Genomic DNA, 144,179 nt, shown 5'->3' with positions numbered 1-144,179 from the left:
GAACGGGAAACCACTGGGTAAATCTGACAGGGAGAAGGACTTGGGGATCCTAGTTAATGATAAACTTACCTGGAGCAGCCAGTGCCAGGCAGCAGCTGCCAAGGCAAACAGGATCATGGGGTGCATTAAAAGAGGTCTGGATACACATGATGAGAGCATTATACTGCCTCTGTACAAATCCCTAGTTAGACCGCACATGGAGTACTGTGTCCAGTTTTGGGCACCGGTGCTCAGGAAGGATATAATGGAACTAGAGAGAGTACAAAGGAGGGCAACAAAATTAATAAAGGGGATGGGAGAACTACAATACCCAGATAGATTAGCGAAATTAGGATTATTTAGTCTAGAAAAAAGACGACTGAGGGGCGATCTAATAACCATGTATAAGTATATAAGGGGACAATACAAATATCTCGCTGAGGATCTGTTTATACCAAGGAAGGTGACGGGCACAAGGGGGCATTCTTTGCTTCTTGAGGAGAGAAGGTTTTTCCACCAACATAGAAGAGGATTCTTTACTGTTAGGGCAGTGAGAATCTGGAATTGCTTGCCTGAGGAGGTGGTGATGGCGAACTCAGTCGAGGGGTTCAAGAGAGGCCTGGATGTCTTCCTGGAGCAGAACAATATTGTATCATACAATTATTAGGTTCTGTAGAAGGACGTAGATCTGGGGATTTATTATGATGGAATATAGGCTGAACTGGATGGACAAATGTCTTTTTTCGGCCTTACTAACTATGTTACTATGTTACTATGTTACAAAGCCATCCACAACCTGTCCCCTCCCTATATCTCTGAACTAATCTCCCACTATCTTCCCTCACGTAATCTTCGATCCTCCCAAGACTTCCTACTCTCCTCCACACTTATTCGTTCCTCACACAACCGCCTCCAAGATTTCTCCCGAATATCCCCCATCCTCTGGAATTCCACGCCTCAACACGTCCGATTGTCCACCACCCTCGGATTCTTCAGACGGAACCTGAAAACCCATCTCTTCAGGAAAGCCTACAGCCTGCAATAACCATTCTGCCGCCTCACCAACCAATCGAGCTGCCGCCTCCCCACCACCCAAGCTGTCGCCTCACCACCACCCGAGCTGCTGCCTCACCAACCACCCAAGCTGCCGCCTCACCAACCACCCGAGCAGCTGCCTCACCAACCACCCAAGCTGCCGCGTCGCCACTGCCAGAGCTGCCGCCTCACCACCACCAGTGCTGCAGCACACCGACCTCCTGTCTCTTCCCCATTATCCCGAAGAATGTAAGTCCGTAAGGACAGGGTCCTCTTCCCTCTGTACCAGTCTGTCATTGTAAATTTGTTTACTGTTAACGATATCTATAACCCTGTATGTAACCTCTTTCTCATGTACAGCACCATGGAATTAATTGTTGCTATATAAATAAACAATAATAATTTCCAGTATACAGTATAGTATAAGCTATTGGACGATTGCAGGTTCAAGTCTTCTAAAAGTTGAAAGTAAAAAATCTAATTTAATTTTAAAAAATTAAAAATTTTTATCACCCCACTTTTTCTTCATTAAAAATAAAGAAAAATAAATATTTTTTTTGGTATCGCCAACTCCGCAAAAGTCAGATCTATCAAAGTAAAAAAATAATTAAGCCAATCAATAAATGCCGTAACAAGAAAAATATAAAAATACCGGAATTGAGCTTTTTCGGTGAGCACACCACCCTAAAAAAAATACAAAAAAAGTGATAAAAAACATTGTATATACCCTGAAATTAAATTAATGAAAATGTTAGTTCGTACCACAAAAAATAAACCATCCATTGATGGAAAAGTAAAAACACTGCAGGTCTCAGAAAATCGCGACAGAAAACAATTTTTTTTACAAACTTCAGAAATTTTTTTCACCATGCAAATAATAAAGAAGAAATCTGGAAGTTTGGTATAGCCATAATTGTACTGACGTTGAGAATTATGATCTACAATGAACTCTGTGAAAACAAAGCCAAAAAAACCTGTCAGAACTGCATGATTTTCACTATTTGGAATGTTTTTCCAATTATTCAGCATCAGTGATACAGAAAAATGTATGGTGTCATTCAAAAATACTACTCGTCTTGCAAACATAAAAAGCCCTAATAAAACAATGTCTATAAAGAAAATAAAAAGTATTTGCTTTTGGAAGAAGAAGAGGAAAACAATCAAATTGCAAAAACAAAAAGTTGTCCTGTCCTGAAGGGCTACAACTGACAACGTAAAACTAACCAAAATGTACTAAGGTATAGAAAAAAATGCAGATCTTCATGGAAAGATGGTTGGAGGCTCCTGGAAAAAAATTACTTGGTACATGCTTCCATATACATCTTGGACCAAGGCGCAGCTGGTCATCCTAGTCCAGCCTCTAATAGGACCGAAGGGTATGTATGTGTGTGGCACGTTCCAATAAAGTCTATGAGTGTTAGGAGAGAGTCTTTGGAGAGACAAGTTCACCAAAGAAGGAATCTCAGGAATTGGTATCTCTCTCCCCATATGAAACCTGTCTGGTAGGGGTGTTACTAGAAAAATTTGAGGGCCATGTTGCAAACTTCTAAAAAAGCCATCCAAGGGTGTGTAGAGATGTCAGACTTAGACTTCAGGCCTGTTGTACAAAACCACTGTACTTCCATATTAACATTAACATGTAATTTGTGCCACTACATCAAGCCATGCTGTAAAAAGAATGCCAAAGAAGAGTAAAAAATGTGAATGTATAATAAAAACATTACTTATTTGTACCCTTAAAGAGGACATTAAATCAATTTTTTTTTTCATGTTAAGTTGGAGACAGGATGTAATTGTGGCTGCAGAGTAGAAAACAACGTGTTTGGTTTTTATTTTGTCTTTCTGTTACGGAGATATTTTCATTCAAAGTATTTGGCACCTAATGAGTTAACTTTAGTTAATGCCAAGTGCCATTGTAAGCCCATTGTTATCAGATAGCAAATCATATATGGAGAAGAAGTACACGCCCCCAGTGAAATCTATCTGATAACTCCCACTTGGTCTTAACTAAAATTATCAGATAGTTTTCACTGGGGGCGTGTACTTCTTCTCCCTGTATGATTTGGTATTTGATAACAATCACTTGGCCTTAACTAAAGTTAACTCATTAGGTGCCAAATACTTGCAAATATCCTGGCAACAGAGAGGAGAAATTGAAAAACAAGTTTTATTTTGCTCTGCAGTCACTATTATATTACATCATGTATCCAGCTCTATTTAATACAAAGTATTATATAGTTAATATATGGTAGCAGCAACTTGACTACAATTGTAGATTGTATCTGCCGTTGAATTGGCTCTATATCAGCAGGAATACTGCATATGTTGCCGAGATAAAATTTTGGTTATATTATTTCCAATATTACTGGCCATAAATCAGATGACTATGTAGAGTCACCAATATAATTATTGTAGTCCTGTACATATAATTATAATATAGCAATGGGATCAATGACCTGTGCCTTATGTTAGTACATTTTCCACAATGCATCTGCCATTTAAGCAGTTCATTGTGTGCTTAGATTAGAATGTGACTGTTGGGTTATGCAAGAAAGGGATGAAAGGATTGTCTGACACATAGGAAGACGGCAGTATTATAAAGGACACATAGGTAGGGGGGCCTTTTACAGATTTTCATTTGGGTTCCAGACCATCACATTACTTTTCTGCCATGCCTATGGCTGATTGGCCGTTGTTTCATGGTCAGAGTCGGCTCGCTGGGAGTTGCTGTGATTTAAACAATAAGATTGGAAGAACTTCTTAGAGAGCTGTGACACAGACAGCTCTCCAGCGACCAACTATGCGAAGTCCCCGGGTAACCAGGGTAAACATCGGGTTACTAAGCGCAGGGCTGCGCTTAGTAACCCGATGTTTACCCTGGTTACCAGCATAAACGTAAAAAAAAAAACAGTACATACTTACATTCCAGTGTCTGTCCTCTCCGGCGCTGTGCTTCTCTGCACTAAGCGCCGGCCAGAAAGCAGAGCACAGCGGTGACGTCACCGCTGTGCTTTCCGGCCGCTGCGCTTACATAGTGCAGAGAAGCAGAGCGCCGGAGAGGACAGACACCGGAATGTTTTTTTTACGTTTACGCTAGTATCCAGGGTAAACATTAGGTTACTAAGCGCGGCCCTGCGCTTAGTAACCCGATGTTTACCCTGGTTACCAGTGAAGACATCGTTGAATCGGCGTCACACACGCCGATTCAACGATGTCTGCGGGAGTCCAGCGACAAAATAAAGTTCTGGACTTTCTGCGCCGATCAACGATGACACAGCAGGATCCAGATCGCTGCTGCGTGTCAAACTGAACGATATCGCTAGCCAGGACGCTGCAACGTCACGGATCGCTAGCGATATCGTTCAGTGTGAAGGTACCTTTAGTCAGCGAGTTTGGGTTCTGGAAGTGTCTGAGGGCAGCACGTGACATAAGGAGAGTCATCTGGGTCTACACAACAACATATTTTTTATCTACCTCCTCCCATCCAAGGCTCGTCCAGCAAACCCCACGTTATGAAAAACGACTCTAAAACCCTTTGCTTGAATGCCCAGCGCTGCAATCTGAACTATTACAAAGGGGGCCCAATAAATTGTGACACCTTGAGATTATTCATATTTATTAGTATCTAAGAGGCAGAAGTAAGTGGTGCGACTGGTCACAAGCTGCTGAAACACCGACCATCATCATGGCCAATTGCTGCATAATTTTGTGGACAATTGTGCTCCCACTGCACAGCCTGGCACACTGTCTGACTGTACCCTTAAATATTAGGGAGATAGAGGGGAAACAAACAAGTTTTTTCATAGAACTGTGTGAAAGGTTCAGTCTGCCAAGCAACAGACTGCAGAGTCAGAGATAGATAACATTCAGACTAGCCCATAATGGGAGGGAAGAAGTTAGTGTTAGGGAAAGTAACTGTATTACAGTTAGTTGGGCAGATAGGGTGTGTAAAGTGAGCAGAGCTGCATGAAAGAGTGACCATAAGTTAAAGGAGACTAAGGAAAATGGGAAGTGTGATCCTGAAGAAAAGTGACTGACGAGACAGAGTGGCCCTCCAGAGAAGGGTCCTTGAATAGGGCACTGAGTCACAAACCCCATGGCTAGTAATGCAGACGGTAATGGCCCTATACAGGACTGAGTAGGTAGGACTAATAAAGTGTCCCAAGCGCAAAAGTTCCAGGGCAGCAGTAGTGGAAGAAATAGGATGTGAAATTGAAGAGCAAGTAAGAAGCCTTGCTGATCAGAATTGCAGCATTAAAGCTGGGTTGTGGCGGAATAGAGAGAAACAGTGTGCCTCACCAGCCCTGGAGTAACGGAGGAAAGATATTCTGTGTAAAATGCTTCATACTGTAAAGGAAATGTCCATAAGATTTTGTACCCACGATCACTTCTATAAAACCATCACCAAGTTAGCGTTCAGTAAGCAGTTTATTTTGGGATGGAGTCTCTCTCATTGAGCTGTGAAACATCTGGTCCTGGCCAGCCCACAACACCAACTACATGCGGCCTGCACAGGCGTAAGGCCCTTACAGCACAAATCTACCCACCCAGCCAGGACACACACTTTCATGTAACGTGCCGGGGCACCACTGAGAACGCAGAATCAGACTGTCGGCTGCGTTCACCAATTGCAGTTGCAGTACATTTTTTTGTGGCATAACAGTGTGGTTTTTCCTGCAGCTATTAACGGTAATGTGCTAATGCACCCTAATGTAAATATCAAGATAGGACCATGTTCATACTATGCAACCGCACTGCAATGTTTTTGGCATAATTTAAAAAAACAGAGTTAAAAAATGCAGCAATTTTTTTACTGTCTTAATAAATTGACCCTGACGTATACGTGAACTTCTGCATTAACCAGAAATGACTGTGTAAAGTTCTGCAGAGTCGTAGTCGTAACCAAGCTGCTGTCTGGTTGCGCTCTGGCACTTTACAGACAACGGGTGTCCCAGTCCCAGTGTACTGTCAACCTCATTACTGCACATAATGCATGGGACACCAAGTTCTTTGCAACAGCCAAATTTTTACTAAACTGTCCAAGTTCATCAGATGGGTACAGATGGTATACGGCACAGTAATGTACAGTTCCTTCCTCCTTATCACAACTCCTCTTCTGTTCTGCCACAAGTCCATTCTGGACTACCCCTAAGCTCGCTGACTTCATCAGCCCCAGGGATTCGTTGTCCACTGTGGCAGTGAACATGGGTCTGGCCACCTGCCCCTCATGTAACTCCTTTTCCACCGACCTTGTGATGTCTGAAGACCAGGCCAGCTCCATGGTACCTTGCCCAGACCCTAGGCTCCAGACTTTGGTGGAATGTCCATCAGGGATCTCCATTTGGCCGTCCACTGATCTGAACGTTTGGCCCATGCTGTCCCTAGCAACCCACTTCACAGAGCAAGCCATTTCACAGAAAAAAAAACAAAAATGAGCATGTACCCTGTAGTAAATAAACAAGTATATAGTAATACATGTGCTGTACATAAAATAGGATACTTAGTTATCACTATTTTGATTTAAAAAAGTAAAAGCCATCCCACCGCGACAAGGTGTACCTCACCAGGATGGTCCTATTCTGTCTCTAGAATGAAAACCTAACCTTATATGAAAAAATAGAGCTATCTTTTATTGTGCATCCAGAAAAAAATATGAACGTTTTCGGTCCGTCACAGGACCTTCATCAGAACATTCCTTAACATGAGCTTCCTCCAGCTCTTCACATACTTGAACGTATTTTTCGAGCATGCCGAAGACCCTCGGTTAGCACTCAGCTTTCAGTCATAGAGGCGCAGCTTCAGTCACTGCGCAGTACATGCCTTGACACTGACTGACAGCCGTCTCAGCACTGATGCACTGCATCGTGAGCTGTCAGTCAGAGTGTCAGGGTGCACTGTTAGCTGTCACTCACACTGCTGTGAGCAGTTACTACAGATGCGCCAGCACACCAGTATGAATTGGAGAAATAACAATAATTTTCCCCCGGGTGCCACATTTTCAGTACAGCGGTCATGCACTCTCATAATGCTATTAACCTGAAGAGTAACCTTATTATCTGCAGGTTAATGATTTAATCCGACCTGACAGGTTATCTTTAGAAGAATAGTCAGGGGAAAGTACAGAAAAATTCACCACAATGTGCATTGCGTGCTACAATTTTTCTGCCATTTGCTATGACATTGTATCTGGGCAGGTGGGATTTGTGTGCCATGGATGTTTTTAATCCCAGCCCTGCTTACTTTATAACATCATTTTGCCCTGACCGACAACCTGGTGCACGTTTGCTAGTTATGAAGGACACTTCAGTTAGGGTGTACTAAATATAAAGCATTATTTTTTCAAATCAAAAGCTTAAGTCCATGTCAAACTTGCTTTATACCCTTATTTTTTTCCCATCCAGTCATGACCAGTTTACTAGTTATTCTATAACAGATAAGAAGTAACTCCCTGTATGCAGGAGCAAGAGTGTATCTGAGCCCTTGGACCAACATGGCATTATGCAAAACTGTGTTACTCATCTGCTTTGTACAAACCAGGATGTCTTTGACTGGTGGGCTCACATTGCAGAATCACAGCGTAAACAATATGATGCAGTTTAATACTGCAGAGACTGGTTGTGTCCTATGTTATGGAGCTTCGTACTGCAGTTTTTCAGTGTATCAATTGTGATTAAACTTCAGGCTGTCTGCCTGCTTTCTACTTGTGATATGTTTCTCCCTGCCAGCTGTTTCAAGCAGGAGACAGGAAAGCATGTATGGACTAGTAGTGAAACTTTAGATCACATCATACTGCTGCCCCAAATAAATGATTAATCATTTTCAGATTGCCTATAGATTATAAACGTCCAGACTGTTTGCATTCTACTCTGCATAGTGGGCAGCAAGCTGTCAGACACAGTAGAGTTCCCCATAGAGAAGGCAGAGACAGTTTATTACCGTTGGGAATGTATGAGGAAAAAAAGATGTAAAAATTATTTGAATTTTTAGAATAAGAACATTTTTTTATACCTGCATGTACAAAAAAAAACAGTAAATGGGCCTGGTCAGCAACAAGGGGTAGCTGGCCCAGTCGTGAAGTGTTTAAAAGTGTAAAAAGCAGATAAAATATTGCGGGTGAGTAAACGTTATATGTGTCAAATAAAAATTAGTTGCAGTGATCACATGTTGCCACAATGCTTCACTGAAGAACACAGACCACCTGAGGACTGGGGAAGCGTCATCATGGAAGTGTTGGGGAATCAGGAAGGTGATTGTTTTTAATAGCATTATAATATGAATTTTTATTTAATTTTGTGGCTGAAAACTCCTAAAATAATAACCTTATGCAGTAAAAGCTCCTGAGCTCCCCCTAGTGGTGGCTGCTGGTAGACAGAATTTTATCTCTTACCTAAATAGAGATTTGAATATATTTAAAAAGACAAATCTGACTTTGTTAAAAGGTGGACTTTCACTCCGCAGGACAACTTCCTTACAAATATTCGTCATATTAAAAGCAAATTATAATTGAAGAAGAAAATTATTAACCAACTCCAAAAGGAAAATACATAGTATCGCCAGAAAAATGATATTCCCATTGTGTTTTACTGATCTATTACACTGGATATAAAGCTTGATAAAAGGGGACAAGACAAGGAACCGGTCGTCAGCGCCTGCCTCCACATGTGACGATCGATCCTTTGATCTAGCCCCGATGACGATGGTAGACATACACATGGTAGTTCTTGTTCTCCGCCGGTTGGCAGGATGCCCCGACGTGAGCCGCCCGCCAGTACAAAGTTCATTAAACTCTGTTTGCTTTTGCCGGAAGATGAAATCACACATTCGTGTTCCAGCCTGTCTCCCATTACCACGACATTCACCACGGCGTATAATTTGTGAGCAGGACACTACAGCGCCACGTTTTCCCATAATATTTCTTTTGCATATGACATAATAGTACATTTGTATTTTTAAAACTGAGATAGTAAAGATAAAATAAACATGCTAATATTTTTAAGAAAGAGTCATATTTTTACACTTCAATGCAGCAGCAGTTGCAGTGGATCTTTTGACTAAAGCCACACGCCAGAATTTTGCTTTTCTATACAGACATACAGCCATGTACAATCACCTTCTTCCCTTCCTGCTTGTTCTTTTACTGCAGTATAAGGCTATGTGCACACGTTCAGGAATTCATGCAGAAAATTCCTGTGAAAATCCGGACATTTCTGCCAGATTTCCGCATGAAATCCGCATGCGTTTTTTTGCGCGTTTTTTGCGCGGTTTTGACGCGTTTTTTGCACGTTTTTGTCTGGACATTTCCCAATGCATTAGACAGTGGGAAAACCGCGAAAAAAACGCAAAATTAATGAGCAGGTTCATTATTTTTCCGCAATGCGTTTTTCATGCGGAAAAACGCACATCATATGCACAGAAGTTGCGGATTTCATTAAAAATGATAGGATGCTTAATGTATGCAGATTATTTGCGGTTTTATAGCGTTTTTATAGCGCAAAAACGCTAAAAAACCGCAAATAATCTGCAACGTGTGCACATAGCCTAAAGCATGGGGGATAAGAAAAGTCACAATTTGACTGATGATTTAGAATGGTAATGAAGAAAAATGCAGCTAAACTAAATTCACTGTTTGTATCGGCTGTAAAAAAAGAAAAAAAAGTACCGTATGTATTATGCAGAGATAGCCACTTACATACAGACGTACACATAAAGAAGAGGGGACTCCATGGCAGAAATTGTGAATGAGAGGTGACTGTACGTTCTCTTTGGTATAGCAGTCCTGACTGTGTGTTGTGTTTGGCAGGGCCGGCTCCAGGTTTTTGAGGGCCCTGGGGCGAAAGAGTCTCAGTGGGCCCCCCCCCCTTCTTTAACACATACCACGATTCATGATTGCATATAACACAGCCATGTAGTATATAACACAGCCCACGTAGTATATAACACAGCCACGTAGTATATAGCACAGCCCACGTAGTATATAACAGCCCATATAGTGTAAAGCACAGCCACATAGTATATAACAAGGCCCATGTAGTATATAGCATAGCCCACGTAGCATATAGCAGCCCATATAGTATATAACACAGCCACATAGTATATAACACGGACCATGTAGTATATAGAACAGCCCTGCAGTATATAGCACAGCCCACGTAGCATATAACAGCCCATATAGTATATAGCACAGCCCACGTAGTATATAACATGTCCCATGTAGTATGTAGCACAGACATGTAGTATACAGCACAGTCCCCCTTCCCCCAAGAATGGCCCCATAGTCCAGTACTCACTGTTATAGTTACAAAAAAAAACACTTCTCGCCTCACAACGTGCTCGGCTGCTCCCTGCTCCAGTCTCGGCGGCTGCTGCTGCACTGCCTGACACACAGCGAGTGCGCAATGATGTCATCGCGCACCCGCAGCGGCAGTGTCAGAGGCAGAGCGGGGAATGATGGGAGAGGGAGCATCAGGTGACGCTCTCTCCGCCATCATTTGCTTTGAACTTTACCGGCAGACGCCGGTATAGTTCAATGCAGCAACGGGGAAGTTGGCGCTGGCGACAGGTGGCCCCCCTGCCTCACAGAGGCCCCATAGCGGCTGCGTGATGAGGGCCCCTGGGGGAGCAGGGGCTCTAGGCAGCTGCCTGCCCCTAACGCCGGCCCTGAATGGGCCCCCCTGTCTCGCCAGGGCCCTGGCACTTGCCCAGGTACGCCCGGTGCTGACGCCGGCCCTGGTGTTTGGTATAGCAGAGCTGACTGTGTGTTCTGTCTGGTATATCAGTGCTGACTGTGTTGTGTCTGGTATAGCAGCGCAGACTGTATGTTCTGTTTGGTATAGCAAAGCTGACTGTGTGTTCTGTCTGGTGTATCAGTGCTGACTGTGTTGTGTCTGGTATAGCAGCGCAGACTGTATGTTCTGTTTGGTATAGCAGAGCTTACTGTACGTTCTCTTTGATATAGCAGAGCTGACTGTGTGTTGTGTTTGGTATAGCAGCGCATACTGTATGTTCTGTTTGGTATAGTAGAGCTGACTGTGTGTTCTGTCTGGTGTATCAGTGGTGACTGTGTTGTGTCTGGTATAGCAGTGCAGATTGCATGTTCTGTTTGGTATAGCAGAGCTGACTGTACATTCTCTTTGGTTTAGCAGAGCAGACTGTGTTGTGTTTGGTATAGCAGCGCAGACTGCATGTTCTGCTTGGTATAGCAGAGCGGACTGTGTGTTCTGCTTGGTATAGCAGAGCTGACTGTGTGTTGTGTTTGGTATAGCAGAGCTGACTGTGTGTTCTGTCGGGTATAGCAGTGCAGACTGCATGTTCTCTTTGGTATAACAAAGCTGACTGTATATTGTGTTTGGTATAGCAGAGCTGACTGTGTGTTGTGTTTGGTATAGCAGAGCTGACTGTGTGTTCTGTCTGGTATAGCAGTGCAGACTGCATGTTCTGTTTGGTATAGCAGAGCTGACTGTATATTGTGTTTGGTATAGCAGAGCTGACTGTGTGTTGTGTTTAGTATAGCAGAGCTGACTGAATGTTGTGTTGTATGTGGTACAGCAGAGCTGACTGTGTATTGTTTTGCGCCTAGTGTTGCAGAGCTAACATTGTGTTGTATTGATAAAGACATGTAATGGGTCAAAACGTAGGTGCTATGTATTTGGCATAATAAACTTTGTATTATTGCTAATATCTGTTGGGACGTTGTCTTCTTCATGCCTTTGTAACCAAGCAGCATTCCTTGTTTTTTTTACTCTGTGTACAGCTGATGGGTGAGTGCTGCAGACCCCTTTAATTAGTATTTATTTTGTGTTATATTTTGTCTGGTTTTGCAGAGCTGTGTTTTGTGTTTAGTGTAGAAGAGCTGATTTTGTTGTGTTATGTCTGGTGTAGTAGATCTGACCGGGTGTTGTGTCTACTGTATCACAGCTCACTGTGTTGTGTCTTGCATAGCAGTGCTGACTGTGTATGTGTCACGGGTAGTGTTGAGCGATACCTTCCGATATCGGAAAGTATCGGTATCGGATAGGATCGGCCGATATTCAAAAAATATCGGATATCGCCGATACCGATACCCGATCCCAATGCAAGTCAATGGGACCAAAATATCGGAATTAAAATAAACCCTTTCTTGCCTTGTAGGTTCATTCTACATGAAGGAAAACAACTAAGAATAATGCCGGATGTATTTGGGGAGGTGGCGGAGACATTAAAGTCATAGAGGTTTATCCCAATCAAATAGAATAGCATGTTTTTTGTTTTTTTTTAAGACGTTCGGAGTGACAAAGATATTGACTATGTAAAATTTTTTTTTTATTTTGTCAGATATTGATGTTTCACTATTCCACGCCCTTCCCCTTCTTTTTTTTCTTTTTTTTTTTTCTTTTCCCACACTTTCATCTTCATCATCATCAGCATCTTTGACATCAACTTCTTCTTCACCTTATTCATCTTCTTCTTCATCCTTTACCTTTTTTTTTTTTTTTTTATTACATTCTTCATATTCATTTTATTCAACTATTATTATTCTTCCTATTCTACATATTCTTTTTATTCCACTGTAATTATTCTTCCTATTCTACTTCTTCATCATATTCTCATTTGTGAGAGGCATTCCCGTAGTTGTTATCTATAAAAGTTGGAAGATTACACCTTCCGTTCTGCCAGTCACAAAAGTTACATTTGTCCGCGTTCAGTTTGGCCTGCAGCATCAGGCTTTATCCAGCGGCACCACGAGGAGGAACGGACTCACCCCCATACACTGCTTAGTCTTCTTCTGCATATAATTTAGATAATATCTTTTGCTCTGATATTAAGTCTTATGCTTAATGTTCTTCTGCTCTTTGTTCTGCAGCCTCTTGTTCTTCTGCTTCTCGGTCTTCCATGTCGTCGTCTCCAGGGTCGTCGTCTCCAGGGTCGTCGTCTCCAGTGTCGTCATCTCCGCCGTCGTCGTCTCAGCCGTCGTCGTCTCCGCCGTCGTCATCGGGGTGGTCTTCCGGGTCGTCGTCGTCGTCATCGGGGTGGTCTTCCGGGTCGTCGACTTTAGGGTCTTCAACTTGGAAATGTAGCAGAAGGTACAAGAAGGCTGAGAAAATGCCAAGAACCTGATGATGGAACTGGAACTCGGATGGCTACCCGAAGGTTCAAGAGCCTATGGAACTACCGAGGACCAGCTGACGTTACTGGAACCCGGTTACTAAGCAGGAGGTACCCGTGCTAAAAAGCACTACCAAGGACCGCCTGACGTTGGCGGAACTCGGATACCCAGAAGGAGGCACCTAAGCCAAAGGCTCTGCCCGGAACCAGCTGACGGTACTGGAACCAGGATGGGGAGCAGAAGGTACAAGAGCAAAAGACACTGCCGAGAACCAGCTGACGGTACTGGAACCCGGATGGGTAGCCGAAGGTCCAAGAGCCAATGGAACTACCGAGGACCAGCTGACGTTACTGGAACCCGGTTACTAAGCAGGAGGTACCCGTGCCCGAAAGCACTACCAAGGACCACCTGACGTTGGTGGAACTTGGATACCCAGAAGGAGGCACCTAAGCCAAAGGCTCTGCCTGGAACCAGCTGACGGTACTGGAACCAGGATGGGGAGCAGAAGGTACAAGAGCAAAAGACACTGCCGAGAACCAGCTGACGGTGCTGGAACCAGGTGGTGGACCTGAAGGTCCACAGGAGAGGAGAGAAAAGCTAGGCCGCGAGGCAGCCGCAGTTACCGAACCCCAACAGTCTTACAGGGGGAGCTGGGCCTACTGGCACTACAGAACCAGCCTTGACTACCAGTTCACGCAGCCCACATAGGAAGCTCCTAAACTGGAGGCACCCTGGAGTTGGCTAACCCGACCGCAACACGACGGGGCAAGCATAGGCGTCTCAGCGAGTTTGACACAACCCGGAAACAGCTGACGGTGCTGAAACCAGGTTTGGCACGAGGGAGTACCTGTGACAAAAACACTGCGAGAACCAGCTGGCGGTGCTGGAACCCAGATGCGTTGCCCCAGTGTGCAAGAGCCAATGGCACGACCGAGGACCAGCTGGCGGTGCTGGAACCCGGTTACTAAGCTGTAGGTGCCCGCGCTTAAAAGCACTACCAAGGACCGCCTGACGTTGGCGGAACTCGGATACCCAGGAGGAGGCACCTAAGCCAAAGGCTCGGCCCGGAACCAGCTGACAGTGCTGGAACCAGGTGGTGGACCCCAAGGCCCACAGGAGAGGAGAGAACAGCTAGGCCGCGAGGCAGCCGCAGTTACCGAACGCCAACAGTCCTACAGGGGGAGCTGGGCCTACTGGCACTACAGAACCAGCCTTGACTACCAGTTCACGCAGCCCACATAGGAAGCTCCTAAACTGGAGGCACCCTGGAGTTGGCTAACCCGACCGCACCACGACGGGGCAAGCATAGGCGTCTCAGTGAGCTTGACACAACCCGGAAACAGCTGACGGTGCTGAAACCAGGCTTGGCACGAGGGAGTACCTGTGTCAAGAACACTGCCGAGAACCAGCTGGCGGGGCTGGAACCCAGATGCGTTGCCCCAGTGTGCAAGAGCCAATGGCACGACCGAGGACCAGCTGGCGGTGCTGGAACCCGGTTACTAAGCTGTAGGTGCCCGCGCTTAAAAGCACTACCAAGGACCGCCTGACGTTGGCGGAACTCGGATACCCAGGAGGACGCACCTAAGCCAAAGGCTCGGCCCGGAACCAGCTGACGGTGCTGGAACCAGGTGGTGGACCCCAAGGCCCACAGGAGAGGAGAGAACAGCTAGGCCGCGAGGCAGCCGCAGTTACCGAACCCCAACAGTCCTACAGGGGGAGCTGGGCCTACTGGCACTACAGAACCAGCCTTGACTACCAGTTCACGCAGCCCACATAGGAAGCTCCTAAACTGGAGGCACCCTGGAGTTGGCTAACCCGACCGCACCACGACGGGGCAAGCATAGGCGTCTCAGTGAGCTTGACACAACCCGGAAACAGCTGACGGTGCTGAAACCAGGCTTGGCACGAGGGAGTACCTGTGTCAAGAACACTGCCGAGAACCAGCTGGCGGGGCTGGAACCCAGATGCGTTGCCCCAGTGTGCAAGAGCCAATGGCACGACCGAGGACCAGCTGGCGGTGCTGGAACCCAGTTACTAAGCTGTAGGTGCCCGCGCTTAAAAGCACTACCAAGGACCGCCTGACATTGGCGGAACTCGGATACCCAGGAGGAGGCACCTAAGCCAAAAGCTCGGCCTGGAACCAGCTGACGGTGCTGGAACCAGGTGGTGGACCCCAAGGCCCACAGGAGAGGAGAGAACAGCTAGGCCGCGAGGCAGCCGCAGTTACCGAACCCCAACAGTCCTACAGGGGGAGCTGGGCCTACTGGCACTACAGAACCAGCCTTGACTACCAGTTCACGCAGCCCACATAGGAAGCTCCTAAACTGGAGGCACCCTGGAGTTGGCTAACCCGACCGCCCCACGACGGGGCAAGCATAGGCGTCTCAGCGAGTTTGACACAACCCGGAAACAGCTGACGGTGCTGAAACCAGGCTTGGCACGAGGGAGTACCTGTGTCAAGAACACTGCCGAGAACCAGCTGGCGGTGCTGGAACCCAGATGCGTTGCCCCAGTGTGCAAGAGCCAATGGCACGACCGAGGACCAGCTGGCGGTGCTGGAACCCGGTTACTAAGCTGTAGGTGCCCGCGCTTAAAAGCACTACCAAGGACCGCCTGACGTTGGCGGAACTCGGATACCCAGGAGGAGGCACCTAAGCCAAAGGCTCGGCCTGGAACCAGCTGACGGTGCTGGAACCAGGTGGTGGACCCCAAGGCCCACAGGAGAGGAGAGAACAGCTAGGCCGCGAGGCAGCCGCAGTTACCGAACCCCAACAGTCCTACAGGGGGAGCTGGGCCTACTGGCACTACAGAACCAGCCTTGACTACCAGTTCACGCAGCCCACATAGGAAGCTCCTAAAACTGGAGGCACCCTGGAGTTGGCTAACCCGACCGCACCACGACGGGGCAAGCATAGGCGTCTCAGCGAGTTTGACACAACCCAGAAACAGCTGACGGTGCTGAAACCAGGCTTGGCACGAGGGAGTACCTGTGTCAAGAACACTGCCGAGAACCAGCTGGCGGGGCTGGAACCCAGATGCGTTGCCCCAGTGTGCAAGAGCCAATGTCACGACCAAGGACCAGCTGACGGTGCTGGAACCCGGTTACTAAGCTGTAGGTGCCCGCGCTTAAAAGCACTACCAAGGACCGCCTGACGTTGGCGGAACTCGGATACCCAGGAGGAGGCACCTAAGCCAAAGGCTCGGCCCGGAATCAGCTGACGGTGCTGGAACCAGGTGGTGGACCCCAAGGCCCACAGGAGAGGAGAGAACAGCTAGGCCGCGAGGCAGCCGCAGTTACCGAACGCCAACAGTCCTACAGGGGGAGCTGGGCCTACTGGCACTACAGAACCAGCCTTGACTACCAGTTCACGCAGCCCACATAGGAAGCTCCTAAACTGGAGGCACCCTGGAGTTGGCTAACCCGACCGCAACACGACGGGGCAAGCATAGGCGTCTCAGTGAGCTTGACACTACACGGAAACAGCTGACGGTGCTGGAACCAGGTTTGGCACGAGGGAGTACCAGTGACAAAAACACTGCCGAGAACCAGCTGGCGGTGCTGGAACCCAGATGCGTTGCCTATTAAAGATTGTCTTCCTAGAGCCCCAACTAGCGGTGCTGGAGCAAAGGGTAAGCAGGGGGAGCAGAGTGTAGGCCGAAGCCTGCACTGGAGGCAGCTTTGTGTCAGCGTTGCGTTTGCAGGACACTTTGCCGGCTACACAGTGTGGGAACAGCTGGCGTTGCTGAACCCCACTAACACAATGGCGGGTGTTTTTCTCTGTGCAGCTAGCACTTGCGGGCAAAAACTTGCGATGTTAGAGCCCGTGGTGAAGCAGGAGGAGGAGGAGAGGAGCAGAGTGTAGGCCGAAGCCTAGTTGAACCAATTTCAAAGGAAACCTTTAACCCCCCCTCAGGTGTTACAAACTACAAGAGACACACCTTGTGCAGTATTAATGCTGCACAAGTGAAAGGTTGCTCTATTAATTTGTCTACTTGCACACGCTGAATGAAAGACGTACACAATTTAGCCCATTCGACAGTCAAACTGTAGTGGATGCGTGACTTGGCTTTTTAAGGAGACGCAGCACAGGTGTCCCAAATAACGCCTTGGTGCTTGGCGCAGCTTCCTGAGCGTTGTTATTTGCTGTACAGGAGTCTGCGCTCTTGTGTTATCCCTTGGCAATGCCCTGTTAGAGCTGCCCGTCTTATGACCTCATTTCATGTTGGCCGGTGCGGTTAACGATGGCCATAAATCCCAGACCCACAGTACCTTTTCATAAAGTCACACTGCGGTGCTGGGATTCGTGGCCTTGAGCAGTAAATATTTTGGCCGCTCACACACGTCCTTACACCTGCTTCAGACTGGGCGGCCTCTGCTGATCCCTTCTCGCATGCCGCGGCCATGAGGCTGCACAGTCTGAAGAAGGCGGAAGGAGATGAGTTAAGACAGGCGAAGATATGCACTGCTCGTGCCCATCAATCACACCCTTGCAGTCAAAATAAGTAAGACAACGAGGAGCATTGTTTCAGGCAGGGCGGACGCACAGGCACAGGCAGCCAACCAATGATGTCAGAAGACGCGCAGCGCTACCAAGGGGGGTGCTGCGTATCATTAGAAAGGAAAGTCACACCTCAGGGACAGTGGAATGGTCTCTAATGAGACACATTTTGTACGTGTTGAGTTCCACGTGGGCAAGGAGAAAAAGTCAGCCACCTTGTACAAATGCAGCAGTACTGCTGTACTAGGTGGCTGTTATACATAGAAACACCTGGGGGGGTGGGGCCAGGTTCCCTTTAATTTCAGTTCATGTGCCTGCGTGGCGTTTGCAGGTCACGTTGCCGGCTACACAGCAGGGGAACAGCTGGCGGTGCTGAACCCCACTGACACATTGGCTGGTGTTTTTCTCTGTGCAGCTAGCACTTCCGGGCAGAAACTGGAGGTGTTTGAGCCCAGGGTCAGCAGGAGGAGGAGAGGAGCAGAGTGTAGGCCGAAGCCTGCACTGGTGGCAGCTTTTGGTCAGTTGTGCCAGCGTGGTTTGTGCTGGACACGATGCCGGCTACACAGCGGGGGAACAGCTGGCGGTGCTGAACCCCACTGACACAATGGTGGGTGTTTTTCTCTGTGCAGCTAGCATGTCCGGGCAGAAACTGGCGGTGTTTGAGCCCAGGGTCAGCAGGATGAGGAGAGGAGCAGAGTGTAGGCCGAAGCCTGCACTGGTGGCAGCTTTTGGTCGGTTGTGCCAGCGTGGCTTGTGCTGGACACGATGTCAGCTACACAGCAGGGGAACAGCTGGCGGTGCTGAACCCCACTAACACATTGGCTGGTGTTTTTCTCTGTGCAGCTAGCACTTCCAGGCTACAACTGGCGGTGTTAGAGCCCAGGGTCAGCAGGAGGAGGAGAGGAGCAGAGTGTAGGCCGAAGCCTAGTTGAACCAATTTCAAAGGTAACCTTTAACCCCCCCTCAGGTGTTGCAAGGTACAAGAGCCACACCTTGAACTGCATTAATGATGCACAAGTCAAAGGTTGCTCTCTTAATTTTGCTCCTTGCACACGCTGAATAAAACACGTACACTATTTAGCCCATTATACTGTCAAACAGTAGTGGAGGCGTGACTTGTCTTTTTAAGGAGACGCAGCACAGGTGTACAAATTTACACCTAGGTGCTGGGCGCAGATTCCTTACCGTTGTTATTTGCAGTACAGGAAACTGCGCTCTTGTGTTATCCCTTGGCAATACCCTGTTAGTGCAGGTCGTCTCATGACCTCATTTCATGTTGGCCGGTGCGGTTAACGATGGCCATAAATCCCAGACCCACAGTGCCTTTTCCTAAAGTCACACTGCGGTGCTGGGATTCGTGGCCTTGTGCAGTAAATATGTCCGCCGCTCACACATGTCCTTACACCTGCTTCAGACTAGGCGGCCTCAGCTGATCCCTTATCGCATGCCGCGGCCATGAGGCCGCACAGTCAGAAGAAGGCGGAAGGAGGGGAGTGAAGACAGGGGAACATATGCACTGCTCGTGCCCATCAATCACACCATCGCAGTCAAAATATATGAGACAACGAGGGGCGTTGTGTCGGGCAGGGCGGACGCACAGGCACAGCCAGCCAACCAATGATGTCAGAAGACGGGCAGCGCTAACAATGGGGGTGCTGCGTGTCATTAGAAAGGAAAGTCACACCTCAGGGACAGTGGAATGGTCTCTAATGAGACACATTTTGTACGTGTTGAGTTCCACGTGGGCAAGGAGAAAAAGTCAGCCACCTTGTACAAATGCAGCAGTACTGCTGTACAAGGTGGCTGTTATACATAGAAACACCTGGGGGGGTGGGGCCAGGTTCCCTTTAATTTCAGTTCATGTGCCTGCGTGGCGTTTGCAGGTCACGTTGCCGGCTACACAGCAGGGGAACAGCTGGCGGTGCTGAACCCCACTGACACATTGGCTGGTGTTTTTCTCTGTGCAGCTAGCACTTCCGGGCAGAAACTGGAGGTGTTTGAGCCCAGGGTCAGCAGGAGGAGGAGAGGAGCAGAGTGTAGGCCGAAGCCTGCACTGGTGGCAGCTTTTGGTCAGTTGTGCCAGCGTGGCTTGTGCTGGACACGATGCCGGCTACACAGCGGGGGAACAGCTGGCGGTGCTGAACCCCACTGACACAATGGTGGGTGTTTTTCTCTGTGCAGCTAGCATGTCCGGGCAGAAACTGGCGGTGTTTGAGCCCAGGGTCAGCAGGAGGAGGAGAGGAGCAGAGTGTAGGCCGAAGCCTGCACTGGTGGCAGCTTTTGGTCGGTTGTGCCAGCGTGGCTTGTGCTGGACACGATGTCGGCTACACAGCAGGGGAACAGCTGGCGGTGCTGAACCCCACTAACACATTGGCTGGTGTTTTTCTCTGTGCAGCTAGCACTTCCAGGCTACAACTGGCGGTGTTATAGCCCAGGGTCAGCAGGAGGAGGAGAGGAGCAGAGTGTAGGCCGAAGCCTAGTTGAACCAATTTCAAAGGTAACCTTTAACCCCCCCTCAGGTGTTGCAAGGTACAAGAGCCACACCTTGAACTGCATTAATGATGCACAAGTCAAAGGTTGCTCTCTTAATTTTGCTCCTTGCACACGCTGAATAAAACACGTACACTATTTAGCCCATTATACTGTCAAACAGTAGTGGAGGCGTGACTTGTCTTTTTAAGGAGACGCAGCACAGGTGTACAAATTTACACCTAGGTGCTGGGCGCAGATTCCTTACCGTTGTTATTTGCAGTACAGGAAACTGCGCTCTTGTGTTATCCCTTGGCAATACCCTGTTAGTGCAGGCCGTCTCATGACCTCATTTCATGTTGGCCGATGCGGTTAACGATGGCCATAAATCCCAGACCCACAGTGCCTTTTCCTAAAGTCACACTGCGGTGCTGGGATTCGTGGCCTTGTGCAGTAAATATGTCCGCCGCTCACACATGTCCTTACACCTGCTTCAGACTGGGCGGCCTCAGCTGATCCCTTATCGCATGCCGCGGCCATGAGGCCGCACAGTCAGAAGAAGGCGGAAGGAGGGGAGTGAAGACAGGGGAACATATGCACTGCTCGTGCCCATCAATCACACCCTCGCAGTCAAAATATATGAGACAACGAGGGGCGTTGTGTCGGGCAGGGCGGACGCACAGGCACAGCCAGCCAACCAATGATGTCAGAAGATGGGCAGCGCTAACAATGGGGGTGCTGCGTGTCATTAGAAAGGAAAGTCACACCTCAGGGACAGTGGAATGGTCTCTAATGAGACACATTTTGTACGTGTTGAGTTCCACGTGGGCAAGGAGAAAAAGTCAGCCACCTTGTACAAATGCAGCAGTACTGCTGTACAAGGTGGCTGTTATACATAGAAACACCTGGGGGGCTGGGGCCAGGTTCCCTTTAATTTCTGTTCATGTGCCTGCGTGGCGTTTGCAGGTCACGTTGCCGGCTACACAGCAGGGGAACAGCTGGCGGTGCTGAACCACACTGACACATTGGCTGGTGTTTTTCTCTGTGCAGCTAGCACTTCCGGGCAGAAACTGGAGGTGTTTGAGCCCAGGGTCAGCAGGAGGAGGAGAGGAGCAGAGTGTAGGCCGAAGCCTGCACTGGTGGCAGCTTTTGGTCTGTTGTGCCAGCGTGGCTTGTGCTGGACACGATGCCGGCTACACAGCGGGGGAACAGCTGGCGGTGCTGAACCCCACTGACACAATGGTGGGTGTTTTTCTCTGTGCAGCTAGCATGTCCGGGCAGAAACTGGCGGTGTTTGAGCCCAGGGTCAGCAGGAGGAGGAGAGGAGCAGAGTGTAGGCCGAAGCCTGCACTGGTGGCAGCTTTTGGTCGGTTGTGCCAGCGTGGCTTGTGCTGGACACGATGTCGGCTACACAGCAGGGGAACAGCTGGCGGTGCTGAACCCCACTAACACATTGGCTGGTGTTTTTCTCTGTGCAGCTAGCAGTTCCGGGCAAAAACTAGCGGTGTTTGAGCCCAGGGTCAGCAGGAGAGGAGCAGAGTGTAGGCCGAAGCCTAGTTGAACCAATTTCAAAGGTTACCTTTAACCCCCCCTCAGGTGTTGCAAGGTACAAGAGCCACACCTTGTGCAGCATTAATGCTGCACAAGTAAAAGGTTGCTCTATTTAATTTGCTCCTTGCACACGCTGAATAAAACACGTACACTATTTAGCCCACTATACTGTCAAACAGTAGTGGAGGCGTGACTTGTCTTTTTAAGGAGATGCAGCACAGGTGTCAAAATTTACACCTAGCTGCTGGGCGCAGATTCCTGAGCGTTGTTATTTGCTGTACAGGAGTCTGCGCTATTGTGATCCCTTGGTCATGCGCTGTGAGCGCTTCCTGTCTTCTGACCTCATTTCATGTCGGCCGTTGCGGTTAGCGATGGACATGAATCCCAGACCCACAGGGTGTTTTCAAAAAATTACACTGCGTGGCTGGGATTCGTGGCCTTGTGCAGTAAATATGTTTGACACTCACACATGTCCTTACACCAGCTTCAGACTGGGCGACCTCATCTGATCCCTTATCGCCTGCCGCGGCCATGAGGACACCCAGTCTGAAGAAGGCGGAAGGAGATGAGTGAACACAGGCAAACATATGCACTGCACATGCCCATCAATCACACCCTCGCTGTCCAAAAAAATAAGACACCGAGGGGCGTTGTTTCGAGCAGGGCAGACGCACAGGCGCAGCCAGCTAACCAATGATGTCAAAAGACGGGCAGCGCTAACAAGGGTGGTGCTGCGTATCATTAGAAAGGAAAGTCACACCTCAGGGACAGTGGAATGGTCTCAATGAGACACATTTTGTACGTGTTGAGTTCCACGTGGGCAAGGAGAAAAAGTCAGCCACCTTGTACAAATGCAGCAGTACTGCTGTACAAGGTGGCTGTTATACATAGAAACACCTGGGGGTGGGGGGCAGGCTCCCTTCAATTTCAGTTCATGTGCCTGCGTGGCGTTTGCAGGTCACGTTGCAAGCTACACAGCAGGGGAACAGCTGGCGTTGCTGAACCCCACTGACACATTGACTGGTGTTTTTCTCTGTGCAGCTCGCATGTTTGGGCAAAAACTGGCGGTGTTAGAGCCCAGGGTCAGCAGGAGGAGGAGAGAAGCAATCTGTAGGCCGAAGCCTGCACTGGTGGCAGCTTTTGGTCGGTTGTGCCAGCGTGGCTTGTGCTGGACACGATGCAAGCTACACAGCAGGGGAACAGCTGGCGTTGCTGAACCCCACTGACACATTGACTGGTGTTTTTCTCTGTGCAGCTCGCATGTCCGGGCAAAAACTGGTGGTATTAGAGCCCAGGGTCAGCAGGAGGAGGAGAGGAGCAATGTGCAGGCCGAAGCCTGCACTGTTGGCAGCTTTTGGTCGGTTGTGCCAGCGTGGCTTGTGCTGGACACGATGCAAGCTACACAGCAGGGGAACAGCTGGCGTTGCTGAACCCCACTGACACATTGACTGGTGTTTTTCTCTGTGCAGATCGCATGTCCGGGCAAAAACTGGCAGTGTTAGAGCCCAGGGTCAGCAGGAGGAGGAGAGGAGCAGAGTGTAGGCCGAAGCCTAGTTGAACCAATTTCAAAGGTTACCTTTAACCCCCCCTCAGGTGTTGCAAGGTACAAGAGCCACACCTTGTGCAGCATTAATGCTGCACAAGTAAAAGGTTGCTCTATTTAGTTTGCTCCTTGCACACGCTGAATAAAACACGTACACTATTTAGCCCATTATACTGTCAAACAGTTGTGGAGGCGTGACTTGTCTTTTTAAGGAGACGCAGCACAGGTGTCAAAATTTGCACCTAGGTACTGGGCGCAGATTCCTGAGCGTTGTTATTTGCTGTACAGGAGTCTGCGCTATTGTGATCCCTTGGCCATGCGCTGTGAGTGCTTCCTGTCTTCTGACCTCATTTCATGTCGGCCGTTGCGGTTAGCGATGGACATGAATCCCAGACCCACAGTGTGTTTTCAAAAAATCACACTGCGTGGCTGGGATTCGTGGCCTTGTGCAGTAAATAGGTTTGCCGCTCACACATGTCCTTACACCTGCTTCAGACTGGGCGGCCTCAGCTGATCCCTTATCGCCTACCACGGCCAGGAGGCCGCACAGTCTGAAGAAGGCGGAAGGAGATGAGTTAAGACAGGCGAACATATGCACTGCTCGTGCCCATAAACCACACCCTCGCTGACAAAATAAATATGACAATGAGGGGCGTTGTTTCTAGCAGGGCGGATGCACAGGCGCAGCCAGCTAACCATGATGACAAAAGACGGGAAACGCTACCAAGGGGGGTGCTGCGTATCATTAGAAAGGAAAGTCACACCTCAGGGACAGTGGAATGGTCTCAATGAGACACATTTTGTACGTGTTGAGTTCCACGTGGGCAAGGAGAAAAAGTCAGCCACCTTGTACAAATGCAGCAGTACTGCTGTACTAGGTGGCTGTTATACATAGAAACACCTGGGGGGGTGGGGCCAGGTTCCCTTTAATTTCAGTTCATGTGCCTGCGTGGCGTTTGCAGGTCACGTTGCCGGCTACACAGCAGGGGAACAGCTGGCGGTGCTGAACCCCACTAACACATTGGCTGGTGTTTTTCTCTGTGCAGCTAGCACTTCCGGGCAAAAACTAGCGGTGTTTGAGCCCAGGGTCAGCAGGAGGAGGAGAGGAGCAGAGTGTAGGCCGAAGCCTGCACTGGTGGCAGCTTTTGTTCTGTTGTGCCAGCGTGGCTTGTGCTGGACACGTTGCCGACTACACAGCAGGGGAACAGCTGGCGGTGCTGAACCCCACTGACACATCACCTAGTGTTTTTTCTGTGTAGACAACACTTCCAGGTGGCAACTGACAGTGTTGAAACCCAGGGAATCAAAGAGGAGCAGAGTGTAGGCCGAAGCCTGCAGTGGAGCAAGTTGAAAGGGAACCTTTAACCCCCCCCCCCCAGGCATTTGTTGCTGAAAGAGCCATCTTGTACAGCAGTAATACTGCACATGGAAAATGGTGGCTCCGAAAATTATGCTCCTTGCAAACGCTGAAGTACACACTCATATAATGTGTCCCCTCACACCGTCAAACCATCCCGGAAGTGGGACTTTCCTTTGTAATGTGACACAGCACAGCCGTCATTCCAACCCCCTTGGTGCCGGGCGCCACCTCCTCAACGTTGTTTGGTTCTGTCACGGAGCCCGCGCTGTAATGTTATCCCTTGGCCATGCACAGTTAGCGGTGCCCGTCTTCTGACATCATGTAGGTGTCAGGCTGGCAGTGCCTGTGCGTCCAAGCTGCCCGAGATCCAACCTTGCAGTGTCATCTAATGTAGTCCCACTGCGGGCCAGGGATCCATGGGCATGCGCAGTGCATATCATCGCCTCTCACTCACCTCCTTCCTGCTTCTTCAGACTGCGGCGTCACGGCCGTGGCATGCTATTAGGGATCAGCTGACGCCGCCTAGTCTGAAGAAGCGTGAAGAAGGGGAGTGAGAGGCTAGTATATGCACTGCGCATGGCCATGGATACCAGGCCCACTGTGGGATCACATTAGACGACACTGCGAGGTGTGATTTCGGGCAGCGTGGACGCACAGGCGCAGCCAGGACGACAACAAATGATGTCAGAGGACGGGCAGCGCAAACTGTGCATGGCCAAGGGATAACATAACAGCGCAGGGTCCATGACGGAATCAAACAACGCTAAGGAGGCAGCGCACGGTGCCAAGGGGGTAGCAATGACGGCTGTGCTGCGTCACATTACAAAGGAAAGTCCCACCTCCGGGACGGTTGGACGGTGTGAGGGGACACATTACATGAGTGTGTAGTTCAGCGTTTGCAAGGAGCATAATTTCAAGAGCGACCTTTCCCTTGTGCAGTATTAGTGCTGCACATGGTGGCTCTTTCAGTAACAAACGCCTAGGGGGGGAGGGGGACAGGTCCCCTTACATTTTAGTTGTGCCAGCGTGGCGGTCGCATGACACGTTGCCGGATACACAGCTGGGGATCAGCTGACGTTACTGAACCCCAATAACAGAGGAGCGACTGTTGACTGTGCACACAGCACTTCCAGGCACCAACTGGCGGTGTTAGAGCCCAGGGACAGCAGGAGGAGCAGATTGGAGGTATTGCCGCACACACAGCTGGGGATCAGCTGACGTTACTGAACCCCAATAACAGAGGAGCGACTGTTGACTGTGCACACAGCACTTCCAGGCACCAACTGGCGGTGTTAAAGCCCAGGGACAGCAGGAGGAGCAGATTGGAGGTATTGCCGCACACACAGCTGGGGATCAGCTGACGTTACTGAACCCCAATAACAGAGGAGCGACTGTTGACTGTGCACACAGCACTTCCAGGCACCAACTGGCGGTGTTAGAGCCCAGGGACAGCAGGAGGAGCAGAGGAACAGAGTGTAGGCCGAAGCCTGATTGGAGCAAGTTGAAAGGGAACCTTTAACCCCCCCCCAAGACGTTTGTAGCTGAAAGAGCCATCTTGTGCAGCACTAACGATGCAAAAGGAAAAGGTGGTTCTTTTAATTATGCTCCTTGCAAACACCGAAGTAAACACTAAAAATGTGTCCCCTTATACCGTTAAACCGTCCCGGAGGTGCGAATTTCCTTCGTAATGGGACACAGCACAGCTGACATTCCTATCCCCTTGGTGCCGTGCGCTGCCTCCTCAGCGTTGTTTTAAGCTGTCAGGGAGCCTGTGCTGTTCTGTTAGCCCTTGGCCATGCCCAATTAGCGCTGCCTGTCTTCTGACATAATTTGGTGTCAGGCTGTTACTGCCTGTGCGTCCACGCTGCTCCAGATCCCACCTCGCAGTCTCGTCCAACGTAATCCCACTGCGGGCCTTGGAACCATGGACATGCACAGTGCATATCCTCGACTCTCACTCCCCTCCTTCCCTCTTCTTCAGACTGTGCGGTGTCACGGCCGTGGCATGCTATTAGGGATCAGCTGACGGCGCACAGTCTAAAGAAGGCGGAGGGAAATGAGCGAGAGCCCGAGGGGAAGATATGCACTGCGCATGGCCATGGATCCCAGGCCCGCAGTGTGACTTAATCAGAAGACACAGCAAGGCGGGATCTCGGGCAGCGCGGCCGCACAGGCGCAGCCAGCCTGACACCAAATTATGTCAGAAGACAGGCAGCGCAAATAGGGCATGCCCAAGGGATAACAGAACAGCGCAGGCTCCGTGACAGCTTAAAACAACGCTGAGGAGGCAGCGCATGGCACCAAGGGGGTAGGAATGACGGCTGTGCTGCGTCACATTGCGAAGTGATGGTGTCTCCGCAGTGTTGGATGTTTTGGTCTCCCCGAGGCCAATCATCTGTGCCTTTATAGTCTTTTTACTAGGCACTGCTCCTAATAGCCAGATTCCTACTCCACACTGATGAGGGGCAAAAACCCCGAAACAGCTGTCTGTGGATGGATACCATGCTTGGCATAGGTGGCTTTCCTTCATAGGATGCTGCCCTTCCCGTGGTTGTTCCTTCCCGGGGAAAGGCCTGGCTATTCACTGCTTGCGTCGAGAAACACGTGATGGTGTCTCCGCAGCTTCTTTACTTACATTGCGAAGGAAAGTCCCAGCTCCGGGACAGTATAACGGTATCAGTAAACACATTTTATAAGTGTTAAGTTCTGCGTGTGCAAGGAGCTAAAAAAAAAGAGCTACCTTTTCCTTGTGCAGCATTACTGCTGCACAAGATGGCTCTTTCAGTAACAAACGACGGGGGGGGGGGGACAAGTTCCCTTACATTTAGGTTGTTGTGCCAGCGTGGCGGTCGCAGGACACATTGCCGGCTACACAGCTGGGGATCAGCTGACGTTACTGAAACCCAATAACACTGGGTCGTATGTTTTTACTGTGCAGCCTGCACTTCTGAGCCGCAACTGGCGGTGTTGGAGCCCAGGAATAGCAGTTCAGGTGGTAGAAAGATGAACACAGCAGGAGACCTGGATGACACCCAATTACTTAATCAGGCAGAGGAGTGGCAAATTCCTGCGAGATCCAGGCCTGGTTCATTTTCAGGAAAGTAAGCCGGTCAACGTTATCGGAGGATAGTCGCATGCGACGGTCTGTTAGTACACCACCTGCGGCACTAAAGACACGTTCCGATAAGACACTAGCCGCAGGGCAAGCCAGCACCTCCAATGCATACTGGCTTAGCTCTGGCCATGTATCCAGCTTAGAGACCCAAAACTTGAACGGGGAAGAGCCGTCTGGGAGTACAGTAAGAGGGCAAGCCATGTAGTCTGTCACCATCTGACGGAACCGTTGCCTCCTGCTGACTGGAGCCGCCGGTGATGGTGTAGACATTTGGAGCGGGCACACAAAAGTGTGCCAGAGTTGTGCCATACTGGGCTTGCCTTGGGCAGAGGCACTGCTTCTGCTCCCTCTTTGGGCAGAGCCTCCCCCACTGCCTCGATGCACTGAGCTGCTTTGTAAAGCACTAGCAGCACTCCTCTCAGTTGGACAGGAGAAGATGATGGAATTCACCAGTGTGTCGTGGTACTCCCGCAATTTACGCTCCCGGGTCAATGCAGGGATGAGGTTTTGGACGTTGTCCCGGTAGCGAGGATCGAGGAGGGTGAACACCCAATAATCAGGCATGTTGAGAATGTGGTCGATGCGGCGGTCGTTTCTCAGGCACTGCAGCATGAAATCCACCATGTGCTGCAGAGTGCCAACTGGCCCAGAAACGCTGTCCCCTGCTTGAGACATGATCTCTGCCCGCTCGTCATCACCCCACCCTCGCTGTACACACTGACCACTGGACAATTGTGTCGCTCCCTCCTCTGGACGGAGCTCTTCCTCCTCCATTGACTCCTCCTCATCCTCCTCACAAATTGGCCCCTGCGTACCCCTTTGTGAGGAACCACGTGGCGCTGACTCTCCAGAAGCTGATGGAAAAGGTGACTCCTCATCCTCCACCTCTTCCACAACATCATCCCTTAACCCTTGCAAAGTTTGCTGAAGCAGGCAGATAAGGGGGATAGTCATGCTGACTAGTGCATCATCTGCACTTGCCATCCGCGTGGAATAATCAAAAGGACGCAAAACCTGGCAGACGTCCTTCATAGTGGCCCACTCTGTGGTTGTGAAGTCTGATCGGCGCTGACTGCGACTTCTTTGCGCCTGATGCAGCTGGTACTCCATAACTGCTTGCTGCTGCTCACACAACCGCTCCAACATATGTAACGTGGAATTCCACCGGGTAGGTAGGTCACATATGATGCGGTCTTCCGGAAGGCGGAATCGGCGCTGCAGAGCAGCAATGCGGGATCTGGCCAAGCTGGAACGCCGCAAGTGAGCACACTCTAGGCGGACCTTGTGCAGCAGGGCATCAAGATCCGGATAGTCCCTCAGAAAACTCTGCACAACCAAATTGAGCACATGTGCCAGACATGGGATGTGAGTGAGGTTGCCAAGGGCCAAAGCTGCCACCAGATTTCGGCCATTGTCACATACTACCATGCCTGGCTGGAGATTCGCTGGCAGTAACCACACATCGCTCTCCTGCTTGATGGCATTCCAGAGCTCCTGCGCTGTGTGGCTTCGATGCCCCAATGAAACTAGTTTCAAGACGGCCTGCTGACGTTTGGCCACGGCTGTGCTCATGTCGGTCATAGGTAAACGTTCACGGGTCCATGTGGAGGTGGACTGTGATGGATCCTGCAGAGAGGAATCTGAGGAACTGGTGTAAGAGGAGGAGTCGATGCGTACAGACTGGATTCCTGCAATCCTTGGAGTGGGCAGGACACGTCCTGCGCCACTCGCACGATCTGTACCTGGCTCAACAACATTAACCCAATGGGCAGTGAGGGAAACATATCGCCCCTGTCCATGCTGACTGGTCCACGCATCGGTGGTGAGGTGGACCTTGCTACTGACGGCGTTCAGTAGCGCATGTTTTATGTTTGCCTCAACATGCCTGTGCAGGGCAGGGACAGCCTGCCTGCTGAAGTAAAAGCGGCTGGGCACCTTGTACTGTGGGACTGCCAATGCCATCAAGTCACGGAAGCTGTCAGTCTCCACCAGCCTGAACGAGAGCATTTCCAGGGACAACAGTTTGGCAATGCCTGCATTCAGAGCCTGTGCTCGGGGGTGGTTGGCCGAGAATGCCCGCCTTTTCTCCCATGCCTGTACTACCGATGGCTGTAGAGTAGACTGGGAGTGTGAGGATGACTGGGAAGGTGGTGCTGTGGGTGGAATTACACTAGGTCTCTGGACAACAGTGGAGGAAGAGGCAACACGAGATGAAGAGGTGGTAGCTGCCGCTGTTGGTTGGCCTACGTCTTCACTGTGTTTCTGTAACTCCACCGCGTGCCTGGTCCGCACATGTTTCCACATATTTGTGGTATTGAGGTTGCTGACACTTTTACCTCTTTTTACTTTCTGATGACACAGCTTGCATTTGACAAAACAAATGTCATCTGCAACTGTGTCAAAAAAGGACCAGGCACTGCAAGTCTTGGGAGCGCCCTTTTTGGCTTTGGAAAGAGACAGGCTCCTAACGGGTGCCAAAGTGGAGGCTACAGGCTCCGCAGTCTTCCCCCTCCCTCTCCCTCTTTGGCCCGTAAGAGGAAGCTCTTCCTCTGAGCTGCTCCCACCACCTTCCTGTTCCTCACGCCACGATGGGTCAAGGACCTCATCATCTCCACTACCCTCTGCCACCAACTGCTCCTCCTGGGTAGTCTCGGCAGCACAGTACGCATCAGAAAGCGGCACCTGAGTTTCATCATCAGATGCGTACTGCGCTGTGGTCACCGGAGGCACTGGCCCACCTGCCTCTTCAGAGTCAGAAAGAAAAAGCTGTTGGGCATCACTGCACACTGCCTCTTCTTCCATTTCTCCAATGCTGCTTGGCTGGCCCCCTGTTTCCAAGCCAAGAGATTCAGAGAACAGAAGTAGAGACGGCTCCTGTCCTGGGCTCTCTGACTGCCTGGCCAATTTGGCAGGTGGTGAAGAGACAGATGGCTGCTCTCCAGTGCTCTGTGCCTGAGAGGATGTGGCACTAACTGAAGTCGATGCCGAGGCGTTAGCTGCCATCCACCCGACAACGGCTTCAATTTGGTCTTCACGCAGCAGCGGTGCACGGCGCTCTCCGACAAAGCTGCGCATGAAGGACTGTTCCCTGCTGAAACTGAGTGACGACGAGTCACCGGCGCCCGCAGCAGGCACAGAATCACCACGTCCTCTCCCTGCTCCTCTCCCTGCTCCGCGCCCACGCCCACGTGCCTTACTCCCTGCCCTCTTCATCTTGGTTGACAGATAAAGATAAGCAGAAAAGTACTAAGGCCTTAGCGTGCTTATTCCTGAAATGCTCCTTCTAACAGGTGTAAGAAACACTAATGTTGTAAAGTGTGGACTAAACTTTATTATTTTTCAAATGTGGCCTACACAAGTGTTAAGTTGTGTTTGGTGAACTTTACTTTTTTTTTGTGCAGATCGGGCTACAGAGCTAGTTTAAATCACACGGAGACCGTGCAGACAGCCGTAAACGGCGCTGCAAGGCCAAAAAACCCTCCTCTAGGTTATCCTATGTAGTGTTTTTCCACTATTTAGCTGGAGACGGGTGGAAAGACACTAATAGGAATTTTTTTTTTAAATTTTAAACAGGCTGCACTATTTGAAAAAAAGGAAATTGTTTTTCAAGGTATGAGGCAGTAACGCACCCTGAGCTGAATCCAACCGGCTATGGCTGCACACAGACTACAGGGCGAGCTGCGCTCACACAGAGACCGTGCAGACAGCCGTAAACGGCGCTGCAAGGCCAAAAAACCCTCCTCTAGGTTATCCTATGTAGTGTTTTTCCACTATTTAGCTGGAGACGGGTGGAAAGACACTAATAGGAATTTTTTTTTTTAAATTTTAAACAGGCTGCACTATTTGAAAAAAAGGAAATTGTTTTTTAAGGTATGAGGCAGTAACGCACCCTGAGCTGAATCCAACCGGCTATAGCTGCACACAGACTACAGGGCGAGCTGGGCTCACACGGAGACCGTGCAGACAGCCGTAAACGGCGCTGCAAGGCCCAAAAACCCCCCTCTAGGTTATCCTATGTAGTGTTTTTCCACAATTTAGCTGGAGACGGGTGGAAAAACACTAATAGGGAATTTTTTTTTTAATTTTTAAACAGGCTGCACTATTTGAAAGAAAGGAAAATTTTTCTCAAGGTATGAGCCAGTAACGAACCCTGAGCTGAATCCAACCGGCTATGGCTGCACACAGACTACAGGGCGAGCTGGGCTCACACGGAGACCGTGCAGACAGCCGTAAACGGCGCTGCAAGGCCCAAAAACCCCCCTCTAGGTTATCCTATGTAGTGTTTTTCCACTATTTAGCTGGAGACGGGTGGAAAAACACTAATAGGGAATTTTTTTTAAAATTTTTAAACAGGCTGCACTATTTGAAAGAAAGGAAAATTTTTCTCAATGTATGAGCCAGTAACGAACCCTGAGCTGAATCCAACCGGCTATGGCTGCACACAGACTACATGGCGAGCTGGGCTCACACGGAGACCGTGCAGACAGCCGTAAACGGCGCTGCAAGGCCCAAAAACCCCCCTCTAGGTTATCCTATGTAGTGTTTTTCCACAATTTAGCTGGAGACGGGTGGAAAAACACTAATAGGAAATTTGAGAAAAAATGTGCAGCAGGCTGCACTATGAGCAAAAAAGGACAACTGTGTGAGGCAGTGTGAACCCCCCCTGAGCTGAATACAACCGGGTATATGGCTGCACACAGACTACAGAGTGAGCTGCACACACACACACACACACACAGAGACCTTGCAGAACGCTGTTAAAACAGCGCTGCAAGGCAAGAGCAAGGTGAACAGTGAAGAACACACAGCGTTTTGCTAAATTAGCCTTTGGAAAGGAAAATAAAGCAATTAGCTAGCTCAACTGGCCCTCAGTTAGAACACAGCGTCCTGTCCCTAACTGAAATCACAGCAGAGTGAGCGCAAAATGGCGGCAGCGTTTTTTATAGTGCAGAGTGACATCATTTCAGCAGCCAATCACAGCCTTGCCAGTACTTACATGCCCACCATGCTAAACAGGATGTGCCCACACTTCCAATCATTCCTCATTGGCTGCTGCGTTCTGTTTGAATTCTGGGAACTTCCGATTCCGGTATCCGATACGCGGGAAGTATCGGAATTCGGTATCGGAATTCCGATACCGCAAATATCGGCCGATACCCGATACTTGCAGTATCGGAATGCTCAACACTAGTCACGGGTTTACCACTACAGAGAGGAGCCAGAAGACTGCAGCCTCTAATTTCTTCTATTCCTGCACTGATTAGATGCACTTCATCTTATTAAACGGTGTAAATTTCTTTTAGCAGTGCAGGGGTTAACCTGCACTGCTGAGAGGCTCCTTGAGATAAGGCTCTCAGCTGTGCACTGTTTGCCACTCCCATCTCCTATATAATCTGGGCCCTGGCTAGCACACATTGTCAGAGTAGTTATGCTGCATAACTGGAGGTTGTTGGTGGTTGTTATTGAAGAAGGAGTTTGGTGGACTTATCTGTAACTGTTGCTAGGTTTTGAATGTGTGATAAATCCCTTTTTTCTCCTATTTTGGTTTACCCCATTCTCCACTCCCCGGTGCATTGCTGTGTTGTTTATGTGTGTATATTTGCATGATTGGTATTTTCCTTTATCCCTGTTTGCATTATCTTGTTACTCTCTTTGGTGTGTTATGGTACACCACTACCCCCCTCGTCCCTGGGTGAGGGAAGGGTACAGACTGAGGGTGGATTTAGAAGCCAAGACAAGTTACGTGGCCCAGGCATCTTCACCATCAGAAGTAATCCAGGGAACAGGGCAAGCTATGGCGCCCCTAGCGTTAGGGACAGGGAAGGAGTCCTTGGTCCTGGGACACCTGACAACAGAGTCATAACATTAGCTCTGACCGAAACCATTTTTTGATCCATTATGGATCCTATCACTGCTATGACAGGGCAACTGCAGGAACTCAGCCTGGAGGTGGCAGATCTATGCACTGTCGTTTTGCAGCACCCTAACACATCAGGTTTTGGGACCATGACTCCCATACAACCCTTAGTGGAGCCCAGGATCACTTTGCTTGACAGGTTTTTTTTTTTTTTTTTGGGGGGGGGGGGGTGGCATGGGTGTGGTTTTCTTGTTCAGATGATCCAACCAAACGTGCCCTTGCTGTTGTGAATCCCATAGGATAAGGAGTATTAGGAAATAGTAAGCAGTAAAGTGATCAGTCACAGTGAATATTGTGAGAATGGAATAAATTATAATGCAGATCATTCATGTAACTTATCAGAGAAAAAACAGGTTAAATCCCTTTGGAATTACCATATTGTTTGGACTATAAGGTGCATTTTTCAGATTATAAGATGCACTTTTTTGCTTCAAAAATGTGGAGGAAATTAGGGGGTGCATTTTATAGTCCGAATGTACCGGCTCTGGCTGTGGTGGGGAGGTGGGGGAACGGCATTGGCGGAACATCGGATCACAGAGACAGAAGCCAGCTGCTGCGACTAACTCCTGTGCCCGCTGCTAAAGAGAAATGAATATTCACTGCATTCCATGCCCATGGGCGTGTAGGGCAATGAATATTCATTTCTTTTTAATAGGATCCTGATATGAATGGCCCCCATCCCCATCCTGGTATGCATGGCCCCATTCTTATCCTCGTATGATTGGTCCCCATCCCCATCCTGGTATGCATTGCCCCATCAGAAAACACTAAAAAAACCAAACCATTACACTTACCTTCCTGGCGCTCCCTCGCAGCATCTTGTCCCAATGCCAGCAGCTGCTTTATGCTTGTAAGCAGCACATGACAGGGACATCATGCGCTGCTTGCAAGCCAAAGGGCAGCTGCCGGAATACTCACTGCTCAGCACTCCAGGTGTGCGAGGAGAGCAGTGAGTATTCATTGTTCTTTAATAGCGAGCACAGTGTCAGCCGGAGCTTTCCTGCAGCTGCCGGCGGTCACAGAACAAGACGCTGCAAAGGAGAGCTGGAATGTAAGTGTAATGGTTTGCTTTTTTTGAATACCAGGACAGGGATGGTGGCCAATCATACCAGGTTAAGGATGGGGCCCTGCACACTAGGATAGGGATGGGGCCATGCATACTCGAAGATATGGGGCCCTGCATACTAGGATAGGGATGAGGATGATAATTCCTGCCAAGATAGGGATGAGGTGGACCATTCCTACCAGCATAGGGATGAGGGTGCCATGCCTACTCGGCTAGAGATAAGAGGGGCATGCATACCAGGCTAGGGATGAGGAGGCATGCATACCAGGATGGGGATGAGGGCCATGCATACATGGATAGGGATGAGAGGGCCATGTGTATCAGGATGGGGATGGGGCGACCATATATACCTGGATAGGGGATATTAAGTACAGAATTGAACACATTTATTGCTTCAATTTTTTTTTCCTAATTTCTTCCTCTAAAACCTAGGCGCGTCTTATGGTCCAGTGCATCTTAAAGTCTGCAAAATATGAGATATTTTTTAAAATTATTAATTACTTATTTATGACCCAATGCCAGTTTGGCAGAAATAGGTTATTTAATTAATTTGTCAGGTATCGTATAACCATGTTGTACTAGGAATATTCAAGCATGGATGATCACATATACACTATTCCATGGTCTGGTGTCAATTTATTTGATATCTAAAACCCCCCAAAAAGCGTTAAAAATGTGATCGATTACATTTTTCACCCATACACTATTCCACGGTCAGGTGTATATTTCTGTGATCTTTAAAATTGAAAAAATCATTAAAAAGTTTTTCAGGGTTACATTTCTCAGTCATACAGTATTCTGTGGTCTAGGAAGCATTTTTGTTATATCTAACACTAAAAAAAAGCATAAAAAAATTTGCTGGATTACATTTCTCACCCATACACTATTCAGTGGTGTGGAGAACATTTCTTTGGCCTATAAAACTGAAAGGAAGCGTTAAAAAGTTTTTCAGGATTAAATTTCTCAGCTACGCAGTATTACGTGACCTAGGGTACATTTCTGTGATATCTAACACTACAAAAAAGTGTCTTGCTGGAATACATTTCTCACCCATACACTATTCCATGGTTGGGGGTACATTCCTGTGATATGTAACACTCAAAAAGCATTAACAAATTTTGCTGGGTTAAATTTTGCAGCCATAAGGTGTTATGTGGTCTTTGGTATATTTCTATGATAAATAACACTCCCAAAAAGTGAAAACATTTTTTTTTACTGAGTTAAAGGGACACTGTCACCTGAATTTGGAGGGAACAATCTTCAGCCATGGAGGCGGGGTTTTGGGGTTTTTGATTCACCCTTTCCTTACCCGCTGGCTCCATGCTGGCTGCAATATTGGATTGAAGTTCATTCTCTGTCCTCCGTAGTACATGCCTGCACAAGGTAATCTTGCCTTGCACAGGCGTGTACTATGGAGGACAGAGAATGAACTTCAATCCAATATTGCAGCCAGCATGCAGCCAGCGGGTAAGGAAAGGGTGAATCAAAAACCCCAAAACCCCGCCTCCATGGCTGAAGATTGTTCCAAACCCAGGTGACAGTGTCCCTTTAAATTTATCACCCATACACTATTCTGTCTTCTGGGGAAGATTTCGTTGATATATAACCCTCCAAAAATTTGTTAAAAAATTTATTGGTATTATATTGCTTATCCATATTGTATAGCATGTTCTGTGGTACATTTCGTTGGTATGTAACCCTCCAAAAAGTTGTTTAAAAAATTTATTGGTATCATATTGTCCACCCACGCAGTATTACATGTTCTTGGGTACATTTTGGTGGTATCTAACATTCAAAAAACTTGTTCAAAAATGTATTAGTATTGCATTGATCATCCATAGAGTATTACATGTTCTTGGGTACATTTCGGTGTTATACAGTGGGGCAAAAAAGTATTTAGTCAGTCAGCAATAGTGCAAGTTCCACCACTTAAAAAGATGAGAGGCGTCTGTAATTTACATCATAGGTAGACCTCAACTATGGGAGACAAACTGAGAAAAAAAAGTCCAGAAAATCACATTGTCTGTTTTTTTAACATTTTATTTGCATATTATGGTGGAAAATAAGTATTTGGTCAGAAACAAACAATCAAGATTTCTGGCTCTCACAGACCTGTAACTTCTTCTTTAAGAGTCTCCTCTTTCCTCCACTCATCACCTGTAGTAATGGCACCTGTTTAAACTTGTTATCAGTATAAAAAGACACCTGTGCACACCCTCAAACAGTCTGACTCCAAACTCCACTATGGTGAAGACCAAAGAGCTGTCAAAGGACACCAGAAACAAAATTGTAGCCCTGCACCAGGCTGGGAAGACTGAATCTGCAATAGCCAACCAGCTTGGAGTGAAGAAATCAACAGTGGGAGCAATAATTAGAAAATGGAAGACATACAAGACCACTGATAATCTCCCTCGATCTGGGGCTCCACGCAAAATCCCACCCCGTGGGGTCAGAATGATCACAAGAACGGTGAGCAAAAATCCCAGAACCATGCGGGGGGATCTAGTGAATGAACTGCAGAGAGCTGGGACCAATGTAACAAGACCTACCATAAGTAACACACTACGCCACCATGGACTCAGATCCTGCAGTGCCAGACGTGTCCCACTGCTTAAGCCAGTACATGTCCGGGCCCGTCTGAAGTTTGCTAGAGAGCATTTGGATGATCCAGAGGAGTTTTGAGAGAATGTCCTATGGTCTGATGAAACCAAACTGGAACTGTTTGGTAGAAACACAACTTGTCGTGTTTGGAGGAAAAAGAATACTGAGTTGCATCCATTAAACACCATACCTACTGTAAAGCATGGTGGTGGAAACATCATGCTTTGGGGCTGTTTCTCTGCAAAGGGGCCAGGACGACTGATCCGGGTACATGAAAGAATGAATGGGGCCATGTATCGTGAGATTTTGAGTGCAAACCTCCTTCCATCAGCAAGGGCATTGAAGATGAAACGTGGCTGGGTCTTTCAACATGACAATGATCCAAAGCACACCGCCAGGGCAACGAAGGAGTGGCTTCGTAAGAAGCATTTCAAGGTCCTGGAGTGGCCTAGCCAGTCTCCAGATCTCAACCCTATAGAAAACCTTTGGAGGGAGTTGAAAGTCCGTGTTGCCAATCGAAAAGCCAAAAACATCACTGCTCTAGAGGAGATTTGCATGGAGGAATGGGCCAACATACCAACAACAGTGTGTGGCAACCTTGTGAAGACTTACAGAAAACGTTTGACCTCTGTCATTGCCAACAAAGGATATATTACAAAGTATTGAGATGAAATTTTGTTTCTGACCAAATACTTATTTTCCACCATAATATGCAAATAAAATGTTAAAAAAACAGACAATGTGATTTTCTGGAATTTTTTTTCTCAGTTTGTCTCCCATAGTTGAGGTCTACCTATGATGTAAATTACAGACGCCTCTCATCTTTTTAAGTGGTGGAACTTGCATTATTGCTGACTGACTAAATACTTTTTTGCCCCACTGTATATCCCTCCAAAAACTTGTTCAAAAATATATTTGTATTATATTGCTTCTTCATACTGTATTATGTGATCTTGGATACATTTCAGTGATATATAACACTCAAAAAAACATTCAAAAATGTATTCCTGATTCAATTAGTCATCCTTACTAGTGATGAGCGAGTATACTCGTTGCTCGGGTGGTCTCCGAGTGTTTGTTAGTGTTCGGAGATTTAGTTTTCATCGCAGCAGCTGAATGATTTACAGCTACTAGCCAGCCTGAGTACACGTGGGGGTTGCCTGGTTGCTAGGAAATCCCCACATGTATTCAAGCTGGCTCGTAGCTGTAAATCATTCAGCTGTGGCGCTGAAAACTAAATCTCCGAGCACTTACAAATACTCGGAAACCACCTGAGCGTGCTCGGGAAAACCCGAGCAATGACTATACTCACTCATCACTAAGCCTTACAGTTTTAGTTGCCACATTACAGTGGGTTATTTTTTTTAATTTTTTTACAAACTGCTTGTCCTGGTACAGTTACAATATTTTTGTTCCAAAACTTGACTATTATCACATTTACTCTACACCTTGGTTTGTGTGAATTTTCTTTGGTTTGAAATAAAATTCAAAATTGGCCTTGTACAGGTGTAGAAATTTGGTTGTTCAAAAATTGACTGTTGTCACATCTAGACTATAACTTGGTTTGTGTGAAATTTTGTTGGTTTGAAATAAAAAACAAAAATTGTCCTGACATGGGTGTACAAATTTGGTCCCTTAGTACTCGGACCCCAGCCTCCACTATTTCACCCATTGTGGTGTCCCCTTCTTGTACCAGTACGTGTCCAGGAATATCACCCTTGTCCTTACCAATGAGGTTACTGGGATTATCCACTTAACGACCAACATATATACAAGCCCTTGTGGCCAGGGACACAACATTTCACTGACAGCACACTGGGTGAACATTCTGGAGGCTGGGGCAAAGTCCCACCCTGGCAAGGCACATGTGCTACCAACGCCCAGGATAGCTGGCCCTATTTCAGTCATGGTTTCCTCCACCTCCTACAACAGTTCCCACACCCCCACCAGCTCATCCTCATCCTCCATCTCCAATGTGCTATCTCATGAAAAGGGCATCCACATCAGTCGGAAGCTGGAAACTCTACAGCACTGCTTCAGCGAAGCAGCAACAGGCTCTGCTAAAGGTAATTTTTCTAGGAGACAAACTATATACAGTGGCAGAGTTATTGAAAGGAATAATAGACTAGACAGATCTGTGACTCTTGCTGCTGAAGCTCCAACCAGGCATGGTTGTGTGTGATAATGGGCGTATCCTGGTGGGGGTTGTAAAGCTTGGCCAGCTCACACACGTACCATGCTTGGTCGATGTGCTCAACTTGGTAGTGCAGTGGTTTTTTAAAACATACCCAGATTTGCCAGAGCTTCTGTTCAATGCATGACACGTCATCGCCCATTTCTGTTGTGAATTCTGTTGTCGAACTCCCTCCTGTGGTCGTGAGTAGTACTTCGGCGAGTTCTGTCTATGAGCTCCCTCTGGTGGCTGTGAGTGAAGCTGCTGCTTCTGAGGTTCCTTACACAGGTGACGTGGTTTATCCTTTGGTTGACTGCTCTATTTAACTCCTCTCAGATCGTTACTCCATGCCAGCTGTCAATGTTTTTGCATTTGTTCAGTTCGCTCCTGGATCTCTCTGGTGACCTGCCTTCTCCTGCAGAAGCTAAGTTCCAGATAGTCATTATTTGTTCATTGTTTTCTTGTCCAGCTGGTTTTCATGATTTTGTCTTGCTAGCTGGAAGCTCTGGGATGCAGAGTGGTCCCTCCGCACCGTGAGTCGGTGCGGAGGTCTTTTTTTGCACACTCTGCGTGGTCTTTTGTAGGTTTTTGTGCTGATCGCAAAGTTACCTTTCCTATACTCTGTCTATTTAGTAAGTCTGGCCTCCCTTTGCTGAACCTGTTTCATTTCTGCGTTTGTGACTTTCATCTTTACTCACAGTCAATATATGTGGGGGGCTTCCTTTACCTTTGGGGGATTTCTCTGAGGCAAGGTAGGCTTTATTTTCTATCTCTAGGGCTAGATAGTTCTTAGGCTGTGACGAGGCGCCTAGGTCTGGTCAGGAGCACTCCACGGCTATTTCTAGTGTGTGTGATAGGATTAGGGCTTGCGGTCAGCAGAGCTCCCACATCCCAGAGCTCGTCCTGTATGAGGTTTAACTATCAGGTCATAACACATTTCCACAAGTTGGCTACAGATGCCGCTGCTCTGGCAATGCTGCAATTGCCAGCTTAGCGACTGGTGTGCAACGTGACCACTCGCTCGAACTCCACACTGAACATGCTGGCAAGGCTTGTGAGCAGCAGAGGCCAGTTGTGGAATACCATCTACAACAAATCCGTCAGTATTTTGATCAGCCTCCACATATAACAAAAGAAAAGTGGACATGGATGTCTAACATATGTGCAGTTCTCCAAGACTTTGAGGACTCCACAAAAATGGTGAGAAGTGATGACACAATCATCAGCACAACTATCCCACTTCTGTGCCTACTTAAACAGTTGCTGCTGACAATTAAACATGAAGCGGTGCATGCGGACCAGGTGGAGACAGAGGAAGACATCAGACAAGAAGATAATGCCCAGCCTCATCTCATCTCCTCTACTCAGCACAGATTGAGCAACAATGAGGAGGTGGAGGCTGAAGAAGAGGAGGAGGAACAGGAGCTGGCTGAGAGCAAAAGAGGCTAGTACCCACACAAGCTTTGCTCTGTCTCTCCTACATGGGTGGGCTGAGGAGGGGAATGAGGAGGAAGAGATGGGGAGTAATCATCATGGTGGAGACAGGGAAGTGTTAGCTGTTGGGACCTTGGCACATATGGCTGACTTCATGTACCGTTGCCTTTGCTGTGACCTTCGCGTTACATTCATCTTGGCCAAAGAAGAATACTGGTTGTTCACCCTGGTAGACCCACACTACAAGGGGAAATTTGCATCTCTTATTCCTGAGGCGGAGAGGTCTTCTAAAATGGTGCTATACCAGAAGACCATTGTGGAAAATAGGTTGAAAAAATTCACATCAGACAACACTAGCACCATGGGGGCAAGATTCCTTGCCCAACCAAGGAGGAGAGGTGAGGGAGACACACACCAGCTACAAGAGAGCCAGGGGTACACAGTCAAATGCCTGGGCCAATTTCTTGAAACCATCACCGCGTATATGACCTCATAACTGGGTATTTTTGACAACATAGTAACATAGTAACATAGTTAGTAAGGCCGAAAAAAGACATTTGTCCATCCAGTTCAGCCTATATTCCATCATAATAAATCCCCAGATCTATGTCCTTCTACAGAATCTAATAATTGTATGATACAATATTGTTCTGCTCCAGGAAGACATCCAGGCCTCTCTTGAACCCCTCGACTGAGTTCGCCATCACCAACTCCTCAGGCAAGCAATTCCAGATTCTCACTGCCCTAACAGTAAAGAATCCTCTTCTATGTTGGTGGAAAAACCTTCTCTCCTCCAGACGCAAAGAATGCCCCCTTGTGCCCATCAAGGAGGAAAAAGTTTTAAAAGATGGTCAAGCAATAACTGGCAGACCAAAGCAGCGTACTCACTAATTCCTCTGTGACCTTCTGATATTGGGTCTCAAAGCTTGACACCTTGCATGAACCTCTATGCCTTGGAGGTGTTGTGCTGCCCTTCCGCTAACATCTTGTCTGAGCAAATTTTTAGCGCCACAGGGGAGTCATAACAGTCAGGTGCTTTCTCGTGTCAACAGAAAGTGATGAGAAGCTCACTCTGAGAACAATGAATAAAGCCTGCCTTATACCCGACTTTTACACACCAGATGATAACAGCACGTAAAGTGTTTTTAATGTTCTATATTTGAATAAGGCCCACCAGTTATTGCCTTCTATGGTCTATGGATGACCCTACTTATAATTTTTTCCTGGCTTTGCACTTTATGCAAAGCCTTTATGAGTGTAGCATTTCCACAACTACTCACAATATTTGAATGAGGCAATATAGTTGGTGCCTTCAAGGGTATATGGATGACCCTGCTTGTAATTTTTGGCAGGACTTGCACTTTATGCATAACCTTTATGAGTCTAGAAGTACCAATACATGAATTTAAACAGAATGTGTATGAGGCTCTCCTTTATGTCTACAGGGTGTAACGGAGTTCCTCTGAGTCTTTAATTTTTGGCAGTTCTTGCTTCCTTCATAAATTACACTGAATATTAGTAATTTTTTTTAATACAAAATTCAATTTTGGTTTACTTAAATTATCATTTAAAAAAAAATCATTTTCAAATGTTGCCTTATACACAAGCCATTATACATGAAAAAAAAATTTTTTAACATTTTTTACTGTAAAATTACATTTCTCGTCGATTTTGAATGTTTTATTGTCAGTCCTTAAAGTGGAGTAAAAGTGTGACACCATTGTTTTCAGCAGCGATCTGCGAGTCAGAGATCCTTGTAGGGGTCTTCCCCATGCTGTTCTCCTTCCATTCAGCACTTATTCCATCCATTTCAGCATTTTCATTGTCCCCCAGATCTCTTTGTAGGGTCTGCTGGAAAACTTCTCAGATTTCCCATTCACTTTCATTATACTCGTTACTCGAAACAAGCATTCGAGCATTATGAATAGCTCGGTTTGAGCAACAAGCACCAGAGCATTTTAGAGCTCACTCATCTCTAATGAAAACCAATTGCAAAAATTATTTTTAGTTCAAGTCCCTCACAGGCCCCTTTTTTTCTGCTGGGCTTTCCTGTAGTTCCCTTCACTTACCAGCAGCTCTGCTCACTGTCTGCCTCCTGCCATATTCTTCCATTCCCCTGTTGTGCAGAAGGCTGTATAATCGAAGATCTTGCTTTATGCAGAGGACCCAAAGACATATACAATGGAAGCATGTGTGCCAAACTTCAGGTGTACATGTCTGCACTCCATCACCAGTACCCTCTCGTTCTTAAAAGTGGCTGCATCCCAAGCATTCCATCCCAGGGCTTCTGGCATATGCCACATAGGAACTTAGTCAATACACAAAATTTTGCCCGGCTTCCTTTGGTCCTCTTTTGAATGTCTGTACATAGCTCTGCAAAGTTCAGCTAACAGGCTGGCACAGCCAGTGACCAGGACTTTATAATACAAAATCTCAGATACAGAAACCATAATATACAGAAACAGTTCCTAATCTATTTAGATGTCCTTCTCCTAGACCTGTCACCAATCGATAACTCTGCCTTCAGTTTACACTCCTGTTAGGGACACCCACGTCATACTGCGTTATTACTGTCTAGACCTTAGGTCTATTCCAGACGACCACAGGGCCCTATCTGATGTTCTGACAGGAAACTGTCCAGCCCCTCAGCTGAGCCCCTCTCACTCTGGGCTATTCCCAAACGTAACTCTTACTCTCCCTACGGTCAGGCAACATAAACATTAAGACTAGTGATGAGCAAGTATACTCGTTACTTGGGTTTTCCCGAGCACACTTGGGTGGTCTCCGAGTATTTGTGACTGCTCGGAGATTTAGTTTTTGTTGACTCAGCTGCATGATTTACAGCTACTACCCAGCCTGAGAACATGTGGGGGTTGCCTGGTTGCTAGGGAATCCCCACATGTATTCAGCCTGTCTAGCAGCCGTAAATCATGCAGCTGAGTCAACAAAAACTAAATCTCTGAGCAGTTACAAATACTCGGAGACCACCCGAGCGTGAAAACCCGAGCAACGAGTATACTCGCTCATCACTAATTAATACCATTAATACATGTCACAGTTCACATTACACAATACAATAATACACGTTCTTCAGAGGGGACGTGAGCAACATGTCCATCTCCTTACAGGTGCCCCGTGTGATTGTATTTGGTTTGAACAATCATTTTGTACTGATAGACTCTGTAACACACGTCAAATGAAGGCACTTAACAGAAAAAAGTGAAATAAGTAGGCAGATCTAAATATGTTGTGAATGTGACGTAAAAGCAATCCGAAAGATCTACAGAAAATCTGCAGGTGGTAATCTATGTAGACAAAGTAAGTTTCATAAAAATTTGTTTCTTGGGGCAAAAACTCTACGTTATTTCCATACTCCATTCATACATGAGGCCCAATGTCTAGGGCTAATTTCATGTTCACAGTGGAAATGAAAATATCAGACAGACAGACTATACAGACTAAATATAGTTAACCACAGTTCTTGTGCCCTAAGGCCCTGAGAACTGGCAGCGGCTCCTGTTTTTTTTTTTTTTTATTCTGCCACAGGCCTCACAATGTCATATTCTGCCAAGAACTAGCGTGCCTTTGTTGCCACAACAATCAATGTAGAAGGATGAGGAACACTATTACAGGGACATATGACTAGACAGAACTTTACATTGACCTTAGGTAGGTAAAACCGGTCCCATTTGAGGTCAGCATCACGCAACACATTTTCGGCATGGGAAGAGAGTCTAAAAGAAATGGAGAAAGCCTTGGTCGAAAATAAAAAAAATCAGTTATTAAATAACATCTGCATGTGTTCTCTAGCAGGACATCGCAAAACAGTTGTGGTTTATATTCAATGTTACAGTACGATTTTACTGTAACAGTGAATCAGTATCTTCTGCCACTCATCACCGATCTCTATAACTAGAAGTTGGGAGCCCATTGGTTCACCAAATTTGATCTCAGGGGAGATTGTAACCTAATCCATATAAGAGAAGGTGATGAGAGGAAAACAGCTTTTAATACACCTGAGGGTCACTATGAGCATCTTGTGATGCCTTTCCGGCTAAGTAATAACATATTCAGAGATATGTGACTGTCAATGTAGATGGCATATTTGTGTATTCACCAGAGTCACACACGCTACTTGTACGCAATGCGCTTCGAAGACCCAGAAAATTATTTGTTTGCTTAACATAAAAAAGATATTCCTTGGTTCAAAAAATAAACTTCCTGGGGTATATCTTGTCCACCAAAAGTTTTCCAAATTGATCCCTCAAAGGTCCAAAATATTAAGGATTGGGTACAGCCCAAATATCCGAGAACTTTGTAGTGCCATCTTGGGTTTGCCAATTACCTTAGTAAATATATTCACATTTTTTCCAAGATTGCCAAATTGATTTAACTAAGAAAGAGGTTGATGCCTTTAACCGGAAATTTTAAGCAATCATGTGTCCACGGAGTTAAAGGTAGTCCCTTATCTGATCCTGTATTTGTCTGATCTGAAACTACTTTTGTGGAGGAGGTTGATGACTCAGAGGTTGGAGTTGGATCAGTGTTACCACAAGGTACCAGTCTCATTCCTTTGTGTGCTTTCTTGTCATAAAAGTTTTCATCTGCTGAGAGGAATTATGATATTGGTAATTGTGACTTTTTGTCAATCAATTGGGCCTTCAAAGAATGGGGCCACTTCCTTAAAGGGACACTGTCACCTGAATTTGGAGGGAACAATCTTCAGCCATGGAGGCGGGGTTTTTGGGTTTTTGATTCACCCTTTCCTTACCCGCTGGCTGCATGCTGGCTGCAATATTGGATTGAAGTTCATTCTCTGTCCTCCATAGTACACGCCTGCGCAAGGCAAGATTACCTTGTGCAGGCATGTACTACGGAGGACAGAGAATGAACTTCAATCCAATATTGCAGCCAGCATGCAGCCAGCGGGTAAGGAAAGGGTGAATCAAAAACCCCAAAACCCCGCCTCCATGGCTGAAGATTGTTCCCTCCAAATTCAGGTGACAGTGTCCCTTTAAATATGTCAAACATAAAGTCACTAGAACCAGCAAATAAGTTAAACAGACAGGCTACATAAATTTTGTTCTTCTCTATGCCAGATTTTGTGGTGACATTTAGAAATGGTAATAAAAATGCAAAAGCCAATTCTCTATCATGAAGTTTCTGTCCATCTCGAACAAAGGATTAAGAACAAGCTCCGATCCTAACAGAAGGTCTAGTCATGTGCTCAGTTTCCCTGGATCTTGTTAAAAAGATCTGCAGATCTCAAGCATTAGTTCCTGGCAATATTCCTTTCCAAAAAGTGTTTATTCCTCCTCACTTTCGGCTTTGAGTTATTCATGAGTCCTAGGATTCAGTATTTGTAGGTCACCCTTGGATCAATAATACTATCAGACTAGTTACAAGGAATTTTTGGTGGCCAACTATCGTTCGAGATTATAAGAAACACGTGATTGCATGTGAAATCTGTGATCAAGACAAAATGCCCAGAACCCATCATGCTGGATTTCTCCTGTTCTTACCTACTCCTAAACGTTCTTTGAACAACCTGTCCATGAACTTTTTTATTGACCTCCCATCCTACAATGGGAAGACTGTTATTTGGTTTGGGGTTGACAAAGTCAACATATAGTGTTCATCTACATAAATGAACATCAGCCTAAATAACTTCAAAACAAGGGCGACTCAACCTTCTCCCCCTGGTGGACCGTGATCAAAGGGTGTGGATATCGTCTCGGTGCATCGTGGGGTTGTGCGGGTAATACAGTGGGGATTTATTGATTATTTATATCATTCATGCATGCGCACCGTCTTGTACTATTTGACTGTCATGATTACGCCAGCCTATAATTGCACTTTATTGCACTGTCACTTTATATTGCCACTCTAAAATGCGTTTACTATACCTTGCATGCGGAGCATGCGTGCGTCCCTGGTCCCATCCTCTGCAGCGGCCCTGTGTCATGTGTTGGGGGTGTGGCGCTGGCCCGCTCACGTGACCGGTGTCCTCTGCGTTGATGTGAGGCTTGGGACGCATGTATTGGTCTCGGCGTGCGGTTCACTTATGCGCACGCGCTATTTGCACTTGATCACATGATCGGATGTGATCGTTATTTAATGGGACAGAGATCTTGATTAAACCACGCCCCCTGAGGAAGCGGTAACTATCGAACGCGAAACGCGCATTGGGGTCGCTGACCGGGATCCAGACGGGACCTCTACTTTATCCCACATGGGTAATTAACTCTTTCTGCATCTTCTTTATTGCATGCACATGAATTTACGGCCATCGTTACAGCACTCATGTATATGCGTATACTAGTAAACTTGGCTGTTTGGAGACTAGGTAATACTCTTATGTGTATGTGCCGGCAGCATACCTACTGCATATTTTGAGACAACCTGTCTCAGTCTGTGATTCATGGTCTCTTGTGTACCTGGATTTAGTCACAATTTGTCACTTTTTATTTATATGGTAACTGTATGACTATATGTTTTCAATAAAGTTTATATCATTTTTGTATAATTTACTGGTTACTTTTTGACTCATGGTTCTCCTATTTTTTACATAGTGTTCATCTGTAGTGATGAGCGAGTATACTCGTTGCTCGGGTATTCCCGATCACGCTCAGGTGGTCTCCGAGTATTTGTTAGTGTTCGGAGATTTAGTTTTCATTGCCGCAGCTGAATGATTTACAGCTACTAGCCAGCCTGAGTACATGTGAGGGTTGTCGGGTACACTCGCTCATCACTATTCATCTGTCTAAGTTACCAAACTTCTGAACATTAGGGTTATTCAAACACCTTAAATGTCGACACGGTAGTCCGGAAAATATAGTTTCTGACTGAGTAACTTCAATTGTTTTCAAATTTTGGAGGGGTAATCTGTAATAAGATCAATATTGAATTATCTTTTTATTTTGCCTTATCACCCAGCCACCAATGGTCAGACTGAACAGGCTAGTCAGACACATGAGAGATATCTTCAGTTGTATTAGACTGACTAGGTGGAAATCTTTGTTTAGCCAATATTGTTATTAATCAGTTTCAAAAGTCCAGTAAGACTTCTCTGTTCCTCTATAATTTTGGACATCATCCTAACTTTAGTTCTTTTAGGTATCTGAAATGGATACTTCATAAACCGATAAATCCATGAATAGGTTGAAGCTTATCTGGTCTAAGAGAACATGAAGAGGGCACGGGATAGACAGATCCCTTCTGCTAAGAAGACATAGGTTGACCAGTCTTTCGTGTTGAGGACAAGTTTGGGTTATCCACTAAAAACAGCAAACTTAAGGTTCTTTCTGTTAAGCTAGGGCCCACATTTATTGGCCTATATGAAATAACAGAGGTCATAAACCCAGGAGCCTTGCATTTCAAACTTCCTACCAAAAGTCCAATGAGTTCCTCAGATCCCTACTTATAGTATACTGCTTGCCTCCTCCTGCATTGGTCATAAATAGTGTTGAGCGATACCGTCCGATACTTGAAAGTATCGGTATCGGATAGTATCGGCCGATACCCGAAAAATATCGGATATCGCCGATACCGATATCCGATACCAATACAAGTCAATGGGACATCAAGTATCGGAAGGTATTCTCATGGTTCCCAGGGTCTGAAGGAGAGGAAACTCTCCTTCAGGCCCTGGGATCCATAGGGAGGTGTAAAATAAAGAATAAAAATAAAAAATATTGATATATTTACCTCTCCGGCGGCCCCTGAACTCAGCGCGGGTAACCGGCAGGCTTCGTTGTTCAAAATCAGCGCTTTTAGGACCTGAGAAACACGTCCCGGCTTCTGATTGGTCGCGGGCCACCCATGTGACCGCCACGCGACCAATCACAAGCCGCGACGTCACCGCAAGCTATTAGCGCGCTCATTTTTGAAAAATGAGCGCGTTAATGACTTTCAAAGACGTAGCGGCTTGTGATTGGTCGCGGCCACGCGACCAATCACAAGCCGCTATGTCTTTCAAAGCCATTAACGCGCTCATTTTTAAAAATGAGCGCGTCAATAGCTTGCGGTGACGTCGCGGCTTGTGATTGGTCGCGGCCACGCGACCAATCACAAGCCGCTATGTCTTTCAAAGCCATTAACGCGCTCATTTTTAAAAATGAGCGCGTCAATAGCTTGCGGTGACGTCGCGGCTTGTGATTGGTCGCGGCCACGCGACCAATCACAAGCCGCTATGTCTTTCAAAGCCATTAACGCGCTCATTTTTAAAAATGAGCGCGTCAATAGCTTGCGGTGACGTCGCGGCTTGTGATTGGTCGCGGCCGCGACCAATCACAACCCGCTACGTCTTTGAAAGCCATTAACGCGCTCATTTTTAAAAATGAGCGCGTTAATAGCTTGCGGTGACGTCGCGGCTTGTGATTGGTCGCGGCCGCGACCAATCACAACCCGCTACGTCTTTGAAAGCCATTAACGCGCTCATTTTTAAAAATGAGCGCGTTAATAGCTTGCGGTGACGTCGCGGCTTGTGATTGGTCGCGTGGCCGCGACCAATCACAAGCCGCTACGTCTTTGAAAGTCATTAACGCGCTCATTTTTCAAAAATGAGCGCGCTAATAGCTTGCGGTGACGTCGCGGCTTGTGATTGGTCGCGTGGCGGTCAAATGCGCGGCCCGCGACCAATCAGAAGCCGGGACGTGTTTCTCATGTCCTAAAAGCGCTGATTTTGAACAACGAAGCCTGCCGGTTACCCGCGGACTCACCAGGGGCCGCCGGAGAGGTAAATATATCAATATTTTTTATTTTAATTCTTTATTTTACACATCTCTATGTATCCGATACCGATACCCGATACCACAAAAGTATCGGATCTCGGTATCGGAATTCCGATACCGCAAGTATCGGCCGATACCCGATACTTGCGGTATCGGAATGCTCAACACTAGTCATAAATAGTCTGGCATATCAGGAAAAATAAAAAGTTCTAGATTTCAGGGTGGTGAGAGGGTTCTTACAGTATATTATACACTGGACGGCCAGTGGTGAGATCTTGGGTTGCGTCTAGTAACATCGATGCCAACAACTGATCAGGAAATGACATCAGACATTGTATGATAAACATGGTCCTAAGGGTCAGAGGCCTCCTTAATAGGGGACATTATAACATCTATACTTGAACTCACCCTTATTACCTCTACTTTTATTGCTAGGTGACGCATTATCATGGCGGATGATGAGGCGAAACGAGCAGTTCCGTTGGGTGATTTCTGGAACTTGTAGTGCTGTCAAGGTAGGGAACTGCTGGGTTAATACCTCAACATTGTCCATCTAATTAGATCATTTATGTGAGCAATGAACTGCAACTACTAGCTGCAAGTTATAGTTCCTTTCCACCCTAGTCTGTTACTTTACCTAGCCCTTGTATCCTGAATGTTGTGGTGTTTAGTTCTTAACTGTGGCTCCTATTTACCCAACTACTTCACAATTCTGGCCCTGACTTTGCCCTCCTGGTAATAATAACCCATTATGACCCACCATTCCCTGCCAGCTCACACCACCAGCCAGCAGCCACTCTATACATGTGCCTAAGTCCAGATACCTGTATAAGGCCACGTTCAGTATATGGTCAGTATTTTAAATCAGTATTTGTAAGTCAAAACCAGGAGTGGGTGAGAAATACAGAAGTGGTGATGTGTTTCTATTATACTTTTCCTCTGATTGTTCCACTCCTGGTTTTGGGTTACAAAAACTGATTTAAAATACTGAACATGTGAATGTGGCCTAAGTGTTAAAGGGGAAGGTCAGAGTTCCACTAGGACCTGCTAAATGCAGTGTCTTGTGCAAAGTGTGTCCATAAAAACCCTAATAAAGGTCACATTCACACGTTGAGTATTTTTCATCACTGTTTGTGAGCTAAAACCAGGAGACGAACAACCAGAGGTAAAGTATAATAGAAACACGTCGCCACTTCTGTATGTATCACCCACTCCTGGATTTGGCTTACAAATACTGATGTAAAATACTCACCAAATACTGATTGTGTGAACGTGGCCTAAGAGCTGCCAAGATACCTCAAGCTTAGGTTTTAATCTTCATAAATACTTCCTGCTATGCAAGAAAATGTGTCAGATCAAGTGAAAATTTGTCTTTTTACCGATGGAAAAGTTCCACATTTCCTATATAATAACAATGACTGCATCTCTGATATATCATGTCAGTGGTAAGCTCCTCCAAAGAAAGCCATTATGATACCTATTCATAACTGAAGTTATACGACAAAACTATCAAAAATTGATTAATTATACGGGTTTGACAGCTTAAAATAAAAGCATTAGTGTGCAATTAACTCCCCTTTTTCTCCAGTCTCCCTTGGATTTCTGTGTTGCCAACTCCTTGTATTGAGGAGTCATTCATACTGATGACGAGTCACCTTAGGGCGCTGGATGATTGCTGCTCCATACTGATATGTCAAAAGACAGATTATACCAGTCACTGGAATTCTGCGTAACATAATCCCAACAATCTCTTTCCAGACTTGTTACATTCTGTACAAGCGCAACAAAAATCAACTTAAACCAAGTAAGAAACTTACCAGTAAATCATCAAAAAACACCAGTTCTGCAAATAAAAGTCATAAAAGATATTAACTAGTGATGAGCGAACGTGCTGGGATAAGGTGTTATCCGCCATGCTCGGGTGCTAAGCGAGTTGACTTCGGCATCCTCGAATAATAGGTCCGAGTCCCCGCGGCTGCATGTTTCCCGGCTGTTCGACGGCCACAACACATGGAGGGATTGGCTAACAAACCGGAAACCCCTGCATGTGTTGTGATTGTCATACAGGCGTGAGACAGGCAGCTGCGGGGACTCGAACATATGTTTCAAGCACACCGAAGACACTCAGTTAGCACCCGAGCATGGCGGATAACACCTTATCCCGGCATATTCGCTCACCACTATTATTAAAATAGATGATATTATATATATATATATATATATATATATATATACACACACACACTGTTAGGGTTGGCGGAACGCACCGAATATATATTTATTAGAAGAAGTTGGTGCATTCGCAACCCGGGATCCACCGTGCAGGAAAGCACCTGCAGCTAGATATGGCGGTACTATATAGTAGTATAAACAGACTCTGTTACTTCACAGAGTCTGTTAGCAAGGATAACGCTGTGCCCTGTTTGGCTTACAGAGGCACACAGCTACTTAGTAGAGCAGATATTGATCATGCAGTCAAATGCAAACATGAAACTCCTCGCCGGAGGTGCCAGCATTCTAGGGGCTTATTTCAGCCGGGTCCCTGAATACACACACAAACATGACCACACTGGCGCTGAGCTCGTACATAAATTGACACTAGTGCATGGCCGTGCAGACATGCGCACCTCTTATAGCTGCAGCAAGTACAGGACCTTCCTAGAAGGACCAATGAGAGACTGCCACAGACGTTGAACACCATCAGGACCTTCCTAGAGGACCAATAGGATTTGCTGCAGTACCTGAGCATGTGACCCTTGATCTTCAATGAGAGATCTTACCCTGGGCATGCTCAGAAGGGGAAAAGTAGGACTTAGTCCCAAAGACGTCTGCTCGCTGCTGACCAGTACTGGCCACAATGGCAGAAGCTGGAAGGACAGCAATAAGCCTTTGCACAGTGTCAGACTGAGCATGACGCTGGGACCGACGCCTCCGCTGAGCAGGCTCCACTGCGGCAGAATGGGAGATCGCAGCGGAGATGGCTCGAGATTCCCCTTGTGCAGAGGCAGGAACTCGACCCCTAACATTACCCCCCCTTCTAGCCCCCCCCCTCCTTGGACCTCGCCACGCTCAAAGGCAACAATGAGCTGCCGAGCCCGAATATTCTCAGCAGGCTCCCAGGACCTGTCCTCAGGACGATAACCCTTCCAGTCCACCAAATAAAATTTTTTACCATGTACCACCTTGCACCCCAAAATAGCATTCACCTCATAATCGTCTGTAGACGAACCCGATGTCCCAGCAGATGGCTCGGAAAACCGGGACATGTATATGGGCTTCAAGAGGGACACATGAAAGGTGTAGGTGATACCCAGACGTGACGGAAGGCCCAGACGGTAGACCACTGGGTTAATCTGTTCGAGGACCTTGAAAGGGCCCAAGTAGCGAGGAGCAAACTTAGTGGACTCAACTCGCAGCCTGATGTTACGGGCGGAGAGCCACACTAAGTTGCCAGGAGCAAAGGCCGGAGCGGGGCGCCGATGTGCATCAGTGGAGGACCTCATTCTCTCCTTGGAGGCCCGAATGGCATCCTGAGTGCGGTCCCAAATGTCCCGCACCTCCACAGCCCAGTCTGCCACCCTGGAGTCGGCGGAAGACACAGGCATGGGCGGAGGTACCCGCGGATGCTGACCATAGTTTAGGAGGAATGGGGTCTGTCCGGTGGAGTTGGCTACGGTGTTATTCAGCGCAAACTCCGTCCACGGTTGCAAGGATGCCCAGTCATCCTGCCTGGCTGAGACAAAATGTCGAAGATATGTAACCAAGGTCTGGTTGGCCCTCTCTACCAACCCATTCGTTTCGGGATGATAAGCTGAAGAGAGATTCAACTCAATGCTGAGTAGGCGACAAAGCTCTCTCCAGAACCAAGACGCAAACTGGGGACCCCGGTCACTGACAATTTTGTCCGGCATACCATGTAGGCGAAATATGTGTTTGATAAACAACGCTGCCAGAGTCCGTGCAGAGGGTAGCCGTGGAAGACGCACCAAGTGCACCATTTTGGAAAAATGGTCGGTGATAACCCAAATAATGGTGCAGCTACGAGACTTGTGTAAGCCCACCACAAAATCCATCCCGACCATCTTCCAGGGTCTGTCTGCCACCGGCAGGGGATGAAGCAACCCAGCTGGCCGTTGACGAGGAGACTTGTTCCTGGCGCAGGAGACACATACCCGAACATAGTCTGCGACATCACGGGCCATATGCGGCCACCAATATGTCCTCGCCAGGAGCTCAGATGTCCTTTTGGTCCCAAAATGTCCACCCACCCTAGACGAGTGAACCCAAGAGAGAACCTCCGGACCCAAACTGGATGGTACAAAAGTCTTGCCCAGAGGCACAGACTCTAGCGAAACTGGGGCCACGGTTATCAGGCTCTCAGAAGGGACAATAAGCCGAGGCTCCTCTTCCTCCTTCTCAGATGATACAACGGAGGAAGAGAGAGCGTCGGCACGAATGTTCTTCTCTGTGGAAAGAAAATGGAGGGTGAAATGGAACCGAGAGAAGAACAAGGACCATCTGGCCTGGCGAGAATTTAGCCGCTGGGCGGTCTGTAAATAAACCAAATTCTTGTGGTCTGTGAATACTTGAAAGGGAAAACGAGCCCCTTCCATGAGATGTCTCCACTGTGAAAAGGCTAACTTAATTGCTAGCAACTCCCTGTCACCGATGGAATAATTCCTCTCTGCTGGTGTGAAGGTTTTGGAAAAGAAGAAGCAAGGATGCTTCCGACCTTGAGCATCCTTTTGGAAGAGGACTGCTCCAGCACCAACGGAAGAGGCATCCACCTCCATTATAAACGGCTTATCTACATCGGGGCGATGTAGAATGGGAGCGCTAGCAAAATGAGATTTAATAGAAGTGAAAGCCTTGGAGACCTCCACAGACCACAATTTTGGATTTGCTCCCTTCTTGGTGAGGGCTACCAAGGGAGCTACCAAAGTTGAGAAATGAGGAATGAACTGGCGATAATAGTTAATGAACCCCATAAAGCGCTGCACCGCTTTAAGGGAATGGGGTTCTTGCCAGTCCATCACAGACTGTAGTTTGGCAGGATCCATAGCCAATCCTTGGGCGGAGATGATATAGCCCAGGAAAGGTAAAGACTCCTGGTCAAACACACATTTCTCCAACTTGGGGTAGAGGGGGTTAGTTCGTAAGAGGTCGAAGACTCTGCAAACATCTCTCCGGTGGGAGTCAATATCTGGAGAGATGAGAATATCATCCAGATAGACTACGACCGAGGTGGAGAGCATATCCCGGAAGATATCGTTTACAAAGTCTTGGAAAATGGCTGGGGCATTACAGAGCCCAAAGGGCATCACTAGATACTCATAGTGCCCATCCCTGGTGTTAAAAGCCGTCTTCCATTCGTCCCCCTCACGGATGCGAATCAGGTTGTAAGCACCCCGCAGATCTAGTTTAGTAAACACCCTTGCTTCCCAAAGCCTATCAAAAAGCTCAGATATCAGGGGCAGAGGATATTTATTCTAAAGGTACCGTCACACTAGACGATATCGCTAGCGATCCGTGACGTTGCAGCGTCCTCGCTAGCGATATCGTCCAGTGTGACAGGCAGCAGCGATCAGGCCCCTGCTGTGCTGTCGCTGGTCGGGGAAGAAAGTCCAGAACTTTGTTTCGTCGCTGGACTCCCCGTAGACATCGCTGAATCGGCGTGTGTGACACCGATTCAGCGATGTCTTCGCTGGTAACCAGGGTAAACATCGGGTTACTAAGCGCAGGGCCGCGCTTAGTAACCCAATGTTTACCCTGGTTACCATCGTTAAAGTAAAAAAAAACAACCGCTACATACTTACCTACCGCTGTCTGTCCTCGGCGCTCTGCTTCTCTGGTCTGGCTGTGAGCACAGCGGCCAGAAAGCAGAGCGGTGACGTCACCGCTCTGCTTTCCGGCTGCCCGGCGCTCACAGCCAGACCAGAGAAGCAGAGCGCCGAGGACAGACAGCGGTAGGTAAGTATGTAGCATTTGTTTTTTTACTTTTAGGATGGTAACCAGGGTAAACATCGGGTTACTAAGCGTGGCCCTGCGCTTAGTAACCCGATGTTTACCCTGGTTACCCAGGGACCTCGGGATCGTTGGTCGCTGGAGAGCTGTCTGTGTGACAGCTCTCCAGCGACCAAACAGCGACGCTGCAGCGATCCGGATCGTTGTCGGTATCGCTGCAGCGTCGCTTAGTGTGACGGTACCTTTAACAGTGATGGTGTTAAGACCCCTGTAGTCTATGCATGGATGTAGTTCTCCACTCTTCTTCTGCATGAAGAAGAACCCAGCCCCTGCAGGTGACACTGACTTTCTAATGAATCCTCTTGCCAGATTTTCCTGGATGTACTGAGACATTGCCTCCATCTCTGGGAGAGATAACGGATAGACTTGACCCCCTGGAGGCTCAGCACCAGGCAAGAGGTCAATAGGACAGTCATAGGGGTGGTGAGGCGGAAGGGTCTCCCCAGCCCTTTTGGAAAACACGTCAGCATAGGACCAATACTGCTTGGGCAGAGAGGAAAGATCTGCGGGTACCTCTGTTGTAGCAACCTGAACGCACTCCCTCTGACATCTACCCCCACAAGATTCACCCCATCCCAAAATTCTGCCTGTGGACCACTCGATATGAGGAGAGTGGTACCGTAGCCAAGGCATCCCTAACAGGACCTCATCAATTCCTTCTGGAATGACGAGCAGAGATATAATCTCCTGATGAGACGGTGACAAGGACAGAGTGAAAGGGATGGTCTGGTGTGTAATCTGTGAGGGCAGTGTCAACCCATTTACCACAAGTACGGTTACCGGTACTGATACTGAGCTAACATCACCAGGGGAATTGCGTGACATTGGGCGAAGGCAGAAGACATAAAATTGCGCTCCGCCCCAGAATCCACGCAGAGCTCTACCGAGTGGGTAAATGAGCCTATAGTAATTGTCCCCTTAAAGGACAATTTGGAGGCAAACGTCACCATGTCTAGTGTACCTCCACCTACTACCACTAGACGCTGACGTTCCCTCGACCGCTGAGGACATCTGGTGGCAAGATGTCCTGACTGCTGGCAAACATGACAAGCCTGGAGTGCACGAGCGGTCCGGGACTTAGATCCCGCTCGTGACCCTACCATGGCCTCATGGGTCTCAGGGACCAGGACGGGAGATTCCAAAGGTTTGGCAAAGGTGGGAGCCAGCCGAAACCTCTGCTTACACTGGGCTCGCTCTAACCTCCGCTCGTGAAAACAGAGGTCAATACGAGTGGATACAGTTATTAACTCCTCCAGTGTGGTGGGAGTCTCTCTAGTGGCCAGAGCGTCCTTCACGTGGCCTATGCAGCATCAATAGTAAAAAGATCTAATGTTAAAAAAAAAATCAAAAAAATCATTATACTCACTTTCCGGCGCCTTTCCCGCTTCTCGTAATGCTCCGGGGACCGGTCCATGCATTGCGATCTCGCGAGATGATGACGTGCGGTCTCACGAGACCACTACGTCATCATCTCGCGAGACCGCAATGCACTCTTGAGACCGGAGCTTGAGACCGGAGCACGCGAGGAGCGTTGGTAAACGCTTCCTGGATCCAGGGGCCAACGGAAGGTGAGTATATAACTATTTTTTATTTTAATTCTTTTTTTTAACAGGGATATGATGCCTACATTGCTATATACTACGTGGGCTGTGCAATATACTACGTGAACATGCATATTCTAGAATACCCGATGCGTTAGAATCGGGTCACCATCTAGTTCTCAATATTTGCCTAATTATCAAAGTATTGATCTATAAGTATATGACAAAAATAAAAATCACACCTTTCAATATATATATATATATATATGTATATATATATATATATATATACATATATATATATATACACACACACACACACACACACACACACACCTTGGTTTATTAAGCTGGAAACAATATATTGAAAATGTATCAGTGTATTGTGATTTCCTAATTTGAAACCAATGTATATATAGTACAAAAAAATTCATTGTCAAAAACATTGAATTACGACAAGTATTTTTGTCTGTACATTTCGGGTGACAGAAAATAAAAATTTTTTAAAATTTTTTAGCTTGAAAAAAAAAAAAGATTTTTATAGACCATAAAAATACAAAATAGCATAAAAAGTTTGAACAGATAAAGATATAGTTATAGTATAGATACAGAAGTTATGCTAATAATACACTGCCATGCTGAAAATAAACATACTATACATGTGGCTTTTCAAATGAAAGGCAAAAATAATAGTAATAAAAATAAAAAAAAAAACTCATAGTACAACCGTAGCCAGGGGTAAATCACACACAACATAATGGAGCATACTAGAACTATTAATTAATCTGCTGTCAAATAATTAATAATACACGTTTTTAAGAACATCTTGATTCTTTTCCCAAATGGAGTCCAATTTTTGGTGGAATCAAATAAAAGCTAGAAATAATCACAATAGAATATAAATCTTCGACGACCATTAAGATGAATGATGCCTAATAGGAAAAATTATTTTTTCCTAAATTAGGAAAAAAGTAAATTTTAAATTTTCCGTAACGGGAATGTCTGACGTTACAAAAATTTCAGCGCCTAATAATTAATCTTCAGCTTCTAATCGAACATAATATTTACAACTTTTTTCTGGCCAAAATGTTTCTAAAAAAATGTGCTAACTTCAACTGAGAAGATATGGGGAAGGCCTCGTTATTTAGGGTCCCAAGTTATTTAGGCTGACCATGTATAGCTAACTCTCATTTTTTACAAAAGATCTATATATGTTATGCGCTACAAAATATTAGCCACCTCTTATCAATCGTATTACGTTCAGCAAATGAAAAAAAAAAAAAATGGAAAATGAAAAAAAAAAAAAAATAACATTGTGGGTAGTCAACTTTAAGCCACAGACGCATACGATAGATTCAAGAGCATGAACGTCTGATCAACATTAGTCGCACAGGTCAAGACGTGATGACCAAATCAAGATATTTCCAAAGTTTGTCAAGTTGCAAAATCTGATTGTGTATGATCTCCTACTATTAGGCCGCCGTCACACGGTCAGTATTAAGTCAGTATTTTACGTCAGTATTCGTGAGCCAAAACCAGGAGTGGAAGAATCAGAGGAAAAGTATAATAGAAACTCGTCACCACTTCTGTATTTATCTCCCACTCCTGGTTTTGCCTTACAAATATGGATGGAAAATACTGACCGAATACTGAATATGTGAACATGGCCTTACATGGAGTCTATAACTTGACGCATCAGGAACTTATGACTAGTCTGTTCTAGCACAAACAGTTAGAAAAGCAGAAATATAAAAAGCCAAAGCACTAGGGTAAAAAAGAGGGAATAAGCTCAATAAATTGTAAGAAAATTACATCTTTTAAAAACAAATTATATAGAATTGAAAAAAAAAAAAATCTATGATCACCTAAGACACTTGAATATCTAGATATAGATACAAAGACAAGGATGTCCGCAAAGACACGAGATTGCAGGTATATAAAAGATGAGTGAGGCCGTACTGGTAGGCCTTTGAAGGGAGGACAACATGACAGGGTTGAGAGGGCCTATAGGGAGTGAACAAGTAGAAGTGGGCAGTGTATTAAGGGTTAAAGGATTTGAATTGTAGGGCCAGGATTGGGCTGTGGGGGGATAGAAAGGCAATGGGGCGTAGCTAAGGAGAACAGTATAAGAGGGATTCGCCATCTTAATAGGGCAACCATTGTAAGTGCCCTGTCTGAGTGAAACAAACATACCCACCCACCCTTTCTTAATAATGATGAAGTTTAATAGGTTAATTGTGAGAACTATAGAAGGGGGAGAGGTCTTCGTATTGACATGGAAAGGAATGTATTTGTATGCAATTGTTAACTATGGGTTTGTTCTGTCGCGGCAGCAAGGCGTGGGGGGGAGGTCCTCGAGGTTGGTGGTGCTAGTAAATGCCGGTTCGGAGGGGGGGGATCTAAAAGGTCCTGGACTCCCCCTGGTGTGGATTAAATGGAATGGAACGTAATGGTCACACAGATGAAATAATTGGGTCTGTGGGGATTTTTGGCGGATATTGGCCGGGCGAGTCTCTTAGTGTCTCTGAGCTGGTGCGTAGCGGCTAGAAGCAAGATTCGACCTGGGGGGGCCAAGTTTCTGGTCATTGACCTGAGTTTGTTACAGTTTGGGGCTTCGAGGACCGCCCTCCCCGTGGTTAATGTTTAAAAACAATTAAACTGTTATGTTAAATGTTAATAAAGGCTGCTGTGGCCAATTTATCCAAATGAAAGTATGGCGAGTCGTTATTTTGGGGTTGGGTAGGTTGAACATGGTAACAAAAGGTTAGATGATGGCATCTTACGGCGCGCAAATTTTTGCCTTTAGGATATTATTGCAAGAGAGCTTGGCTGAGTAGATTACACAAGAAGGAAAGCACACAGCAAGTCAGCAGGATCTAGGAGCAACATGGCAGATGTGACAACCTACATGGTGAGCTGCAGCATGTGCTACATGTTCACAGATCGACCAGAAGAAGAATCAAATTTCACCTGTCAGAAGTGTAGACTAGTGGCCCTTTTAGAAGAAAAGGTGCGGGGTCTGGAAGAAAGAATAGCAACTTTGAAACTCATCAAAGAGAATGAAGACTTTCTAGACAGAACAGAAGCATCTCTACTGGTCACAGAAGGTGAAAAAAGTGTCAGAGAACCTCCAAAAGCAGATGAGTGGAAGCATGTGACCAAAAGAAGCAAGAAGACCATGGAGAAATCACCAACCACACAACTGAAGAACCGATATCAAATCTTTGTAGAGGATGAAGATGGCACACCTAAGGATGAAGCAATACCAGCAAGCAAAAAAGAAAAGGGCACACAGCAACAAGTGACAGCAAAAAGTACAGCCAAGAAGCAACGAAGAGTGGTGGTGGTGGGAGACTCACTACTGAGAGGCACAGAAGCAGCCATCTGCAGACCGGACATAACTGCAAGAGAAGTATGCTGCCTTCCAGGTGCGATGATCAAGGATGTGACCGATAGGATACCAAAGCTCTTCAGCTCCAAGGACGTCCACCCATTTCTTCTGATACATGTTGGCACCAATGACACGGCAAGGAAGGACCTACCGACAATCTGCAAAGACTTTGAAGAGTTGGGGAAGAAAGTAAAGGAACTGGATGCACAGGTAGTTTTTTCTTCTATCCTTCCAGTAGACGGGCATGGCACCAGGAGATGGAACAGGATCCTTGATGCAAACAACTGGCTAAGACGATGGTGCAGACAACAAGGATTCGGATTCCTGGACCACGGTGTGAATTACTGGTATGATGGACTCCTCGCCAGAGACGGACTACACCTCAACAAACCTGGGAAACACTCATTCGCCGGAAGACTCGCTACACTCATCAGGAGGGCGTTAAACTAGAAGAAGAGGGGACGGGAAGAAAAACATTAGACTTGAACAAAGAAGACCCAGGAAAACATACTCAGATGGGAGGTAAGAACATTTCTAAAACAATCCACAGCGAGGAGATTGGAACAAAACAAAATCCTCTAAACTGCATGCTCGCAAACGCCAGAAGCCTGACAAACAAGATGGAAGAACTAGAAGCAGAAATATCTACAGGTAACTTTGACATAGTGGGAATAACCGAGACATGGTTAGATGAAAGCTATGACTGGGCAGTTAACTTACAGGGTTACAGTCTGTTTAGAAAGGATCGTAAAAATCGGAGAGGAGGAGGGGTTTGTCTCTATGTAAAGTCTTGTCTAAAGTCCACTTTAAGGGAGGATATTAGCAAAGGGAATGAGGATGTCGAGTCCATATGGGTCGAAATTCATGGAGGGAAAAATGGTAACAAAATTCTCATTGGGGTCTGTTACAAACCCCCAAATATAACAGAAACCATGGAAAGTCTACTTCTAAAGCAGATAGATGAAGCTGCAACCCATAATAAGATCCTGGTTATGGGGGACTTTAACTACCCGGATATTAACTGGGAAACAGAAACCTGTGAAACCCATAAAGGCAACAGGTTTCTGCTAATAACCAAGAAAAATTATCTTTCACAATTGGTGCAGAATCCAACCAGAGGAGCAGCACTTTTAGACCTAATACTATCTAATAGACCTGACAGAATAACAAATCTGCAGGTGGTTGGGCATCTAGGAAATAGCGACCACAATATTGTACAGTTTCACCTGTCTTTCACTAGGGGGACTTGTCAGGGAGTCACAAAAACACTGAACTTTAGGAAGGCAAAGTTTGACCAGCTTAGAGATGCCCTTAATCTGGTAGACTGGGACAATATCCTCAGAAATAAGAATACAGATAATAAATGGGAAATGTTTAAGAACATCCTAAATAGGCAGTGTAAGCGGTTTATACCTTGTGGGAATAAAAGGACTAGAAATAGGAAAAACCCAATGTGGCTAAACAAAGAAGTAAGACAGGCAATTAACAGTAAAAAGAAAGCATTTGCACTACTAAAGCAGGATGGCACCATTGAAGCTCTAAAAAACTATAGGGAGAAAAATACTTTATCTAAAAAATTAATTAAAGCTGCCAAAAAGGAAACAGAGAAGCACATTGCTAAGGAGAGTAAAACTAATCCCAAACTGTTCTTCAACTATATCAATAGTAAAAGAATAAAAACTGAAAATGTAGGCCCCTTAAAAAATAGTGAGGAAAGAATGGTTGTAGATGACGAGGAAAAAGCTAACATATTAAACACCTTCTTCTCCACGGTATTCACGGTGGAAAATGAAATGCTAGGTGAAATCCCAAGAAACAATGAAAACCCTATATTAAGGGTCACCAATCTAACCCAAGAAGAGGTGCGAAACCGGCTAAATAAGATTAAAATAGATAAATCTCCGGGTCCGGATGGCATACACCCACGAGTACTAAGAGAACTAAGTAATGTAATAGATAAACCATTATTTCTTATTTTTAGGGACTCTATAGCGACAGGGTCTGTTCCGCAGGACTGGCGCATAGCAAATGTGGTGCCAATATTCAAAAAGGGCTCTAAAAGTGAACCTGGAAATTATAGGCCAGTAAGTCTAACCTCTATTGTTGGTAAAATATTTGAAGGGTTTCTGAGGGATGTTATTCTGGATTATCTCAATGAGAATAACTGTTTAACTCCATATCAGCATGGGTTTATGAGAAATCGCTCCTGTCAAACCAATCTAATCAGTTTTTATGAAGAGGTAAGCTATAGGCTGGACCACGGTGAGTCATTGGACGTGGTATATCTCGATTTTTCCAAAGCGTTTGATACCGTGCCGCACAAGAGGTTGGTACACAAAATGAGAATGCTTGGTCTGGGGGAAAATGTGTGTAAATGGGTTAGTAACTGGCTTAGTGATAGAAAGCAGAGGGTGGTTATAAATGGTATAGTCTCTAACTGGGTCGCTGTGACCAGCGGGGTACCGCAGGGGTCAGTATTGGGACCTGTTCTCTTCAACATATTCATTAATGATCTGGTAGAAGGTTTACACAGTAAAATATCAATATTTGCAGATGATACAAAACTATGTAAAGCAGTTAATACAAGAGAAGATAGTATTCTGCTACAGATGGATCTGGATAAGTTGGAAACTTGGGCTGAAAGGTGGCAGATGAGGTTTAACAATGATAAATGTAAGGTTATACACATGGGAAGAAGGAATCAATATCACCATTACACACTGAACGGGAAACCACTGGGTAAATCTGACAGGGAGAAGGACTTGGGGATCCTAGTTAATGATAAACTTACCTGGAGCAGCCAGTGCCAGGCAGCAGCTGCCAAGGCAAACAGGATCATGGGGTGCATTAAAAGAGGTCTGGATACACATGATGAGAGCATTATACTGCCTCTGTACAAATCCCTAGTTAGACCGCACATGGAGTACTGTGTCCAGTTTTGGGCACCGGTGCTCAGGAAGGATATAATGGAACTAGAGAGAGTACAAAGGAGGGCAACAAAATTAATAAAGGGGATGGGAGAACTACAATACCCAGATAGATTAGCGAAATTAGGATTATTTAGACGACTGAGGGGCGATCTAATAACCATGTATAAGTATATAAGGGGACAATACAAATATCTCGCTGAGGATCTGTTTATACCAAGGAAGGTGACGGGCACAAGGGGGCATTCTTTGCGTCTGGAGGAGAGAAGGTTTTTCCACCAACATAGAAGAGGATTCTTTACTGTTAGGGCAGTGAGAATCTGGAATTGCTTGCCTGAGGAGGTGGTGATGGCGAACTCAGTCGAGGGGTTCAAGAGAGGCCTGGATGTCTTCCTGGAGCAGAACAATATTGTATCATACAATTATTAGGTTCTGTAGAAGGACGTAGATCTGGGGATTTATTATGATGGAATATAGGCTGAACTGGATGGACAAATGTCTTTTTTCGGCCTTACTTACTAACTAACTAATCACGAATACCCAATTGTCATGTAGAATGTGTTAAATTTTTCAGAGTGCAGTATATAGATATGTCCACTAGTGATGAGCGATCGAGCTGGGATAAGGTGTTATCAAAGTGTCTTCAGCATGCTCCAATACTATGTTCGAGTCCCCGCGGCTGCATGTCTCGTGGCTGTTCAACAGCCGCAACACATAAAGGGATTTCCTGTTTGATAGACAATCCCTGCATGTGTTGCGGCTGTCAAACAGCCACTTGACATGCAGCTGCGGGGACTCGGACATATTATTCAAGCACACCGAAGACATTCGGTTAGCACCCAAGCATGCGGACAACACCTTATCCCAGCACACTAGCTCGCTCATCATTAATGTCCACTTAACTTTCGGCAAATTTCAAAGGAACATCATTAGTCATGATACAAATTCAATACACTATAACTAAGAAATCTAAGAAACCACGTTAGAGCAACATACTACATCACACACTACTTGTCTTGGGATACTAAGACTGCCGTCACACTAGCAGTATTTGGTCAGTATTTTACATCAGTATTCCTCAGCCAAAACCAGGAGTGGAACAAATAGAGAAAAAGTATAATAGAAACATATGCAACACTTCTGCATTTATCACCCACTCCTGGTTTTGGCTGAGAAATACTGATGTAAAATACTGACCAAATACTGCTAGTGTGACGGCAGCCTAAAAGCCAAGAGGAAAGTTGGGAAAATCTGTATGTAAACTTAAAAAAACTTAAAAAAAAGGTTCAGAGGCAGAACAGTGAATTTCAAAAGTTGAAGCTTGTAGGACTATCAGCTCACAGAGCACAGTGCTTCTGTAAGAGCCGCTCTAGTGGACTCCGAGTGTTCAGAAGTTACAGAGGGTACGGAAAGTAGTCAGACCCCTTTAAATTTTTCACTCTTCGTTTCATTGCAGCCATTTGGTAAATTAAAAAAACGTTCATTTTTTTTCTGATTAATGTGCATTCTGCACCCCATCTTGACTGAAAAAAAACTGAAATGTAGAAATTTTTGCAAATGTAATAAAATAGAAAAATCACATGGTCATAAATATTCAGACCCTTTGCTCAGACACTCATATTTAAGTCACATGCTGCCCATTTCCTTGTGATCCTCCTTGAGATGGTTCTACTCCTTCATTGGAGTCCAGCTGTGTTTAATTAAACTGATAGGACTTGATTTGGAAAGGCGCACACCTGTCTATATAAGACCTCACCGCACACAGTGCATGTCAGACCAAATGAGAATCATGAGGTCAAAGGAACTGGACAAGGAGCTCAGAGACAGAATTGTGGCAAGGCACAGATCTGGACAAGGTTACAACAGAATTTCTGCAGTACTCAAGGTTCCTTAGCGCACAGAGGCCTCCATAATCCTTAAATGGAAGAAGTTTCGGACCACCATAAGTCTTCCTAGACCGGGCCGTCCAGCAAAACAGCAATCGCGGAAGAAGAGCCTTGGTGAGAGAGGTAACGAAGTACCCTAAGGTCACTGTAGCAGAGATGCAGTTGGGAGATGGGAGAAAGTTCCACAAAGTCAACCATCACTGCAGCCTTCAACCAGTTTGGCCTTTATGGCAGAGTGGCCCAACGGAAGCTTCTCCTCAGTTTATGCATATGAAAGCCCGCATAGAATTTTCTAAAAAACACATGAAGGACTCCCAAACTATGAGAAATAAGATTCTGTGGTCTGATGAGACGAAGATAGACTTTTTTGGGGATAATTCTAAGCGGTATGCGTGGAGAAAACTAGGCACTGCTCATCACCTGACCAGTACAATCCCAACAGTGAAACATGGTGGTGGCATCATCATGCTACGGGGGTGTTTTTCAGCTGCAGGGACAGGACGACTGGTTGTCATTGAAGGAAACATGAATGCAGGCAAGTACAGAGATATCCTGGATGAAAACCTCTTCCAGAGTGCTCTGGAACTCAGACTTGACCGAAGGATAACCTTCCAACAAGACAGTGACCCTAAGCACACAGCTAAAATAACAAAGGAGCGGCTTCAGAACAAACCCAATTAAGCATCTCTGGAGAGACCTGAAAATGGCTGTCCACCAACGTTCACCATCCAACCTGACGGAGCTGGAGAGGATCTGCAAGGAAGAATGGCAGAGGATCCCCAAATCCAGGGGTGAAAAACTTGTTGTATCATTCCCAAGAAGACTCATGGCTGTACTAGCTCAAAAGGGGCTTCTACTCAATACTGAGCAAAGGGTCTGAATACTTATGACCATGTGATATTTCAGCTTTTCTTTTTTATTAAATTTGCAAAAATTACATTTCTGTTTTTTTTTTCAGTCAAGATGGGGTGCAGAGTGTACATTAATGAGGAAAAAAATGAACTTTTTTGAATTTACCAAATGGCTGCAATGAAACGGAGTGAAAATTTAATAAGGGTCTTAATACTCTACATACCCACTGTACACAAAAACAGCTATGAAATTCTACACAGTTGAGAAATGACTGCCTACATAACTTGATTTTCAAGTGACTAAAAAAAAATATGTCTGGCTTCTCAAAGTTTATTTTATTAGACAAAACTTAAGATTGCTCATGCAGATGATCGTATTTTCGGACATTGTCGATCCTAGGGAAAAAAGAAAAAAAAAAAAGTTGTATGCAATATTCAGTTCGCACTCAGCCTTGCAAGTCAATGTGTGTGAAAAAACATCTGACCATGCTGGGATGACATCTGAGTGTGATGTGATTTTAACAGACTTACAGAATGGAGAAATTTTTTTTTTCCAAAAATTGTACCACACCATGATCATAGTCTGATCAGAGTGTGATTAGCATAATCAGCCTGATTCTCTCGGATGAGAGAAAACACTGTCCCTAAGGCTGGTCAATAATAGTGATGAGCAAGAATGCTTAGGTGCTGATCGAGGGTCTTCGGCATGCTTGAAAAATATGTTACGAGTCTCGTGACTGTTAGACATCTGCAATACATGCAGGGATTGACTAACCAACAGGCAATCTCTGCATGTGTTGTGGCTTTTGATCCGCTGAGAGACATGCAGCTGCGGGGACTGGAACATATTATTCGAGCACGCCGAAGACACTCAGTTAGCTCCCGAGCATGGCGGATAACACCTTATCCCAGCACGTTCGCTCATCACTAGTTAATACCAGTTGGTAAAATCATGGTCTGGGGTAAGACAATATCACTTGCGCCTTTTCAGAACTAGGCAAGAATCCAAATCCATCTTTGTAAAAATGTGCTGTACAAAGGACATTTAAGGCTTCCAAAAACTTTACAATATTTTACGGTAGTTAACCCCTTCCTGACCCATGACGCCACGTAGGCGTCATGAAAGTCGGTGCCAATCCGACCCATGACGCCTATGTGGCGTCATGGAAAGATCGCGTCCCTGCAGATCAGGTGAAAGGGTTAACTCCCATTTCACCCGATCTGCAGGGACAGGGGGAGTGGTAGTTTAGCCCAGGGGGGTTGGCATCACCCCCCCCCGTGGCTACGATCGCTCTGATTGGCTGTTGAAAGTGAAACTGCCAATCAGAGCGATTTGTAATATTTCACCTATTATAACTGGTGAAATATTACAATCCAGCCATGGCCGATGCTGCAATATCATCGGCCATGGCTGGAAACACTAATGTGCCCCCACCCCAGCCGATCTGTCCGGTGCACTGCTCCGGCTCCCCTCCGTCCTGTGCTCCGCTCCCCCCGTGCTCCAATCACCCTCCCTGTGCTCCAATCACCCCCCCTGCACTCCGATCCCCCCCCCCGTGCTCCGTTCCACCCCCCTGTGCTCCGTTCCACCCCTCCCGCGCTCTGATCCACCCCCCCATGCTCCCCCCCACCCCATCATACTTACCGATCCTGCCGGGGTCCGTCCATCTTCTCCCTGGGCGCCGCCATCTTCCAAAATGGCGGGTGCATGCGCAGTGCGCCCCCCGAATCTGCCGGCCGATTCGCTCCAAAGTGCATTTTGATCACTGAGATAGATTATATCTCAGTGATCAAAATAAAAAAAATAATAAATGACCCCCCCCCCCAATGTCACCCCCATAGGTAGGGACAATAAAAAAATAAAGTTTTTTTTTTTCCACTAATGTTAGAATAGGGTTAGGGGTAGGGTTAGGGTTAGGGCTAGGGTTTCGGTATGTGCACACGTATTCTGGTCCTCTGCGGATTTTTCCGCTGCGGATTTGATAAATCCGCAGTGCTAAACCGCTGCGGATTTATGACGGATTTACCGCGTTTTTTCTGCGCATTTCACTGCGGTTTTACAACTGCGATTTTCTATTTGAGCAGTTGTAAAACCGCTGCGGAATCTGCACAAAGAAGTGACATGCTGCGGAATGTAAACCGCTGCGTTTCCGTGCAGTTTTTCCGCAGCATGTGTACAGCGATTTTTGTTTCCCATAGGTTTACATTGAACTGTAAACTCATGGGAAACTGCTGCGGATCCGCAGTGTTTTCCGCAGCGTGTGCACATACCTTTAGAATTAGGCTATGTGCACACGGGGCGGATTTGGCTGCGGATCCGCAGCGGATTGGCCGCTGCGGATTCGCAGAAGTGTTCCATCAGGTTTACAGTACCATGTAAACCTATGGAAAACCAAATCCACTGTGCCCATGGTGCAGAAAATACCGAGCGGAAACGCTGCGTTGTATTTTCCACAGCATGTCAATTCTTTGTGCGGATTCCGCAGCGTTTTACACCTGTTCCTCAATAGGAATCCGCAGGTGAAATCCGCACAAAAAACACTGGAAATCCGCGGAAAATCCGCAGGTAAAACGCAGTGCCTTTTACCCGCGGATTTTTCAAAAATGATGCTGAAAAATCTCACACGAATCCGCAACGTGGGCACATAGCCTTAGGGTTAGGGCTGGAATTAGGGTTGTGGTTAGGGTTAGGGATGTGTTGGGGTTAGGGTTGTGGTTAGGGGTGTGTTGCGGTTAGGGTTGTAATTAGGGTTATGGCTACAGTTGGGATTAGGGTTAGGGGTGTGGGGGGCTTAGTGTTGGAGGTAGAATTGAGGGGTTACCACTGTTTAGGCACATCAGGGGTCTCCAAACGCAACATGGCGCCACCATTGATTCCAGCCAATCTCGTATTCAAAAAGTCAAATGGTGCTCCCTCACTTCCAAGCCCCGACGTGTGCCCAAACAGTGGTTTACCCCCACATATGGGGTACCAGCATACTCAGGATAAACTGCGCAACAATTACTGGGGTCCAATTTCTCCTGTTACCCTTGTGAAAATAAAAAAATGCTTGCTAAAACATTTTTGAGGAAAGAAAAATGATTTTTTATTTTCACGGCTCTGCGTTGTAAACGTCTGTGAAGCACTTGGGGGATCAAAGTGCTCAACACATATCTAGATAAGTTCCTTTCGGGGTCTAGTTTCCAAAATAGGGTCACTTGTGGGGGGTTTCTACTGTTTAGCCACATCAGGGGCTCTGCAAACGCAACGTGACGCCCGCAGAGCATTCCATCAAAGTCTGCATTTCAAAACGTCACTACTTCAATTCCGAGCCCCGGCATGTGCCCAAACAGTAGTTTACCCCCACATATGGGGTATCACCGTACTCAGGAGAAACTGGACAACAAATATTGGGGTCAAATTTCTCCTGTTACCCTTGGGAAAATTAAAAAATTCTGGGCTAAATAATTATTTTTGAGGAAAGAAAACGTATTTATTATTTTCACGGCTCTGCATTATAAACTTCTGTGAAGCACTTGGGGGTTCAAAGTGCTCACCACACATCTAGATAAGTTCCTTTTGGGGTCTAGTTTCCAAAATGGGGTCACTTGTGGGGGGTTTCTACTGTTAAGCCACATCAGGGGCTCTGCAAACGCAACGTGACGCCCACAGAGCATTCCATCAAAGTCTGCATTTCAAAACATCACTACTTCACTTCCGAGCCCCGGCATGTGCCCAAACAGTGGTTTACCCCCACATATGGGGTATCAGTGTACTCAGGAGAAACTGGACAACAACTTTTGGGGTCAAATTTCTCCTGTAACCCTTGGGAAAATAAAAAATTGCAGGCTAAAAGATCATTTTTGAGAAAATAATTTTTTTTTTTATTTTCATGGCTCTGCGTTATAAACTTCTGTGAAGCACTTGGGGGTTCAAAGTCCTCACCACACAACTAGATTAGTTCCTTTGGGGGTCTAGTTTCCAAAATGGGGTCATTTCTGGGGGATCTCCAATGTTTAGGCACACAGGGGCTCTCCAAACGTGACATGGTGTCCGCTAATGATTGGAGCTAATTTTCCATTTAAAAAGCCAAATGGCGTGCCATCCCTTCCGAGCCCTGCCGTGCGCCCAAACAGTGGTTTACCCCCACATATGGGGTATCAGCGTACTCAGGACAAACTGGACAACAACATTTGGGGTCCAATTTCTCCTATTACCCTTGGCAAAATAGGAAATTCCAGGCTAAAAAATTATTTTTGAGGAAAGAAAAATTATTTTTTATTTTCATGGCTCTGCGTTATAAACTTCTGTGAAGCACCTGGGGGTTTAAAGTGCTCAATATGCATCTAGATAAGTTCATTGGGGGGTCTAGTTTCCAAAATGGGGTCACTTGTGGGGGAGCTCCAATGTTTAGGCACACAGGGGCTCTCCAAACGCGACATGGTGTCCGCTAACAATTGGAGCTAATTTTCCATTCAAAAAGTCAAATGGCACGCCTTCCCTTCCAAGCCCTGCCGAGTGCCCAAACAGTGGTTTACCCCCACATATGAGGTATCGGCGTACTCGGGAGAAATTGCCCAACAAATTTTATGATCCATTTTATCCTATTGCCCATGTGAAAATGAAAAAATTGAGGCGAAAAGAATTTTTTTGTGAAAAAAAAGTACTTTTTCATTTTTACAGATCAATTTGTGAAGCACCTGAGGGTTTAAAGTGCTCACTAGGCATCTAGATAAGTTCCTTGGGGGGGGTCTAGTTTCCAAAATGGGGTCACTTGTGTGGGAGTTCCAATGTTTAGGCACACAGGGGCTCTCCAAATGTGACATGGTGTCCGCTAACGATGGAGATAATTTTTCATTCAAAAAGTCAAATGGCGCTCCTTCCCTTCCAAGCCATAAGGCCCCGTCACACATAGCGACGCTTAAGCGATCCCGACAACGATACGACCTGTCAGGGATCGTTGCTGCGTCGCTATGTGGTCGCTGGTGAGATGTCACACAGTGAGATCTCCCCAACGACGCAGCAGCGATGCGGCGACCTGTACAACGATGCTATTTCATGACGATTCAATGGGACGTCCTGTCTACGAGGTCGTTGGTAAGGTGTCAAACACAGCGATGTGTGCTACCCAGCGGGACCTCAACGATCAAAAAACGGTCCAGGCCATTCCGACACGACCAGCGATCTCACAGCAGGGGCCTGGTCGTTGCTACGTGTCACACATAGCGAGATCGCTACTGAGGTCGTTGTTGCGTCACAAAACTTGTGACTCAGCAGCGATCTCGCTAGCGATCTCGCTATGTGTGACGGGGGCTTAACCATGTGCCCAAACAGTGGTTTACCCCCACATGTGAGGTATTGGTGTACTCAGGAGAAATTGCCCAACAAATTTTAGGATCCATTTTATCCTGTTGCCCATGTGAAAATAAAAAAATTGAGGCTAAAAGAATTTTTTTGTGAAAAAAAAAGTACTTTTTCATTTTTACGGATCAATTTGTGAAGCACCTGGGGGTTCAAAGTGCTCACTATGCATCTAGATAAGTTCCTTGGGGCGTCTAGTTTCCAAAATGGGGTCACTTGTGGGGGAGCTCCAATTTTTAGGCACACGGGGGCTCTCCAAAAGTGACATGGTGTCCGCTTAAGAGTGGAGCCAATTTTTCATTCAAAAAGTCAAATGGCGCTCCTTCCCTTCCAAGCCCTGCCGTGCGCCCAAACAGTGGTTTACCCCCACATATGAGGTATCAGCGTACTCAGGACAAATTGGACAACAACTTTCGTGGTTCAGTTTCTCCTTTTACCATTGGGAAAATAAAAAAATTGTTGCTAAAAGATAATTTTTGTGACTAAAAAGTTAAATGTTCATTTTTTCCTTCCATGTTGCTTCTGCTGCTGTGAAGCACCTGAAGGGTTAATAAACTTCTTGAATGTGGTTTTGAGTACCTTGAGGGGTGCAATTTTTAGAATGGTGTCACTTTTGGGTATTTTCAGCCATATAGACCCCTCAAACTGACTTCAAATGTGAGGTGGTCCCTAAAAAAAATGGTTTTGTAAATTTCGTTGTAAAAATGAGAAATCGCTGGTCAAATTTTAACCCTTATAACTTCCTAGCAAAAAAAAATTTTGTTTCCAAAATTGTGCTGATGTAAAGTATACATGTGGGAAATGTTATTTATTAACTATTTTGTGTCACATAACTCTCTGGTTTAACAGAATAAAAATTCAAAATGTGAAAATTGCGAAATTTTCAAAATTTTCGCCAAATTTCTGTTTTTAATCACAAATAAACGCAGAATTTATTGACCTAAATTTACCACTAACATGAAGCCCAATATGTCACGAAAAAACAATCTCAGAACCGCTAGGATCCGTTGAAGCGTTCCTGAGTTATTACCTCATAAAGGGACACTGGTCAGAATTGCAAAAAACGGCAAGGTCTTTAAGGTCAAAATAGGCTGGGTCATGAAGGGGTTAAAAAGGTAATTAAGAAGATAAGATCACGCGTCATTGTTTACCTTTAGACGGGGGGGGGGGGGGGGGGGGGGGGGGGGGTGGGGGATATGGCAGAAAATATTTGATTTTCCTGCAACATTACAAATGAAGAATTTTATTGTGAGAGCAGCTGTTGTCCATTCCGGTTAATAAATGGAGATTCTGATTCAGAGCCTCACCTCTATTAACCCATTACTTGCCAAATTAAATTTTTTACAAGTACGGATTATTCAGAAAAGGGTGTCCCAATAATCATTTAAAAATGACAATGACATGATTTCCTATTATGAAAACATTCATTTTACAAACACAACACAAAAAATTGGACCTAATTATAAAAATTATAAAATCTTAGGTGCTAGAAGCTAAAGATTAGGCGTCCCAAAAAAAAGGACATTGGTAGATAATGGGTTAATGTGAACTAATGGTAAAAAAAACTTTTCGGAACACCGTGGTGAGAGGTTACTATCACAATTAGAGTTGGTATGAATGATTCACCAGATCCAGTCCATTGGCCATGTCTGTAATCTGTGGTCACTACACCGGAGCACTGAGAACCACTGCCTACCTCTCGGCCTCGGCGGCTCTTCTTGTGATTAGCCAGCCTGGCGCGACATTACATGCATGTCACATCACAATGACGTTGCTCTAGGCTGGCTAATCAAATGAAGAGCCAAGGATCCAGTTAGGTAATTGGCAGTTTTCAAGGCTTCCATCCAGCGGGCACAGATTATTGACATGGCCGATCGACCGGGTCATGTCTGTTGATTCGCACCAACTCTAATTGCAATCAGTATTCCTTCAGAAATAATAATATTCTAAGACTAGATCTATGAATGGTTTATCCTGAACTCAATGCCTTCATCATGAGGGAGTCTTGGCTAACACTAGTCATGTCCTTACCAGGTTATACAGTATTCCCTGTTGCTTATATATCAAATACACATATTTTACATCACTGGATAGTTTGTCGTCATAATTTACATCAGTCGCATCCATAATCCAATGACCAATTTCATAGAACGTCAATAAATTTTATCAGCAAGTCTTGAAGCATGGCCATATTGAGGAAACCAAGGCAGGACAAAAATCTGAGATTTTCTTCCTTACAGGTGTTTAGTACTTGATGGGGTAGTTACGTTCAGAGAGACAAAAAAAAATTAAATAAAATGGGGGGAGGAATATAAATAAAATAAAAAGTTACCTTGAACCCTTACCTGTCTTGAAGAAGACCTATAAAATGGTTACAATTAGTGATGTGAGCATGATCGTGCGCTAATAGCGTCTCTTTGGCGTGCTCGCATACTATATTCGAGTCCCCGAGACTGCGTGTCTTGCAGCTGTTCAACAGCCGCAACCCATGCAGGGAATGCCTAACAAACAGACAATCCCCGCATGTGTTGGGGCGGCCGAACAGCCGCAAGACATGCAGCCTCGGGGACTCGAACATAATGTTCGAGCATGCCGAACAGACTATTAATGCACGAGCAAGCTCGGCTAACTCTATATCGGGAGCTCCACTCGCTCACCACTAGTTACAATAGAAAAAGTAATAATTGTGGATAGGAGTGTCCCAGATTAGGCACGGTCCTGTTCTCCTACTCTGGCTGTAGGAAGGCATAATATACAGGCCTCACCCCTAAGAAACCTGAAAGACGTCTTACATTGCCAGTAAACATAGGGTCATTTATTGTACATTTCCACTTAATTCCCAGCCCTTAAACTGCTTTATCATCTTCCCAACTTATACATCAGTCAGAAACGTGTTTTACTCCTAAGATTTCCATACACATTCATTTCTACATACCCAATCATATTTCTTCTCTTCCAAGACAGGATACCTATGGTGGTGTCCAGAGAGAACTCATCTATGGTTGGCTCAGAATGTTTATGAGGGAGCCAAGTTATCCAACAAGGGGAACGTCCCTCGGTAAGAATGAGCTAATATCTCCAAACATTTTTGCTATTCTCAAAACCAGGAGCAGATTTCCATCAAAACTTGCAAATTTCCAATGTACTGTTTCGATAGTATACAAATTCTGAGATCTCTCTAGAAATGGTTTAATATGTAGGCAAAAGCCGAAGCTAAAATACTTATGCCGGTGTCAAACATGAAACATGGACCGTGCTTGGATGGCATTAAGATTGGGTCATCTGACACCCTGCCATACAGGAGGCACCTGGCTCAAGTCAGGAGACCCCGATGTTCAGGCCTGGTATTGTGGTCTACCCCAATATGTAGCAGTTATAAGAATATTAGCAAATACCTGGCTCAGTGGTTAGCTTACAGCTTTGCAGCCCTGGGGTCCTGGGTTCAAATCCCACCAAGGACGACATATGCAAGGAGTTTGCATGTTCTCCCACACGTTTCCTTCATACACTCCAAAGACATACTGATAGGGAATTTACATTTTTGAGCCCCACTGGAGAAAATTCAGATGTCTGCAATAATAATAATGTCTGTAAAGCGCTATGGAATTAATGGCGCTATGTAAGTCAGTAAAATTAGAAATGTAGTATACTTCTTCTGATTCGCTATGTCGCTTACCCGCAGGGCATTGCAGTAGCTTAGGTATCTATGGTTACGACCATTCATATAGTGAACAGCTAGTTGTTAGTGGTCGTAACCATGGATACCTAAGCTACTGCAATGCCCTGAACATGGGGTAAGCTACATAGCGAATTTCTAATTGGAGGTATTTGCTACTATTATTATTACACCTACTACATATTGAGATAGGATCATGGAGATGGGAATACATCTTTAATACCTAAAAGGTGCAGAAAGCAATTCAGAATGTAAAAAAAAATAGCAGCAATAATGTCAAAGGATTATCTCAGTATAGATTTTTTTTTTATTAGTGTTTCTAATTACGGTACTTATGTCGCTGGAAACCTTTTTGACATTGACTGATATTGATGAAAACGAATCATAAAAAAATCGCCATAAAGCAGAAACCCAAACTTTGGTGAACATTGAGCCAACTGAAAAGTTAGTTGCAGGTTTGACAAGTAAAACGACAAAATGAAAAACAGGACTATAAAATGAGACGCAAGCTCATAACAAGACAAAACTGTGAACATTTATTTAAAAAAAATTAAAAAAAATTCTTATGCAACAGATTTACTTTGCAAAGACCCCCATTGTGCATAAAGATGTACAGCCGAAGGCTACACAGGGGCCATAGAGGCTTCAGTAGCACAGAAAACTCGGGAGGCCCAGTAAACCCACCAAAAAAAAATACAGTTATTACGAGTGGTTGTACTGTACATATTTCGGGGCATAGTTTTGAGCTGGGGACTCGGGATCTTCATCTGGGGCCTCTGTGGACATAGTTTGAGAGTCCAGCAGTTCCTAAAGCTCATACAGACAGGAGAGGATCAGTGGTGGACGCCCATCTGAAATAGTTTTGGTGCAGTTTTTGTAACTTTTTTTTTTTCTTTTAACGCAAAGTAAAAACAATCAATCATTCTTCTATTCCCATCTTAAAGAACGCAAAAAGAAAACAAAAAGCCCAAAACATTAAACTGTAGCAAAAAAGTGAGAACTTTTTGCCAGTCACCGTCTATTCAAGGGAACAGACAAAAAAAAAACCCACAATACTACTTACAATTGGCTATTTAATTTTCTAATAAAAACACTTAGGTGTACAGTAAGAATCATTTAATAGTCATAAACATAAAAGAGTCAGGTAACAATCACCCATTTGCAAGGACAGGTGGTGATAGACAAGTTTCACAAGATGCAACACACAATTTGCTTTATTTGGAAAAAAGCAATGCTACATGTAGATCTAGCATTTTTTTTTTTTTTTTTTTTTTATAGCCAAGGGACCCAATTGGGTAATTTGTTGACGAGGCACAAAAAATAATACAGTCCTCAAGACGGGCGTTACATACTAGACTTTTGAAGTTCACATAAAAAGACATTTATCCGTAAAAAGACAGGAGGTAGGTGGAATGATTTGTTCGATATATGTCAAAACCTTTCTATTTGTCAGTAATAAAAACACATTCTAAACATCTCTCTGGTACCACCTCCAATCCGCATAAAAGTATAAAAACATCATCGAGCATATACTGGCACCTGCCGGCATCATCTACATCAGCATTTAAAAACAAATACTACATTACAGAGCCGTTCAATGTAGTGTTCAGAACCTTGCACAGACCCAACACAACTTATTTTAACCAATATACCAAAAAAAAAAAAACAGCAACGTTACATCAAGTACAGATCATATAATAAAGCTCAATACTTCAAACATGATTGAATCGGGGCTTGAGATTGCCTAGAGTTGACTTGAAGCCATCGGAGCACACATATCTCCCAGAAGACTAGTACGTAGACTATTACAGCTTAATGGGCTTCAAACATTTTATATAAAAACTGGTATGGCTGGGAAAAAAAATGAAAATATATATCTCAAGTGATCACAGAATTAGGCAATGTGTGCCATAGATGGGCAGATGACTCATGAGGAGACATCAAAGCTGTTCGGTCGCCAAAAGCCCAACACCACTTTCTTGCCCTCAAAAGTCTTAGATAGGACGACTGATGGGCGAATCAATTAAGAGTGGAAATGAATTCTACCCGAACCTTACAAAAAAGCTGCATTTGCAAAAATGCTGATTTTTTCGTAACTCTTTTCCGTGTGGATTCAGCAAAATGGCAGCCATCTACCGCCATTTTTGTTTAACCGTAAAAATCCATTATTATGTTTTTAAAGCAAGAAAACAAACAAAAAAAAAACCTTACCCTAACCTTAACTCTCTGGCCCTTCCACTCCTCACGGTCACCCATCCAGTCCTTGGTGCGTCTTCAAAAACTCCCCGCTCTCGTTGAATTCACTGGGTTCTACATAGTCGCACTCAAGGTCAAGGTGCACGCCATGGCTTGCGCCGAACCATCCCAGGTCTCAGAGCCGGGAATCCGGTCCGTGTTTGAGAGGCTCGGTGAATTAAACACGGACGGCGGCAGAGATCTGAAGATGCGATAAGGACCGGACGGGTGTACGTAGGACTAATTATTGCTTATTTTTGCTCCTCAGGGTCAGAGTAAGTAGCAGTTCTTTAGACACAGCATATCCCAAAGACAAAAGAAATTTAACACTGGTTCAAGGAATAATCAAGGCTTGTTAAGAACGATAAAACAGTCGTACGAGGATGCGCAGCCCCTTCAAAAGGAAATACGACATGTTAGAAATAATGGTAAGGATAAAAAAAGTCGAGGGAAGAGAGGCAATGCCACCATACAAGTTACATATAATTGAGTAAATATCTCGTTCTTCCCTGTAGGATAGCTAATAATGTCAGTAGAGTGGGAAGCAAACAGTTACTGCATATATTTACAAAATGGAGTATCTACTTGTAGAACGTATTGCTTAACTCTTCCCATTCACTTTACGGAAAGAGGCAGCTAGGAAATTAAAAAATGTTGATACCTCAGGCTCTTAAACGGTGGGGATGAAAAAAAAAAAAGTGTTTTTAATAATAAAAGCAGCAACGGGTGAAAAGAAAATACTAGAAGGAGAAGATGAAAATAATAAAAAAAAATAAATCATAGAAGTCCTTGAAAGTTTGTTTGTCTGGAGCACAACTCAATAGTCTACTTTGTGGCCGGTTTAGGCTTTGTAAAGTTACAGGCACTCTTGATTGACAAAATCCTTCAGAGATTTTGGAAACAGTTTTCTAAAAGGCCTCTATAACCATGTAAGGAAACTCTCTTTATCCAGTTTGGTGCCTGCAAGAACAGACTCCATGTCATTAAGGATGTCAGAACTCAAAGCTTCTTGTAGACTTGGCATTAGTTCCTCTCCTTCTACGTTCATGGCTTCCCCCTCGAGCGTACCAAGGTCCACATTAGTTCCTGGAAGTGCTTCCAAATAGTCAGGAAACCGGTTCTGTTGTGAGGGCATACTGCTTTGGTTGATTGCATCGCCTGAAAATAAGAAATGGGAGTGTTTTAGAAGAAAAAGATTATAAATCCGTCAAAATAATAAAAACGCAAAAACACAAAAAGTTGAAGCCACATCACTCAAATTATTCTAGACAGGAACGATAAAAGTGTCGGCAAAAGAATTTACATGTTTTGGGCATTTTATTTATTATGTTACTACTGTAGTAGATTCTTCTGCTCTAATGGAATCGAAAAAGTTCTCAGAAAAAGCATTAGTTGTAGGTTACTACGGCATGTATGTCCATTCGGTGAAGAGTCAACAACTGGGTGGGACCACCACCAATGACTATAAAACCACCTCTCGCCTTCGCAAAGCTTTTTCCAGAGGTGCTTTATTGTAAACATCCCCACAAGCAAGCAGGAAGACTACAAAGGGTTTATATAATTTCCCATCCCTTTACACCAGTTTCCGAGCATTGAAAAAAAAACAAATGTAAAATTTTGGGGAAGAGGTATTTGTGAAACTTTTTTCGCAATGTTTTTTTTTTTTTTTTGACAAAAAAAAAAATCAGGGTCAACCATGGCGCAATATATTTGCTATACATTATCAGTGGCATAATAAATTTGGCGCCTCTTACACCAATCTTTAACCATGAGCCTGCTGGAGTGTCATATGCCACTCTGCATAAATGACCGCGACAGAGTCATTAGTGGCACATGGGTGGCATTAAAAAGGTTGTAATTTGTTAGAAAGTGATTGTTGTCCACCACCCACCCGCCAAGAATAATACACCAGTTCACAGGTTGTGTGGATGTATTTCTACGCCATCCAGTTTAATGGCACCAAGTTGTGATACCAGACAACCCAATTAGTACCTTAATGTCCTAGATATTAACAGGGTTGAACCATAAGTAACATGCTACCCAACTGGTGAACGTGCCCAAAAAACAACTGACCTGTATCCATTTCGTCAACACTGTTAAGGAAATCATCAGGTGTGCGGGGAACACTGTAACTACTCATGCTCAATCCACTGTCCGTACTCTCATCTCTGGAGTGATATGTGCCGCTGCCAAAAAAAAAAAAGTTTTATCACAATTTTTGCAAAAAATAAATAAAACCAATATTTGGAGGGTCGGGGCAAGTAGGGAAATTATCAGGCCAACTGAGAAAATCTGGTATTTAGTTGCTTTTTTGAAAGGGGAGTGGTTGCAATGTACGGACCTGTTGAGGAAAGGATCGGAGCTGTTCATGGTCATTGTTCTGAGCTCTTGAGTGATTCCGGAAGAACAAACTGGATTTTGAGATCCACCGTCTTGCTCCATGGTTGGTAGTTGACTACGAAGAGCTAGTTCCTGCGAACCAAAGTAAACCTGTGTACTATTAAATTCAATAACAACATGACTAACTTTGACCTGGTCCAACACAGACACTAAAACTACACATTTCTCTACACTATTACGGAAATCCACTGTCGGCATACAGCCAACTAGCTCCACGGCCACTTTTGAAAGGCTCAAAAAGTTTTTTTTTTTTTAAATACCCTGCAGCCCAAAAAAAGAAACGCAGAGTTTGCGACAATGCCATTGTTTCTTTGCAACTTCCAGGAGCCAAATATCGCTGATAATCTTGAGCCCTATCTAATATATAATTGCCTAGAATACTACTTCCTGCAATTTGTGCCAACTTCCGTGGCTTTGTCCGGAGCTAATGTCCGGAGCTAATGTCCGGAGATTAATTGCCTAGAATACTACTTCCTGCAATTTGTGCCAACTTCCGTGGCTTTGTCCGGAGCTAATGTCCGGAGCTAATGTCCGGAGCTAATGTGCGGAGATAATGTCCGGAGCTAATGTCCGGAGCTAATGTCCGGAGATAAGTGACGTCAACAGTGTCCAGTGTCTGATTGGTTGCCGCCTGCTGCGAGCGACCAATCAGAAACGTGCCGTACTGTGACACACTCCGCCCGCCATTTTGGTGTGATTTTTGAATTTTTACTTAAATAACAAGAATTGTCAAGAGCTGGTGAGTGCAGCCATTTTTTGTTCTTTCTTACTATTATTTATTAATTGTATTATTCTTACATTTGAATAAATAAAGTATACATGGATTCTAGACTCCCGATTCTTTAGAATCGGGCTGCCATCTAGTTTAGTATAAATGCCTGAAAGTTGGGGGTGATGAGTAAATTCTGATATCGAATTAACAACTTCCGGTTTTAAACTTAAACTACAGTAGAACCATTCTTGGGCATTTGATCTCCACACAGTACTACAAACTAGAAGTTCACTCTAAAGTTAGAAAAAAAACCCACAAACTTGGGAAATCATTACTATGGACGTTTGTGTAAAGAACATTGACATCAAGACTGGTTTTTCAGCCCAGACCTGTCAGACTTGAGTGGTGTATATTTTTGGTCTTGCAGCCTTTATATTTTATGAGACTAAAGGTGTCAGCAGACCATAGAAGGACAGGGAAATTATGTATTATGCAGTCATACAAGTAAAAAGACAGAATTAGCCAAAGACTGAAATGCAGCAGGTGAAAGAAACAGTTTGTTTTGGTCTGCAGGTTTCATGTCAAATTTCGAGGGGGTTCCAAGAGATCCAACTTGTCCAATTTTTTCCCCGACAATGCTGGCTTGTTTACTGGATATGGGTCCAGTTTGGACTACAGCTATCTAAAGCACTTTGACAACTCAATGCATTTCCCGACTTGGCCATCTACACAGCTATGGCTACGTTCACATTGGCGTTCCGCCAATGTGCGTCGCTGTTGCGCCGGCGACGCAGCGGCGACGCGCCCCTATGTTTAACATAGGGGACGCGTGCGTCGTTTTGGTGGCGTTTTTCGCCACGTGCGTCGTTTCCGACGCTAGCGTCGGACGCAAGAAAACGCTACATGTAGCATTTTCTGTGCGTCCGATTTTCGTCGGAAAACGACGCACGCGTCGCAAAACGCGCGCGTTTTTGCGCGCGTTTGCGCGCGTTTTAGCGTGCGCCGCGCGTTGCGTCGCCGACGCACGGCGGCGCAACGCTAATGTGAACGTAGCCTTAGATTGACTTCATTAGAGAGGGTCATTCTTGTATGTGGTCTCCTTTTCCACATTTGACCGCTATTGTGGGTCAGGAAGGGTTCAGATCTCAGAAGAGAGTTGGGAGGTCCTCAAAATGTTTTTTTTCCCCCCAGTTGTCCCCAATAATAATTTAATCCCACATCTGGGGCTGAAATAGTAATCTTTTCTTGTACTGGTAAATGCCGCTATATTGGGTTAAGGTTGCATCTGTCATTATTAAGAAAAGGGGATGTATTATGGTTTGTTTTATGTTTGGACATAGAATGCTCAAATTTACCGATAAATCCCATTAGCCTTTCCACACACATACTAAACGACACAAAGACAACAAGACAAACATATAGAGAGTAACAAAAGGTTGTTTCTAACCTGTGGCCTCACCTGCCGAAGCAGTTCTTGGTGCTTGAGTCGTAGACGTTCTTTCTCCATCTGAAGCTGTTGGAGTCTTAGCTGTTGCTGATTGCCACCACCTCCCATAACACCACTCTGGGGGCTCTGGCTGGCAAGAGGTGGAGGGGATTTCACTGGCGCACTCTGACTTAGTCTCTGTTGGCTCATACCTAAATGGGGGATTAAAAAAAAAAAAAAAGGTTTACGTAAACTGGTATAAACCAATTGACCAAGAAGTCCAACGGTTTATGCAAATCAAATGAGAAAACACATAACAGAACTACAAACTAATTTTAATTGTGGGGGGAGCCAACTCAACATGTTCTGTTTAAGTTTTTGCCAATTTCTACCTGATGGCAGAGGTCAGGAAAAAAGTGATCGTGAGTTCTGGAATTCAAAAAGCCTGACGCCATGTTTCTGTTTGATGTCTGGCAATGGATTCGTGCTACCTGTTGAAATGTGGACAATTATGGTAAATTGTGAACTAGCATTATAAAAGATGCACGTTTCACAATTATCCTGCAATGGAAAAAGACTTGCTGAACATCCGATGAGCGAGCAAAACACTCAAGTGAAATGATCTTTTGTAAAACGCAAATAATAAAAAAAATCATCGTTCTCGGCGGTGTTAATAGGACTCGCACTGTGCGTATAGTTTATTAAAAACAGTAAAACGGCTATATAGCAACCACTAGTGATGAATGAATATACTTGTTACTCGAGATTTCTCGAGCACGCTCGGGTGTCCTCCGAGTATTTTTAGTGCTCAGAGATTTCGTTTTCATCACTGCAGCTGAATGATTTACATCTGTTAGGCAGCTTGATTATATGTGGGGATTCCCTAGCAACCATGCAACCCCCACATGTACTTAGCCTGGCTAGCAGCTGTAAATCATGAAGCTGCGTCAACAAAAACTAAATCTCCGAGCAATTACAAATACTCGGAGACCCCATGCTCGGGAAATCTCGAGCAACGAGTATACTCGTTCATCATAAGCAACCGCTGATTGGTAAAGGTTTAAAGATCGGCGGTCATATCGTTCAACCTATCGGTCCATGGACACCAAACCTCATAAATGGCCTGAAATTTCCCGTTCTGAAATGACTTCTCGGCAATCATCTCATTACCATGGGCAGGATTACATTGTCAGGTTACACCTAAATATGACCTCTTCACAAGTCACAGAGCATGCTCACAACACTCTCCAAGAAAAAAAGTCAATAGTCACATCTGACGCCAATGTCTATGTGACTGCTGTAAACCAGACACTGCCATCATAATCATATAGAAAAAAAATTGTACAGAAAAAAAGACAGCCGGAGAAAGACAGGTTGGAGAACACTGGAGTAGAGAAGATGGACATGGCCATGAGGCATAAATACAAGGTTAAAATAAGTAGAATTAGTCCATGTATCTAACGAGCCCAACCATTTCCCAGCGACATGCAGCCTCATCTCACGACCCGACTCTTCGCCTCCTACATATATTTACAGTTATTCCCAAATTTCTCATTGGGCTGGACAAAAGCGTTTCAAAATGAAGCCTATCGGGTTCACCCTATCCATACAGTGGGGCAAAGAAAAGGTTCTCTTTACATTACGCGACCATGGTGATTGCTTCCCCGCACTCTAATTTTCACCAGGTCACGGTGACCATAGTTTGCCAAGAGGTAAACAGATGCCTAATTTGGCAAACCTTTTTTGTCGGGCTAAGTTTTTATATACAGCTCTGGCAAAAATTAAGAGACCTCTGCAAAATTTTCAGTTTGTCTGATTTTTCTCTTTATAGGTATATTTTTGAGAAAATGTAAATTGTTCTTTTGTTCTATAAACTACTGATATGTCTCCGAAGTTCCAAGCAATAAATTATGTATTTATTTTTTGAAAATGAGAAATGGTCAAAATAACAAAAAAATGCATTGCTTGCAGACCTCAAATAATGTTAAAAAAAAACAAGTTCATAATCATTTAAAACATTAGTATTGTTGTTTATAACTCAGGAAGAGTTCAGAAATCAATATTTTGTGGAATAACCATGATTTTTAATCACAGCTTTCATGCGTCTTGGCATGCTTTCCACCAGTCTTTCACACTGCTTCTGGCACAAAAATTTAAGCAGCTCTTCTTTGTTTGATGGCTTGTGACTATCCATCATCCTCTTGATTACATTCCAGTGGTTTACAATGGGGTTCAGGTCTGGAGATTGAGCGGCCATGACAGGGATTTGATGTGGTGGTCCTTCATCCACACCTTGATTGACCTAGCTGTGTGGCATGGCGCATTGTCCTGCTGAAATAAATTAGTCCTCAGTTGGGGAACATTGCCTAAGCAGAAGGAGTCAACTATTTCTCCAGGATAACCTTGTATGCGGCTTGATTCATACGGCCTTCGCAAAGATTAACTTGCCCAATTCCGACACCTGATCGTCTAATGGTCAGACGGAGACCTGGAGAGGCGTACAAGCCACAGTGTATTGCACCCACTGTGAAATTTGAGGTCTGCAAGCCATGCATTTTTTTTTTTGTTATTTTGACCATTTGCTTGAAACATATGTTCGAGTCCCCGCGGCTGCATGTTGTCCTGGTTGTTAGGCAATCTCTGCATGTGTTGCGGCTGTCGAACAGCGAGGGGACTTGAAAACATTATTCGACTATGCTGAAGTCACTCGGTTAGCACCCAAGCATGGCGGATAACACCTTATCCCATCACGTTCGCTCATCACTAGTGGCCACAGATTGCTTATAGGACGCCCCCAATGAAGAGGCCGGCACGGGGTAAAACGAAAAGTACAGCAGTGCCACATCAGTCACATGAATGGCCCCGAACTGCGCGATAGTTCCAGCTAACAGAAATTACAGCCTGTTGGGAGTTTTACGGTGTGATATAATTCTACGCTGCTCAGTGGTACAAAGCACAGGAGGGTGCATAAACTCTGTACAAAATGTTACTCGAAAATCCGTTTCCTGGAAACCTCCGCTGCCTTCTACTCAGAACATTGAGTCTTCAAACGTGTTAAAAAGTAAATAAGCCAATTTCATATTATTTTAAAGCCGGGGCTTAGACTGTTTCCTGTCAGATTCCCATACCCCTGCAAATCTGGAAAGCATTTGATTGGCATATGAAGCCATACCCAGGCAGCTTAGACCTCACAGGCAGACAAACAAAAAAACGCTTTGTTCTGGTAAAGAGGGGAAATCAGGATATGGGGGGTGGGAGGGGGCGGATTACATTTTCTTGAGCAAAAAAAATATACAAAATAGAGACAACCCCCTAATTAAAGCATCCACCTCATGGCAAACATTCGGCACCTAGACAAAAAAAGAGTGGAAGGAGGAGAGAGGGGCACAAGTGATAATTAATGCTTACAGTATAGCAAACAGTAATTAAGATCACAAGATAATGAGATGTTAGCAGAAGGGCTGCAGGGAACCCACACAAGAGGTAACCAAGGTTCTTCTAAAAGCTCACAAAAACGGGAATAGGCCACAAAAATAGAAAAAGATGAAAAAAGAAGATCCAGACTGAGAAATGGGTTATACAAGAATCTCTACTGCCGCCCTATATGTCTTTATTTTGCCAATGGCACTCACCGGACTGCACAAAAAGCATGACAAACTATGAAAGCCATCTTGAACCTCAGCCATACGTTAGTGAAGTTTCCATCTCAAGGGTTTATGGTATATCCACAGTATCAGCTTTTAAGTTGTCTGGTAGAGGTGGGACCATCACCGGTTGGCGCCCTACCACATTCTTAATAAACCAAGACATGGTTTCATCACTACAGTCCATAATGTCCCCCATAGACTTAGATGGCTGCCAGCAAAATAATGGTTTGGATGATTGTTTGGAAGTCCACCATCTCATAGGAGCACTCACGCTGCAGACATCTCAGCCAATCCTCACATGTGTTGTGGCTGTCGAACAGCCAAGAGATATGCAACCGCTGGGAATCGAACATATATGTATCAGATCAGTGTCTGTCGAGAATAGTTTTTGATCTAGAAAGAATACAATTTTATCCACCTCTCACCTATAATGAATTTAACAATTTTTCACTTAGCAGAACCAAAGCGAAATCTTGAAAAATGGGGAATTAAAAATATATTAGAAAGTTGCTGAACTTTTTACCTTTGCAATAACTAAAGGAAACCTGTCGTTAGATTAATGATGCGGATGCCCAAACCCTCGACTGCAGCAAGGTATGAATGTCACTCTCTGAGAAGTTGCAGCATTTTAGAACTAATGTACCGGTAGTTTGAAAAGCAGTCAGAGGACTATATGGAGAGATGGTGTAGTGCAGCCCCTGACTGGCTTCTTGCACCACTCCAGTAGATGGGCAGGCCGTCCTTTATGGGAGAAACCTGTCAATCAACCGCAGCGTGGCGAGAAGAAGCGGGACAGCGGCCACTTTGAAAAGTCAGCAGGGGACTATAGGAATAGATCTGACTATTCCAAACTACAGGTGCTTCTCACAAAATTAGAATATTATTTACCGTATTTCAGTTCTTCAATACAAAAAGTGAAACTCATTATATAGCGTTATTACAATCAGAGTGATCTATTTCAAGTGTTTATTTCTGTTATGTTGATGATCATGGCTTACAGTCAATGAAAACCCAAAAGTCATTATCTCAGTAAATTAGAACACTTTACAACACCAGCATGAAAAATGATTTTAAAATCCGAAATGTTGGCCTACTGAAATGTATATTCAGTAAATGCCCTCAATACTTGGTCGGAGCTCCTTTTGCATCAATTACTGCATCAATGTGGTTTGGCATGGAGGCGATCAGCCTGTGGCACTGCTGAGGTGTTATGGAAGCCCAGGTTGCTTTGATTGCAGCCTTCAGCTCGTCTGCATGGTTGGGTCCGGTGTCTCATCTTCCTCTTGACAATACCCCTTAGATCTATGGGGGTAAGGTCAGACAGGTTTCCTGGCCAATCAAGCACAGTGATACTGTTGTTTGTAATCAGGTATTGGTACTTTTGGCAGTGTGGACAGGTGGCAAGTCCTGCTGGAGAATGAAATTTCCATCTCCAAAAAGCTTGTCAGCAGAGAGAAGCATGAAGTGCTCTAAAATTTCCTGGTAGACGGCTGCGCTGACTTTGGACTTGATAAAACACAGTGGACCTACACCAGCAGATGACATGGCTCCCCAAACCATCACTGATTGTGGAAAGTTCACAATAGACCTCCAGCAGCTTGGATTGTGGCCTCTCCACTCTTCCTCCAAACTCTGGGACCTTGATTTCCAGATGAAATGCAAAATTTACTTTAATCTGAAAACAACACCTTGTTCCACTGAGAACAGTCCAGTTCTTTTTCTCCTTGGCCCAGGTAAGACGCTTCTGGCGTTGTCTATTGGTCATGAGTGGCTGACACAAGGAATGTGACACTTGTAGCCCATGTCCTGGATACGTCTGTGTGTGGTGGCTCTTGAAGCAATGACTCCCGCAGCAGTCCACGCCTTGTGACTCTCCCCCAAATTTTCAAATGGCCTTTTCTTAACAATCCTTTCACGGCTGCGTTATCCCAGTTGCTTGTGCACCTTTTTTCCCCCATGATTATGGAGCTACTGAAACAGACCAAGGAACCTTTTAAACACTTAGAATAATTAACAAAAGACACCTGCAAAGGCATCCTAATTTACCGAGATAATGACTTTTGGGTTTTTATTGGCTGTAAGCCATAATCATCAACATTAACAGAAATAAACACTTGAAATAGATCACTCTGTTTGTAATGACTCCATATAATATAGGAGTTTCACTTTTTGTATTGAAGAACTGAAATAAATTCACTTTTTGATGATATTCTAATTTTTTGAGAAGCATCTGCCTGTAGTTCTCTCTCAAATGCTGCCACGTCTCAGGGAATTACATTCATACCTGGCTGAGGATTCAGGCTGCATGAACATAAGGGCAGGTCACCTAATTTCAGGATCCGTTTGTTCCCCTTCACAAGGCATCTTGTGTACTTAGTCTGGTCGAGAACCCAACAAAACGGTAGATGAATATAACATTATGTCCTTATAACCGGATGTAAGAAATGTTACTTAAATATACATATGAAATGAAGTGTATAAGACTTAACCCAAACTTCTAGAGTATAATATATGTCCTAATACTGTTCACAGATGCAGAAAGTCTCTCTCAACCAACCCCATTTTTCCCATTCACTTGAGAAGCTCCAGGGCGTTCCTATAAACATTACATAGTGGTCCTTTATCTAATTTGTATGTCCGCCCTAAGAATCAGATAATAGATCCCACCTAACAGGCAGCCACATTTTCTCTGGTGACCGACAGACCATTACTGGTGAGACCAGTAGTGAGCTCTTCTCTTCATTTGCTGTTCAAACACCATCGCCAAATGCCTTTCATATTTGGAGTGTCTGAGACACTGGCATTCTGGAAGACAATCGCCCTTTTCATTCATAGCAGATGAGATTTCAAAACAGGATTAGACAAAAATCTGAGTTCAGAGCTCTGTAGAAGGTATAAACCATCTAGCGAACGGTACATTGACCGGCCGTACAGGTATCTACAGGACCTATAAACCTGATCTCTACAGTCTTCATAAACAGCGCAGAAGTCTACAGCATTTAGCAGAAAATAAGTGGCATGTTCTATAGGATACCAGATTACGGAGACTACCTCTGGGATATGTCAAATCGTGGCTTGCCAAATTTGTATAGCTCGCTTAAAAAGGGTAAAAGTGAGAACTAACATGATAAAATAAAAATAAGTACGGTAATAACAAAATAAATAAAATCTCTTCAATCTTCGACTAATGCTCTGGTGTTCCATAACTGTCTTTCTTTAGTTCCTTGCAGTGATGATATCACGTACATCCAAGTGACCACTGCAGCCAATCATTGGCCGCAGAGGTCTAGCGCTGTTCACGCTAGTCTCACCACAGAGGCCAGTATCTGGTGTGAGCAGTCAAATGAGTACATGATATCATTATTACAAGGAAATAAAGACCGGCACGGACTATTACATTGCCGGTGCTGAAGTGTCAGGAGATTGAGAAGTATGGATTTTGGCCATTTTTTTTCTACATGAATTTCCTTTTTTATTTTTTTCCTTAATCGCAGATAACCCATTATTAGGTGAACCAAAAACTGCTTCTTTCTACAGTTAGAAATCAACCATCATCGTAAATCACAGGGCTGTCGAGTCGGAGTCCATTTTGGCGGAGTCTGAGCCGGTGTCATGGAAATTGAGGAGTCGGAGGTTTGGCTTACCGACTCCACAGCCCTGGTAGGACTATGGAGTAGGAGCCCATTTTGGTGGAGTCAGTGTCATGGAAATTGAGTTGACAGAGGTTTAGCTTACAGATTCCACAGCCCTGGTAAATCAACTATCATTGTAATCGGTAAGGCTTTGTTCATATTAACAAACGTCAAGAGTAGCGAGATGGTAAAGTCAATATCTCTAGAGTTATTCTCTCTACCAATCATCTCAAGTCCTCAGGAACCACCCAACACGTTTCTTTAGATGATTTCTTACAAAGAGGATGTAATTTGGGACAGTGCATCAATTATTAACTTAGTTGTCCCTTTTGTGAGAAATCTTGAAAACATGACCTTTTGACAGGACATTTTAGGATCACCGTTGAGGAGTATAGGTATATGATTTAATGCTGCCATTACTTCCAGTCTAGGGCGGTGAACAGGTTAATGTTAGCTACCCTGATGGTCTCTCTTCCCTGAATTGACCAAAATTTACTGGGCCAAGGTGGAGCAAGGGAGTCTCTGAAGGTGCCGATAGGCTCCTATTAACCATGTGGAGGCCAAGAGGAAGTAATTTTGGCCTTTGCCAGCCCAGTATTTGTCTGTCTACACCATATATCAAAACGCTCCATTCTAAGCCTTCTTACAGAGAGAGCCAAGGGAAAAATTAATATACTGAGAAGTAATGAGGTCCTTTCATGGTTGGATCCATCTACAATATTGGAGGAATATGCATGACAGTGGCCACAAATGCTATGTGAACTTAGCCCAATTCTGTCTGCAGGTACGAGTGGACTTATGATGTGTTCTCCTAAAAATTTGCGTGAACAACATTAAAACCATTGAGGCATAAACTAATATAAAAAGCTCTTACCAAAACGTGGGTCTAGCCATGATGTGGACTTGTTTTTATGATTTATGTAGTACGTTTCTCCTTCAGGAGTAAGGGCCTGCTCCCACCCGTCTGGAAGTGGACCTACAACAAAAATAATTGAAAAAATTGATTTTTAAAGCTTAATCTTAATTCATTATTGCTTGTTTATGACTATATTTAGATTTAAGAGTTTAATGTGTTAAAGGTAAAGGATTCTTATACCTTAAGGGTCTAAAGCAGGGCTTCTCAAACTTTTATTTTTTTTCTTGTGGAGCCTCATCATCGGTGATGGAGGTCCATGCCAAATTAAAAATTAATCACTCCATTTACTTTCATATGTCTAGTCTCTTAAACGTCGTTCAGCATCAAACTTAGTAGAAAATCATTTAAAAGGGAATGAGTTGTCAGAAAATGGTCTATCGTTTAAATCAAATTTTTGTGTTACAAGTATTTTTTCAATCTTGTTTTACAATTTTCTTTTCCATATTACGATCTTGGATGTAAAAAAAAATAAGAATCGTAATATGTGATTTTCACACTGGCAACTGGAGCTATTTTAGAGTCTGTTTGTACTGTCTGTACTTTCCAAAAGAGTTTTGAGCAGGCTCATTATTATCAGAGGCAGGATTGCAATGATAGGTAATCTACTATATAATTGTCTTAGGGTACCGTCACACAGTGAAATTTTGATCGCTACGACGGCACGATTCGTGACGTTCGAGCGATATATCTGTGACGTTCGAGCGATATCGCAATGTCTGACACGCTCCTGCGATCAGGGACCCCGCTGAGAATCGTACGTCGTAGCAGATCGTTTGAAACTTTCTTTCGTCGTCTAGTGTCCCGCTGTGGCGGCATGATTGCATGGTGTAACATATATCGTATACGATGTGCGCATAGTAACCAACGGCTTCTACATCGCACATACGTCATGAAATTATCGCTCCAGCGTCGTAGATTGCAAAGTGTGACAGCAGTCTACGACGCTGGAGCGATATTGTTACGACGCTGGAGCGTCACGGATCGTACCGTCGTAGCGATGAAAATTGCACTGTGTGACGGTACCCTTAGGGTCACTTCCGTCTGTCTGTCTTTCTGTCACTGTTATTCATTCGCTGATTGGTCTCGGCAGCTGCCTGTCATGGCTGCCGCGACCAATCAGCGACGGGCACAGTCCGATTAGTCCCTCCCCTACTCCCCTGCACTCACTGCCCAGCGCCCGCTCCGTAATCCCCTCCGCTCACCGCTCACACAGGGTTAATGGCCGCTGTAACGGCCCGCGGTGTAACGCACTCAGTTACCGCTGCTATTAACCCTGTGTGTCCCCAACTATTTACTATTGATGCTGCCTATGTAGCATCAATAGTAAAAATATGTCATGTTAAAAATAATAAAAAAAAACCTGCTATACTCGCCCTCCGCCGCCTTTCCCGCTCCTCGCCACGCTCCCGGGACCGCTCCATTGCAAGCGGCAGCTTCCGGTCCCAGGGCTGGTGTGCGACAAGGACCTGCCGTGACATCACGGTCATGTGACCGCGACGTCATCATAGGTCCTGCTCACACCAGCTCTGGGACCGGAAGCTGACGCTTGCAATGGAGCGGTCCCGGGAGCGTGGCGAGGAGCGGGAAAGGCGGCGGATGGTGAGTATAGCAGGACTTCAACGGGCCTTCGGAAGGTGAGTATATGTTTATTTATTTTTTTTAAGTCTCTATACTACGTGGCTCTGTGCTGTATACTCCATCGCTGTGCAATATACTATGTGGCTAGGCAATATACTACGTGCCTGGGCAATATGCTACGTGACTGGGCAATATACTACGTGGCTGGACAATATACCGTACTATGTGGCTGGACAATATACTCCGTCGCTGTGCAATATACTACGTGGCTGGGCAATATACTACGTGACTGGGCAATATACTACGTCGCTGGGCAATATACTACGTGGCTGGGCAATATACTATGTGGACATGCATATTCTAGAATACCCGATGCGTTAGAATTGGGCCACCATCTAGTACCTCTATATACAGCTGATAACACCGGATCTACCAATCACAATAGTTGACTTCGCTTCCCCTCCTTTCACAATGACCTTTGCACACGTTCATTAGATACTTCAATACCTAAGATATGGTGGGTGGGGTCTGTTCATTGCTGCTAATGTACATGTGTTTCCTGAAACAACAGGAAGTTAAGCGTTTAGAAAAGCCCCAATTGGCGAATGTAAAAATAAAAAAAAAGTAATCCATTCTTAGGATCTGGTTTGTCTCAGATTACTTTGGAGTAAACTTTAAATCATAATATATAGTGAGCAGAGGGAGAAAAGGCGGCAAGATTTTCCGAGGCTTACTATTATTTTCGCTAAAAACCCCCCACAAATCTACACTGCCAGATGTGTGGGTCCATTCTAGAATTACCGTAATAGTACCGCAAGTGAAATATCACTTTTTGAAGATGATGTGGTGGAGAGAAAAAAAAAGCTTAAGGATTTGAGCTGAGCTACTATGACAAGGGCCAAGAGGCAATAGCTTGAGGACACTTGACAGATCATCTAAAAAATGTTAGGTCTTGTGGGTGTCTCGGATATGCAGTGATTAGTACTCATCAATGGTGGTCCATGGAAGAAGATTGGTAAAGCGTTGGGTGCCGAAAGCTTACCAAAACTTTTAATAAGTGAAAGACTGCCTGGTCCAACCCATACAATTCTGAAAAAAAGACTTCTGCTGACTAGGATGGAAAGGTGTCAGAACACAGAGCATCACAGCTTGTAGTGTGCAGGGATGTATAACTGCAGAGCTATCAGCCTGTCCATGCAGACCACTGTCACCCACCCAAAATGCCTGGAAAGGGCAGCTGAGCATGAGAACTGGAAGAAGATGGCCTGGTCCAAAGAATCAAGGTTTTCACTTCTATCATTGTGAACGGCCAGGTACATGTAAATCATTTACTTGGGAAAGAGGTGGCACCAAAAATGAACTATGGGAAGAAGAGCCAGTGTGGAAATTTTTTGATGGCAAACCTTACGTTGTGGGATTTATGATGATTCAACACACACCAATACATTGCACAGATCAATGTACTCCCCAACCTCCCTCTCCCACCCCCACTTCATGGCCATGATATTCCTTAATGGCACAGCCCCCTATCAGGATAATGCCCTTACCAGACTGAAAAAAACTGTTCGAAGAATGTTCTACAGAACAAGACAGATCAAGAGAAGGACGTGTTCCAAATTTCCCCAAATCTCAAGCTGATTGAGCACATGTGGGACTTGCTGGAAATACCAAGTACTATCCATAGAAGCCACAATTCACAACAAATATTTCCGAGATGGATAAACCCTTAAAGGTCTATAAAATTGGCAGGGCTACAGCACCAATGATCGCATCGATGAATGACGATGACACTAGTGTGAAGTGTGACCGCGATGGCCACGTGACTTCCACATGTAAACAAAAGGAGGGTCGACGCTAGTTTGCAAGGTGAGAACGTAATCCATATATAAAATCTACTGCGAACATCTTGGCGCCAGATACCACAGACCACCTTGAGAAGTCATTCGTGCTGTGTCGGTATTTAATGATTTGGCTGATCAGTATAAAATATAACACAATGTACAAATTGTAAAACTAAAACACTCTCATGACAAGACAACGGAGACATTTAAAAAAGGTAATTGTCTCGGGATTCAAGCTGCCTAAATAAACCAGGGGCGGTGTGAATCTGACACTGGCAGCATTACTGTAGCCATGTAGGTTTTCGGTTGAACTAAAGCAGGATCCCCGCAGCTTCTTCCCGCCTTGCTCCCCTACACGAAGAGGTCGTTCCCTATATGTGGGTGTATCGGAAAAGACATGTCAGTTCAGGGAAAAGGGGATGGGAGAAGCTTCCGGGGACTGGCTTGTGTCTTCATCCGAGAAGCAGTGTCCCTGGCTGGCTTTTCAAAGTACCGTATGTTTTATCTGAAACGATGCAGCATTTCTGGGTAAAACATACCGTACATAGTTGTAATAACACAGCCAGCGTCTCATCCATACTACTCTGTAGTTCCATACATCACATGCTTCTGAATACAATTTCCGGAAATCTCAGAAACGAAGGCAAATAATTCTGCACACAGGAGAGACGTGTGCAGAGGGCGCAGCTCTTTAACAGGAATCGTAGGCGCTCCATGTGCTGCCATTTGATGTCTTGGACGACTCCATATTATGGAGAAATTCAATTCTTGGTAGCTCCATAATACTGGATCAAATAGAACATGCCACAAAACAACAACACCCCAGGATTTCTACATAAAGAATCGGAGTCATTAAGAAACCGAGAGGTTTGTCAGAATAAGGACTAAAAAGTAAAAAAACAGGCGTTCCAATCCAACCGATACCTCCCCAATTATTTTTTCCACCAAAATTGAGTAGAAGGTTGTTACGGCCCTATGCCAATGCACCATCAATAAAAAGCTTTGTGAAACTGATCCAGTCCCAACTTTCATCCGTACGAGATAAAAACCACCAGAACTAGATTTTAATGTCTAAACAGGAAAATCTAACAACCAACACAAACTCCAATACATTTTACCCACAACTATGCTAAATGATTCAACAATTGTGCCGAGCGGATTGAACGCATTAAAAGGAACACTTCACCAATGAAAAACAGATTTGTAGCATACCTGTTGGGTTCATGAGGTTCTGCTGCACCGGTGGACTGGTCGGAGCAGTAACATTCATCTGAGAAAGCATAGCCTTCCTTGGATCAAGCCATGTAGTAGTTTGTTCAATATGGCTGCAAGAAAAAACAGAATCGAAATGTGAAAAAAACAAACAAAAAACAAATAAGAAATTACTCAACAATCACGAGAAGACATCATATAGAATTTTTAAAGTGTTTTCATCTTAAAAACATTTCTTTAAATCCTTTTTCTACTGTATTAACGAATTCCGGAAGCGGGCATATATTCCAAGAAAGCACAGCTAGTACCAGGGTGTGAACAATCCAAAACAGAAGGAATGCTGACTTGTCAATGTCCTCATCTTATCCTCGGGGTAGACAAGCACAACTTCAGTGTCGTGCAGCAGTTTGCTTCTTTTTCTTTATTGAGAACACATGTACCCCCAGGCAAAATACAGAATGTATGACTGAGGTGGTTGGGAAGACACTTATTTGTCCAACAGCTTTTAACCTAAATTGGCCATTTTCTCTTCTAGATTTCTTCCACTCGATGTGGTCTTCTTAAACTATGAGGTTGCCTCACCATTGAGGCTCATCTGGGGAATCTGCATTCGCACAGTCTCTAGCTTACGAAAATAATTGACTCATTAAGCAGTATTTTGCATAACTTTGCACCATTAGTGGTGAGGCCCTGGTAACATCTTGGTCTATCTGAAGCCAAATAGGATGAAAAACCCAGTTGGAGAACCAATGCTAAAGAGAAAACCATAGCTTGTAGGTGGCCACACACACATTACCTAAAAGTAGACTGATGGTGAGCCTAAGAAACCATTGAAAAAAAGATCTTCTGATGAGCAACAGTTACACTGATGCACCCATACATATTTTAGTCACTATAGACATTCAAATTGGCCAAATATTTTCAATGACACGTTGAAATGATCCTTCTGGAAAATTTACGAGAACGTTCTTTCAGGAAAGATCTTTTGTGGGTTATCAGAGGGAAAAAATTTAAGCATGACTGAAATGGCTGACTTCTTCCCATGATGACTTTTGGGTTTTTAAATTTGATCCGATAAATAATCGTTTTGGTTGAAAATATCTTCTATGATCAACCTCAGATTAACATGTATGGGGTCAAAATCATGCTATGTTGACGTGTCTCCTCAGAAAAAAATTTGTCACTTTGCACTCGCTTTATTATGAACATTAGCATTAAGATTCTCAGACGTTAAAAACTGCTTACTTATCCAAATCTGATTGAAAGACATTTTTCTTGTGTTGTCACATTTTACAATTCCATCAGCACGAGATTATAAACATGGAGAGAAACTAGATTCCGTTCTGTATCCAGTATCAGTCTGTACCACTTACCAGTGGTGGGGGGAAAAAAATAAGACCACCTGTTAAGTGCACAAACTGCACTGCACCCAGTATCAAAGGGGTTGCCGAGGATTAGAAAAACAAAACAAAACCGTACCACTATCCCCTTCCATCCCCCTTCCCACCCTATAAGCAGGACCGTGGATTTATGGGTTGTGTGTGGTACTGTAGCTCAGTCTCATTTACTTTCATGAAGACGTAATATCAGACACGGACAAGAGTGATGCCATCCTGGGAACAAAATCCATTATGACTAGTGATAAGCGAGTATACCCGTTACTCGAGATTTCCCGAGCACGCTTGGGTGTCCGAGTATTTTTTAGTGCTCGGAGATTTAGTTTTTTTTCGCTGCAGCTGGATGATTTACAGCTACTAGCCTGCTTGATTACATGTGGGGATTCCCTAGCAACCAGGCAACCCCCACATGTACTTAGCCTGGCTAATAGCTGTAAATCATTCAGCTGAGGCGATGAAAACAATCTCTGAACACTAACAAATACTCGGAGACCACCCGAGCGTGCTCGGGAAATCTCGAGTAGCGAGTATACTTGCTCATCACTAATGATGACCCAAAAACACAACACAAAGAATATTGAAGGGGTTGTGTAACGCCTCTCTTCCTTGAGGAATGGCTGTTGCATGCGAGAAGGCATAGGTGGAGGGGAAGTTCCTCAGAAACTTGTTCCAGTTCTTCTCAGAATGGACTAGCGGGAGACCCATCAGTCGGGACCTCATCTAATCTAAAGACTACAATCTTAACTATTGGGAATACTCATTTAATGCCTTGACTTTCCAAATGACTCCAAAATGCTAGTAATTCAGGGTTATTCCACATGGTGCCATCGGTGGTGTCCATCAGACTGCCACTACACCTTCTCCATTACACTTTATCATGGTGACCAAATAAAAAAACGTAGAAACAAAGTCAGTTCTTCAACAACCCTACGTAAGCAATAGTGGAAGGAGTATAACCAGGGAATATATACTTTTATGTACAATCAAGGAGTATATGGACAGTAGTGATGACTCCTTCCCCCTTCTTTGCCTTGTTCATTTTGCTTTTATAACTTACCCTCCTAAGGTTAAGAAAACATTACAGGCAATTACAAAATTCTGATTTCACTGGAAATGACATCAAGTAACACAGGCGTGTAAGCAAATGGAGGCGTGAGTCATAAAGCCCATGTCAACTCAAACAGCCTCCTTGTCAGAGAAGAGCGAAGCATCTATACTTGAAGGTACACTAAAAACCAAGTAATATTTGCTTAGTAAATAAAGGCTTGCTTATCCCTGTCATCACTTGTGGGACAAAGCTGCAGTGTGAAGATGTAGAACGAAACATATGGACTCAAGATGACCCATAGAAGAAGCTCAGTGTGCTCACAAACCACCATTTCTGACCACGAGATCTTCAGGATTAGAAACCTTAACACTTGAAATTCCTTCCCCCAAGCTGCAAACTGGAGTCTTCTGACAGAACCTATTCAACCTGGCACTGGACATGTTGTCTTGACGTGTAGCACCCGTGGGCATTTCAGTTTCTTTTACTACGAATATCTGCTGTTTGCTCCCATGCATGTGCGGCTGTACCTCCAGTGAAGATGTGACGTGTCCCCCTATGAACGTCGACAAACCATTACTCAAGGCAAAGCGAGGGACCAGAAACGTGCTGTCATGGGGAGTTAAGCAGAGAGTGTTTTCCCCCCTTTAATTTTAGAAATTTGATTGCTTTTCATAGGAAAACTTTGCGGCCTTTGCACAATTTGGTGCAAAATTGTCGTGCAAATTTCCTTGTCACTTTCTGCAAAAATTTCCACAGTAAATCCGCAACATGTGGCTATACCCTTACGCTATGTTCATGTGCAGGGTCTTTTTATGCAAATAAAAAGCTGCTTTTTATAGTCACAACATAAATTCTGAAATCTCATAGCTTTTGCACACACATTTTTTTCCTGTCAATTTTGTATGCCACAACCAAAAAAGCGTGTTTTTGACGCGTTTTTTGTGCGTTTTTCCCCAATGCATTATATAGCGGAAAAAACGCAAAAAAATCTGCAAAATTTAAATGAACATGCTGCTTTTTTTTCTTTTACCGCGATGCATTTTTTTTTGCGGAAAAAAACGCATCATGTCCACAAAAATTGCAGAATGCATTCAAAATGATAGGATGCATATGTAGGAGTTTTCTTATGCGTTTTTATCGTGAAAAAAACGCAAAAAAAACCTGAACGTGTGCACATACCCATAGGATTCTTTTGAAAAACAAGCAATGATCTGAAGCAGGGTTTTCTGGAGTGGATTTTGTAGAAGATTTTTCTCCAAATCCACAGAAAAAAATCCCCGCTTGGAATACTCTTTGAATGAGCTTCCTGTATTTATGTGGAAAAATAAGCAACTTGTCAATTGACTTTGGGCTAATTAAAATGACCCTCTAAATTTGACTACCGATACAAATGAAGCAGGGAAATGCCCCATTCAAAGAATATGCCAAAAACACACCAGGAAAGTTTTTTTTCTGTGTTGATTTTCATACCAGAAAATCCATTTAAAAAAAAAAAAAAACAAACAAAAAAATCCTGTGTGACCATACCCTACCCTCAACTCTTGAAGGCTTTCTCCCACCCCTGGTCCACCAGAAGCAACAAGACACAAATTTGCCTCCCTAGCCCCATGGCATTTATGTAACTTTTCCTTCCCCCCACCCCAAGTTATTCATTTATGAAGTGTGTCCTCCGATTTTCATAGGAAGCCAATTAATCCGGAGTCTAAGATGAAACAAGAGAACCAAAGAAATTCCTTGTAAACATTAGGAACCATGGAAACTTCGAGCAGATGTTGACTTTGTTGGTTTTCGAAAACCAGAACCTCAGGGCCTCACGTCAGAATCCAATGATTGCAGTAACGAGTTGTTACAACATTTTTTGCCCCCACGTATACAAATTGTTTACACGGCCCTAACAATCTACGTCAGTACAATTACGAGAACATGAACTAAGCTGCCCAGTAGATGGGGGAGTAAGAGAAGCAGACTTAGGGAATCCCACATGTTGCTGGTCATTCCGACACTCACAGAGAGCGTTTCCCCAGAGGCACTGACTCAGCAATTGCTTCATAAAGCCAACCATTTGCTCCTTGTTGCTTTCTTTTCTGCTGTGTTGAACAAAGGCCTCACTGACCTCCCCGCTGCTATTAGAGTACAAGAGGAACAGCTCTCCTTTTGAGAGGCCCCCTGTGAAGGTCATATAGACCAACTCCAAAGCCTTGATGCCTGACTTCCTCGTGACGCCAGTGTATAGATTCCCTGCCGGTTTACAGAACTCCCACTACACTTTCCTGCCAATAGTGGGGCTGGTCATGGAAACAGACAAAAGACCCTTTAGGAAAAGGGGTGGGAAAAACTGGGATGAGATAATCTGCTCTCCTCACACAAGGAGTGACAAGGCCTCATCTCACAGACCACAATTAGCTCTGCGTTGTACATTTATTGGGAGGACACACCATACCGGGCAATGCCTGCAACTTTCATCTAATTAAAAAGGACAATTACACCAGTGTCATCGAGTTCCCTCACAATGGCTTTAAGGGGTTTCTTCCTTTCGAAAAACTTTTGGGTATAAGCCAAGTCCGTGTTTTTTGGTTTTAAATAACTACATGAGTATTATTCATTCTTCCAAGGTCCAGAGCAGAGTCTTCACCGCTGCCCCACGCGGACATCACGTCATTATGCTCCCTTTCCGGGTCCAGAGCAGAGCCTCCACTGCTGCCAGTCTCGTTTGTCTGCAGCGCTGGTTCCGGGAAGGAAGAGTAGAGTCTTCACAGCTGCCCCACGCGGACATCACGTCATTACGCTCCCTTCCCAGGTCCAGAGCAGAGCCTCCGCTGCTGCCACAGTCTCGTTTGTCTGCAGCGCTAACATGACGTCGTTGCTCTGGTTCCGGGAAGGAAGAGTAGAGTCTTCACAGCTGCCCCAGTCTTGTTTATCTGCAGTGATGGCATCACGTCAACAGCGCTACCTCCCATCAATGAGCTCAGGAGGAGCTTGTGCCGTCACAGGAAAACCCGCTGAGCTCACCCGATTGTGAGGGGACAACTCCTTTACAGAAGCACTCCCAACAAAACAAAACAAAAATATATAAAAAGTAATCCCCTCTAAAGGAGTTGGTCAATAGGGTATAGGTGCATTAAAGTACTTATCCACGGCCATCTTCCCGGGACCGTTCCTGTTCTGGATCTCGTGACCTCAGACTCGTTGGATCACACAGCGGTAAATGTGTGGAACGGACGTCACTTTCACAATGTAAGTCTGTGTTGCTTTGTTCTGAGGCTCCACAGGTTTATTTTGCGGAAGTAGCATGGTGGTCCCTAAGTGAGCCGGCAAAGATAAGACGACCGCACCAACCCTGGGTAGATGGCAATTGGCAAGTATTTGAATGCCCCAGCACTACATGAGGCTTGTATAAGGGATTAGGGTATAGGTGTTTTGCTGATTCTTTAAGAGAATTTTATATCAGTTGAGCGAATTTTAGGGTCTGACTGTTGATTTTGCTGAGGACTTCCTTGCGGAAATGTGGCAGAATTCACCCTTGGCACTGCAAAGAGTGAAATCCGCAATATAAATTGCCACGCTCCAGATAATAAATCTGCAGAACCGGTTAATTTACGCTGCAGATTTTTCTCTGCAGCGTTTGGATGGGATTTTGTAAAAATCCCACCCACAATAAGTGGTATTCCGCCTCTGTGTATACCCCCGTGTGCACATACCCTATATTAAGCATGGTATATGCATAAAACATTACCATCGTAAGCTGATTGACAGGGGACCAACCGTTGTGACTCCGACAATCCCCAAAAGAGAGATTATCGCGTCTCCTTTAGGAATTTCTGTGTGAAGGCAAATCTATTTATTGAGGTCCACTGACAATAAGGGACCCAACTGGGTGAATGTTCAGTGGCTCCGAACCCACCACAAAACAGGATTCAGGCGTATGCGCCAACAGGGCCATAGACTAAAGGTACCGACAGAGTCAGCATGTGCGGTGTTGAGCATCATTTTGGGGGGTGTACGCCTACTGGAAAGGGACAGTCAGACGCACCTCCCGTAGGTGCACACGCCCGAAAATGATGCACAACGCCGCACATGTTGACTCTCTCGGTACAATTATGGTCCATGACCCGGTCAGCGCATATGACTGAATCCCATTTTGTTGGAGGCGCGGATGTCAGCCCCCGACGGAGCCACTGAATGGGCGCCTGAACGCAGTGTGAAAGGAGCCGAACCCAACAGCAAATGTTCAATTCCCCTGCAGTGCCCCCACAGTAGAAATGAAGCATTACATGCTGCACATAGAAAATGAAGGGCTGACTATGAAACGTTTGGGTCCTCCAGACCAAAACAATGTTTGTTATCACACTCTGATAAAGAATAGGGGGGCTTATTATAACAGAACTCCCAATTATTTGAAAACAAGACACCCCCTTGGAAAGGGCATGAAAGTAAAATAAATTATGTTCTGTTCTTGTCACCTAAAACGACAGCAGAATAATGTAAAGTTAGAGACCCGGATTCCAGTGATTTATCACTGACTGGGCTGCTTGCTGTAGTTTTTGTAAATCACTAGAGGACTATTAAATCTGCAGGAATATAGTCTAGAATGATCATGAGCTCTTTCTAACCCCATCATCACCACTGATTGGCAGCTTTCTGCCTATGCACAGTGCACACAGAAAGCGGACAATGAGTGGTGTGGGCTGGGTTACACACAGCTCAGCAGAGAACTGTGGCAGATTAAACAATGATTTGATCAAAATGACAGCAAGCAGCCCAGTAAGTGATACATCGCTGGAATCAAGGTCTCTGTCCCTACATCATGCTGCTCTCAAATGGAGGAACACAATCCTGGTGATCGATTCCCTTTAATGGTAGCAATGTCCAGTTAACGCACAGCATATTTTGCATTTCCTTCTATTACGAGACGTGAATGTGTAGGTCATAGGCATCACAAGTGCTGACATCAGTATCAGTCACGGTTTTTTATGCAGGTTTAATGACTCCTTTACTGACATTACTGAGAGACCATAACCTGCTAATCACTTTAGTTGCTTTGAAACGGTTCCAAACAAATTAGCAATGAGGAGGACTATGGGTTACTCACTTCTAGATTATTAACCCCAAAGTCTCCATTAGCAGACTACAAGCACCGCTCCTGGAACAGAGAATAGGCAGAAAAAAAAAATCTACTGTTCCTCTCCAATTGGCTGAGGAATAAATACATGGTGTGGCGCTCACTTGGTGGCCACTGACTACATAGGACATAATGAGCCTACAGGAGCAATGACAGGTGCAAAAAAAATTGCCCGTAAGGCTTCTTTTACACTTGCCGTGTTTTTTGAGGCCCGTTTTTGCAGCCCCATAGAAATGTATTGGCGCCGCACAAAAGGGCCGCAAAAAACACAGCAAGTGTAAAAGAAGCATTACAAGTAGGAATCCACTTGCTGTATTGTATCGATTGGCCTCCTTTACTAACATTTACCTGTTGCTTGAAACCTGCACAATATTTGCCAACAATCCGAGAGTAGTGATAGGCGAACGTTTGGGTCTGGCGGGCTAGGCCAATCAATTAAAAAAAAAAAAAAAAATTTGGTTCAGGTACCCGAACCCCATTCATCTGAATGGCGGGCCTGAGCATCCGTTTTTTGCCAAGCTGTCATCTGTGCGGCAAACACGAGCTCTGGTCGGCGGTAAGATAGTTACTGCCGGTCAGAGAGCAGCGATTCCCACGCTGTCAGATGACCATATGTGAGCCAGCAGCTGCGACCAGCGGTAAAAAGGTTACCGCCGGTCACAGGCGTCAGTCAGGCTGATGAGACTACTACTCTCATCAGCGTATACCTGCTGTCGCTGGTAGTAACATAGGAAACAGACAATTTTTGGGGTGCTGAACTGGAACAGTAACACGGCGTCAGTGTTCAGGGTCCGTGCGCTGACAATAGATGTTCGGAACAGACCTCTCAAGCTTTACTATACATGTGACATAATTGGAAATTATTTTGCATTGGATTATAGCAGCATTGTAGATTAGATTTCACCAAATCCTGTTTATGCGGCACAGCATAGACTGAAAGGCGCTATGGACTTGAATGTCAGTAAACCACAGATCCGCAGCATTTCTTGCAATGGTTTTTACCACTGCAGATACGACCCGTTTGCACATTTCCTTAAGGAGTCTGTCCAATAATGAACAACCCCTTATTAATAGTACAAGGGAGGTGGGGAAAAAAAAAAAAGAACGACAACTGTTCCTTCGTACAGTTCTACCTCTTTCTCCCCTGCAGGTCTCCTGACATCAATGTTCATGTGACACTCCCCAACCACCCAACACGGAGACCTGAGAGGGAGGAAGCAATGAGTAGGAGAGTGGCGCAAGTCCAGGAGGAGAGCATCAATTTTTAATAAGTGGTTGTTCAGTAGTGGACAACCTCATAAAGGGGTTGCTTGGTCACAGTATATTGAGGACATACCCAATTTATAGGAGCTGTTCTGCAGTACCCAGTAGCAGCTGCTACGCCATTGATGGAGTTGAACTTTGCAGCTCCAATCAGCTGTTTGGTGTTGGACCTCTGCCAATCTCGTACGGATGTCCCATCTTGAGAATTGGTAATCAATATGCTGTGATAAACCCTGTTATGTTCCTCCATACGTAGACACTAGCTTAGAAGACAAGAGACTTGTTTATAACTAAAAAGTAATTACCCCTTAATTACGGAAGCCGAAGACCTGTAAAGGGGGTAAAGTCAAAAGGTGGCATTATCTTCTCATGAAGTACGTACACACCAGAGTACCTGGCAGATTAGCTCTATTGAAGATTTCACTGCCATGTACCCTAGTATGAAGAAGACCTTGGTTTACTTACATACTGGTTTTCCAGACCACTGGAAATACTGTACATATCCCAACAACACAGATTTGGCAGTCTGCACCATCTGCCCAACAGAGTCTACCCATCTGCAACCCTCGACAAGTTCTTCAAGATAGGCAAACATTACTTCACTATATTTCCCATGAAGTGATTCTGAACCAGTCTTCTGGTCATTCATGGTAGAGATGCCTGTAAAATATCTATGGGTGGATCAATGGAAACTGGTCAAAAACTGCCTATATCCATTGGGTCTATCTTGTGCCATTATAGGACTATGGGACTAAACCACCATGGGAACATTTTTTCAGCTGCCTTAATGTAGTAAAGTTGATCCACTGAACCAGACATGATTATATCTACCTGGCTACTATGAGGGACCTTGAAGGCACTTAAAATAATTCACTATAAACACTTGGTGGAACCAAGAGGCCAAAAGGAGCCAAGAAATGTGCACCTCATACCCAACTTTTGGGTTGCTTTTCTCATTGCCAGACTATATATTATATTGATCAACCAATTCACCCCCTATAAACATTTTGTGTTTTTTTTTCTCAAATTACAGTAAATCACCAAAATTTAAGGTAATTATTTCAGAAACAGGAGCCTTAAACTTGCGGCATTGTCTAAAAACAACGATTAATCTACGCAACATTGAAATGCTAGAACAGCACTGCCGGGAGGGACATTCATTGAAAACAGGTTGGCAGATAGGATTTATGTCCCATTGACAAATCCCACGTTATTGTGCTGGGGATATTTACAGTGTCACATGTGATGGTATACTCAAGTTTGTAAAAACCTCCATGCTTAATTGACTCCACACACCATGATGTATTGTCCCTTTTAATCCTCGAAAAGGCTGATGTCCTAAGAATCACAAAACCAAAGCAAGTGGTCCTGTTGTTAGCGATGTAAACACATAGCCATGCCCAACCTCACCGCCATGGGAGAGAAACCAGAGGTGTGCTGAAAAAAAACCCAAAAACACATGGACGTAGCCTACTGGCTTTCCTTCTCATGAGGATCATTCCACCAGAACTTCAGTGACTGACCAAAAAAAAACATATATTTGGGTAAATGTCTGTAAACACTACGGGTCACGCAAGGTACTCATAAAAATAGATATTTTCCCACCAAATGGTTGATAAACGACCCGTGATCAATGGGGTAGAATTAGTGAACCACCCGATCATGAAATCAAGAGCACCAATGTCCCCTGTGTGGAGAACAAGTCACTTCTTGTAGTCTGAATGTGAATATTACAGCGGGTAGCCACATACTTATTAGGGGTTTTCCTCATGAGCATCTGCAGTAGCCGAGACTGCAAATCCACGTAAAAAAAAGAAGTGTCATGTTCCAAGGTATAGTCTCTTACAAGTATCACCATTAGTGTAAAAAATCTCCGCAACGGAGCTTTTAACTGTAGCACAAGGAGGTTTGATACTAGATAGGTGGTTACAGGACCTGAAGGCAATGCGCTTTCTGCCCTTAATGGTGGTCACACACAGACGATGGTCGATCGATTGGCCAGATCCAATTAACTCAGCTGGTTCAATCATCTAGGTAACTGGCGGTGTCCCCAACTTATCCTGATGGCATAAAAAAGGACCAGACATGATGGTTTTCAATATACCTGAACATTTATTCTCATTGGAGACAAGCTGCCACAGGAGGTTGTCGGCAGTAGCTTATTCTCCTTCTCTCCCATTGACAATACAAGAAAGTTCAGATAAGTCAAAGGGGTTGTACCAAGTTTGGAAGTTATTCCCGATAGCGGGGGTTGCACCTACTGGGACCCCAACCATTCCCAAAAACAGGCCTGTCTGTGAAGGGAGCAGAGGTCAAGCACGGGTTGGCTGGTTTTTGACACTTCCACTTAAAAATGAATGGAGCGTAGGTGCGCTTTCTTGACCTCTGCTCCATTAAGTCAGAGCTCTTCTGCACCCAATTTTAGGTAGTGGATCAGGAAGTTAACCCCTAAACCATGGGATAACTACCAAACTTCGTCCAACTCCTTTAAGTGTCCATGTACGTAGTTGATTGTAGTGAGGAAATAGCATTTGATGACAGCTCATTGACCATCTTAACAGGGCTGTGGAGTCGGAGCCCATTTTGGTGGAGTCGGAGTCATGGAAATTGAGGAGTCCGAGTCGGAGGTTTGGCTTACCGACTCCACAGCCCTGGCAGGGCTGTGGAGTCGGAGTCGTGGAGTAGGAGCCCATTTTGGTTGATGTTCCCATTTTGGTTGATGTCGGCGTCATAGAAACTGAGGAGTCGGGAGGTTTGGCTTACTGACTCCACAGCCCTGCATCTAAAGACTTATGGCCTTATATCCTAACTCCCTAAAAGGACGCACCCAGGATCACGAGCAAAGAAAGGATATTTATAATCACATTATAAGAATAAAGACAAATATCACAGTTACTCATGTTGTACAGGTCATATATAGTTTTATGAGCAAAAGGTGTGAAACTCATTCTATATGACAAGCCTTAAAAAAACCAAGACTTTTCCTCTTTGGACCTTACAATTCAATATGGTCCATTAATTACAGATCACCAGAATGGCATGATATGCCCACAGAATTATATCAGTCCATCATTATAGTGGGCGATTGTGTTTTTTTCTTTTGAAAGGGTACAGAAAAACAAAATGGACAATTGTTTGAAGGATTTGCATTTTTTTCTTTTTGTTTAACTCTTGGCTGACGGACCCCATATCTACGAATTCCTGAGAAAGTCAACCCTGCATTTTTTGCTTGATAATGATCCGCCTGTAGCCCAAGAAGCTCCTATCAAGGATTATTTCAGCAAGACAAGTAACTATGGCTCCATCAACAACACATTATCAAACTAGATTAAAAGCTCACCTCTCTGACCCTCCAAGGGCTTAATCTTCCCTTTGATGGAAACAGGAGGGCTATTACTGTTTACCATTTATTGTGCACACAAATGGCCCAAAGGAAACTTTTTTTTGTACTTTTTGGAACAAAAGGGAAGTTAGGAGTGGATGAGGAGGACAACTGTCCTACATAATTCAGCCAAGACACCGAATTGTCACTGGAGAACAGCTGCAGCATAAAAACCTAAAAGATAGAAACATCTGGAGATACATTGATGTAAACCTGAAGAACATGGCTGCGTAAATGAGGCCAAAATAAATTCAAGCTCAGCAGCCAGACTGTGTAAGGCTACGTTCACACTAGCGTTGTGCGCCGCTGCGTCGGCGACGCGACGCACCGAAAAACGCTGCATTTTTCGACGCGTGCGTCGTTTTTTGACGAAAATCGGACGCAAGAAAAATGCAACTTGTTGCGTTTTCTTGGTCCGACGCTAGCGTCAAAAAAGACGCACGTGTCGGAAAACGCAACAAGCAAAAACGCATGCGTCCCCCATGTTAAACATAGGGGCGCATGACGCGTGTGTCGCCGCTGTGTCGCCCGACGCTAGCGCGACGCACACTAGCCGAACGCTAGTGTGAACGTAGCCTAAGCCTGATGTCTAAATCAAAATGTCCAATCACTCTCCAAATTAAAGAAGAATGGAAAGACGCAGAACGCAACTAGGGTCTTATCTTGGTAAAATGCTAAAGAAAATTGTCTAATGGTGTTCACCTGGTCAGGTTGTGTGCACACAACCACTTGCCTTGATAAGGCTGCTGCAGACCAACGAGGATGAAACGAGCGGGTAATGGAGAATTGAATGGGTTAAATCTGCGCTGCCATGTGGAAAAGATGAAGGATGCCAATCCTAGTGTACAGTAGGTAGTTTGTCAACGCCTTTCAAAGTATACATACTTCTTCAGGGCAACCACGATCGTGGTTTTCGTAGTTGTCCTGAAGAAGAAGTATGCATACTTCGAAACACATTGACAAATAAACCACCTAAAGTCCCCTCGGAATGGGATCTTTCATCTTTTCCACATGGAGAAGCAGATTTAACCCATTTGATTCTTTATTACCTGCCCAAATCACCCTTGATGGGTCAGACAAACCAGAGATTTATTTTTTAGACACTTTGATTCTTAGTGGGGCAAAAGTAAATGGCTTGTTTTTAGAGTTTGGTGGCTTATCTTTTTAAGATCAAAAGTATTGGCCATATTGAATGTGTATGGCCCCCTTTAGGGTTCATAGATCGCTAACATTTTTCTCTAGGTCACTTTTTGTTATGGCTACAGCACCTAGAAAACCATGATGAACCAAATATGACTTAAGAGAATGTGTCAGAAGGATCAAGTCTCCTAAGCCATCTATATGGGCATGCAGATCATAGGAAGATGAAAAAAATGATACCTTGATAAGAGCGATGTGATGTCTTATTCCAGAGAAATCCACAAAATATGTAAATGAGCTGTTAAGATCTATGGGCCGGACATGAATCTCCCTGAGAATCTGCCTCCAGAGATTATTATAAATGAAAATAGGCGTTATTAGAGAGATTTATGCCCTGCTCAGAGATCTTGGCTCATTTACATATAAAGTGAATTTCTTTGGAATAGACATCGAATCACAGATATCAAGGCATCATTTTATTCAACCCTCCATGACCTACATGCCCATATAGACGGTTTACGAGGGTTGATTCTACGGACATGCCCTTTGGAAAAATGTAAAAAAATAAATAAATAATAAAAATAAAAGGACTGGATATTGTGGATGCACTGCAGATGCAAAAACATGGTCATGTGGAACAAGCCAAGTGCAGGGTGGTTAGTTGGACATATGCCATGCCTAAAGGTACCGTTACACATAGCGATTTACCAACGATCACGACCAGCGATACGACCTGGCCGTGATCATTGGTAAGTCGTTGTGTGGTCGCTGGAGCTATCACACAGACAGCTCTCCAAGGACCAATGATGCCGAAGTCCCCGGGTAGCCAGGGTAAACATCGGGTTACTAAGCGCAGGGCCGCGCTTAGTAACCCGATATTTACCCTGGTTACCATTGTAAATGTAAAAAAAAAACAAACAAAAAAAAACAGTACATACTCACATTCCGGTGTCTGTCACGTCACCCGCCTTCAGCTTCCCTGCACTGACTGTGAGGGCCGGCCGTAAAGCAGAGCACAGCTGTGACGTCACCGCTGTGCTTTACGGCCGGCGCTCACAGTCAGTGCAGGGAAGCTGAAGGCGGGGGACGTGACAGACACCGGAATGTAAGTATGTACTGTTTTTTTACATTCACAATGGTAACCAGGGTAAACATCGGGTTACTAAGCGCGGCCCTGCGCTTAGTAACCCGATATTTACCCTGGTTACCAGTGAACACATAGTTGGATCGGCGTCACACACGCCGATTCAGCGATGACAGCGGGTGATCAGCGACCAAAAAAAAGGTCCTGATCATTCCCCAACGACCAACGATCTCCCAGCAGGGGCCTGATCGTTGGTCGCTGTCACACATAACGATTTCGTTAACGATATCATTGCTACGTCACAAAAAGCAACGATATCGTTAAAGAAATCGTTATGTCTGACGGTACCTTAACAGTTCAACAGGTTTTCTGCATAATTTCTCACTTGTGAAAACCGGTGAGTAGCGTGTTCATCAGGCACCTTCGTTTGGAAGCCACTTTCTCTATGTAACTTGAAAGTATAGAGCAAAGACACCAGGCATGGAGGGTAAAAACGTCCAAAAAGACATCAGACAAAGACGCTTCAGGAAAACGACCACCAACATTTTCCTGACGTGTAACTTGGCATGTTAAAGCCACCGTGTGCACATAACCAATACCTGTGGAAACAGATTAGCGTCTCTTTGTGGAGATCTATCTAGTGACTCGCAAGGCCTCCTGTGAGAGACTATGGAAATTAGCTGGTCTGGGATCAATAGTGGTGGGATTTTGGATGCCTTCAATACCTAGCGTACAGATATTGTGTGTTCGGCTATATTGGTCCCAAAAGTAAATCACTAACAAAACTAGGCTTACAATCCAACATTTGCTGAGACCCTGAGAAGAACAGAACAGGACTGTCATGCAAGATGAAAACAAATTCTCCCACACGATCTGCTGGTTTAGCTGAAGTGGCGTGTAAATCCATAGGCTTACACAGTATGGATCACGTGCAACGGTGCAATGACATCTTCTAAACCACCCGCATTCATCTTCCAAGAAATCAGGAATTAGGATCGAGAGTTTGGGAAGAAGGATAACCGTTCTGGATGAGTCACCAACTGACTGATCATCAAGTGCCTGATCTCGGGGAATGACTCCAGCTTGACTCACGTTTCAGGATAAACAAAACTTAGGGGGGAAATTTGCCATTTGGAAGGTGACTGACGGACACTTTTACTGACAATTTCAGTTTTGAAATAGGAGTGCTTTCTAGAATCCAGATAAGATCAAAAGGACATGGTGCAGACCAAAAGCAAACAACAAGAAGAGCTTCCTCTTCCAAAAACATGGATTAGCCAGGTAAGGGAGGAAAGAAAACGTATATTCACTAAACCTTAGCATTCCAGTGTTCTTTACGAGAGAGTGGAAGCTAGACTCCTCCGGTGGTAACTTATCTCTAGAGAAAAAAAAGGATCTGCAGTCCAATATTGGGCATGTTAGATCCTTATGTTGGGGGAGCAACAAGCATCTGTCAGGGGGCCCACACCCACTGAACTGTTGGCCAAACCTGTCCATATTGGTGGCTTCCGATGACTTGTTTTGGGGGCTTTTAAATGTAAGTCCACACACAGTCATTAGCAATTGTACTTAAACAGAAAGAAGATCAAGACTCCCCCGTTATCTTTTCTTGTTTACAGCTTTTGTTTCCAGGGGACAGAAAGTGGGGAAACCAGATTTCATCAATGGAATCTGCAACTCCTCACGTAAATAGGCAGAAGAGCTCAAATCTCTATTAGCCACAGGACACAAGGCTCCTGCCAGCTGTTATCTGTGGCCAGGCCACCTCTGTGGTCATTATCTAGAGGTTATAACCTCGTACCATCCCCTACATGCCTTTATAATCATGTATACACCGCTCACAGGAAATTTAGGTTAGGGCACTAAAGTTCCAATTGGTCAAATGCAAAATTGTGGCAGTATCACTTCCTCAACCTCACATTTAACATAGGAAAAAGGTGAGCTTCCAAATATATATATATATTTTTTTTTTAAAAGGTAGACATTTATCCGTTACCCAAAAGCATACAAAAAAGAAAAAAAAACTAAGCTGTGATACATTGAAAGTGTGAGAATAGAAAATTTAACAAAAATAAAAGAAATTACCATTTCAATTGTCAATTAGATCTTTATGCCACCCATTATATTTGGTCAATTTCCTCTAATCCCAGGGCCAAGGTTGTGGTGTTACTTAGGTATATTTTAGCTATCAGACACCCCTTATGTATGGATAAATTATAAAATACTACTTCAATCATTCATAAGTAGAAATTTTTTTTTTTTTTTTTTAAAGTGTTAAAAGTTAACAATTCTGCCAAAAATTGTTTTTTTTTTTGTTTTTTGTTTTTTTAATTCTTTCAAGGCATCTAAAAACAAAAAAAAGTTAAGAAATTTTGAAATAGACTGCATTAAGAAAATGGTTCAGTTTTGAGTATACACAGCATATGGTAGATACCAAAAATAAGATGAGATTACATGTGCCTTCAGGGGTTTGTTTTAAGGCTTCCATACATATTAAAACTAATGTCGGCTGAAGCCGCCGATATCGACAGGCAGAGCTGTGGAGTCATTAAGTCAAAACTACGACTGACATTTCCACGACTCCGACTCCACCAAAATGGGCTCCGACTCAACGACTCCAACTCCACAGCCCTGTCGACAGGTTCGGTCAACGATCTACTGTGCATGGGGGCACCGGCCGACTGATGGTTGGTAAAGTTTTGATTGCACATGTCCAATTTCAGACAGCCCATCGTATTCTCCCTGAGAAGAGCCGCTGGACAATGGAATAGTCTGAATCTCTCATACAGAACATAGGAGCGCTCGGCCGAGCGAGATCTCCTAACCGATGCATCGTTCAGTCGACAGCCACCTAGTGTATATGGCCGGCCTTAGTGAGGATTAGGAAAAAGTTTGTACATTAAATAAAGTTTTGAGTACATAACTCGGTTAAAAAGTTTCTTAACTCTACATGAGCTGCGTTAACACTAGAGTTTGGGTTTCTGTTCCCGGAAGTCCTGCAAAAGTTAAAATAGGGCCTGCCATTCCAACAGAGAAAGAAGTGAGGGAAGAAGACAAAAAAAAATTAGAAGAAGCATGCTACACTTTTTTTTCCCAAGCAAATCCATAGAGTTGCACATAACACATCAACGCAAGTCTAAAATGTGAAGCTAGCCTAACTGGGAAAAGTTCTTCTCCGGTTTGTATCACTTCAGACCAGGAAGTAGTTTCTAAACAGAACTTCCCACCCGTTCCACGGATGCAAACTAGCTCATTACTAATCGTAATCACCGAGGTCACTGTGACATCTGAGCAGATTTATGCAGATCAAGTCAGGAAATGAGTTGTCATATGTAACTACTTCTATATCCTGGAAAAACCGGGAAGACGGGACCTGTGCCGTGCAATAAAGTGGGATGGAAACTGTCACGAATGGATGAAGAAACATTACATGCTGGCTGATGGCCACTGACTGTACGTGTGTGATTGGCAGCCCGCTGCAGACAGTAAGACAGGGCGAAACGGCTTTCCAAAAAAAAAAAAAACCATGCCATCAGTTACATCTTATTTAACGCAGTGGAGGCATAATCGACAGAATATTTTATAGCATTATGATGGCTGCAGATCTTGAGTAAGAATGCACAAATATTTTGGGCATCACTTTGCCACACAGCGCAACCTTTAGTTACTCACTGTGCGAGCAACAGCCACATTCAGGAGAACAAGGCTGTGCTGTGATTATATATTATACCGCCTGAAACCAGATAAGAATGAAGCTGACTCAGTCTTTGCATTGTGTGCTACACTAAGCATGGAGAACGGAAAGAGAAGAGAACTGTCTGAGGACTTGAGAACCAAAATTGTTGAAGAATATCAACAATCTCAAGGTTACAAGTCCATCTCCAGAGATCTTGATGTTCCTTTGTCCATGATGCGCAAGATAATCAAAAAAATTTACAACCCTTGGCACTGTATCTAATCTCCGTGGAAGTGGACAGCAGAGAAAAAATATTGATGAAAGGTTGTAACGCAGGATGGTCCAGATGGCGGATAAGCAGCCCCAATCAAACTCCAAAGAAATTGAAGCATTCCTGCAGGATCATGGTGCATCAGTGTCAGTGCAATCTATCCATCCACATTTGAATGAAATTAAATGCTACATCAGGAGACCCAGGAGGAACCGGCTACTGACACAGACATACAAAAGCTAGACTGTAATTTGCCAAAATGTATGTGACTAAGCCAAAATCCTTCTGGGAAAGCGTCTTGTGGACAGAGGAGACCAAGACAGAGCTTTTTAGTAAAACACACCATTCTATTATTTATCAAAAACGGAATTAAGCCTACGAAGAAAGGAACACAGTACCTACAGTCAAATATGGTGGAGGTTCAAAGATGTTTTGGGGTTGTTTTGCTGTCACTGGGTGCCTTGATTGTGTGCAAGGAATCATGAAATCTGAAGATTACCAAAAGATTTACGGTCGCAATGTAGTGGCCTGGGTCAGAAAGCTGGGTTTGTGCCGTAGGTCATCGATCTTCCAGCAGGACAATGACCCCAAACATACTTCAACAAGCATCCAGAAATGAATGGAAACAAAAGGGCTGGAGAGTCCTGAAGTGGCCAGCAAGGAGTCCTGATCTAAGTCCGAATAAACAGCTATGGAGAGAACTTAAAATTGCTGGTGGGAGAAGGCATGCCTAAAATTTGAGAACACCTGGAGCACTTTGTAAAAGAAGAGTGGTCCAAAATTCCAGGTGAGAGGTATAAGAAGTTGTTGATGGTTATAGGAAGCGATTGATTGTAGTTATTTATTCCAAAGGGTGTGCAACCAAATATTAACCCCTTTCTGACCTCGGACAGGATAGTACATCCGAGGTCAGAAGCCCCTCTTTGATGCGGGCTCCGGCGGTGAGCCCGCATCAAAGCCGGGACATGTCAGCTGTTTTGAACAGCTGACATGTGCCCGTAATAGGCGAGGGCAGAATCGCGATCTGCCCGCACCTATTAACTAGTTAAATGCCGCTGTGAAACGCAGACAGCGGCATTTAACTACCGCATCCGGCCGGACGGCCGGAAATGACGGCATTGCCGACCCCCGTCACATGATCGGAGGTCGGCGATGCTTCTACATTGTAACCATAGAGGTCCTTGAGACCTCTATGGTTACAGATCTCCAGCAGCTGTGAGCGCCACCCTGTGGTCGGCGCTCACAGCACACCTGATTTTCTGCTACATAGCAGCGAACAGCAGATCGCTGCTACGTAGCAGAGCCGATCGTGCTGTGCCTGCTTCTAGCCTCCCATGGAGGCTATTGAAGCATGGCAAAAGAAAAAAAAAAAAATAAAAAGTAAAAAAAAATGTGAAATAAAAAAAAATATATAAAAAGTTTAAATCACCCCCCTTTCGCCCCAATCGAAATAAATCAATACAAAAAAAAAATCAAACCTACACATATTTGGTATAGCCGCGTTCAGAATCGCCAGATCTTATCAATAAAAAAAAGCATTAACCTGATCGCTAAACATCGTAGCGAGAAAAAAATTTGAAACGCCAGAATTACGTTTTTTTTGGTCGCCGCGACATTGCATTAAAATGAAATAACAGGCGATCAAAAGAACGTATCTGCACCAAAATGCTATCATTAAAAACGCCAGCTCGGCACGCAAAAAATAAGCCCTCAACAGACCCCAGATCATGAAAAATGGAGACGATACGAGTATCGGAAAATGGCACAATTTTTTTTTTAGTTTTTTTTTTAGCAAAGTTTGGAATTTTCTTTCACCACTTAGGTAAAAAATAACCTAGTCATGTTAGGTTTTTATGAACTCGTAATGACCTGGAGAATCATAATGTCAGGTCAGTTTTAGCATTTAGCGAACCTACCAAAAAAGCCAAGCAAAAAACAAGTGTGGGATTGCACTTTTTTTTGCAATTTCACTGAACTTGGAATTTTTTTCCCATTTTTTAGTACACAACATGCTAAAACCAATGATGTCGTTCAAAAGTACAACTCGTCCCGCAAAAAATAAGCCCTCACATGGCCAAATTGACAGAAAAATAAAAAAGTTATGGCTCTGGGAAGGAGGGGAGTGAAAAACGAACATGGAAAAATGAAAAATCCCAAGTCATGAAGGGGTTAAGTTGAGGTAGCGAAAAATTTTGTCCGGACTGTTTTTGAGGTTGTGTGTGAAATTATGTCCAATTTGCCTTTTTTTCGGGTTATTCCAATACACACAAAGGAGATCAACATGTGTATACCAAAACGTGTAATTGCAATAATTTTCTTGGAGAAATGCTTCATTTTCTGAAAAAAAAATTCAAGTGTGCCAACGCTTTCGGCCAGGTTTTAGGCCGACTTCATAAGTCCAAAGATTCACTGTCCACTTACAGACCGGCCGCCGGGCTCTGATCACGGTACACGCAACCGCTCCGGACGTCACGCGGACCATGAATTGGGGAGGTGCTATTTCACAGACAAAACCAAAGCCTCAAACAAGTGCTAAAAATGTGTATATTTTCATAAGATTTTAATTATTAACTAATAGAATTAGCGTTTTATATGTAGTGTATTATGTGTGATGCAAGTTGGGGAGGTGTGAATCCGGCCTATGGGGATTTTCCGACACCTTTTACTTCCCCACATCAGTACACATCATATAGACAGGTAAAAGCTCCTAGAACACAAATCCCTGCAGGTTTTAAGGTGGTTTCTAAAGTCTGGAACTCCAGCCAGATTTTTTTTTTTTCTCAAATCTACAAACTCCTACACAGCCGAGATTACATATCAATTATTTCCTATTGTCGGGGAGGACTCGCCCTTAATTGCATCAACACCACAAACTTTCTGCCAAGCCAGGAGGGGTTAAGCCTCTCACCCGCCCGGGCAGTTCAGCATGTGATCCCAGCAGGGAGAGATTTAAGAAGCTGCCTTTATTTTGCTTAACAACCTAGTTTATATCCAGGCCTTTTCTCAATCAGGTCTGATCCCTCACAGCCAGCAGTCCATTCAATCATTTGCTTAGGATGTCTGCTGAGGAACAAACGCTCTCGCTCATGCATACCACTTTGCCAGACTTGTGTGTACTTTACTTTCTAAGTCCCCTCATTGTTCTAGGCGAAACATGAGCCCATAATAAGGAAACCAGGGCAGTGCAGGGAGATCCAGAGAGGAAAAGATCAATATGTGAACTTTTACAGGTATTTAAAACAAGGGGGAAAAAAAACAAACCCTATAAGCCACAGCAGATACACCTCATCTCCGGGTGTTTAATTTCGGTTATCCTTGTTTCAGTCTTTTAAGGGTAACAGGTGTGTTTTGATTTACTCAGTTGTCTGCCCCATCACCTTTCGGGTGCGGCTTTATATACTTTCCCCATACTGGTATTAGTCCCAAATTGGATGTCCAGTCATACTGCTGTAGCTTAAGCCAGTCAGTAAAAGACCAGCTAGGGTTTATCTCTTTCCTGTTTATGTTCTCTACCCTGCATCCAGCTTCTGTTTCTTTTTAGCAAACAGGCGGCATATTCTTTAACAGTACGTACTAACCTTTTTTTTTTGTATTTTGTGGTTTGCTTTAGGGTATGTGCACACGTAGAATGGTCCACTGCATTTTTCCTGCGGATTTATTGCGGTTTTTGTGCGGTTTTACGTCTGCGGTTTTCTATTATGGAGCAGGTGTAAAACCGCTGCGGATTCCGCACAAAGAATTGACATGCTGCGGAATGTAAACCGCTGCGGAATGTAAACCGCTGCGTTTCGACGCGTTTTTTTCCGCAGCATGGGCACAGCGTTTTCAGTTTCCCATAGGTATACATTGTACTGTAAACTCATGGGAAACTGCTGCGGACCCGCAGCAAAATCCGCATCGTGTGCACAGAGCCTTACTCACTCTGGGATCTTTTTCTATTTCAGCACACTTTCCCTTTTGTAGGTAATTTTCACTCTGCTCTCTGGTTCTTCAGGAGGAATGTGAAGCACCTGACGGCCTTTCAGACGGCATAGGCCCAAGTTGCCATCATCTAGTCTCTGATTGTGGCTATCTCGGCTCACGCAGGAACCACTAGGGACTCCGAGGGATCAGGTTATCTAGTCTGTACAGGAACTGGCTGGGTCAGTTGCAATTTGTAGGGTGTTACCAATTTTCCCGAGTGATTTGCTTCACTATCAAAACAGCACCTCCTCAAATTGTTGCTACTGCAGTGTTTCAGGAACAGTTTTTCCGTTTACTTCTGTGCCCCCTGTTCCAAAGTCATGGCCCCCCGGTATAAATGGGGAAAGTTCTCCCTTCAATCAACAAGGCATTCAGAACAAAACTTCTCTGTGTGCGTTTGCTTTTTATCTCATAATACCAGACCAGTCAAAACACAGCCATGCCCACATAAAAGTTCTGCGATACTCGCCCAGTTGGTTAAAAAGAAAAATTTGCACAATTATTACCTAGGGGCACAACTTTGGAATGGAGGTTCACAGAAGAAAAAGAAAACCTGTTCCAGAATCATAATGCTCACTTTAAATTAAAAAAAAAAAAAAAAATGGTTCCATTTAATATGCTGCAATTTCTCCAATATACAGCTCCTATTAGGATAACAGATGAACAAATAGAAAATAAAATGGATGAATGCCTATATACAAGAACAGCGGAACGTGTTGCGTGGAGAAGTTGACACTTAAAAGGTAGAAATGAGCAGACAGATTTGCAGGACTCTGGCCCAGGGGCCAGGTCAGTATTCCATGGGGGCTGGACAGGAGCACTGGGAATTGCTTCCGACTTGCCAGCATGCTCAGGTCCTCTTTTGATTATCTGGCCTGGCATGATATCAGGTCTGGATGATGGTTGGCGCTATGCATGCTAGAAAGTGATGGAAAGGACATCCATGCACCTAAAGTGCTGGCAGAATCCTGGGAACCATCCACTCAAAGCAAAAATCCTTACATGTTTTAATTAAGAATACATATCATGATCCAAAAATAACATATTACATTTTACGTTGCCAACTTCCCGCAGTAGTGACACTCCCAGCATCAATAACCAAGGTGCAAGAAGACGCTCCTGTGCCCAATGAACAATACCAGGCCCAGCCTAAACAGTCACAGGTGAGAACGCCGCACTGCCCAGGATAGATATAGAAATAATTGCATCAATTTGCTTATTCTATTATTATGGTGCCATCATAATGATATCCATCACACCTCCGCACTGCCCGGCACCCACTGATCATCAACCTTTTCCTGAATAATAACCCAGTCTGCCAAATGTATAAAGGAGAAGTAAAAAAAGACATATCTAAAACATTAATGAACATATAAGTCGAATAAACATCTTCAAAAAAAAAAACCACAGACTGAATTTACTCACTTCAGAAAATATCTTTGTCCCGATGGAGTTTTGGCCATTTCCCATCCCGGAGGCAGAGGGACATCGTCCGGAATTTCAAAAGACGACTGTCGGAGATGCGGATTTGGAGGGGCAGGTCCTTGGGTAGAAACCACTCCTTGTGGAGAAAGAGCTCCGGGAGAGACGGCGCCAAGCTGCAGAGAGGCTGGAGAGGAGTGTGCGCGAACATGTTGAGGAGTCAACGCCCCCGCAGATCCACCATCCGTGCTGGCCTGTGAGAAGGCAAAAGGTGTTATTCTTCAGAAATTGGCTGCTGGGTTATGTAGTTCACAAAATGCATTCCACCAATTAACCACATCACCGGATTACAAACACATACCGACACTAGAAAAAAAATTCTTCAAGTAAGCACGTTTACCAGACTGAAGACCGTGATGGTTCTTAGAAGTCCCACGTATAGTGAATTATGACATCCAAGGGACCCAACAGGTGGACGGATGAAGAGGTTGTACATAGTAAAACATGGCTGCATTAGATTCAGCTCATGGTAGGAGAATCGCTGGATATGGAAAAAGCCACCATGTTTTATGCATACGAACCCATTCAGAAACCGTAAAACCCTGACCGGTCACAGAGACCTGGTGTTTTAGTAGCGCTATAGAACATGATCCCTTTCTGAGGGGAAATCCTGGCACTACCGATGGTGGATAAACATTGGGAGGACTCTCAAAAACTTGGATAGGTGCGCACCCACCAATGGAAAAAAATCTAAAGTTTCACAAGATAAAACACTATAGCAGGAGTCGACCACTTCTTGCCAATTGTTTCAGCAGACACTCTAGTGTGTAGGGGGCCATAGACAGAGGATTGCGGAGAGTTGAGGATCCGGCATATCCAATTTCGGACTGCCAATCCTTTTGTTCTTTCCGAGATTAGTTGCCACCAGAGATGTCTGTCAGCAGCTCTCTCGTAGAGAGCCCAGAACCGCGCAATATAAAAATATATACATTATTGTGCATTTTTGTGGTTATAAAATGTTTTTGTTTTTTTTTGCACATTTCTAAATCCTTTTTTCGCAGAAATATGTTGTACACCAAGAAAAGTGGTGCAAATTCAATGAAACTCTTCCCCATATATTATAGGAGATTTGAGAAAGCATATAACCATGCAAAAGCAAAGGGAGTTTTTTGTTTTAAATACTTAAGTCCCTTCTCAAATGCTCTGCACCCACCCACCAATAAACTATTTAAAGGGCATGGCCACCACGAGTGGTACTTTTCACTCTTGGGACAACCAAAGGGTCCAGGACTGTCAAAGTGCAGAACAAACCCAGTACAATTCTAGAGACATTAAGGCTATGTGCACACGTTCAGGAATTCATGCAGAAAATTCCTGGGGAAATCCGGACATTTCTGCCAGATTTCCGCATGAAATCCGCATGCGTTTTTTTGCACGTTTTTGCGCGGTTTTTGCGCGGTTTTTCCCAGACATTTCCCAATGCATTAGACAGTGGGAAAACCGCGAAAAAAACGCAAAATTAATGAGCAGGTTCATTATTTTTCCGCAATGCGTTTTTCATGCGGAAAAACGCACATCATGTGCACAGAAATTGTGGATTTCATTAAAAATGATAGGATACTTAATGTATGCAGATTATTTGCGGTTTTATAGCGTTTTTATTGTGCAAAAACGCTAAAAAAACGCAAATAATCTGCAACGTGTGCACATAGCCTTACTCTGGTACATGTGAGCTGCTCCTGGCTTGTTAGCCCTCATCAGTGCAAGATATGGAACCTGTTCCACCAGCCCAGGATACAGTAATGAGTCCACATTCATTCATTCACTGGCAGCGTTACAATGATTCTGGACAAGCCCTAATGGCTTCATCAGTTCTCAACACAATGCAAGCTTCACTATCAAACAGGAAACTGCCCCAAAGGGAAGGAAGCAAGCACACGAGTACCAGAGGGACATCAAAACCTCCTGCCAACTGGGAAAAAGTATAAGAGTCGGAAAATAAGAAATAATCAGATGTCAACTACATCACAGAATCAAGTCCTGGATCTACAGAGACCTATAGATTTATCTATAGACAAAAGTCACAAGCGACGATGGTCTTACACGACCTATGAGATCCTGCAAATTGAACAAAAATACCGAGCATCAAGGAGGTCCTAGACAAAATCTCTATGCTTCTTAAGATCCCCACATAAGTTAGAGTAATGTCTGCCGTACGGCCAATATCAAAGGCTTTGGCCAACAACTGATCGTCGGGGCAGATGTCGATCAAACGCGTCCGATATCGGACTGCTGAATGTATTCTTCTTCAGGAGATAATCTCTTCTGGTGGCTGTCTGTTGGCGGCTCACAGGAAACAGAGCTTGGACGAATGAACGTTCTTGTGTATGGCAAAGACTAAAAATGGCTGTCAGACTAACGATCGGTGACATGGAAGATGTCGATGAGGCGCGTCCGATATCGGACTGCTGAATGTATTCTTCTTCAGGAGATAATCTCTTCTGGTGGCTGTCTGTTGGCGGCTCACAGGAAACAGAGCTTGGACGAACGAACGTTCTTGTGTATGGCAAAGACTAAAAATGGCTGTCCGACTAACGATCGGTGAACAGCCGTCTAACCGGCTTACAAGTAATTCAAGAATTAGACATGTCTGAATATGGTGATCTATTGTGCTGGACACAAAGCTTCATATTATATACAGCATTTTTCTTTAAGCCCCGAGTAGTAGACTTCAGCTACCCAACGTTGGCTATACACATTACACAACTATCTGTCGAATGAACATTCAGCCAACAGTTCGCTCTCTTGACTCCCTTATACATAGAAGTGCTCGGGGTGTGGGAGGAGAAGAAAAAAATCACTGTCAGGATCCCCTGGCAGTGGCTTATCCCTTCCAAAAACAAAAGGATCGGCCATTGAAATTCCACTAGATTGATTATTCTCTAACCCAACATTGTCAGATAGTCTTATGGTCCCAACGAAAATGGTGGGTTTGGCTCACTTTTGTCTAATATGTATGGGAGAGTTTTGGAGGCTCTGGTTAGAAGAGTTCATTGGGGACTGCCATGCACCCTACATATACCGATCGCATCCCTTTGGCACACTCAGGACTTTTACACAAGAGTGTAGCTTATTAGATTCTAATGTACGGAGAGACTTTGGACGCAATTCATTACTGCCTTTGCACCTGTTATTTTGCCAAGATTTTAGTATTTTGCTTTTTATTTTTTGCGCCATATTCATCTTTCCATTTAAGCTTTTTACAAAGTCACTTTTTTATACATTGGTGCTTTTTTTTTTCTTTTAGTTCGTCACGGTGGGCTAGGGTTTAGAGTTTCCAGATGGTTTTTTTGAACGAGTCATCAATTATGACTTTTTGAAAAGTTGTAAAATTTGGTCTTTAATGTACTCCATTCGTCCTCTCCTCCTGAAATTACTTTATGTACGGCTAAATATTTATTGCAAATTTGGCAGTAATTTTTATTAGTGATCCACACCTTTTTGCACTAAAGAGGTACAAAACAGGTTAAAAACAAAAAATTAAGAGAGTGTCCTTGATTCTGCCGCAAAACAACGTGCACAGGGCTGTGGAGTCGGAGTCCATTTTGGTGGAGTCGGTGTCATGGAAATTGAGGAGTCAGGAGGTTTTGCTTACCCACTCCACATCCCTGAACGTGCACCATTCTGATGAATTTGGCTTACAAAACCCTATCAATTAATAGCTTAAGACAAAAGACAAGAAAAATGGACTTTAAAAAAAAAAAAATTGCAGATGATGATGCATAGTGCATGGTTATAGCGCGACATCGAAAAAAGCTCAAAGGTAGCCAAAACCAAGGTGAAAAAGCCCAAGGAGTATGGTCTCCTGTATCATTAGTTGTAGATTTGGGAGGTGATTTTTCAGGTCTCGCTTCCTTGGAGGTGGCAGGTCTGGACCTGCAGCCTGTTTAGATTTGGTTTTGAATGGAGGAATGAGCACTGATCGTGGATCTCTTCTCTAACATAGTAACATAGTAACATAGTTAGTAAGGCCGAAAAAAGACATTTGTCCATCCAGTTCAGCCTATATTCCATCATAATAAATACCCAGATCTACGTCCTTCTACAGAACCTAATAATTGTATGATACAATATTGTTCTGCTCCAGGAAGACATCCAGGCCTCTCTTGAACCCCTCGACTGAGTTCGCCATCACCACCTCCTCAGGCAAGCAATTCCAGATTCTCACTGCCCTAACAGTAAAGAATCCTCTTCTATGTTGGTGGAAAAACCTTCTCTCCTCCAGACGCAAAGAATGCCCCCTTGTGCCCGTCACCTTCCTTGGTATATTTCAAAAAACCTGATCTGCACATCCAAACATAGACACAGTGTGAACAGGTGCTGAACCCAGAGTCGCCAACTCGTATATATTTAAGTAAATAGGGCAGCACACTGCAGCGCTAAAACATGCAAACTTGAAAACACAAAATTTGAACTGCATTACTGCACTGAAAATATGAAAAATGAGAGCTTTTAGCGCATAAAAATGGCCAATTTTATGTGTACCTCGTAGCCACGATAAGGCATCTCTCTTATACGAGGCCCTACGCTTGACCTACCTCTCTGAGAATAAACGTCTCCATCTGAATGGGTACATGGTTTCACATGTACCCATTCAGATGGAGACGTTTATTCTCAGAGAGGTAGGTCAAACGTAGGGCCTCGTATAAGAGAGATGCCTTATCGTGGCTACGAGGTACACATAAAATTGGCCATTTTTATGCGCTAAAAGCTCTCATTTTTCATATTTTCAGTGCAGTAATGCAGTTCAAATTTTGTGTTTTCAAGTTTGCATGTTTTGGCGCTGCAGTGTGCTGCCCTATTTACCTTCCTTGGTATAAACAGATCCTCAGCGAGATATTTGTATTCTCCCCTTATATACTTATACATGGTTATTAGATCGCCCCTCAGTCGTCTTTTTTCTTGACTAAATAATCCTAATTTCGCTAATCTATCTGGGTATTGTAGTTCTCCCATTCCCATTATTAATTTTGTTGCCCTCCTTTGTACTCTCTCTAGTTCCATTATATCCTTCCTGAGCACCGGTGCCCAAAACTGGACACAGTACTCCATGTGCGGTCTAACTAGGGATTTGTACAGAGGCAGTATAATGCTCTCATCATGTGTATCCAGACCTCTTTAATGCACCCCATGATCCTGTTTGCCTGGGCAGCTGCTGCCTGGCACTGGCTGCTCCAGGTAAGTTTATCATTAACTAGGATCCCCAAGTCCTTCTCCCTGTCAGATTTACCCAGTGGTTTCCCGTTCAGTGTGTAATGGTGATATTGATTCCTTCTTCCCATGTGTATAACCTTACATTTATCATTGTTAAACCTCATCTGCCACCTTTCAGCCCAAGTTTCCAACCTATCCAGATCCATCTGTAGCAGAATACTATCTTCTCTTGTATTAACTGCTTTACATAGTTTTGTATCATCTGCAAATATCGATATTTTACTGTGTAAACCTTTTACCAGATCATTAATGAATATGTTGAAGAGAACAGGTCCCAATACTGACCCCTGCGGTACCCCACTGGTCACAGCGACCCAGTTAGAGACTATACCATTTATAACCACCCTCTGCTTTCTATCACTAAGCCAGTTACTAACCCATTTACACACAAGTGGGGGAAAAGGATGAAGTGGGGGAAATGGATGAAGTGGGGGTAGCGGATGAAGTGAGGGAAGTGAGGGAAATGGATGAAGCGGGAAAAGCGGATGAAGTGGGGGAAACGGATAACGTGGGGGAAACGGATAACGTGGGGGAAACGGATAACGTGGGGGAAACGGATAACGTGGGGGAAACGGATAAAGTGGGGGAAACGGATAAAGTGGGGGAAACGGATAAAGTGGGGGAAACGGATAAAGTGGGGGAAACGGATAAAGTGGGGGAAACGGATAAAGTGGGGGAAACGGATAAAGTGGGGGAAACGGATAAAGTGGGGGAAACGGATAAAGTGGGGGAAACGGATAAAGTGGGGGAAACGGATAAAGTGGGGGAAACGGATAAAGTGGGGGAAACGGATAAAGTGGGGGAAACGGATAAAGTGGGGGAAACGGATAAAGTGGGGGAAACGGATAAAGTGGGGGAAACGGATAAAGTGGGGGAAACGGATAAAGTGGGGGAAACGGATAAAGTGGGGGAAACGGATAAAGTGGGGGAAACGGATAAAGTGGGGGAAACGGATAAAGTGGGGGAAACGGATAAAGTGGGGGAAACGGATAAAGTGGGGGAAACGGATAAAGTGGGGGAAACGGATAAAGTGGGGGAAACGGATAAAGTGGGGGAAACGGATAAAGTGGGGGAAACGGATAAAGTGGGGGAAACGGATAAAGTGGGGGAAACGGATAAAGTGGGGGAAACGGATAAAGTGGGGGAAACGGATAAAGTGGGGGAAACGGATAAAGTGGGGGAAACGGATAAAGTGGGGGAAACGGATAAAGTGGGGGAAACGGATAAAGTGGGGGAAACGGATAAAGTGGGGGAAACGGATAAAGTGGGGGAAACGGATAAAGTGGGGGAAACGGATAAAGTGGGGGAAACGGATAAAGTGGGGGAAACGGATAAAGTGGGGGAAACGGATAAAGTGGGGGAAACGGATAAAGTGGGGGAAACGGATAAAGTGGGGGAAACGGATAAAGTGGGGGGAAATGGATGAAGTGGGGGAAATGGATGAAGTGGGGGAAATGGATGAAGTGGGGGAAGCGGATGAAGTGGGGGAAGCGAATTAAAGGGACACTGTCAACTAAACCCGGAGGGAACAATCCCCAGCCACGGAGGCGGGGCCTTGGGGTCCCCGACTCACCCCCTCCCCACCCGCCGGCTGCATGCTGGCTGCAATACTGGACCGAAGTCCACTCTCCGTCCTCCACAGCACACACCCGCGCAAGGTGCAATCTTGCCCTGCGCAGGCGTGCACTACGGAGGACAGAGAATGAACCTCAATCCAACACTGCAGCCAGCGGGCAAGGAAAGGGCGAATCAAAAACACCCAAAAACCCCGCCTCCGTGGCTGAAGACTGCCCCCTCCAAATTCAGGTGACAGCGTCCCCTCAAGTGGTTTAAAAATTCAGACTTTTTGAAAAGTCTCACATAAAGAATCGGTTGCAAAAATCCAGTTACCAAAAACAGCAATCACAAAGGTGAACAGAGGAACGAAGCCGACGGATGAGCAGAAAATACACATCAAGACAGGTGTGAGGTCAAAGAAGAATATTGAGCAAAAGAAAAAATGGCTTAAAAAATAGAAATGATGAAAAATAGGAGCAAATTCAATAATGAATCAGGCCTGATATTTTTGGTAAATCTACCCTCATCACAAGGCACCGATGGGCTGCCATGATGGCTGGTGGTCTGCTGAAGACCCCCGCTTCTGTCAGTATGATCCTGATTGTCAGTATACAGCGCAGCGCTGTGTTTAGACCAAGCGGGAGGACAATCGGAGGATCGAGTCCCTGTAACGTCAGCAGGATTGTGCCCAGTGACTACACACAGTGTCCGGTCGGTGCCGGTATACTGATTACACCGATACCTGGTGATGGAATCCGTCTTGTGGTTGTAGTGGAATCTGTATTTGCAGTTACAGGGGGTATTCCCATCTCCGAGATCCTATCCCAATATGGAGCAGGTGTAATAATGATATTAGCAAATACCTCCGATTAGTCATGTAGTATAGTTCTTCTGATTCACTACATCTCTTTCCTCATGTGCAGTCATTGCAGGACCTGATCGTGGATCTCTTCTCTAACATCAGCCATTTCTATCTTCAGAAAGCTTCATGACATGTCCTTCCGCTTTCCAACGCTCTTAGGTTGTGCATACGTTGCACTTTTCCTGCGTGTTTTTGCCATGAAACACCCCACAAAATCTTAGCAGATCCTTCACAACAAATCCATAATGTATAGAGGTAATAACCACAATACAGGTAGTACTAATACAACAAAACCTTACTCATATTACACCAAAAATACTACTCTACAGCAGGTATCCCCAGCCTTTCCACAAGAGACATTTTCAGATCTGAGAGATGGTTGTGAGCCAAATTTTATGTGAAGAAATCGTTGCCCCATTTTTTTTTCCCCCAATTGAAGTTACCGTAATAATTCTCAGAGTGACCCCATATAAAGTAATAAAAGCACGGTTACACTCTTATACAGTAACTAGATGGTGGCCCGATTCTAACGCATCGGGTATTCTAGAATATGCATGTCCACGTAGTATATTGCCCAGCCACGTAGTATATTTCCCAGCCCACGTAGTATATTGCCCAGCCACGTAGTATATTGCCCAGCCACATAGTATATTGCCCAGCTACATAGTATATTGCCCAAACACTTAGTATATTGCCCAGCTACATAGTATATTGCCCAGTCACATAGTATATTGCCCAGCTACATAGTATATTGCCCAGTCACATAGTATATTGCCCAGCCACATAGTATATTGCCCAGCCACATAGTATATTGCCCAGCTACATAGTATATTGCCCAGTCACATAGTATATTGCCCAGCTACATAGTATATTGCCCAGTCACATAGTATATTGCCCAGCTACATAGTATATTGCCCAGTCACATAGTATATTGCCCAGCTACATAGTATATTGCCCAGCTACATACAGGTCCTTCTCAAAAAATTAGCATATAGTGTTAAATTTCATTATTTACCATAATGTAATGATTACAATTAAACTTTCATATATTATAGATTCATTATCCACCAACTGAAATTTGTCAGGTCTTTTATTGTTTTAATGCTGATGATTTTGGCATACAACTCCTGATAACCCAAAAAACCTGTCTCAATAAATTAGCATATCAAGAAAAGGTTCTCTAAACGACCTATTACCCTAATCTTCTGAATCAACTAATTAACTCTAAACACATGCAAAAGATACCTGAGGCTTTTATAAACTCCCTGCCTGGTTCATTACTCAAAACCCCCATCATGGGTAAGACTAGCGACCTGACAGATGTCAAGAAGGCCATCATTGACACCCTCAAGCAAGAGGGTAAGACCCAGAAAGAAATTTCTCAACAAATAGGCTGTTCCCAGAGTGCTGTATCAAGGCACCTCAATGGTAAGTCTGTTGGAAGGAAACAATGTGGCAGAAAACGCTGTACAACGAGAAGAGGAGACCGGACCCTGAGGAAGATTGTGGAGAAGGACCGATTCCAGACCTTGGGGAACCTGAGGAAGCAGTGGACTGAGTCTGGTGTGGAAACATCCAGAGCCACCGTGCACAGGCGTGTGCAGGAAATGGGCTACAGGTGCCGCATTCCCCAGGTAAAGCCACTTTTGAACCATAAACAGCGGCAGAGGCGCCTGACCTGGGCTACAGAGAAGCAGCACTGGACTGTTGCTAAGTGGTCCCAAGTACTTTTTTCTGATGAAAGCAAATTTTGCATGTCATTCGGAAATCAAGGTGCCAGAGTCTGGAGGAAGACTGGGGAGAAGGAAATGCCAAAATGCCTGAAGTCCAGTGTCAAGTACCCACAGTCAGTGATGGTGTGGGGTGCCATGTCAGCTGCTGGTGTTGGTCCACTGTGTTTCATCAAGGGCAGGGTCAATGCAGCTAGCTATCAGGAGATTTTGGAGCACTTCATGCTTCCATCGGCTGAAATGCTTTATGGAGATGAAGATTTCATTTTTCAGCACGACCTGGCACCTGCTCACAGTGCCAAAACCACTGGTAAATGGTTTACTGACCATGGTATTACTGTGCTCAATTGGCCTGCCAACTCTCCTGACCTGAACCCCATAGAGAATCTGTGGGATATTGTGAAGAGAAAGTTGAGAGACGCAAGACCCAACACTCTGGATGAGCTTAAGGCCGCTATTGAAGCATCCTGGGCCTCCATAACATCTCAGCAGTGTCACAGGCTGATTGCCTCCATGCCACGCCGCACTGAAGCAGTCATTTCTGCCAAAGGATTCCCGACCAATTATTGAGTGCATAACTGAACATTATTATTTGATGGTTTTTTTGTTTGTTATTAAAAAACACTTTTATTTGATTGGATGGGTGAAATATGCTAATTTATTGAGACAGGTTTTTTGGGTTATCAGGAGTTGTATGCTAAAATCATCAGTATTAAAACAATAAAAGACCTGACAAATTTCAGTTGGTGGATAATGAATCTATAATATATGAAAGTTTAATTGTAATCATTACATTATGGTAAATAATGAAATTTAACACTATATGCTAATTTTTTGAGAAGGACCTGTAGTATATTGCCCAGCTACATAGTATATTGCCCAGTCACATAGTATATTGCCCAGCTACATAGTATATTGCCCAGACCATGAAGACCAAAGGAGACCGCCAAACACCATGAAGACCAAGGAGACCGCCAAACACAATGAAGACCAAGGAGACCAAACACCATGAAGACCAAGGAGACCGCCAAACACCATGAAGACCAAGGAGATCTCCAAATATGTCAGGTACCAAGTTGTTGAGAAGTACGTCAGCACCATCAAATCTATTATCAACAAATGGAAAGAACATGGAACCACACCAAACCTGCCAAGAGAGGGCCGCCCATCAAAACTCTCAGCCCAGGCAAGGAGAGGCAGCACAGAGACCAAAGGTAACCCTGAAGGAGCTGCAGAGTTCCCAAGCAGAGCCTGCAGTGTCTGTCCATAAAGGTACCGTTACACTAAACGACTTACCAACGATCACGACCAGCGATACGACCTGGCCGTGATCGTTGGTAAGTCGTTGTGTGGTCGCTGGGGAGCTGTCACACAGACAGTTCTCTCCAGCGACCAACGATCAGGGGAAAGACTTCGGCATCGTTGAAACTGTCTTCAACGATGCCGAAGTCCCCGGGTAACCAGGGTAAACATCGGGTTACTAAGTGCAGGGCCGCGCTTACTAACCCAATATTTACCCTGGTTACCATTGTAAAAGTAAAAAAAAAAAAAAACAGTACATACTCACATTCCGATGTCTGTCACGTCCCCCGCCGTCAGCTTCCCTGCACTGACTGTGTCAGCGCCGGCCGTAAAGCAGAGCACAGCGCTGTGCTCTGCTTTACGGCAGGTGCTGACAGTCAGTGCAGGGAAGCTGACGGCGGGGGACGTGACAGACATCGGAATGTGAGTATGTAGTGTTTTTTTTTTTTTTTACTTTTACAATGGTAACCAGGGTAAATATTGGGTTACTAAGCGCGGCCCTGCACTTAGTAACCCGATGTTTACCCTGGTTACCCGTGAACACATCGCTGGATCGGCGTCACACACGCCGATCTAGCGATGACAGCGGGTGATCAGCGACCAAAAAAAAAGGTCCTGATCATTCCCAGCGACCAACGATCTCCCAGCAGGGGCCTGATCGTTGGTCGCTGTCACACATAACGAGATTGTTAGCGGGATCGTTGCTACGTCACAAAAAACATGACGTTGCAACGATATCGTTAACGAAATCGTTATGTGTGAAGGTACCTTAAGACACAAGTAGCCGTACACTCCACAGAGGTGGCCTTTATGGAAGCGTGGCCATAAAAAAGCCTTTACGTATACACAAAAATTGTAAGGCTCGTGATTAGGGATGAGCTAAAACCTTCGGCTCCCTCCTTATCCAAATAGCTATAGCGCTTACCGAATATCTGCATCGCTCCCGATAATCAGCTGTTCGGCTCCGCAGCTGCATGTGTTGTGGCTGTGTGATCACAACACTTGCATGGAGAGCCTGTTTGTTGGGCTTTCTATGCATGTGTTGTGCCTGTCACACAGCCGCAACACACGCAGCTGCAGAGCCAAACAGATGATTATCGGGAGCGATGCAGATATTCGGTAAGCGCTATAGCTATTTGGATAAGGAGGGAGCCGAAGCTATTCGCTCATCCTCATCATGATTCCTTTGTCAAAAAAACATATGAGAGATTTCCCAAATGCATGGAGGAAGGTGCTGTGGTCAGATGAGACTAAAACTGAACCTTTTGGTCACCAAGATAAACACTACGTCTGGTGTCAAACCAGCACAGCTCATCACCCCAAGAACACCATCCCCACAGTGAGACATGGAGGTGGCAGCATTATGTTGTGGAGAGGATTTTCGGCAGCAGGGACAGGGAAAATGATCCAAGTTGAGGGGAAGATGAATGGTGCGAAATACAGGGATATTCAAGAGCAAAACCTGTTTCAGTCTGTCAGTGCTTTGAGACTGGGATGGAGGTTCACCTTCCAACAAGAGAACGACCCAAAGCATACTGCTAAACAACACTCGAGTGGTTTAAGGGGAAAATGTGAATGTTTTGGACTGGCCTATTCAAAGCCCAGATCTTTATTCAATTGAGAATCTGTGGTCAGACTTGAAGATTGCTGTTCACCAGAAGAACCTAACCTGAAGGAGCTGGAGCAGCTGTTACTTGGGCAATGGGCAAAGATCCCAGTGACAAGTTGTGAAAAGCTAAAAGAAGCTTATCCAAAGGGACTTGGAGCTGTAATTGCCCCAAAAGGAGGCTCTACAAAGTACTGACTTTAGGGGGGTGAATAGTTATGCACACTGAAGTTTTGTTATTTTGTCCTATTTGTTGTTTGCTTCACAATAAAAAGAAAACCAAAATGTGCAGTTGTGGGCTTATTCTTCACATGAACGGATGCAAACCCTCAAAAAAAAAAAAAAACGGTGAAATTCCAGGTTGCCAAGAGGGTGAATACGGTACTTTCTCAAGCCACAGTAGAATGTATTTTGATGCAGATCTGGATTTTAGTCTGAATGTGGAGCGGAAACCTAGAACGTGTGACTGTATCTGTGGCGAAATGTGCTGAGTAAATATCGGAGTTAGATTTGGCGCAGATCTCATCCCACATTGCAAAGAACGAACTCCACAACATCAGGTTAGAAGATCTGTAACGTGTCTGCCACGTGTGAACATGTTCAAAAATAACCAAAAGCAGAGTTTTATTATTTAATATCTTTAAATTATTTCATTATTTCACCAATTACTCCAGACTTTATGAACACAAGACGCGGTGGATAGAAGGCTCCTTTATACCAGCACTCACATCTGTCAGTCCCATGTAATCACCATATACAACTGTTTATAAAGTAGTCATCATGGGCCAAAGTGAGAGATTAGTAGCCATTGCTGGGCCTCTTATTTCAGCTGATCTGCAGTAACAAGCACCGTGTGCCGCCATCTTACTAGCCCCCATAAGGTCTCATTCAGATGTCTCATTATCTAACGATTATTGACCCATAGACTTGCATTGACAGTCCAAACCCAGGATCAAAATCACAAACATCTCCACAATATTCTGCGAAAAATCATGGACCTGTGAATGGTCTCACAGACTATCATAGGCACCAGTGCCATCCATGAAAACCACAGATAGCACTCGTACGAGAAAAGCTGGAGGTCTGAATGAGGCCTATGGCAAGGTGCAGACGAGTGTATATTCGCTCATCCGATTAAGCACTCTGATCAAATTCTCTAGGATGAGTAGAAGATGGAGAAAAAACGTCTCCATCTTCTCCATTGTGTCAGTCAGTGGAAATCCGACTGCACTCCGATGGCATCTGAGTGCAGCCCAATGATTTCTATGAACTCAGTGACTTACATAGCCAAGTGTTATCTGAATTGGATCAAACTCAAGTGTGCTGCGATATCTTCCTCAGACAGACTATCCAAAAAAATAAAAAAATACCCAAAATGTACACGGCCCCACAGAATAAAACTGATCCCAGTGCGGCCTGATGTTATCACATTGAACTCGGACCGAAAATATGGTCGTTTGCACAAGCCCCAAGGCTGATTAAAAGGACCCCCCATTCACTGAATAGTGGAGGGCTCACACTTGAATACTGTGCGGACCCCGTATCTACATAACACAGCACAGTATTAAGGGGGTAGGAAGGGTGAGCTGCCAGAAGAATGGATCAATCACTAGGAATTGGCTAAAAGAGGCTCAAAAAGATGGAACATGTGCACAGCAAGTCGTTTTTACATCGCAGCGCATATGTGCAATTCTTTTCGGGGTTTTTTTTTTTTTTTAAAGAGCATCTGCCTGAAAAAAAAGACATTGTGGGCACATACCCCAAAAGGTAAAATGTAGGCTTTTATCAATGAGAAACGACAGTAAACCATCTGCCCCGTTAATCAAAACTTATATACAATAGTGTATATATAAAAAAAAAAAATAAAAAAAAAAAAAGAAGTGACCCCGTTCTCATCCAGGAGAGTGGGTCCATCTTCTCACTTTTCATCCGTGTACAATCCGTTTTTTTGCTGAGCAGCTATTAACCTTTTACAGGACCATTTAGTTTCCTATGGCACAGAATTGTAATGTATCCGTAAAAAAAATAAATAAATTAAAAAAAATCAGATATCGTTCCGTATACTGATGGTCCATATAGCATCCGATTTTTTTTCTCGCACTGTCTGAATACAAATGATAAAAATAAATTCCGCAGATCTGCACGACCTCGCTGAATAACACCGGTGTGGTTTTTGAGCACACTGCACCCCACCGATTATTCGCCCCTATGCCCGGTCTTCTATTGCGACGATTCACATCCAGAAGGCGGACGGAGAGTCGCCACATTTCTTTTTTTGCTGTTTAGTATCCGTCTGAAACGAACCTTTTCCCACTTTCAAGCAGCGACGGTCTCTGATCTCAGAAAGTTTGATATTCTAAATTAGAATTTTAAAAAAATCCAGCAGCTTCCAACTTCCGAACAATAAAGCTGGAAGTTCTGCCATTACGGAAAGTGTGAATAGTTATGGAAATGTCCTGCGGTAGATGAAAGTTGTATTTATCCAGGAGAAGGAGCATTAACAAGCGCTGGGTGTGATGACAAATCACTGCTTGGCTTTTGTAGCACTGATCCTGGGTGGCCGAGGAAAAGTTCTGTGCGATGATCAACTAGAAGGGGGGCTGGGGGGGGGGGGACGTTCCCTCCTCCATCCACAGCCCCCCAGTGTACAAATCTACAGGCGGCCTCCAATGCTGAGCACAGATGCAGCAGAGAGGAGTTTGTCATTCGTCTCAATTTTAGAAAATGGGGAAATACGGTTTGTTGGGGTTTTTTTTTTTGCAATAAGCAAATCTTAGTTATCAGGATGCACAAAGAAAACGGTTAAATGACAAACTCGGCTCTGCTACATCCATATTCCTGCATTTATTTTGGTGTCATGGCTGCAGCCTCGCACTTCCCTTCCAGTCCTGGAAACATTCCTATACTTCCATCTTCTTTTAAATGGCCGCCCCTCCTCCTGGACGTGTTCCCTCCTGCGTTCCACCCAGGGGCCAACAATGGGAAAACCAGCAGCCAGCCTTGTGCAGAACAATCCGTAGGAGGTTTTTTTTTTTAATCACTGTCATTTCCCTTGGAAAAGATACAAAGTAACAAAAAACATTTATCCTGTGATATAAGAGAGCGCAACAATAAATATTTAGTATTTGGTAACAATGTATCATTTCCCATCTGTACACTGGAACCTGTGAACTTTAATTAAAGGGCCAGCGTCAGGGCCAGCGATAAATGAGCACAAAACGAGACCGATCGGATGGATCTGAGTGGTAATGGCTGGGTATAAAGCTCCATTCATACTTTATTCCCCGAGTGTGGTCCAAACCGCAGCAATTTTTTTCATGCGTGGGATTAGAAAGAAAAAATAAAAATAAATGTTTCTCCACCTTCTCCTATGTGACAGTGAATGACAATCGGGCGGCACTGGGATGTCACTTGTCTGATTTTTTTTAGACTTGCATTGACAATTCTGATCCAACATGAATCAGATATTCCGCAGACCACTCGCTCCCCGAAAGATCACGGACAAGTGAATGGCCCTACAGGCACGACGGCTATCCTGTCGCTCTCACCAGCAGTACCGAAGAATCCTGACCGTGTGTGCACAGCTCACTGTCAGGTTTCAGACGTCTACAGACTTATCAGAAGGCAGGACAACCCCTTTAAGCCAATCGTTCTGCGTCAAAAGACAGGACAACCCCTTTAAGCCAATCGTTCTGCGTCAAAAGACAGGACAACCCCTTTAAGCCAATCGTTCTGCATCAGACAGGACAACCCCTTTAAGTCAATCATTCTGCGTCAAAAGACAGGACAACCCCTTTAAGTCAATCGTTCTGCATCAGAAGACAGGACAACCCCTTTAAGCCAATCGTTCTGCATCAGACAGGACAACCCCTTTAAGCCAATCATTCTGCGTCAAAAGACAGGACAACCCCTTTAAGCCAATCGTTCTGCATCAGACAGGACAACCCCTTTAAGCCAATCATTCTGCGTCAAAAGACAGGACAACCCCTTTAAGTCAATCGTTCTGCATCAGAAGACAGGACAACCCCTTTAAGCCAATCGTTCTGCATCGGAAGACAGGACAACCCCTTTAAGACAATCGTTCTGTGCACATATATCCTCTTTATCGAGATCATATTGTGATTACACAGGACGTGATGTGTCGATGATGAGCAACATCCTAATGTCGTCATGAACAATCCAATTGTTGGGCCCTTGGTGCAATTTGTACACAAGCAGATTACTGGCTCGTCTAAACTGGCATTTAAAGGGAGTGAGTCAGCGCAAACTGACAATATGAACTAAGTACACCCGCCTCGTTTCATGAAGAGTGGTGTTGCCAGTCTTAATAAAGGGGGAGGCTGGAGAAGGATGCGCTTAATTCATTTCGAGAGGCACATGACCCTCAATGAATTATGAGCATCTTATAAATGGCGTGCGCCTCGTCCAAAAATGTTGCGCAAGATGGTGCAAATTTTCATGAATTTAACAGGCAGGCTTATGCCAACTTTGGCACAGCTGGCACAGAAAGCTCCAAAAGTCACAATTTTTGAGCAACTTCCAAGCTGCAAAATAAAAATTGGTGCAAATACTTTTATGACTACCCTACACCAAAAAAGAACCTTTAGTGCAGCCTCTGCTGAAACAAAACTTTAATCACATATGATAATTAGGGCAGGATACTAGGCGCACCCCGAGTGTGGCCAAGAGGCTCGGCGCACCCCGAGTGTGGCCAAGAGGCTCGGCGCACCCCGAGTGTGGCCAAGAAGCTCGGCGCACCCCTCTGCCCCCTGGTTTTGATTGCCCTTTTTATCAATGGTAGTCAACAGCGCTGGCTTGCTTGAGCGTTCCTCTGCTTGCTACAGGCAACCCAGCGCTTTTAATCGGGCATGCAAATCCAGTGGGCGGAATGGTGCACTAAGCCTTTCGGCTACACCCAGGGTGCACCAAGCACCCCAACTGGCATATTTGGTTAAACTTCAAATTCTGCAGAACTGAGATAGCGATTTCCACGCTGAAAGGTGCAATTAATATACATCATATCCCCTACAAGGATATTGGCTTCGTTTACACTGCCAGTTTGGTCTTAAACCCTTAAGTAGTAGTAACGTCGTCTTACAGCAGAAACGTAGGGCGCAGCCAAACGGGATCCATTATAAAGATAACCTGGCAGTGCAGACCTGTGGTCGGGAAATGGCCGAGCTTTTAGGACATTTTACCCAGACAAGGATCAACATTTTCGGCAAGAATTGACCTGTGCTGAGGAATTGGACCTCACGGAGGGTTGTGTCCTCGGCAATGCAAAGGGAAACGTTCAGCTCAGACCCATGTGGACGCTCCGCTATGTCGGCGGCACCTGTACCAGGTCAGGCAAAGCTGGAAATGTTGGTGCCAACGGCCGACTACGGTAAGTCTTTCCTGGAGGAATGAAGGAGACTGTGATGGATGTCAGATCCTGACCCTTCTGTTCTCCCAGCGATGCCGTCACTCACATTCCCACCAGGTATCAAGGACTGACACTGGCGCAATAAGCATGGCGCCAGTCAGAGGGTCCCGCTAACGTGGTGCCGGTAAGTAGTCCGTTCCGTTATTCAGTGACTGTGACAGTCAATAGTGGAGCAGCTTGTGATATTTCTATGGACGGGTCACTGGGTGACAGCAATGCCGACACTATCGGAGGCGGACCCCATAAGCTGCAGTGAGACCCCCTAGGGTCCATTCACAAGGGGCAGATCGGATGCAAACTTTACACAACTGCAAAATACAGACTGAACTGCGCAGATTGTCCTGTGCTGCGGATCCACGACAGAATGCTCTGCAGAAATCGGCTCTGCTCCGGGATTTGTTCTCCATCCATTCCCTGCCGGGGTTTCCTTACTGCTTCCGTTTTTTCCACTATCGACAAAGTATAAAACGCAGATTGCTCTGCACCAACAGGAGGTTCCCTACAATCATCTCCAGGAACATTTCCTAGAACGGCTCCTGAGCCCTGATGTCAAAAATAAGAACCTGTAAGTAAGTAAGTGCCCCCTCCCAGAGTGTAATAACCTGCTATTTATAGGAGTGGGGTCATCTCACCCAGCCGGGGGCCCCTGGGGGGGGGGGGAGGGTGTGACTGCCAACTGCGCACCCCTATACTCATCACCCCGAGAAGGTCCCACAGATCAACTATCAGACAGAGGCACCAATGCATGTTAGGATTCATGTATTATATTTATAGAAATATAATAAAAAAAAAAAAATTATATATATATATATATATATATATATATATATATTTATATTAATTTTTATTTATATAGCGCCAACATATTCCACAGCACTTTACAATATATATATCTATCTATTGCTGAGGAATATGCTGATACTATATAAATAAAGCTTTATTATTTATAATAATATGTGACGGAGGAGGACAGGAATGCAGAAATCAGTGCATTTTACTATCACATTTTTTAGTTCCTCTATTTGGGCATTTTCTCATTTTATAGACACACGAGTTCCCATTCCTTGCCCTCCCTGGCACACCGACCCCTCTCCGGCTCCAGCAGAGCCTGCTCGCCCAATTCAGGATTGCACGGAAAAGAGAGAATACAAACAAGTTCTACACACGAAATATGGTAGAAAAAAAGGGGGCAGAATCCAGCAGTGAAGGGGTTACACCTTCAAGGCTGAGCGGAGAGAAAGATCAGAGGCAACTGGAGAACAACCATATAAAGCTATTAATAAATGACTTCCAGATCCCCATTACTGCACAGCCCCTCCCCCATCACTGCACAGCCCCTCCCCTCCCCCACCGGCCGCCTCTGGCTACAAAGTTGGGAAGAAAAAAAAGTTGAACTGACCCCAGAGAAAGGCAGAGATTGCACAGCAGGGGCCACGGAGACCACCCCAGGAATATTATAGATATACACACAACTATATATAATATATATCTGCTATGAAACTACCAGTCCTGCTAAATTTGCTGCCAGTGGATTCTGGGACTTATAGTTCCACAACAACCAGATAGATACAAGAAACTTCCAAATATTTACACTTAATGCAACAAGTACTCAAAAAGTAACACAAACTAGATGATGGGGGGCATCCAGCACTGGAGGGGGTGGGAGGATAGGAGGGGGCATCCATCACTGGGGAGTGAGATGGGGGGGGGAAGCCATGGGAGGGGGAAGAGATGGGGGAGGGGGAGAAGAGATGGGGGGGGGGGGGAGAAGAGATGGGGGGGAGAAGAGATGGGGGGGAGAAGAGATGGGGGGGAGAAGAGATGGGGGGGGAGAGAGATGGGGAGGGGGGGAGAGATGGGGAGGGGGGGAGAGATGGGGAGGGGGGAGAGATGGGGAGGGGGGGAGAGATGGGGAGGGGGGGAGAGATGGGGAGGGGGGAGAGATGGGGAGGGGGGAGAGATGGGGAGGGGGGGAGAGATGGGGAGGGGGGGAGAGATGGGGAGGGGGGGAGGAGATGGGGAGGGGGGAGGAGATGGGGGGGAGAAGAGATGGGGGGGAGAAGAGATGGGGGGAGAAGAGATGGGGGGAGAAGAGATGGGGGGAGAAGAGATGGGGGGGAGAAGAGATGGGGGGGAGAAGAGATGGGGGGGAGAAGAGATGGGGGGGAGAAGAGATGGGGGGGAGAAGAGATGGGGGGGAGAAGAGATGGGGGGGAGAAGAGATGGGGGGGAGAAGAGATGGGGGGAGAAGAGATGGGGGGGGAAAGATGGTGGGGAGAAGAGATGGGGGGAGAAGAGATGGGGGGAGAAGAGATGGGGGGAGAAGAGATGGGGGGAGAAGAGATGGGGGGAGAAGAGATGGGGGGAGAAGAGATGGGGGGAGAAGAGATGGGGGGAGAAGAGATGGGGGGAGAAGAGATGGGGGGGAGAAGAGATGGGGGGGAGAAGAGATGGGGGGGAGAAGAGATGGGGGGGAGAAGAGATGGGGGGGAGAAGAGATGGGGGGGAGAAGAGATGGGGGGGAGAAGAGATGGGGGGGAGAAGAGATGGGGGGGAGAAGAGATGGGGGGGAGAAGAGATGGGGGGGAGAAGAGATGGGGAGGGAGAAGAGATGGGGAGGGGAGGAGAGATGGGGAGGGGAGGAGAGATGGGGAGGTGGGGAGAGATGAGGGGGGAGGAGATGGGGGGGGGAGAAGAGATGGGGGGGAGAAGAGATGGGGGGGAGAAGAGATGGGGAGGGAGAAGAGATGGGGAGGGAGAAGAGATGGGGAGGGGAGGAGAGATGGGGAGGGGGGGAGAGATGAGGGGGGAGGAGATGGGGGGGGGGAGAAGAGATGGGGGGGAGAAGAGATGGGGGGAGAAGAGATGGGGGGGAGAAGAGATGGGGAGGGAGAAGAGATGGGGAGGGGAGGAGAGATGGGGAGGGGGGGAGAGATGAGGGGGGAGGAGATGGGGGGGGGAGAAGAGATGGGGGGGGAGAAGAGATGGGGGGGAGAAGAGATGGGGGGGAGAAGAGATGGGGGGGAGAAGAGATGGGGGGGAGAAGAGATGGGGAGGGAGAAGAGATGGGGAGGGAGAAGAGATGGGGAGGGGAGGAGAGATGGGGAGGGGAGGAGAGATGGGGAGGGGGGGAGAGATGAGGGGGGAGGAGATGGGGGGGGGAGAAGAGATGGGGGGAGAAGAGATGGGGGGGAGAAGAGATGGGGGGAGAAGAGATGGGGGGAGAAGAGATGGGGGGGAGAAGAGATGGCGGGGGAGAAGAGATGGGGGGGAGAAGAGATGGCGGGGGAGAAGAGATGGGGGGGAGAAGAGATGGGGGGGAGAAGAGATGGGGGGGGAGAAGAGATGGGGGGGAGAAGAGATGGGGGGGAGAAGAGATGGGGGGGAGAAGAGATGGGGGGGAGAAGAGATGGGGGGGAGAAGAGATGGGGGGGAGAAGAGATGGGGGGGAGAAGAGATGGGGGGAGAAGAGATGCGGGGGAGAAGAGATGGCGGGGGAGAAGAGATGGCGGGGGAGAAGAGATGGCGGGGGAGAAGAGATGGCGGGGGAGAAGAGATGGCGGGGGAGAAGAGATGGCGGGGGAGAAGAGATGGCGGGGGAGAAGAGATGGGGGGGGAGAAGAGATGGGGGGGAGAAGAGATGGGGGGGAGAAGAGATGGGGGGGAGAAGAGATTGGGGGGGAGAAGAGATTGGGGGGGAGAGAGATGGCGAGGGGGAGAGATGGGGAGAGATGGGGAGGGATGGGGAGAGATGGGGAGGGATGGGGAGGGATGGGGAGAGATGGGGAGGGGGGGTTAGAAGTGAGGAGGGGCATCCAGCACGGGGGGGGGGGGGGGGGTAAGGGGGCATCCAGCACTGGGAGGGGAGAAAGTGAGGGATGAGGGGGCAGTGATTACTCGGGGGGGGGGGGGGCTAGTGATTACTCGGGGGGGGGGGCAGTGATTGCTCGGGGGGGGGGCAGTGATTGCTCGGGGGGGGCAGTGATTGCTCGGGGGGGGGCAGTGATTGCTCGGGGGGGGCAGTGATTACTCGGGGGGGGGGGCAGTGATTACTCGGGGGGGGCAGTGATTACTCGGGGGGGGCAGTGATTACTCGGGGGGGGGGGCAGCGATTGCTCGGGGGGGGCAGTGATTGCTTGGGGGGGGGCAGTGATTACTCGGGGGGGGGCAGTGATTGCTCGGGGGGGGCAGTGATTACTCGGGGGGGGCAGTGATTACTCGGGGGGGGCAGTGATTGCTCGGGGGGGGCAGTGATTGCTCGGGGGGGGGGGGCAGTGATTACTCGGGGGGGGGGGGGGCAGTGATTGCCCGGGGGGGGGCAGTGATTGCTCGGGGGGGGGGGGGGCAGTGATTACTCGGGGGGGGGGGCAGTGATTGCCCGGGGGGGGGGGGGCAGTGATTGCTCGGGGGGGGGGGGCAGTGATTACTCGGGGGGGGGGGCAGTGATTGCCCGGGGGGGGGGGCAGTGATTGCTCGGGGGGGGGGGCAGTGATTGCACGGGGGGGGGGGGGCAGTGATTGCTCGGGGGGGGGGGGCAGTGATTGCTCGGGGGGGGGGGGCAGTGATTGCTCGGGGGGGGGGGGGCAGTGATTGCTCGGGGGGGGGCAGTGATTGCTCGGGGGGGGGGGGGGGGGGGGGGGAACATCTCGGACCCCAGTACAGCAGGGCTCAGTGTGCACAGGGAGGACCGTGGGGGGACATTAACCCTGCAGTAGCAGCAGCAGGCACAGCCCCCTTGGATCCCGGCGCCCCCCGCACGGCCAGTACCTGCCGGGAGTGGGACTTGGGCTCCGGCTGCTTGAAGAAGGAGTCCGGCAGCTTCCTCATCCTCATGGGCAGGGTCTGGGGCACGTTGGCGGTTTTGGGGTTCATGACGGCATTGAAGAGCGCCTCCAGATCGGTCTCCGAGTCCCCCCGTACGTGCACGATCTGGTGTCCGGCCGGAGGCGGCTGCGGGGCGGACGAGGCGTTCTGCTGCTGGGCTCCGGTGTCCATGATGGCGGCGGCGGGGGTGAGAGTGGGGCGCTGCGGCGGTACAGGGGGCTCACACTCCGCGCATGTCCCGGGCCCCGCTCCGTCCGCTCGGCTCCAACTACCAGAAAACTTTCCTCACATCCCGCTGGGACCGCAAAACTTTTCCCCTGGACACGTGATCCACCACAGGCCACGCCCACCGTAGGGATAAGTCTTTGACGAAGGGCGGAGACTCTTCCAGTAACCACGCCCCTCACGCTCCTGTGGGAGCAGCAGAGCCGACAAGTGCCGGTGACCGGGAAGCTGCCGGTGGGCGGCGGGAGCTCCGCATTACACATATACCGGACACCCGATTTAACCTCTTTTTTTTGTTGTTGCATTTGTGTTTTTATCCTTCCTCCTTTTCTTCCAGGAGCCGTAACTTTTTTACTTTTTCAAGCTGGCGCTACCAAACTGGCAAGGTTTTTTTTATATATATTTTATAGTTTTTATATTTTATACATAACTTTTTTTTTCTTCATTTTTCTGCGGATGGAGCTATAAAGCGCTTGGGTTTTTTTGTGCGTCTTGTTGCCGTTTTTATTGATATTATTGTGGGGTATATAATAATAATAAATGAAAAATATATACTGGTATTTGATTTTTTTTTCCTCCAACTTTCAATGTATGGGATAATAAATTTTATATTTATATTAGAGGTGAGCGGATCATTTCAAATTTGTATTATATTTTTTACCCCCCAAAATTTTGATTTATGTCAAATAAATTTGCTGCTCATCACAATACTACGAAGCCTCTAATTATAAATTCTAATAATACAAGTATAATAACACTGAGGTCTCCCCCTGTTGTGAGCTCTTTATTGCAAACGCTTATTAATGTCCAAGTGACCTCAAACTTTCTGGCTAGAGGAAAATGGATGGAAACCAGAGGTATTCAACAGCCTATTAAAAGCATACAGTCCAAAAATTATCCTTTTTGTGAGCTGATGCCTGTCTTGTTGTTTATACACAGGGGCAAACGGAGGAAGCCGTTGCTTTGTCACAAAGATGCAACAATTATCCCTGTTTGGGGAATATAAAGAGCTTAGCACTTTGCTAAATGAAAAGGCAATAGCGTCCAAAAATTATCCATTTAATTATGTACTATTTTGAAAGTGAAAAACTAATGGCTTCTTAACTAGAAGTGACAAAATGATCCATTTTTTTAGTGATCCGCAATGGGTTTTGCTATTAATAAAATTATTAAAGTACCACTCTGATGTATTTTTTCTTTTATTTCAGCACTGGAGTGGTATCATGGTATCAATGTCTGTTCCCTGTGTGTAGTAAAATACCGGTCACCATCTTCTACTAGTGCCGGCGCCGCTGTGGTCTATGCCGGCCATTATTGGGATGCAGCTTCAACTAACCACAAGTCACTGTGAAAGGTCACTTGTGTATCTGAGCATCATTTTGAGTCTCTTAAAGGGACAATTTTTATCTATTACTATGGGCATACAGGTGATTGAATAGTTAAACCAGTCTTACCTGTATGCCTCATAGCTGCGATGTAGACATTGAGAAATTGATTTATAATAGTTTATGTTAATGATTTCTTCCAGGCTCCGGGGCGTGCGATGCCTGGATGTAATCCCTGCCTCCTGACTTCATTATCCTATCCCCCCCCCCGCTCCCATCAGTGTCATATTGACCTGGTCAGCACTGTAATCCCGTGCATGCTCTGCAGAGGCGTATCTAGGGTTTCTGGCACCCGGGGCAAGAATGCATTTTGGCACCCAACTCGAAGCTCGATGTCACAGGACCATAAGTATGAAAATCACATATGAGTGAAGTGTCCATGTGACGACTACTGGAACCTGCAGAGCTGAATCCTGACATCGCAGCTTCTGAATTCTCACAACTAATGCACTGCACACTTTTAGGATTCTCCCTGGCCGGTGGACAGTCATGTCAGCACAAGTATGCGATTTGTATACTTCTGACCACATTCCGACTAGACTCTCTCAGTTCATTTTCATTGCGTGAGGCCACACATATCTAGTCAGCACGTGACCGCATGTATGTAAATCGCCAGCACGAGAAAATCCTGACAGCATGCAGTGCGCACTGTGAGAAGTCAGAAGTCTGCAGTCACATAGAATGACTGCAGACTCATTACAAACCTGGACATCCCCTTTAATGCTCCTAAAATCAATAAAAACATGAGTTAGTATCACAAATAACATTTACATCCAGGTACCTTGTAGATGACGTCACCTCTGGAGTCGTTCTTCTTTTCGTCATCTTGTCCAGATCCCATGATGAGTTTTCTCATCCACAGCCGTCTCTGCAGACTTCCATCTTCTCCACTCTTTTGCAGAAAATCTCCCCATGATGCCCTTAACCCCTCTGTGACCTTAGACGTACTATCCCGTCGAGGTGCCCTGGGCTTATCTGACCCTGGACGGGATAGTACATCATAGCCGATCGGCCGCGCTCACGGGGGGAGCGCGGCCGGGTGTCAGCTGCTTATCGCAGCTGACATCCGGCACTATGTGCCAGGAGCGGTCACGGACCGCCCCCGGCACATTAACCCCTGGCACACCGCGATCAAAGATGATCGCGATGTGCCGGCGGTGCAGGGAAGCACCGCGCAGGGAGGGGGCTCCCTGCGGGCTTCCCTGAGACCCCCGGAGCAACGCGATGTGATCGCGTTGCTGCGAGGGTCTCACCTCCCTCCCTGCTCCCTCCAGCCCCGGATCCAAGATGGCCGCGGATCCGGGTCCTGAAAGGAGAGGGAGGTGGCTTCACAGAGCCTGCTCAGAGCAGGCACTGTGAAGCCTGCAGCGCTGCTAGTCAGATCAGTGATCTGACAGAGTGCTGTGCAAACTGTCAGATCACCGATCTGTGA

General features: G+C 45.3%; 1 protein-coding gene across 5 annotated transcripts; it reads right to left on the bottom strand.

Annotated features, from left to right (window-relative positions):
• Nucleotides 1-76,294: 76,294 nt before the first annotated feature.
• YAP1 (Yes1 associated transcriptional regulator) lies at nt 76,295-143,663 on the bottom strand. 5 transcript variants are annotated; one of them, XM_069759193.1, is made up of 8 exons: nt 141,081-141,490; nt 118,561-118,811; nt 94,793-94,905; nt 90,120-90,221; nt 81,988-82,178; nt 79,770-79,900; nt 79,502-79,614; nt 76,295-78,586 (listed from the first exon to the last, which is right to left on the bottom strand). In XM_069759193.1, the coding sequence occupies exons 1-8, from the start codon at nt 141,306-141,308 to the stop codon at nt 78,348-78,350; spliced, it is 1,368 nt and encodes a 455-aa protein (XP_069615294.1). In that variant the 5' UTR covers nt 141,309-141,490; the 3' UTR covers nt 76,295-78,347. The 5 variants fall into 5 exon arrangements, with proteins under 5 accessions (XP_069615294.1, XP_069615295.1, XP_069615296.1 ...); XM_069759194.1 differs by having other exon boundaries at nt 82,000-82,178; nt 141,081-141,456; XM_069759197.1 differs by lacking the exon at nt 141,081-141,490 and adding an exon at nt 143,529-143,663 and having other exon boundaries at nt 76,390-78,586.
• Between the last annotated feature and the right edge of the window lie 516 nt (nt 143,664-144,179).

This window comes from Ranitomeya imitator, chromosome 3 (genome assembly GCF_032444005.1).
Source record: "Ranitomeya imitator isolate aRanImi1 chromosome 3, aRanImi1.pri, whole genome shotgun sequence".
NCBI lineage: Eukaryota > Metazoa > Chordata > Amphibia > Anura > Dendrobatidae > Ranitomeya > Ranitomeya imitator.
Note: the sequence above shows the minus strand (reverse complement) of the source record. Positions and strands in the feature narration are given on the sequence as shown.

Coding starts and splice junctions, on each gene's coding strand:
- YAP1 (XM_069759193.1), bottom strand. CDS start 141,308: ATGGACACCGGAGCCCAGCAGCAGAACGCCTCGTCCGCCCCGCAGCCG. Junction 94,906..118,560: donor GGACAAAGATATTTTCTGAA/GTGAGTAAATTC, acceptor TTTTTCTTGCAG/CCATATTGAACAAACTACTA. Junction 79,901..81,987: donor TTCGGCAGGTGAGGCCACAG/GTTAGAAACAAC, acceptor TTTGGTTCGCAG/GAACTAGCTCTTCGTAGTCA.